Below are 144,179 nucleotides of genomic sequence, written 5' to 3'. Positions count from 1 at the left end.
AAGGCCAAAATTTAGTGTCACCTCAGCCTTCAAGCTGCTTTCCCAAAGTTGGGAAAGTGAGGGCTCTACAGTCCTGCCCCCTTCCCAAAGCCTAGTTAGTGCTCTCCCAGCTTTGGGAAGGAGATGGGAGGGCTCTAGGACCCTGCCAGAGCCAGGTGCCCCTTCCTGGCAACTTTCTACCTGAAGCAAGTGCTTACTAGGCTTTGGGGAAGAGGTGGGAAGCTGCTCCCTCAGCTTGGCACCCTATGTGGGGGAACCAGTCGTGCTGCTCTAAATCCATCTCTGCCACAAAGTACTGACATACTGCTGCTCCAAGACATCACAGATGTTCAAAATGGCGGCCACCCAGGGCTCTTCAGAGTTCCAGGAAAATGGGACTAGGGCAGTCACCCTTGGCAGCTGCCCAAGGAATGGATGTTGTTTGCGGATGCCAGGAACGGTTTGTACACTACACAGGTTCAGAGTCTGAGCCAAGAAACCCTTCGTCCGACTTCTGCCATTAAACCACTTAAGTAGCTTTGGGGAAATGTCCACCTCACCATCTCAGCCTTGCACCTGCGATATGGGGACAGCTGTTCTGGTCTACCTTACAAGGGTGTCGTGAGGAGAGGTGTATGTCGAGCATTTTGAACCCCCTGAAGTGCGACATCAGTATGCTATTTTTATTTATTTATTTGTCCCTGGCAATGCCGCCTGGTTCTTGGATAGATGGTACCTGTTTCCAGTGAGGTTTGGCGCACTTGCTGAAGGGTTTGTCTCCCTGGGCCTGCCTTATCAGGTGTTTTCATCTCGAGATAAGTCTTTTGTGCAGCTGTCTCTTCACACCCTCCAATTCCTCCCCTGCCTTGCCAAGAAATATAAACCCAGCCTGCTCGTGACTCTTGAGAGAGACAATTATGAAAGATTTTAATCAGATGCCCTCCTCTTTTCTTCTTCTCCATCCTCAGTTTCAGAAATTTCTCCTCCCTTTGGCTCGGTTTAACCCAGCCTTGCAGGCCTCCTTGTTAGACACTCTCAGCCACCCTTCAGTATTTGCTTATCCATCTTTCCATCTATATTTCCTGCTGGGTTCTGCTTATTTTTACATGTTCGCCTAAGTGTTTATTCTTTTGGAAAGCCTTCTGTTCTGTGCATGGCATCTTCCTGGCAACCCCCTTCTCCAGCTTTCTATATTCTCCCCCCCTCTTGAGGGGACGGGAGGGATTAACTCTGGATTTATTTCAATTTTAATCTCCCTGGCTGTTTATTAAACAATCTCCCCATTTATCTGCAGACCATTTTCTTTACATTATAAAATTTCAATCAAAATTCCTTCAGGCAATCTTGCGTCCCCCCCCTTCCTGTGATCTCTAAATCGTATTTATGCTCAACTTTGACCCCGCCTGGCTGGCTTCCCAGGAGCAGCTTCGAGGAAGCTTAAGAGTGCATTATAGGCTGCTTCCTGAGGACTCAAGAGTCCTAAAATGGGTGAGCGGTGGTATGTCTGAGGGGGGAATTTGAACTCATGGCTATACTGATCAACCAAAGGCTCTGTGGAAAGCTCATGTCTCTGAGCTGGCATCCCAGGCCATCAAAATATTCTCTTGGGCAGGAGAACATTGGATTACTTATTTATTATATTTATATCTTCTCATTCCTCCAAGAAGCTCATTGAGGCATAAAGGGCCCTTTCTCCCCCAAATTGCATCCTCACAACAACCCTGTGAGGTAGTCCAGGCTGAGATGCAGTGATTGTATAAAGTCAGTCAGTTGCTTCATGCTGGAATGAAGATTTGAACCAGGGGTTCTACAGCTTTAGTCCAATGCTCCTCATGCGGGTGGTGCTGTGGGTTAAACCACAGAGCCTAGGACTTGCCGATCAGAAGGTCTGCGGTTCGAATCCCCATGACGGGGTGAGCTCCCGTTGCTCGGTCCCTGCTCCTGCCAACCTAGCAGTTCGAAAGCACATCAAAGTGCAAGTAGATAAATAGGTACCGCTCTGGCGGGAAGGTAAACGGCATTTCCGTGTGCTGCTCTGGTTCACCAGAAGCAGCTTAGTCATGCTGGCCACATGACCCAGAAGCTGTTCGCCGGCTCACTCGGCCAATAAAGAGAGATGAGCGCCGCAACCCCAGAGTTGGCCACGACTGGACCTAATGGTCAGGGGTCCCTTTACCTTTTTACCTCTCACCCAGACGTAAGGAACATCAGTCCCAGGGGGTAAATGCAGTCCTCCAGCCCTCAGGACTCTTTCCTACAGGGCTGACCCAATAAAATTTGGCACTCGAGGAAGACATCAGAGTAGTCAATGGCTGGACCAGGGAGGTGGGACAACACGGAGCAAATGGAACGTTTTTGGAGGAAGGGAATTTGTCAGTTGGACTACAGTGCAGCTTGTAGGAAACAACTTTAGTAGGACTGAACTCCAATTAATTGGGCAACCCTTTTTTTAAAGAAATGAAAGTTAACTTTCTTTAATATAGGTCAATAGGAAAAATGTAAGAGAAAAATAGAAGGGATATATCCTTGACCGCCTTCTCCCAGGAAAGCGGGCACCTCTTCAAAGATGGCATCCGCTGCAAGATATGGATGCACATTGCAAAAAAATACAGTATCCCCTTTGTTTCAAAAGTGTTATGTACGTTGTAGGGAAATGCATGATGATTGACTTGATTAACTAGTTAAAATCATGTTGATTCTTCAGCGAAGAGGTCTTTAATCAACCCATCAAATATCTGAATAACTATAGGGTAGGAGACAGCCCTCCGTTGCTCCAGAAGGTTGATCTTGAATCAATGGGAGCAAATGTTAGGGGCTAAGAGCTTTGCTAAACACTTGGGGGGGGGAATGTCCTAACCATAAGAGGTGCTGGGCAGTGGAGCAGATCACCTTGGGGTGGGGTGAGCTGTCCTATCCTGAAGGCTTTTAAGCAGGGGCTGTATGGCTGTTTCTCAAGGATTCTATTGTTGCATCCTGCATTGCCAGATCCTGCACTGAGCATGAGATTGGACTTGATGACTTGTCTACTAACCTTTCAACTCTGTGGGAGCTATTCAAAGTTTTACACAGTGTGGGCCCACTGAAATGAATGAACATGACTAAATGAGGCCCACTCATATCAATAGCTCTAGTAAAACTTCGTTGAAACCGTGCCAGGATTCTACTTTTGTTTCATCAAGGCTTTGGGTTCTTTTGCTAAACGAGTAGAATTAATACTTGCTTTGGAATAGGAGGGCCTTCCCCAACCTGGTGCCTTCCAGATGTTTTGGACTGTAACTCATAGAATCATAGAGTTGGAAGGGACCCCAAAGGTCATCAAGTGAAACCCCCTGCAATGCAGGAACTCCCATCAACTCCAGCATATGCTGTTGTTGTCGTTTAGTCGTTTAGTCGTGTCCGACTCTTCGTGAGCCCATGGACCAGAGCACGCCAGGCACTCCTGTCTTCCACTGCCTCCCGCAGTTTGGTCAGACTCATGTTTGTAGCTTCAAGAACACGTCCAACCATCTTTGCCGTCCCCTTCTCCTTGTGCCCTCCATCTTTCCCAACATCAGGGTCTTTTCCAGGGAGTCTTCTCTTCTCATGAGGTGGCCAAAGTATTGGAGCCTCAGCTTCACGATCTGTCCTTCCAGTGAGCACTCAGGGCTGATTTCCTTAAGAATGGATACGTTTGATCTTCTTGCAGTCCATGGGACTCTCAAGAGTCTCCTCCAGCGCCATAATTCAAAAGCATCAATTCTTCGGTGATCAGCCTTCTTTATGGTCCAGCTCCAGCTCCAGCATATACTCACTGCCAAACAATGCTCAGAACGACCTCGAGAAGCAGAAGACAGAGACCATGTCAAACCCATTTTTTCTATGGGCATCATTGAAGAAAACGACCTTTTTCAGCTTCTGCCTTCTGGAAGAAGGTACAGGGTTATAAAGACTAGGACTAGCCGCCTGAGAAACAGTTTCTATCCAAATGTGATTTTGGTTTCAGATGCAGTGTAAGGTAGTCTTTGGGACGCAGGTGGCCTCAGAAGGTCGGCGGTTTGAATCCCCACGACGGGGTGAGCTCCCATTGCTCGGTCCCTGCTCCTGCCAACCTAGCAGTTCAAAAGCACGTCAAAGTGCAAGTAGATGAATAGGTACCACTCCAGCGGGAAGGTAAACGGCGTTTCCATGCGCTGCTCTGGTTCACCAGAAGCGGCTTAGTCATGCTGGCCACATGACCCAGAAGCTGTACGCTGGCTCCCTTGGCCAATAAAGCGAGATGAGCGCCGCAACCCCAGAGTCAGTTACGACTGGACCTAATGGTCAGGGGTCCCTTTACCTTTACCTTTAAGGTAGTCTTTATGTGATTATACTGTATTCAGTTATGAGGTATCAGAGTTTTTAGGGGCTAACCAGGCTGGGATAGCTGGGATAGCAGGCTTGTTGGTTTTTGAATGTCTGATGTAGATTTTTTCAATTTCGTTGTTCTGTATGGGACAATGACAATAAAGATTATCGTATCGTATCAGTGATCACTAGTGGAGAAAATGAGACCATGTGTCACCTGAAGGCTGATTATATGAGACCCTTTCCCTTTGCTACCTAAACACAAAACCTCTCACTCCCCTTCCCTGTTTTACACAAGGAGGAGGTGCAGCAACCCCAAAGCGTGGGATCTCTAACCACCTCCAGATTCCTTCCCACCTCTGGTGCGACGTGCCAGGAACTACCGCCCACCTCTCTCTCTCTTGTGGCGCCTACCGATTCCACTCTGAAAACCTCCCTGGTTTATCACAGCTGGGAGCGCTCCTGTGAAGGCCCCTGGTGCCTGCCGCTTGTCAACAAGCCCTCTTATCTTCTCAAAACATTGACTTAACCCTTTGTCTTGCAGCCACATGGAACAATGTGGGGAGAGGGGGAAGGTGGAGTGTGAGGGGTTCTGGGGCCATCCAGGCTGAAAAGATGCCTCTTGGGAACTTCTATACATTAGGCACAACATGTCCCGCCTGCCTGGGGAAAAACCAGTCTTAATTGGGGGGCTACTGGCCATCAAGTTTGCGTATGGACTCTGCCTTTAGAGCACATTCAAAGCAAGTTTCCCCCCTCAAAGAATTCTGGGCACTGTTGTTTGTTAACTACCATGCCCAGAACTCTTTTAGATGAAAAATGGGCTTTGGGTGTGCTCTAAAGGTGTTGTGCGCCCACAGTCCGAGTCATTAGGGATTCCCCTAAAGGAGTGATGACCATGGAGTCCTTACAGGAAGTGTCACTACCAGGGGGAACAGGTCTTTTCCAGGTGACCTGTTTATTGAGCCTTCAACCTTGATTTATTTGCAGGGAGGTGAGATGACGCTGGTTATTTATTGAGCATTCGTATTGATTTGCTTGTGAAGAGGTTAATAATAATAATAATAATAGTAATAATAATAATAATAATAATAATAATAATAATAATAATAATAATTTATACCCCGCCCATCTGGCTGGGTTTCCCCAGCCACTCTGGGCAGCTCCCAATATTAAAAACATGATCATGTTTTTAATATTGGGAGCTGCCCAGAGTGGCTGGGGAAACCCAGCCAGATGGGCGGGGTATAAATTATTATTAAAACATCAGCCATTAAAAACTTCCCTAAACAGGGCCGCCTTCAGATGTCTTCTAAAAGTCAGGTAGTTGTTTATTTACTTAACATCTGATGGGAGGGTGTTCCACAGGGTGGGTGCCACCACTGCTAAGGCCCTCTGCCTTGTTCTCTGCAAACTCACTTCTCACAGGGAGGGAAACACCAGAAGGCCCTTGGAGCTGGACCTCAGTGTCCAGGCTGAACAATGGGGGTGGAGAGGCTCCTTCAGGTATCCTGGGCTGAGGCCATTTAGGGCTTTAAAGGTCAGGACCAACACTTTGAATTGTGCTTGGAAACGTACTGGAGCTAATGTAGTTTAGGTGAAGTGGCGTCAAGCAATGGTTGTCCCACACAATGGCGGTTTGGGGGCTCTCCTATTTCAGTGGCACCCTAAGTGATGCTAAAATTTGGCACCTCCACCGCTCATGCTCCGTTCTATGTCTATCCTGCGGTACTGGCACTCCCTGCAGACAAACCCATCATGCTGCCCTAAAACCACTTCTGCCCCACATTTCCCATTGCACTTCCCCTCCTTACTGTGAAAGGTCTGCTCTTTGGGGGAAGTGGATTAGTTGCGCCAGTGTGGTTTAGTGGACAGAGTCTTGGACTAAGACCTGGGAGACCAGGGTTCAAATCCCCACTCGGCCATGAAGCTGACTGAGTGAGCTAGGACCAGCCATCATCTCTCAGCCTAATCTACCTTACCTATGGTGCTACCTATGGTGCTGGGGGAGACTCTTGAAAGTCCCATGGACTGCAAGAAGATCAAACCTCTCCATTCTGAAGGAAATCAGCCCTGAGTGCTCACTGGAAGGACAGATCCTGAAGCTGAGGCTCCAATACTTTGGCCACCTCATGAGAAGAGAAGACTCCCTGGAAAAGACCCTGATGTTGGGAAAGATGGAGGGCACAAGGAGAAGGGGACGACAGGACGAGATGGCTGGACAGTGTTCTCGAAGCTACCAGCATGCGTTTGACCAAACTGCGGGAGGCAGTGGAAGACAGGAGTGCCTGGCGTGCCCTGGTCCAGGGGGTCACGAAGAGTCGGACATGACTAAACAACAACAGTCTACCTTACAGGGTTTTCATTAGGATGAAATGGGGAGGGAAACCAAGCACTCTACCTTGAGCTCCTTGGAGGATAGTGGATTATAAATGTGGCACCTTTATAACAAAGACCTCCAAATCGACTATCATTGTGCAACCTGAATTTGCTTGCCATTAGCCACTTCACCCTTAAAAGGAGAACCGAGTCATTTTAACAATCTCCTTGATTCCACTTATCCAAAATGACAGGATCTCCTGTTTTCCTAAAGCTCTCCTTCTCCGTCTCTCTTTTTTAACAAGTATTGAGCCTGGTTTCTGATATGAACCAGAGGCCCAAGTGGTAGAACTAAAATGTAAGAGGGTATTTTGCGTGTAATAACCAAAAGGAGTTTGTGAGTCTTATCGCCAGAGATAAGGGACTGGCTCCCGGCCCCCTCTTTCGGACTTGGCTGGCACCATTAAATATACAACTCACCTAAAAGAGAAATGAGGCTGGATTTTCCCTAATCACTCCCTTGTTTCATGTCTCTCCTGCCCCCTCTCTCCCCTTTTAAATGTGGGAAAGACACATTAAGACATAGGGCTACGAACTGCAATGCTTCAAGGGAGGAGAAGGTGCAATCCAGATCCATTCAACCCAACTGTCATTTGGTCAGTGACATCTACGGGCTGTGTGACTCGCACTCAGGATTTCAAAACAATTGATTACGATTGATTGTGAAGCTTTCAGATCTATTTCGAGAGATGTTATTTAATTAGCTGTTGCAGCTCTTACATTGTCCATACGTTAAGAGTAGAAGCATGATTGATGTTGTGTTTGTACGATGTCAGGCAGGCCTAAGCTATTTGTAGAGAAGTCATAGACTTTCATCTTCGATGAATATTTGTGAAAGTGCTTTTCTCCTTGCCCCCATGATCAAGCTGCTGAAAGCCCACTGAGAGCCCACTATTGGCAATAAAGAAAAAGAGAGAGCTGTGTTACCCTTATGCTAAGCATTGCTAAAGTCTAGTATGGTGTAACCATTTCACCTCATATTATCTATGTATTTATTTATTATTATTTATTGAATATCTAATCCGAACTTTCCTAAACAATACACAGCCATCCTTCCAAATTTCCAGATTTGATTTATTGATTATATTTATTAAATTTGAATAGCACCCTTCATCTGAAGATTGCAGGGCGGTTCAAAATATAAAAAGAGACAAAATGAGAATATAAAATACAAAACAAAAACAAATCAATAACCTCCCCTCCCACAATCACATTTTAAAGGACATAGAATGTTAATCGGCCAAAGGCCTGGTTCTAAAGAAAGGTTTAAAGATGTATTATGAAGGTACCAGGCAAGCCTCCCTGAGGAGAGCATCCCTCAATGGGGAGCCACCACAGAAAAGACTCATTCTCGTGTTGCCACCCTCCTGGTCTCTTGTGGAGAAGGCACACAAAGAATGGCAACAGATGATGATCGCAGGGTTTGGGTTGGTTCATATGGGGAAAGACAGTCCTGGAGGTATTGTGGGAATACAGTTAATACAGATTTTACAAAACAGTTCTCCAGACAAGTTAAAAGATAAAGGGACCCCTGACCATGACCGACTCTGGGGTTGCAGCGCTCATCTCGCTTTATTGGCCGAGGGAGCCGGCGTACAGCTTCCGGATCATGTGGCCAGCATGATTAAGCTGCTTCTGGCAAACCAGAGTAGTGCACAGAAACACCATTTACCTTCCCGCTGGAGCGGTACCTATTTATCTACTTGCACTTTGAGGTGCTTTCGAACTGCTAGGTTGGCAGGAGCAGGGGCCGAGCAACGGGAGCTCACCCCATCGTGGGGATTCGAACCGCCAACCTTCTGATCGGCAAGTCCTAGGCTCTGTGGTTTAACCCACAGCTCCACCCGCGTCCTAAAAGAGGCGTGTGCACACAAATGAATATGCCAGGATAATGTGTACATATAAATGGATATATTAGTAAAATAAACAAACTACAAAAGTGCATTATATATGGGAATATTTGTTTGGAAGCATGTCCGTATTAAGCAAAAATGCATACAAAAACATGTATATGAGGAGAAATCGATTCTAAAATGTGGATGAAATTTCTTTTCATTGCAAACTGATGTGGTAATGTGCAGGACTGAATTTATGATTGGAGAAACGAGGAACTGAGAGAAACCAAAATGGACGGATTCTCATTTTTGGAGACATCCATTTTCCCCACTCGGCTGACCTGTTGAAACAACCAGACACCAAAGTGTTCAAAGGGAAAAATAGCTCTTCCGTTGCATAACATAATCATTGGGTTTTTACGACTGGCGTTGCTGAACTGGCTGGTGAAACTGGCTGTCAGGTGGCAACTGGGCATTGTCAATGCGGTCAGAGTGAGTGGCGTTCCCACACGTCCACTGCGGTGGAAGACATGACCGCATTGGGAATATATCCCAAGACAATCGCAGTAGGAAAAATTTCGCATGCTTGGGCAACGCCAGGAGGGCACCTGGTAAGAATCACTCATCGCCGCCAGCCCTCGATCTGATTCAGCGTTACCTTTTCAGGCTTTGGGAGATAATGGAAGTTGGCAAGCCTGTTGGTTTTAATCAGTTCAAGGCAAGGCTGAGCAATATAAATGACTCTCCCGGGAGAAGACAGGATTCCGCATTCCAAATGGGTATGATCAAATGCATTACTCTAATTTTAAAGCCAGGGAATTGGGGGGTGGGGAGTTTGTGTGCGGTGTATTGAGTTTTGAAGTGAAACTAGGAAAGCTCTCCCACCCTCCCACCCCAATTCAGCACCTGAAGTTTGGTTCCCTCATATCTCATGGCTTGTATGAATATTGCGAAAGCAGAAGAAAAAGTAGAAGGGATCCTTTCAAAAAGCCAAGCATACATTGTGATGGAATCATGTGCCCTGTTCAGAAGTTTGTTAATTGTACCTGTGAAAGGAAGGCCTGAACACAGAAGACTTGGTTTCCAATAATTCTGCAGAGGACCAGGACTGCAACTGAATAATGCGACATTTCTTTTCCTCCTGATATTTTCATACCAGCCAAAAGTGCAATGCATTTGTTTTTCAAAATTCTGACTTTTTGTTGTTTGTTTTAGTTATAATTCCAGTTCATTTATATGATTGGCTATTATTGCTCTTCTAGATAATGGAAGGAAACAACAGATGGAGAGAAGTTCCACAGCTCTCCTTATTGAACCAGGGTAGTCAACGTGATCCCTTCACCCCTGACCATTGACCATGCTGGATGAGGTTGATGGGAGTTGGAGTCCAACAGCACCTCAAGGGCACCACATTGGATACCCATGTTATAGAACTACAATTCCCAGGATTCCAGTGGAGGAGAAACCATGGCAGATATACCAATCTAGGTTTGAGCAGCTACCTTTCAGCAGTGTGATACTGGTAATACGTATGATTTGTAACATTATCCCTAAGATTCCTAGGTCTATATTTGTTCTTAGCACCTCATCATTTCTTTCAGGGCTTTGCATTGTCTTGAATCTTTTAAAATGTAAGGTTCAGCCAACAGTCTCAGTCAGAGATGTTCTTTTTTCTTTTTTAAAAGTCCCAAGAAAATTTTATGAAACATAGACAAAGCAGGATCCTGTGCCTGCTCCATCCAGATCTTGAGAAGGCACAGATGAACATGCCAGACATGATTTCCTAAATATCAGACAGAGCTGAATCTTGTTATTGATAAACCAGGCCCATTCAGCAAATCTCAATTCACTGCTGTGTTGTGTTGGAGCAACACACTTTCGATTTGGCTATAAACCAAAAGTGACAAAGGGTATAATCCTTTTCCTTAAAAACAGCTCAAAAACTTCTCCCCTTTTTTGCAAATTTGCCAAAAATAAATCAACAACTTTTCTGTCCCGATTTTCACTGTCTGAAATATGGCAACCTTAAGCTAAGAGGTCCCATCATTTCCTGCTTGCAAAAAATAAAAATAAAAGTCTACTGCTTAGGGCAAGGATAAAGAACCTCTGATCCACTGAATGTTGTTGGACTGCAACTTCCAAAATCCCTGAGTATTAGCCATGCTCGCTGGGACTCATGGGAGTTAGAGACCAGCAACATATTGAGAATTGCAGGTTTGCAGTCTCTGGTTTAGGGCCAATCTACATAGTGCTACATTAAACATGTGGTGTGAAATCACATGAATCTACTAAGCTTTTGAAGCCACATGCAACTTTTTTGAAAAAATCAACACAGGTTGTTTAAAGGTAAGGGTAAAGGGACCCCTGACCATTAGGTCCAGTCGTGACCGACTCTGGGGTTGTGGCGCTCATCTCGCTTTATTGGCCAAGGGAGCTGGCGTACAGCTTCCCGGTCATGTGGCCAGCATGACTAAGCCGCTTCTGGCGAACCAGAGCAGAGCACAGAAATGCCGTTTACCTTCCTGCCGGAGTGGTACCTATTTATCTACTTGCACTTTGAGGTGCTTTCGAACTGCTAGGTTGGCAGGAGCAGGGACCAAGCAATGGGAGCTCACCCCGTTGCGGGGATTTGAATCACCAACCTTCTGATCAGCAAGTCCTAGGCTCTGCGGTTTAACCCACAGCGCCACCCACGTCCCATAACAGGTTGTTTAGGTATACTGTATTTATGTATTGCGTCTCGCAACAAAACAAATACCAAAGCAAGTTTTTTCTCTTTTTCTTTTCAAGATCATTTATCTGAAAGAAAAACAATGCACTATGATGTAATTTTCTAGAGAAGAAAATACAAGAAATTTACAAGTCACATCATGACCTCCTCAAAGAATAAAGAGTTCCAGAATTCATGTACTGCCACTGTTGTGTCTTTTTGTATTTTTTTCCTGGATGCATATGTAATCAAGGTCCAACAGGTGATGTAAAATGATTGTGTTCTTTCTTTTCCTTGCCTTACCTGGGTTTTATGTGTAATTTTCTCTGCCATTGCTAATGTACAAGTTGTTCTATACCATGCTGGTGAGTTTAGGTTATTCAGGTTTTTTTCCACCACCGAATGATAGTTTGTTTAGCCACAAAATTAAGTATTTAGACTTCATATCCTTATTCTGTCCTGTAAACACAGAAAACACAAATAATTCTGGATTATGTTAATTTAGAACCCCAGATTTCTTAGCCACATCCTCATGGCTGATTCTGTAGTTGCCACTAGACTTGGTGAAGACAGGGAAAAGCAACTGCCATGAGGTCACAGGGGAAAAACAAGTGTATTTTTTCCAGGTTTTAAGTGCAAAGCAAAGTTCATTGCCAAAGTGTGGGTTCATAAAATTAACAACAATCACAATTAGGCACTCAGTTTATGTTTCCTTCTAACCCTTGCCCGTATTGCAGCTACTGATGGCTTCGCAGTGGATTGAGAAGGGCTTTATGGTCTGCTGTGCTACCATAAATAAACTTTAATTTCCCATTATTAACCCCCACAGAATGACTGCTACCTTGACGATAATTAACACTGCTGCTTGTTGGCACTGCACTTTGGTTTATGACAGTGTGTTTTTGGCGCATGAGGGAAAACCTTTGAACTCGTTTTACAGATCCTCTGAAGGACATTCCTGGGTTTCTTGAGAAGGAAGCTTAACCCTCCTGACTCTATGTGCAATAGATAACCTGGTTCTGAGGGCAGGTGAAGCCACTGTTGCTGATTCAAACGCACTGCTTCTTGCAGAGTGCACTCCTCTTGTGCTTCAGAAAACACCTGGAAAGTTGTTCTTGGTGCAGAGTTTCTCCCATGCCAGCTTTGTTGAAAGCTTACAGGCCAGCGAGTACAATTTGATATGCCAGCACTGGGAGACAGTGGATGAGTGTGCCTTTGGGGGTGAGGTCAAGCTGTTAGAAGGCTGCAGCACCTGCTGTGGCAGAAGAGCCTGATGCAGGAGAGACATGTTTTGTTGCAGGTTGAATCCTGACAAGACAGAAGTACTGTTTTTTGGGGGGGACAGGAGGCGGGCAGGTGTGGAGGACTCCCTGGTCCTGAATGGGGTAACTGTGCCCCTGAAGGACCAGGTGTGCAGCCTGGGAGTCATTCTGGACTCACAGCTGTCCATGGAGGCGCAGGTCAATTCTGTGTCCAGGGCAGCTGTTTACCAGCTCCATCTGGTACACAGGCTGAGACCCTACCTGTCTGCAGACTGTCTCAAGAGAGTGATGCATGCTCTAGTTATCTCTCGCTTGGACTACTGCAATGCGCTCTACGTGGGGCTACCTTTGAAGGAGACCCGGAAACTACACCTAATCCAGAATGCAGCAGCTAGACTGGTGACTGGGAGTGGCTGCCGAAACCACATAACACCAGTCTTGAAAGACCTACATTGGCTCCCAGTACGTTTCCGAGCACAATTCAAAGTGTTGGTGCTGACCTTTAAAGCCCTAAACGGCCTAGTTCCAGTATACCTCAAAGAGTGTATCCACCCCCATCGTTCTGCCTGGACACTGAGGTCCAGCATCGAGGACCTTCTGGCGGTTCCCTCACTGCGAGAAGCAAAGCTACAGGGAACCAGGCAGAGGGCCTTCTTGGTAGTGGCACCCGCCCTGTGGAACGCCCTCCCACCAGATGCCAAAGAGAAAAACAACTACCAGACTTTTAGAAGACATCTGAAGGCAGCCCTGTTTAGGGAAGCTTTTAATGTTTAACAGACCACTGTATTTTAATATTTTGTTGGAAGCCGCCCAGAGTGGCTGGGGAAACCCAGCCAGATGGGAGGGGAATAAATTATTGTTGTTGTTGTTGTTGTTGTTGTTATTATTACAGATGGGGCAGATGAAGGCATCCACTTGTGCACTGCAGATTACACCTTGGCATTTCTTCTCTCTGCGCTCTTCATCCCAGAGGTCATGTGATCTCTCTCACTCTCTAAGGCAACTCATGCCTTATGCCAATCAGGTTGAGTTTATAACTCGTAAGCTGTTTCCTCCTGTGTTGTTTTTGCAGTGCTGAAGGGACTCCTCCAATATTAAGATTCATCAGAATCATTTTTAAAGCAGCATGATCAACCAGGTTTCTAGCCCTCTGGGCTGTGAAGATATGTTTGAAAACACCTAGTCATATATCAGGCTTGGGTTGAGGTTCCTGAGCAGGAATACTAGTGAGCTGAAGAACATAGGAAGCTATGATACATTAAGTGTGACCATGGGCCCAACTAGCTGAGTATGCCCTACACTGACTGGCAGCAGCTCTCCAAAGCTTCACACAGGGAGTCTTTTTTCAGCCATACCTGAGACAGAGATTGAACTTGGAACATTTTGCATGAAAGGCATCTGCTCTTCTACTATGCTGTGGCCCTTCCTCTAGATTTCTATTCCATCCTTGGTTTTTCCCCATCCCAAGGCTAACAGAGGCAGAACAGCTTATGCAAAATAACCATAAAAGCAAATGTTCTTTATATTCACAATTTTCATAATTAATATTCATAATATTCATAATTAAACATGCCAGAACATTTTTTGTTGGCAGCGCTTTACATCAGCAAACAGTTAGGACAGGAATGGGGAACATGTGGCCTTCCAGATGTTTCTGGATTCAAGATTTGATTATCCTCCACCGTTGGTTATGCTGGCCAAGGCTGATGGGAGTTGGAAGTCTCCCATTATGGTCAATAGTCAGTACAATCCCTTTGTAAGAATTGCACCACATTTTTTTTTTAAAAAAAACCCAAAACACCACATCATTGCACCCATGTCCCCATATAATAAACAAGAGGATTTGTGTGTCCAGTTCTGTTGGAGTTTGAGGCTTGCAGGGGAAGCTGGCAGGATCCAGTGAAGACAAATCAAAGTCGGGTTAAAGCACAGAGCAGGCAAGAACAGGACCTTGGACAGCTCCAAAGAGGAGGAAAAGTGCTCTCATCGTAAGGCCACTGCAGGAAGATGTTGTCCCAGCAAGGAGTAAGAGCCAATGGAAGCCGTATGTTGGCTGATCAGACCTGCAGTGAGCTAAGTGCCACCTGCCTGGGAGAACTGGCTGGGTTCTGGTATTATTAATAATAATAATAATAATAATAATAATAATAATAATAATAATAATTTATTTATACCCCCTGCCCATCTGGCTGGGTTTCTCCAGCCACTCTGGGTGGCTTCCAACCGAATATTAAAAACAATACAGTGTCAGACATTAAAAACTTCCCTAAACAGAGCCGCCTTCAGTTGTCTTTTAAAAGTAAAATAGTTGTTTATTGCCTTGACATCTGCTGGGAGGGCATTCCACAGGGCAGGCGCCGCTACCGAGAAGGCCCTCTGCCTGGTTCCCTGTAACCTCACTTCTTGCAGCGAGGGAACTGCCAGAAGGCCCTCAGCGCTGGACCTCAGTATCCGGGCTGGATAATGGGGGTGGAGATGCTCCTTCAGGTATACAGGACCGAGGCCGTTTAGTTAAAGGGACCTTGTTTTGTTTAGTTTTCTTTGACTTATGTAAGGCTGGAAAGATATAGAGGAACTGCAGGGGAGTCTGAAGATGGCAGTGTTGTGCCCTCTGGTCAGTAGGGCTCAGAATAAAGCAAATATTCAGCATTCCTTTAAACTTGCGACCAAGAAACGAAATCCATCATGAGGTTTGGTGCTTCACAGCTTGGTTTTCTTGTTTTCTTGTTTTCTTTTCTTTTTTTTAATAAACATCTTTATTGATTTAAAATACTATCATACAAATACATTACATACGGTTACAACAGAGTTTCACACGAAAATGAAAAAAAGAATAACAAGAATAAAAATTAAAAAAAATTCCTTCCAGTAGCACCTTAAAGACCAACTAAGTTAGTTCTTGGTATGAGCTTTCGTGTGCATGCACACTTCTTCAGGCACACGAAAGCTCATACCAAGAACTAACTTAGTTGGTCTTTAAGGTGCTACTGGAAGGAATTTTTTTTGTTTTGACTATGGCAGACCAACACGGCTACCTATCTGTAACAAGAATAAAAATAAAAAGCAAAAAAGATTTAACATTAAAATAAAAGAATATCAATTGTATTATCATATCTTGACCAATAAAGTCTTCTGGAACAATCATTTTCATTGTATTTTTAAAAAATATCTTGATTTTATCGCACAGTTTATTTTATAGCTTTTTCTGCATATTCTTCTAAGATATTTTCCCCAATTATTTATTATACACAAGTATCATTCAATTCTGCCAGGATAGTTTCATTTTTACAGTGTCATCTTATATACTCCTTGAATAATATCCATTCTCTATATACTTTTTGATTTAGGGCTCCCCTAACTTTTCCAGTCAGCTTTGCTAAATGAAAATACTCTACTATGAGTGTTTGCCAGTCTATTATTGTTGGTATAGAACTGTATCACAGCTTGGTTTTCAATCACTGTGAACATTAGAGTCCAGGAGCCAATCTGAGTGTGCGCCTTTACTTCTTTAGTTCCTTAGTGGCAAAGAGCACATACTTTGCATGCAGAAGGTCCCAGGTTTAGTTCTTCGTATCTCCAACTGAAAAGGGTCAGGGAGCAGCTGAATGGATAGACCTCTGCAAAAGAACCCAGTTAGAATGGATGGTACTGGTCTAAGACAGGCAAGCTGTATAGTTTTAGACAGACAAGTGCCTCAATAAGAGAAAGCGTTGCATGTTCCCAGTTAAATAGATTTGTTATTAGATGGTGCATTTCATGCTGTGCAGGATTGCTTTTTCTTTATACAAGTAACTTTTTAAGGAGGCAAATGGACTGAGGTAGATAGATGTTGTATCCTTCGCTTGCATTATTGGACTGTTTGTCATCCTTAGTACATTTGGAAACAGTGGTGAAGCTGTGAAGTTGCACTGGTATTTTATTCATCCATATATATAATAGAATCAAAGAACTGTAGAGTTTGGAAGGGACCTCAAGGTTCACGTAGGCAAACTAAGGCCTGGGGGCCAGATCCGGCCCAATCGCCTTCTCAATCCGGCCCACAGACAGTCCGGAAATCAGCATGTTTTTACATGAATAGAATGTGTCCTTTTATTTAAAATGCATCTCTGGGTTATTTGTGGGGCCTGCCTGGTGCTTTTACATGAGTAGAATGTGTGCTTTTATTTACAGTGGATGTTCGGGTTGCGAACATGATCTGTGCGGGATGCGCGTTCTCAACCCGCAGAGTTTGCAACCTGCAGCGGCGCATCTGTGCACACGCGGGTTGCAATTCAGAGCTTCTGTGCATGCGCAAAGCGCGATTTAGCACTTCTGCACATGTGCGCTTCTGCACATGTGCGCTTCTGCACATGTTTAGCGCTTCTGCACATGTTTCAGCGGGTCCATAACCTGAAAAAAATGCAACCTGAAGCGTCTGTACCTCGAGGTATGATTGTAAAATGCATCTCTGGGTTCTTTGTGGGGCATAGAAATTAGTCATCCCCCCCAAAAAATTATAGTCCAGCCCCCCACAAGGTCTGAGGGACAGCAAACTGGCCCACTGCTGAAAAAGTTTGCTGACCCCTGATCTAGTCCAACCCCCTGCAATGCAGGAATCTCAGCTAAAGCATCCATGACAGATGACCATCAAACCTCTGCTTAAAAACCTCCAAGGAGGAAGAGCCTACAAGAGCCTACAACCTCCAGGAGGAGACCATTCCACTGTTGGACAGCTCAGAAGGTTTCTCCTGATGTTTAGTTGGAATCTCCTTTCTTGTAACTTGAAGTCATTGGTTCAAGTCCTCCCATCCATAGCAGGTGTGCGTCTGTTTGCTACCTTTTTTCCAGGACTAACTTCATGCGGGCCAAGTGGTCTCCCATCCAGGCAGTGACCAGGTTCAGATCTGCTTAGCTTTAGCAAGCTTGCTGTATATCATGTGCTTTCTAACTGGGGACCAATGTCTGAGAAGTGCAGTAGGGGATGAGTCATAGTTCAGTGGCAGAACATGTAGTTTGGATGCAGAAAGTCTCTGCATCTCAAGTTAAAAGTAATACTGCCAAGGGGTGGTGGAGGCAAGAGACCCAGAAAAGCTACTTTCTATAAGAGCAGGCAGTAACAGTGGTCTGACTCAGGAAAGACATAGAATCATAGAATAGAATCATAGAATCATAGAGTTGGAAGAGACCACAAGGGCCATCGAGTCCAACCCCCTGCCAAGCAGGAAATACCATCAGAGCAATCCTGACATATGGTTGTCAAGCCTCTGCTTAAAGACCTCCAAAAAGGAGACTCCACCACACTCCTTGGCAGCAAATTCCACTGTCGAACAGCTCTTACTGTCAGGAAGTTCTTCCTAATGTTTAGGTGGAATCTTTTTTCTTGTAGTTTGGAACCATTGCTCCGTGTCTGCTTCTCTGGAGCAGCAGAAAACAACCTTTCTCCCTCCTCTATGTGACATCCTTTTATATATTTGAACATGGCTATCATATCACCCCTTAACCTCCTCTTCTCCAGGCTAAACATGCCCAACTCCTTCATATGTTCTCCTTGTATGTTTACATCTCTCATATACATTAATGTTTGCTACATAAAGTGTTGCTCTGGAGAGCACTGTTGTAGTGAAGGCAAAAAAACTTCCCATAGGTGTGTGCAACATGTTCCTCTCCAAAGAACCCAATCACTGCCATGATGGGTATTTTGCTAGTCTTTACTCTATTTTTTCTTTTTTAAAGTCTTATTGCAGTGTGCACAGAAAATGCAGGGATGCCCTTAGCTCTCACTCTCACTGATTAGAATTCCCCTCCCGCAAATCAATCAACTAAAGTTTTCAGTTGATTGATCTATTAAGTGGCTGCATTTTTATTTTTATTTTTTTGCTATCTGCGCTCCCTCTAGCTCAGCTGAACCATGTATGTATGAAAATGCCTTCCACAGAGCTATTCTGGAATGGGAACAATGCAACTCTGGCTCGAGTCATTACTATGACAAACAGTTATGGCAAGTGAGCACTTGCTGCCAATGTTTTCGCTTTCTTTTAAGTGCAGCACATTTCACTCTAAGTGGCTTTGGGGAGGCCAGAGGAACCATTTATAATTAAAACGAGCGGCCCTCAAAAGAAAACAGATACAATTCCAGAAGGTGTTAGCTGCTTATAGCTATAATAAAGCATTCATAATTAATTGAGTGCCCATATAAATATTACAGAACCCTTTAATAATCTGCAGATAACTTTTGAGGCTTGCTGGAGACGGGACGCTGCGGAGGCAGTGTTGGTGCGCCTGTGGTGGTGAACAGAGAAAACTGCCTTGCACCAGATCAGATTGTTTTGTCTGTCTAGCCTAACATTGCCTGCATTCTGACGGGCAACAGAGGTCCAGGCTTTTTTTTGGCAGAGGGTTTTTCCCATCAGCTGCTGCCAGATTATCTTTCAACTGGAGGTTCCAAGGACTGAAACTGGGACCTTTGTTTTGAATGCAGAGCACATTCTCTGCCCCAGGCATCAGGGAACCTTAGGCCTGGGAAAGCTGTATGGCATTCTAGTTTCCCAGTGTGGCCCCTGACATAGCATTGGCCAAATCAATGTGGTTCTCCCATTTCCATTTTCTTTTTGTTATATCAACTTTATTGAATTTTTAACATATTAAAAAATGAGATTCAAAGCTGCCTACGAGAAAATGCAAAACACCAGTTGTATATACAAAATAATAATAATAATAATAATAATAATAATAATAATAATAATAATAATAATTTTTATTTATACCCCGCCCTCCCCAGCCAAGACCGGGCTCAGGGCAGCTAACACCAGATATAAAACAATCGATTGAAATACAACTTTAAAAACAAGATTAAAATACAACATTAAAATGCAGCCTCATTTCAGCAGAAACTCAAAAACGTTTTTGGGGATGAAAACGTCAAGTCTTCACCAAGGCTAACTATCCTGACTCGTCCTACGTGAGCCAGAAAAAAGCCAGGGAAGTCCCCAAGTAGGAGTTCCATCACAGAAGGAGAAAGGAAAAAAGAAAGAGGGGGAGGGGATCAAGTTGATTCCAAGCCAAAGGCAAGGTGGAACAACTCTGTCTTGCAGGCCCTGTGGAAAGAAATCTGCAGGGCCCTGGTCTCATGAGACAGAGCGTTCCACCAGGCCAGAGCCAGTGTTGAAAAGGCCCTGGCTCTGGTTGAGGCTAATCTGACTTCCTTAGGGCCTGGGACCTCGAGGGTGTTGCTATTTATGGACCTTAAGCTCCTCCGTGGGGCATACTGGGAGAGGCATACTGTGGGGCATACCGGAATAACTAAAAAGACCCTTTATCAAATTTATATTAGGCATATCTTATCATTTATCCCCAAATAGAAAGGCAGACTCCCCCAACTCCCATCTGGGTGCCCACCTCTTCTCCCAGTTGTCCATCCTGAGAGATCCTACCCTGCTTTTCTTGCAGGTACCTCTCACCTCCAGCTACCCCCCACCTGCGTGTGTCCTCCTTGATTCATCATTTCCATTTTCCGCTGCCCCCCTTCAACTGACAATACAGTAGCCAGAATTGCTGGGTCTCCAACAATTGCCCAAGGATGCTATATTCTAGTGCGGATCCTGCTCCTTCTCTTTGTCTCCAGTGCTTCCGAGTTTTCAATTAGCCACTTTCTCAGTGACATTCCATAGACTCTTCTGATGAGCACAATAATTCCCAGACTGGGGTGCTCTCATCTGCCAGGGGACATTATTTCATAAAGCAATTTGCAACTGCTGTGAGTGCTTAGTATCGCCCCACAGAGGAGGGTGCCTGCTACATCTCTGCATGATTTACTGCTCTGGGCCATTTTCCAATCACCCTTCACTGGTGTGCTTTTGTGTGCATAATCCAATCATTCCTAGCCCAGTGTTTCAGCAGAAGGCTTCCCTTCCCCTTCAGATAAAACTGTCCATTGCATCACTGCTTGAGCTGCGTTTCTGCTCTGAGCTTGCCTCTTCTTAATCAGGAGCCTTGCCCAGAACAATGACTCACATAAGAGCGCACTGAATAGGTTCCACTACGAGTGAGTCATTATTCTTCCTTGTGCCAAACAACACACATTAAATGCAGACTTGCGATGAATGTGCCTAGTTTTTAACAGCTGCTCTGAGGGAGCCGGATTAGGGTTGGAGCCACAGCACAGAGATAGGGGGTGTAAAGCTTCCCCCTTGTGCTAGGATCCTGACGACCACTAAGATTGTGAAATCCTCCAGCAAGGAGTTGCTCAGCCTCCTTGCTCCTGGTTTTTTGGAGGGACGATTAAAGGAGCTCCCCTTTTGGAGAGGTTTTGAGACTGTCCAGGCAATTGGGAAACTGCTTTCTCGAATATTGCACAGTGTTCTTTGTTACTGTTTTAATCTGCGGTTTTAAATTAGGCCCGTCAAAAGGTGGTATAAACAGATTGGGCTGCATCCAATGTTCTCTGTCCAGTAGTGTGAGAAATCATGTGCTTGTAGGTGGCTGGGTTTAAATGCTGTGCAGCAGAGGAATCTGATGGAACAGTTGTGCTATTCAAAGTCACTGCAGGACATACTGTACAATCTGTTGTGCAGCAAAGTTACCAGCAGCATCATATGCAACCATGTTCCTCTGGCACAAAACATTTTGCCAGTGGAACAAGCATTCCATCTAAGGGGCTTCAACTTAGAGCTACGTTGAAAATAACCTATTGCAATCCCATCCAATTCAGACTTCCTGGCACTGGAATGAATGAAGAAGCCTGTGGTGCTAAAAAGCACCGTGGATCAGGATGGAGGAGGAATTTGTTTGGTCTTCTTTTTGCCAGCTCAATGGCCCCAGGCTTGCTTGCAGTTAGGAACACAACCCCATCAGATTTTGAACTTTTCCATATTTTGCAATGCATTTTTTGGTGCACAAAAATACACGTTTTATCAGAGCTGGTTGGGTGGAGCTGAGCTGAATTATGCAAGGCACCACCACCAACATAGGATGCGGGTGGCACTGTGGGTAAACCACTGAGCCTCTTGGGCTTGCCAATCAGAAGGTCAGCAGTTTGAATCCCTGTGACGGGGTGAGCTTCCATTGCTCTGTCCCAGCTCCTACCAACCTAGTAGTTCGAAAGCATGCCAGTGCAAGTAGATAAATAGGTACCACTCTGGCGGGAAGGTAAAAGGCATTTCCATGCACTCTGGCTTCCATCACAGTGTTCCATTGTGCCAGAAGTGGTTTAGTCATGCTGGCCACATGACCCAGAAAGCTGTCTGTGGACAAACGCCAGCTCCCTCGGCCTGAAAGTGAAATGAGCGCAACAACCCCATAGTCGCCTTTCACTGGACTTCTCCGTCCAGGGGTCCTTTACCTTTACCTTTTTACTTAGGAACATTTGAAGCTGCTTTGTACTGAGTCAGACCATTAGGCCTTCTTGCTGAATACTACCTACACTGATTGGCAGTGACTCACCAAGGTTTCAGGTAATGGATATTTCCAAACCTACCTCAAGATGCTACGGACGGAACCTGGGGCCTTCTTCTTGCAAGTTGTTCTGCTGCTGAGCTAGAGTTCGCAGAGTTCCTCGGGAAGAAGGAGAAGCTGCGAACTGTGGCTTTGTGAAGGAAATAGGGGTCTCCTAAGGTCTCCTAGCAACTCCCAGGGACGCAGGTGGCGCTGTGGGTTAAACCACAGAGCCTAGGACTTGCCGATCAGAAGGTCGGTGGTTCAAATCCCTGCGACGGGGTAAGCTCCCATTGCTCGGTCCCTGCTCCTGCCAATCTAGCAGTTCGAAAGCACGTCAAAGTGCAAGTAGATAAATAGGTACCACTCCAGCAGTAAAGTAAACAGTGTTTCCGTGCGCTGCTCTGGTTCACCAGAAGTGGCTTAGTCATGCTGGCCACATGACCCGGAAGCTGTATGCTGGCTCCCTCGGCCAATAAAGCTGAGTCGGCCACGATTGGAACTAATGGTCAGGGGTCCCTTTACCTTTACCCAGCAACTCCCAGCACCCTTAACAAACTTTAGTTCCCAGGATACTTTGGGGGCAGGAGCCTTAATTGACTTCGGTGAGCCTGAGTGCAGCTAACAGTGGATATCACCCATAATGTAGATCCTTGGAAAGTAGATCCTGCCAAGTGAGCAAGGAAGATGACACCGCAAGATGTTTTCCAACAACATCCTATGCATGGAGCGAAGCCTTACTGAAGTTCCTTGTTCCTTCAAGATGGCCTGGCTATAACTACTGTGCTACCATTACTAACAGTATCAGAGGCAGCATGTGGACCAAAGTGCTGGTATGATCCAGAGAAGCCGCAGGCCAAGTCAGATATGCTGGTTGCAACCCACACATGGATTAATGAAGTTTGACTGGGCTGCCTTGTGTCTGGCTTTGTGTATATGTAAGCGATAACGAACACCCGAAGTATGTTTGCCTTTGAAAAAGCACATAGCTTGATTGATTGCATCAGGAGCCAACACCAATGTTACATGCTCCGCCACCATGGATTTCAGCATCCTTTGTCTCTCTTATCTTTCAGAAGCCGTGGCCACAGAGCATTGCCAGTGACGTGGTGAGGAGACTCCAGACAAGCATGGCTTCTTCCAAGGCCTGCATTTGACTGCCTACGCCCAAACCAGACATGACTTGGAGTTGCATGAAGGGTGAGATTTGATTGGCTCTGTCCTCTGCAGTTGTCCTCCCAGTCAATATTCCACCCTTCCTGCATGGTGAAAAACTGGGTGGGTGGGGAAGGGTTAAGCAATCAACTCCCTCTCCCACCCGCTGACCATTCTCTTGCTCAGAGCTGCAACCTCTCCAGCACTGCTTTGGGTTCAAAACAGACAATAAGCCTTAACTTAACTCTGTGCTGGCCTGGAGTACATCAATATAACCTTAAGAACAGGCATAGGCAAGCTCTGGCCCTCCAGATGTTTGGGACTACAATTCCCATCTTCCCTAGCTAATAGGACCAGTGGTCAGGGATGATGAGAACTGTAGTCCCAAACATCTGGAGGGCTGGAGTTTGGCTATGCCTGTTTAAGAAGGTAGAGCATAGCTATCAAGAAAACTGGGCGGCTATCTGTCATGGATTCTTTAGCTGAGATTCCTGCATTGCAGGGGGTTGGACTAGATGACCATTGGGGTACCTCCCAACTCTACAATCCTATGATTCTGCTAATATAAGAAGAGTCCTGCTGGATCAGGCCAGTAGCCCATCTAGTCCAGCATCCTGTTCCCCATTGCCTACGGAAAGCCTGAGATAAGGACCGGAGTGATACAGAACTTTCTCCACTGGCATTGCCAGTGACTGCTATTCAGCGACGTCGTTTCTGACGGCTGCAATTCAAATCACTTTTCTTCGCTGCTGTACCAGCGCTGAGCTGAGGAGGCACCATCTCAAAGCCTGGTAAGCAAGGCGCTGGGCTTTGGGAAGGAGGCAGGAGGTGCTAACAGGGGCCTAGAATCCTAGAGTCTTCCCTCCCACTTCCCAAATCCTAGTTAGCACTTTACCATAATAATAATAATAATAATAATAATAATAATAATAATAATAATAATTTATTATTTGTACCCCGCCCATCTGGCTGGGTTTCCCCAGCCACTCTGGGCGGCTTCCAACAAAGATGAAAGATACACTAAAATGTCACATATTAAAAACTTCCCTGAACAGGGCTGCCTTCAGATGTCTTCTGAATGTCAGGTAGATGTTTATCGCTTTGACATCTGATGGGAGGGCGTTCCACAGGGTGGGCGCCACTACCGAGAAGGCCCTCTGCCTGGTTCCCTGTAACTTGGCCTCTCGCAGTGAGGGAACCACCAGAAGGCCCTCGGAGCTGCACCTCAGTGTCCGGCAGAACGATGGGGGAGGAGACGCTCCTTCAGATATACTGGACCGAGGCCGTTTAGGGCTTTAAAGGTCAGCACCAACACTTTGAATTGTGCTCGGAAACGTACTCGGAGCCAGCTGGGGGGGGGGAGGAGGAGGGAGGGCTCTGGGACCCTGCCAGAGCCCTCACACCTCCTCCCTAAAGCTGGGTGCCTCCTTACCCACCTTTGGAAAGGCATGGCAAGGGCTGGTGTGTGTGTGTGGGACAAATTTTGGCCTTGCCAAAGTCCCCAAGTCTGCCACCGGTTGTACACACCAGAGGAGAGGCAGGGGTGTCTTAATTGGTGCACATTGAATTATTCGCTTACCTGCATAGCACTCCTATTCAATGGAGTTGTCGCCTGCTCATGTGCTGTCATTGGCACACCTGCAATGGCTGTCTCAAATGCCCACACCTCAGTTGAACTGCAGCTGGCATTTTCAAATCAAATGGAAGCCAATTTGAGGGGAAACACAGCAAAAACTAGTGTTTCTCAAGAAACGACGGCATGCCTGTGGATTGCAGCTAGAGCTATGTGTACCCGACTTCAAACACCAGCAACAGGAGCACACCGGAGCTGGAGTAAAAAGGGAACGCACACCCACAGCCAAAGATTTCTTCATTGGAACCGTCTTCGCTCTCTCATGTCCGGAGCATTTTCAAAACCAGTCAGCAGAGGGAGCCTCAAGCTGTTTTTCTTCTTTGGAAGAACGCAGGACATTTCCCACAAGTCTGCACAATTTGGGAGACCGAAATGCAAAGCTCCCAATGGGTGCATTTGCAAACCTTCCAGATGGGAGAAGATGATAAAGCAAACCCTCAAAGATAGTTCAACTCTTACGCTTGTCTTGGACAGTAGTGGCAGCCAGTGACCCCTCTGGCCTGGAGCTGTGGAGCACACCATGGTAAACATATTGAGGCTGAGGTCAGTGCACATGGCCAGCTTTGTGTGGGAGAAAGGTAGGTATAGCTTAGCAGCAGAGCAGTTGATTGCATGCAGAAGATCCCAGGTTATTCCATGCCATCTCCAGTTAAGAGGGTGAGATGGCAACTGATTGGAAAGACTTCAGCTCTAGGTTCTGCTCTCGGTCAAAATAGACAACAGTGAGCTAGCTGGGCAAATAACTAGACCCGGTATAAGCTTCCTCTAGAGCCATGGTTCCCAACGTGGGGCACATGCCACACAGGGGGGCAATTTGATTTTTAAGGGGGGCAATTTGTGAGTTTGTTTAGTCCAAGTTAAATGGGACACAGGTGGCACTGTGGGTTAAACCATAGAGCATAGAGATTGCCAATCAGAAGGTCGGCAGTTTGAATCCCCACGACGGGGTGAGCTCCCATTGCTCGGTCCCTGCTCCTGCCAACCCAGCAGTTCAAAAGCATGAAGTGCAAGTAGATAAATAGGTACCGCTCCGGCGGGAAGGTAAACAGCATTTCCGTGTGCTGCTCTGGTTTGCCAGAAGTGGCTTGGTCATGCTGGCCACATGACCCGGAAGCTGTACGCCGGCTCCCTCGGCCAATAAAGCGAGATGAGCGCCGCAACCCCAGAGTCATCCATGAGTGCACCTAATGGTCAGGGTCCTTTTACCTTAGTCCAAGTTAATGGCCTTTCAGGCTTCCTCCATGTGAACAGGAGTTCACTTTTTGAATAATAAGAATTATATGTCACAGATGGGGGTGGGCATCGGGATTTTAAGATGCTTAGGTGGGGCATAGCCACAAAAAGATTGCGAACCACTGCTCTAGAGACAAGTACTGAGTGTCAGGGTAGCAGTAATGATTCCTAAAGAGGAACTGTATCTTTAAGGGTGCTGAGCCTCTTGTTGTTATTTAGTAATTTTCCTCACAAAGTGACCCAAAGTGATCTACAAAAAGAGAGCAAACATTAAAACCAATTTTAACACACACAACCAATAAAAACCTAAAACCACATCTGTGCAGATAAAAGTCTGGCCTTACAGATCCTTCCCCACAAAAAGAGGCAACATACGGTATATCTGTAAAGGTAAAGGTACCTCTGCCCGTGTCTGACTCTAGGGTTGTGCACCCATCTCACTTAAGAGGCCGGGAGCCAGCACTGTCTGGAGACACTTCTGGGTCACGTGGCCAGCGTGGCGAAGCTGCTCTGGCGAGCCAGCACCAGCGCAGCACACGGAAATGCTGTTTACCTTCCCGCTATAAAGCAGTACCTATTTATCTACTTGCACTTAAGAGTGCTTTCAAACTGCTAGGTGGGCAGGAGCAGGGACCGAAAGACGGGAGCCCACCCCACCGCGGGGATTCAAACCGCCGACCATGCGATCAGCAAGTCCTAGGCACTGAGGTTTTACCCACTGCGCCACCCGCATCCCTATATCTGTAACCAGGTGCCTAAAAACAGGTGCCAGGTGCCTAAAAACAGATGAAGATGGCTCCAGGCTCACTTCTCTGGGAAGAGTAATCCGCAGGCATGGAGATGCCATTGAAAAGGAGGACCAGCAGAAGCAGGCAGTATAAAATAAATATATATAATAATATAATAATAATTTGTTGTTGTTGTTGTTTAGTCATTTAGTTGTGTCCGACTGTTTGTGACCCCATGGACCAGAGCACGCCAGGCACTCCTGTAATCCACTGCCTCCTGCAGTTTGGTCAAACTCATGCTGGTAGCTTCTGTCCAACCATCTCATTCTCTGTCATCCCCTTCTCCTTGTGCCCTCAATCTTTCCCAAAATTAGGGTCTTCTCCAGGGAGTTTTCTCTTCTCATGAGGTGGCCAAAGTATTGGCGCCTCAGCTTCAGGATCTGTCCTTCCAGTGAGCACTCAGGGCTCATTTCTTTACAACACAGCTTCAGACATTAAAAACTTCCCTAAACAGTGCCACCTTCAGTTGTCTTTTAAAAATAAAATAGTTGTTTATTGCCTTGACATCTGCTGGAAGGGCGTTCCACAGGGCAGGTGCCTCTACCAAGAAGGCCCTCTGCCTGGTTCCCTGTAACCTCACTTCTTGCAGGGAGGGAACCGCCAGAAGGCCCTCAGCGCTGGACCTCAGTGTCCGGGCTGGATGATGGGGGTGGAGACACTCCTTCAGGTATACAGGACCGAGGCCATTTAGGGCTTTAAAGGTCAGCACCAACACTTTGAATTGTGCTCGGAAACGTACGATCACAGACAGGGACATGGAAAAGCCACCCCATGTTTCTTGAATGGAGCCTATATTAAAAACCAAGCTAGACTCATATGCTGGCAGGAGGATAGATGGAGATTATTTGCTGGTGAGAGGAAGTCACTCTGACCAATGCATTCCATCTAAGTAAAACATTGTGGTAGCCTGTACAATTGTTGTATTGGTTGTAAGAGGGTTGTGGAAGCCCCACGCTTGCTGCTGTGCGACTTTGGAGGGTGCGTTACAGGAATAACTTAAAAATAAACACCCTGCACCCAGCTTCATCGGCCTAAAAATAAGATCTCTTCTACACAGATAAACCAGCAAACCCCATTTACCCTCCTGCCCCTTGACTATATATAAAACCTCTCCATCTACCAAGCCGAAAAACATTCCAGGCAAATTCCTGTCACAGGATATTTTTAGCTGCTATTGTCTGCTCTGACATTGTGCTGCGCAGTGCGGACTAGGACATTGCAGAGGGCCCGTCACGCTTCCACAATTAATTGCTTTCAGGAGGAAGTTCTGGTGGAGTATTCACAGAAGTGCTTTTTTGTCCTTCGGTTTGTGAGTCGGCTTTCCTTCTCAGAGGGAGAGGGAGTAAACAGGTTGCATTCTCGCTCTGGTTAGAAGTCCTTAAAGGTTGTGGCGCTCATCTCACTTTATTGGCCAAGGGAGCCAGCGTACAGCTTCTGGGTCATGTTATTTATCCACTTCCACATTGATGTGCTTTCAAACTGCTAGGTTGGCAGGAGCAGGGACCGAGCAATGGGAGCTCACCCCGTCGCGGGGATTCCAACTGCCGACCTTCTGATCTGCAAGTCTTAGGCTCTGTGGTTTAACCCACAGCATCCCTAGGCTTTGTGAATTACAAGTGCGCTCCTAAGCATATGTCCCTATGTGAATCTAGGACAGGGGTGCTTCTCTGCCTGGCCCTCAGAACTCTCCTCACGCAACACCCCTTCCCCCCAGCCCTTTCTGGTCCCGCTTTGCACCTTCCTTGAGTGCTTTTACCTGAGTTGGATGTGATCCTGAACTCAGATAAAGCTTCTTGCTTTACTGGAAGGAGGTCTGTGTGGGGTGGGCATTGAAGAAAACTGGATAAAGAAACAGGTGTGTGCAGTGGTGGAGGAAGAGGAGTGCGGGGGGAGCATACCGCCCCTGGCAGCGCGATCCCGGTGGGGTGCCATCGCGGCTGCCCCCACACCTGTGCTGGGAGCCACGCCCCCAGGTGGCATGCCACACTACTGCGGGCGGTGCACCACGCCACACCCCCAGGACACCTGCCATGCCCCTGGGACGTGTGCCAGCCCCAACCCCACCTGCTCTCCGCCCCCCGCCCCCGGTACTGGAGCATGAAGCTCCGCTACTGGGGCTGGGGATTCAGTGTGGAATTTGCAAAATAAACCACAGAACTCACTCCTGCAGGAGGCTGTGATGATCACAAATTTCAGTGGCTTTAATAATAATATTAATAATAATAATTAATAATAATAATAATAATAATAATAATAATACTTTATTATTTATACCCTGCCCATCTGGCTGGGCTTCCCCAGCCACTCTGGGCAGCTTCCAACAAAATATTAAGATACTGTAATACATCAAACATTAAAAGCTTCCCTAAACAGGGCTGCCTTCAGATGTCCTCTAAAAGTCTGGTAGTTGTTGTTCTTTCTGACATCTGGTGGGAGGGCGTTCCACAGGGTGGGCGCTCTGCCTGGTTCCCTGTAACGTGGCTTATCGCAGTGAGGGAACCGCCAGAAGGCCCTCGGTGCTGGACCTCAGTGTCCGGGCTGAACAATGGGGGTGGAGACGCTCCTTCAGGTATACTGGATTAAAAGAGGATTAGACAAATTCACAGAAGAGGAGGCCGTCAATGCCTGCAAGCCAGGATGGCTTATGTTCTACCTGCACAGTTGGAGGCAGCAAAGCTTCTGAATACCAGGGCTTGACGTCTGCTTGTGACAACAGGGTGCTGGACCAGATGGGCTTTTGGCCTGATCCTGCAAGCTCTTAGGTTCTTATGAATTCTGGCTGTTCTCACTTCATAAGAAAAGTACACAGCTGTTGCCCATTAAGATGCTCAGGAGGACTCTCCATCCTTGAATGTTTTTAAGGAGACGCTGGGGCAGCCATCTGTGCTGGATGCTTTAGTTGAGATTCCTGCACACTCACTGTCCTGCACACTCAGTGTCCCTTGAAACCCTACAATTCTACAATGAGGAAAGGTTCTCTAACCCTCCTCCCCAAACTGACAGTTTGATATAGTATAGTTCTGTAGCCAGTGGCATAGTGGGGGTTGCCTGGGGCCAGGCAGGTGACAGACAACCACCAATGTTCCTTCCAACTCTACAATTGTATGGTTCTACAACTTTCAAGCAATGATTACAAATGGATGCAAAAATGTGGCAAACACAGGAGTTGGAAAAGGGACAGTTGAGAGATAAGGGTATTTGTTTTAAAAAATGGGCACAAATTAGAGATAAATTTGTAATGTAAGCAGCGTGTAATAGGGGAAGAAATGGAAATACCCAAGGAAGAGAGTGGGAAGCCAGTCTTTGGGGAAATTGTATTAAATTAGTTTTAATTTGGCATTGATGTGTTATAAATTTGGGAAATGAATACAAATTAATTGGCACAAACAAACAAACAAACAAACAAATGTGGTGAACCAAGGTTAAGACTGGGAAAATGAGAAGTGGAGAGGGACCAAGATGGATAAATTCTGTAGCCAGTGGCATAGCGGGGGTTGCCTGGGGCCAGGCAGGTGACAGACAAGATGGACAAATTCACACAAATTCACACATCCCTGCTCTAGATGCAATCCCTACAGAAAGACTTGCTGATGTGAATATGGGCCAAATCTCCCCCTCCATAATTATCTTCTTCAAAATGGTTCTGCTCTACTTCCCTGTCGCAACTGAGGAAGAATTTTGAACCTACTGGGAGCAGCAGCCGTAGTGCCAGCGTCTGACCCGGGCGGAGAAGCCCGCCCCCTTTTGCAGCCCGAGTCACTGGCAGCCAATTGGGACAGGGAAAGACTCCGATAGCATCCCTTTACATAAATAAAGCTATATGTCAAATTGTTGTGTTTGGACATGGGGCTGAAATATCGTGTGCCAAGCGACGAGCTTATAAACATTAAAGCCATATGCTGCAGCGAGGAGCTCTGCGGCCCAAGTTGCTGCAGAAGCCTCATTTATCCGCCGAGCTCTGCTCGGGAAATTGGCAGGGAAAGCAAAGAGACGAACCCAGCCTGACCCCGCTGCATGGAGCATGCTGAGCCCCAGGGGCTGGAGGAGAAGGAAATCCAAACCATTTACATAGGCCTTCGGACATTTATCATCCAATAATCTGTTTGGCTCAAGTAGAGGCATTTAATGTGTCAATCACGTCCGCATTACTGTAGCCATTCATTATTACAGCAGGATGAGATACTGAAGAAAACTCCCAGCAAGGGCAAGTAGGGTGGGTGGATGGATGGGGGAATACTTTCTGAAGGCTTAGGAAGGTTGGATCACTCCCGGAAGATGTCTTGGCTTTCAGTGTTCAGAACAGAATGGAATAATACTTGGTTAGATGTACACGATGCAAAGATTGAAAGAGAAGTCAATGTACAATTGGGTACAACCAGAGTGAGGGACCCACCTCAGGCAGTAGGTGTTCTAAATAAGTGGCATACCCTCTAACATTTCTCAGATGAAAATAGGGACATCCCCAGAGACTAGGACTTGCCAATCAGAAGGCCGGCAGTTCGAATCCCCGCAACGGGGTGAGCTCCCGTTGTTCGGTCCCTGCTCCTGCCAACCTAGCAGTTCGAAAGCACGTCAAGTGCAAGTAGATAAATAGGTACCGCTCTGGTGGGAAGGTAAACGGCGTTTCCTTTTTTAAAAAAATAATTTTTATTAACCGGCCAATCAAATCAAATCAAATCAAATCACATCACATAAATTCCAAATTACAAAGCCAAATTTTTAAATTTTGCACTGCTCTGATTCGCCAGAAGCGGCTTAGTCATGCTGGCCACATGACCCAGAAGATGTCTGCGGACAAACGCCGGCTCCCTCAACCAATAAAGCGAGATGAGTGCCGCAACCCCAGAGTTGGTCACGACTGGACCTAATGGTCAGGGGTCCCTTTACTTTTATCTTTAAGGGAGGCAATTTAAGAAGCTGTTGCACAGTTAATACCACGTCGGAAAGCGACACACGGCCACTACTGAATCAATGTGTGTCGGAACACTGCGTAAAACAACAGCATTCCTTCAGCATGCAAAAAAAGCAAACCAGAAGATTACATGATGATCGAAAGCAGCGACGGTGGAGGAGTCTGGAATCCCAGGGAATGGGCCAGGGCACATGCAGATTTATGACCTTTTCAATTTGGAAACGAGCTTTTTAGGGAATAGGCAGGCTCGGTATTAAACAACTCAAAGTCCTGTTTCCAGGAAATGCAAATTCTGTAACAAGAAAAGGGGGGTTCTGAAACCTGAAACCAAGCAAATTTGCACAATTTTTCTGTGTGTCCTCTAAACACTCAAGAAGTTGGGTGACTACCTATCAGGGATATGGTAACAATGGATTTTCTGCATTGCTTGACGCCAGGTCGGTCTAGGTGAAATTGGAGATCCCTCCCAAATCTTGGGGTTCTGCGGGTCTATTCTCCAGAATCATCTCCAGTGTGTATTATTATTATTATTATTATTATTATTATTATTATTATTATTATTATTATTATTATTATTATTTCTATACTGCCCTTCATCCAAGGATCACAGGGCGGTTTACAATATAAAAACACAAAAATACATACCATAGTAACAAAAAGAATACTCCGTATGCACAAAGTTTAAAAGACCATGAGTTTTTAAAATTTGGGGTGCCAGGATAGTTCAGTTGGTAGGGCATAGGGTCTTAGAATCAAAGAACTGTAGAGTTGCAACCCCCTGCAATGCTGGAATATGTAGCTGTTCCATACAGTGATCGAACCTGTAACCTTGGCGTTAATCTCAGGGCCATGTGTCTGAGCCCCACGTTGGGCAAAAAGATTCCTGCATCACAGAGGGTTGGACTAGATGACCATCAGTGTCCCTTCCAACTCTACAATTCCATGGTTCCATGAATTAATGAACAGGGGGCAACTAGGGGTACCCTAGCTGGGATACATGGAAGTCATCCCTTTGTCTCCCTCTATAGGTAAAAGGTAAAGGTAAAAGACCCCAGGATGGTTAAGTCCAGTCAAAGGCAACTATGGGGTTGCGGTGCTCATCTCACTTTTAGGCCAAGGGAGCTGGCGTTTGTCCACAGACAGCTTTCCGGGTCATGTAGCCAGCACGACTAAACCACTTCTGGCGCAACGGGACACCGTGACGGAAACCAGAGCACATGGAATGCTGTTTACCTTCCCACTACAGTGGTACCTATTTATCTACTTGCACTGGTGCGCTTTCAAACTGCTAGGTTGCTCCATCATGGGGATTCGAACCGCTGACCTTCTGATTGGCAAGCCCAAGAGGCTCAGTGGTTTAGACCATGGGTAGGCAAACTAAGGCGCAGGGGCCAGATCCAGCCCAATCACACTCTAAATCCGGCCCGCAGATGGTGCAGGAATCAGTGTGTTTTTACCTGAGTAGAATGTGTCCTTTTATTTAAAATGCATCTCTGGGTTATTTGTGGGGCATAGGAATCCGTTCATATTTTTTTTCAAAATATAGTCTGGCCCCTCACAAGGTCTGAGGGACAGTGGACCGGTCCCCTGCTGAAAAAGTTTGCTGACCTCTGGTTTAGACACAGCGCCACTCGTGTGGCGTCCCTCTATAGAGAAGTTCAGGTGGTGGCGGGGAGATGCAACATTTGCAAACACACACACACCCTACATGATATTCTCCAATAAAAGTTGAAAATGTTGCAGAAGGCACTCCTTTTAACTCAGAGGCTCTCCTGGGATCTTAGTCAGCAGTATGTAAAGGTCCCTTGCTCCATAAATCACCTTTAAAGCCCCCTTCAGGAGAGCAAGGAAATTTAAAAGGGCAGTTAGCTCCTGGCGTGGAGATGTAGGACTTTATTTGGGTATTTAGTTTCCTCTTTCATTCATAAAATAAACATTTCTGATTTATTTGAACGAGGCTGCATGCTTGCTCGGTGTTTTCTTAAAGGACTCCAGAGCGGCCCGGCAACGTTAAACGCTTTCGAGAACTTGACCCAGGAAAAGGACAGCCTTTTAAATTATGCCCATTCAGGAAATGGTTGGATTCAACACTTTAGATGGAAAGGTTAAAATGTTTGTGCTGAATTGTATTAAATCTTTCTACAGTAAATCCAGGAGGAAGCTGGACGTTTGAAGGAACCCACTTATTCTTGGTGTCTCGAAACGCCTCCTGTACTTTCAAAGGGAAGTGGTCATTAATCAGGCAGGACAAGCCCCAGCTAATAAAAGCTGCTGTTAAATTAGAACAAGTTTTCCATTTTTAGTTTTTAGTGTGGTTTTTTTTCATTGTAAAGCCCTCTCTTTTCATATAAGTCCATGGTGACTCTTTCTTACCCTCTGTGCTGGAACAAAATCCAAAGAAACAGCAGCAACATTAAAACAAAAAACAAAAAACCCCCCAACCCTTCTTAAGTGCATTCATATTTATCCGGGATATAAAGTGTGATCCATGGCAAAACTTAGGGCTAAATAAATTAAGAATGGTTTTGATAGGTTAGAACAAGCTCCATTTAGAGCTGCATTCTATGGCCAGCAGTAGTCAGTCAGATTCCTATGGGAAGAAACGAAACAACTGTCCACCTCTGCTTGAGAGAGCCAGTGTGGTGTAGTGGTTAAGAGTGGTAGACTCGTAATCTGGGGAACCGGGTTCGCGTCTCCGCTCCTCTACATGCAGCTTCTGGGTGACCTTGGGCTAGTCACACTTCTGTGAAGTCTCTCAGCCCCACTCATCTAACAGAGTGTTTGTTGTGGGGGAGGAAGGGAAAGGAGAATGTTAGCCGCTTTGAGACTCCTTCGGGTAGTGATAAAGCGGGATATCAAATCCAAAAACTCTTTTTGTCTGCAGCAGCTGGTTCAGAGGTACACTGCCTCTGTACAAGGAAGCTTTATTCTTAGCTCTCATTAGGTGCTCACAAGCAACGCACATTGCATGTCTCCTCCACAAAGAGTAGACTTCTACTGAACATGTGGGTTCATTTAGCTATTGTTGATCGCCATCAATACATCAGTCTTCCTGAATCTGCTTAGTGATGAGGGACTTGTGGCCACTCATATGATGTTGGACTACAACTCCCATCAGCCTTGATTACTGGCCATGAGCCTGATGGGAGTTCGAGTCCAACAATTTAGGGAGGACACAGGTTCGGTATTGTAATAAACGAACAATCTGCCCTTATTCCCTTATGGGGACAGAAGAGCCCTTATAGAGTTCTTTGTAGGTTTTCCACTGGTCGGCCTGATCTTTATTGAACTGTTGCAACAGGCTGCCCCCTTCACACACAGGAGAAGGAGGAGGACCCAGAACCAAGGTGTGTCTGCCCTTATATAGACATTTTAAATTGCCCACCTTGGAGTCAAAGACCACCCCCAGAAACATCATACCTACATCACAGAAAGGGAGGGCTAAAGCAGAAATCTGAGTGGGTTGTTTATCTCATAATCTGAGTGGGTTGTTTACCTCCTGTGTGGCAAGTTACCTGTTAATGTTTACAGGGGAGCCTGGCCAGTCTTTTGTAATAAAAATACTTAGTTCCTGAGCCAAGTCACAGGCTCACCCTATTCATATACAGACATACCCTTAAGACAGGATTTGTGAAGAACACCTGGTCAGCCTGGGAGTCAAAATGGCTCCATGGCTGCTCTCCTGTGCAGCTTCAGACATGTGGCCTATATATCTATGTACATGTTTGCTGGGGACATTTGTGAACCTTTATTATATACATAAGACCTTAATTTATTTATTTCACTATCAATGGTCCAGTTTCCCCTTTCAATGCCTTCTATGCTAGTAGCCATCGGCTTAATAGTGGATTCCATAAGGCGAAGAGGGGCAGGGAACCTACCCATACAAGATATGTGGGGTCTAGTTCTGGCTATTCAGTGGGAAGTGAAATGATCTCTCTGCACATGGTCAGAGGCACTCTCTGTTGCATATATTAATAATGTGCTGCTTGAAGCAACTGGATGCATAAAGACTGAATCCTTTTGGAATAAAACATTGTAAGTTTGAGTCAAGCTTCCCTTGCAGAACCATCTTCAAAACAGAACAAAACCATCTAAAATACATCCAAATAATTCCACACAATGTCCAGCATCTTAGAAATCAAAGGTAATTCCAAACAGACCTAGAAGCAAAGATCTCTTTCTTCCTACAGTCTCCATTTTCTCTCCCTTCAGGAGACTCATTTACACCTCTTGTGGCATTCAGAGAAAGGCTGAAACACAAAATGGAGACCCACCAATTAACATATGCATAAAGTGTGAAAGGGACATGGGTGGCACTGTGGGTTAAACCACAGAGACTAGGACTTGCCAATCAGAAGGTCGGCGGTTCAAATCCCCACGACGGGGTGAGCTACCATTGCTCGGTCCCTGCTCCTGCCAACCTAGCAATTCGAAAGCACATCAAAGTGCAAGTAGATAAATAGGTACCACTCCTGTGGGAAGGTAAACGGCGTTTCTGTGCTCTGCTCTGGTTCGCCAGAAGTGGCTTAGTCATGCTGGCCACATGACCCGGAAGGTGTACGCCAGCTCCCTCAGCCAATAAAGCAAGATGAGCGCCGCAACCCCAGAGTCGGCCACAACTGGACCTAATGGTCAGCGGCCTCTTTACCTTTACCTTTACCTGACATTCACATCCTCCTCCAGGTGCTCAGAGGGGCACTTTAGCTTCACAACAACCTTGTGAAGGAATTAGGCAAAGTAGCCTACCCAGGATCACTAATGATCCACTAATGAACCTAGCATACCTTCAAGCCCAGAAGTCTCGCTCCTGTGCCATCAGTGGTACAGGAGGGTAATTTGAAACTGCCCCCAAAATCCTGTGCTGCTGGCACCACTGCATGACTCCTTCATTCCACAGCAACCCGCCCGACTCTCTGAGAAATTACGTGGCCTCAGACGGAAAGTTTGCTGTTCCTGCAACTTCTGAAAGGCAAAAGGGCACATTTTGAGTGATAAAAGTCAACCGCTTCAGGGCGAAGGCTTTGACCATCTTGAAACCTTGTGATTAAAACCAGACACACAGAAATAAATGAGTTGTTAATATTTCATGCCCCAAAGTGGCTAAATCCTTTCTAATCACATTTTAATCCCAGGCAAAGTAAGAATGTTTAAAGGGGGAGAGAAAGTCGTCGATGACACTCACAGTGTGTAAAGGATGGGGACAATACATTGAGGGGAGATGTGGTGAGCCAAACTGAGGGCATCTTCAAGAGAAAAGACCAGGGATGGCCAATGGTTCCAAGGTGGGAAGTGAGTTGATGTCGTCCAGCCAAGCTGATGGTTTGCCCATGAGGCCTTCTCCACCCTGCCCTGTTGAGCAAGGGCACATAAGGACATGAGAAGAGCCCCCTTCAACAGGTCAAAGGCCCATCTAGTCCAGAATCCTCTTCTCAAAGTGCCCAGCCAGAAGCTTCTGACACTTTTCAGGTCACTATCATGATCTCAACTGGGGATGCAGTTCTCCATGGCATGGCAAAGCACTGTGAAGAGTCATCTGGCTGAACCATCTTGATGTACTTGTAGCGTTCTTCCCCAGTCTGCAGGTACTTGGGTAAATGGCCTCTCCCCTGTACAGTGGTACCTCAGGTTACAAACGCTTCAGGTTACAGACTCCACTAACCCAGAAATAGTACCTCAGGTTAAGAACTTTGCTTCAGGATGAGAACAGAAATCGTGCTCCGGCAGCGCAGTGGCAGCAGGAGGCCCCATTAGCTAAAGTGATGCTTCAGATTAAGAACAGTTTCAGGTTAAGAACAGACCTCCGGAATGAATTAAGTACTTAACCTGAGGTACCACTGTATACCTGAAGGAGCGTCTCCACCCCTGTCACTCAGCCCTAACCAGGGTTAGGGAACCAGGCAGAGGCCCTTCCCAGTAGCAGTGCCCACCTTGTGGAACACCCTCCCATCAGATGTCAAGGGGATGCAACCTTTAGAAGACATCCAAAGGCAGCCCTGTAGAGGGAAGTTTTTAAATGTTTCATGTTTTATTGTGTTTTTGTATATGCTAGAAGCCACCCAGAGGTGGCTGAGGCAATCCTGACAGATGGCCGAGGTACAAATAATAAAATTCATTTGATTACTTATTTACTTACTGGCAGCTGTAATACTGGGAGTGACTGGTGCCCATTGGGGCTGGTAGGACAGAAGCCGGAGGGACCAACTGGTGGAGCCAGACCCAATGACAGCCAGAGCCATCCTGATTGGTTGTAAGAAGACAGGCAGGTTGTGGGTTGGCTGATGTCAGAGACCTTGCTGAGGAGGGCTGCTCTGAAGAGGAATGATGGCAGCCTCCCCCTGCTCCTGATCAGGATCCTGAATCTTCCCAGGAGCAGGAGAACAGTATAGATTTGGAACAGTGGTTTGCAGAGGGGCACAGTTCAGAAGGCAGAAGCTGGGAAATACTGGATGGAGAAGAAGTACTGGGAGGGAGGGAGTTAACAAATTCACTATCTCCGGAAAGTATTCATTTGCTCTGCCCAAGGTCAAGAAGAGCAGACAAGGTGGCAGCACAGAAAGCACAGTGGTTATGAGCTCAGGTTACAATACACGTGTCAGGGATGAGTATGGTTGCTCGCAAATAAACAGCCAGGACTCCGACCTGCCTTTTTACAGGTTTTATTTGGTGCAAACTATGTACAGTACAGAGATCCAAAGTTCATGTCTGCCTCAGTCTCTAGCAGATTCCGAGAGTGGGTTCTTCCTGTACCCCCCCCCCCAGCATAAGAACCTCTACACCCCCAGTCTCCACTTCTTTTCCTTACATTTGACTCCCTTGCAAAAACTAGGCATGTCGGTTTCCCTATTAGCCTGCCTGGGAGCAGTGCTGGGGCTCGCAGTAACATCTGTGAGCCTTTGCCTCCCCTCCCCCCCTTTCTTCTTCCATTTCGCCTGAGGCTTCGCTGTCACCAGTCTCTGACGAAGTGTTACTGCTCAGCAAAGTAGAAGGTTCCCTGTACGTTCCTGCCTCCCTCCCCCCTTTCGGTGGCAGTCCACTGACAACACGATAGTGACGTGGGTGACTAGGGAGGAAGTGAGTGGAACCCTTAATTAGGAGCATCTTCATTCTTTGGAAATTGATTCTTTGTTCTCTCGCTGTGATCATTAAAGTTTCTAACTGGTAAGAAGACTCCTTTTCCTTTGTCCTGTTTATCTAATGCCAAAGGGGGGAGGAAGTAAATTCCCTGAAGCCTGACAACTGATGGCTGGCTGAGGTTAGTGGAGCGGTGCCCTAATGGGCCAGCCTCCAGTGCAGGAGTGCTATTAGTGGTGGTCAAGGGAGCCCAAACTCCAGGCTTTTGCACCCTGCATCTCTTGTCCCTTTCCCTCCATTTAATTATTATTATTCTTTGCAAAGGAGGGTGTAAAGTAGACAGCAGCCTGATGATAAGCAGAACCTCCTGCTCTGCTAAGTTCCATGCAAAGCTTCTTCTTCTCCCTTGGCAGGCACCCCCTGCAAAATGGGAAGGCCCCCCTAAGCCCCCTGAGATAATGCTGCAGTGCTAGGATTGGGTGAAAGGAACCAATATCCATTTGAAGCTTTCAGGCTGGCACAGCTTTCCAGGAGATATGGAAGCTGTAGGGCTTTGCCTGATAAGGTCCCTTGAGGGACGATCCAAGTAGGTAGAAGTGGGAAGGGTAAATAGAGGAGAGAGGGAGGCAGGTGGAATAAAAATATACAAGGACAGGCTTCTTCACCTTACTGTCCCATTTTCCTAGGATTTAACCTAGGATGAAACAAGAAGCTTCAGATCCCCAGCTATTTCTGCTTAGCTCTGAAATAGCTAGAATTTACCACCACTTCTCTAGTCATCCTTGTTTCCTTTCTGCACTTCACAACAATGGGTGATTTCATATGGCAGAAAGCAAAGGAATCAGTAACTACACTTCTGATGCAGAGGGTAAACCTGCTCCTTGCAATGTCCTACATGTAGCTGCATGACAGAGCACATGGATGTGCATCCTTTGGCGTCTCTTAAGTGGGGCTGGGGAAAACCCCTGTCTGGAACTTGGGGCCTTCGCCACTAGTCTAGTTTAGGTCCAGATTGGAGGCAGGGAGTCGACCTGACTAGTGGGCTGGCACCTAATCTCCCCTAACCCTCATGGACCAAATTTGACAGGCAGGATCTCCCACATTCAATCACATGACTCGCAGTGGCGTCAGGCAATGGGGTGCTTTGAAGTCCCAACAGTGCAGGGGACTTGCAAGTTCTTTCAAGGCTTATTTGACTCTCCCACTCAGCTGCCTGTTGTCTTTGTCCATGGAGTTTTCTTGGCAGAGATGCTGGAGTGGCTTGCCGGTTCTTCCTCCAGGTGGATCACGTTTGGTCAAAACTCTCCACTATGACCTGTCCACCTTGGGTGGCCCTGCACGGCATAGCTCATAGCTTCTCTGAGTTATTCAAGCCCCTTCGCCATGGCAAGGCAGATCAAACCTATCCATTCTTAAGGAAATCATCCCTGAGTGCTCACTGGAAGGACAGATCATGAAGCTGAGGCTCCAGTACTTTGGCCACCTCATGAGAAGAGAAGACTCCCTGGAAAAGACCCTGATGTTGGGAAAGATGGAGGGCAGAAGGAGAAGGGGATGACAGAGGATGAGATGGTTGGACAGTGTTCTTGAAGTTACTAGCATGAGTTTGACCAAACTGCAGGAGACAGTGGAAGACAGGAGTGCCTGGTGTGCTCTGGTCCATAGGGTCACAAAAAGTCAGACATGACTAAACAACAACAACAACAACTCAGCTGCCCCCCTTGCCAGTGCATATTGGGAGCATAAAGGCATCAGCATCCATGTCTCCACCTGTCCCCTACCTCATATGAGATGTAGGGCAGATGGCCTTGGTTTGGAGGGAAACAGCCTCATGTGCCAAATTGGGACCCATGTTGGGCCTGATTAGGCCTATGGGCTGGAGGTTCCCACCCCCTGGTTTAGAGATTATTGATCTAGATGGAACAATGGTCTGACATAGTTTAAGGCAGCTTCTTCTTGCCTATGATCTCAGCCTTTGAGAATTAGAACTCTGCAGCCCTGCCAAGTGAGTGTGCCCAATAAATGAATTGTGTTTCTTGGTCTCGGTTGCTGGAGAGGAAATCCAGAGCGAGAGAGGTTTCTGAGCTTGTTGTCCCATTTGCAAAGAGGCTTCAAATGGTCTTGTGACCAAAATGGTATTGCTGTGTGTAGCTTACCACCCCCTTTAATCTGGAGTGATAGAATGCACTTTAAATGCTTCCTGACAGCGCCCAAACAAACCCACAGCCTTCTTAGTAAGTTCCCATGTAAGCTGTCAGGCTAAGAGAAACATTATCATTTATTTTTAAATGTCTAACAGCATTAGCAACTGTCGACTGTGGAAGTGCTCCCGCCCACGTCTGATTGTGGTTTGAGAGTTATTAATCAAAAGAGAGAAGAAAGATGGCAAGGTCAAACATGGACACCTCATTCGCACAGTAACCTGAACATATGAAGAGTCAGGATTGCTATGGATCAAGCGATAGTAAGAGAGAGAAAAAAAGAAAATGGTAAGCTATGTGCCAAGTTAGCTGTCACAAATGACCTTTGGGGACATCAGTTGGGGAGAAATCATGGAGGACATGGCACTAATTTCCCCTCCCCACATTGAGATTTGAACTACAAATCATAGGGATGTTATGTACTGATCTGAATCCTAGAACAATAGAATCCAGAATGCAGCAGTCTGATTGGTCTGCAGGAGCCACCCAATCCAGCTCCAGGTGGAAGTGAATCAGTGACCTGATTGGCCTGCGGGAGCAGCCAATCAGGCTCCTGGATGAAGTGAATCAGGCTTCTGGATGAAGTGAATCAGGAGCAGCCCAGAATTAGCCAATCAGGTGGGGCCCATTGTGTAAATAATGTATATATAGCTAGACGTTTTGGAGAAAGTTACATTCATTGCTACTATGAGCTGAATAAAGAGCATGAAATTCACACTCAACTCCAAGTATATTTCAATGGAGTTCCATGATTCTGTCTTGCAAAATCTAAAACGCCCTGGGAGGAGGCTGGTTCTCTGTCTATCTGTTACATTTATATCCCACCTTTTCTTCAGTGAGCTGAAGGTGGCATACATGGTTCTCCATTTCCCTTTTGTGCCCTCACAACAGCGCTGTGAGGTAGGTTAGGCTGAAAGACAGTGACCGGCCAAAGACCACCCAGTGACTTTTGTGGCTTGAGTAGCAACCTGAACCCTGGTCTTCTTGGCCTTCAACTCCCATCATTCCTCATGTTGGACCAACTCCCATCAGCATGGCCAATGACCAGGGATGATGGGAGCTGTAAGCCAACATCCTCTGGAGGGCAGCACGTTGGCTACCCTTCTGCCCTAAAGTTTCATTGCTGGCCCATATTATGTCCAGCCTCCAATGGAACTCTTACAAAACATGGTGGTTGAAGTTAAGGACCTACAAGCCTAGAAACTCCTGAGTGGCCAAATGGGGACAGTATCAAACAGACTTGGTGTCTGGCTGAGGAACAATGGAGATAGAAGTGCCTTCTGTCTATGGGAAGGGTAGTAGTAGTAATAATAATAATAATAATAAATAATAATAATAATATCCCACCCATCTGCCTGGGTTTCCCCAGCCACTCTGGGCAGCTTACAGCCTATCTAAAAACATAATAAAAACATCAAACATTAAAAACCTTCTGATACAGGGCTGCCTTCAAATGTCTTCTAAAAGTTGTGTAATTCTTTATCTCCTTGACATCTGAAGGGAGGGTGTTTCACAGGGAGGGTGCCACTACCAAGAAGGCCCTCTGCCTGGTTCCCCGAGGCAGACCTCAGTGTCTGGGCTGAGTGATGGGGGTGGAGACGCTCCTTCAGGTATACTGGGCCAAGGCCGTTTAGGGCTTTAAAGGTCAGCACCAACACTTTGAATTGTGCTCGGAAACATACTGGGAGCCAGTGAAGATCCTTTAGATCAGGCTTCTTCAACCTCGGCCCTCCAGATGTTTTGAGACTACAATTCCCATCATCCTTGAACCACTGGGCCTGCTAGCTCATGGGAGTTGTAGGTCAAAAGCATCTGGAGGGCTGAGCTTCAGGAAGCCTGGTTTAGAACCAGTGTTATATGATCCCGGTGGCCACTCCCAGTCATCAGTCTAGCTGCTGCGTTCTGGATTAATTGTAGTTTCCGGGTCACCTTCAAAGGTAGCCCCACATAGCGCGCATTGCAGTAGTCCAAGCGGGAGATAACTAGAGCATGCACCACTCTGGCGAGACAATCTGCAGGCATAGGGTCTCAGCCTGTGTACCAGGTGGAGCTGGTAGACAGCTGCCCTGGACACAGAATTAACCTGCACTTCCATGGACAGCTGTGAGTCCAAAATGACTCCAGGCTGTGACCTGGTCCTTTAGGGGCACAGTTACCCCATTCAGGACAAGGGAATCCCCCACACCCGCCCGCCCCCTGTCCCCCAAAACAGTCCTTCTGTCTTGTCAGGATTCAACCTCAATCTGTTAGCCGCCATCCATCCTATAGATGAACCTTCAGTCTATAATCCATTAGAACGTTAACCACACATCTTTGACTGTCTAATGGTCTAGCTTGAACCTCTCTGCCTGCAGCTATGATGCCTCTTCTGCCTATCACTTGCTGTCCTGCAGTGGCGTGGCATGGGTTGTCAGCACCCGGGGCAAGGCAAGTAATTTGCACCCCCTAACCCGTGGATTTGTGCCCCCTAACCCTAACCCCCAGATGTTGCGCCCGGTGCGGCCGGCCCCCCCTGCACCCCCACGCTACGCCACTGCTGTCCTGTTACGCATGCACAGGGCTTAAAGACTTAGAACTGTGTCCCTGCCACACCTCCTTAACCTAAAGCACATGTGCAATATGTGCTACCCCGTCACCCCACATGCGTTGGTGGACACGCTCTGCTGTTGTTGCACAGCCACCTTCAGGCAATGCATTGTCACTGTCCAAAGGCCACTGGCCCAGATGGTTTTACAACATAACTGCAGCGATCTGTTCGTCCTGCCCTTTACACTGATGCCTCTGAATTTTCACCGAGTCAGCAAGTAGCACAACGAAGCTCTCACATCTATATCAATGCAGGTTGTTCTTGTTTATGGTCATGTTAATGGTACAATAAATCTTGAACTAACCTGGGAGACTTAAAAAAAAATAAAAAATTCAAAGTTATCTCTAGGGAACATTACTGCTTCAATCCCACTAGGAACCTTTGCAACTTAGGTTCCACTTGGTAGCTTTGTACCTTCACAGTAATCTGTACTGCTTTGAAGAGTGAGGCCCAATCCACTAGGAATTTATTCTGGACCATTGGAATGAACAGGATCTGTGCCAGGGGCGTAGGAAAAGAGGGGCGGTCTGCCCCAGGTGCCATCATGGGGGGTGGGGAACAAATGATCAAGGAACAATTACTGACATACTAGGGCGGTTCATAAAAAACTTTTTTTTAAAAAAATTCCTGCTCCAAAGGTCTTATCTTACTACACTAGGGATTATAAGGCTACATATGAAATTTCATGCATATCAGTTAATATCTTGACCCTCCTCCACGAAAATAGCTGTTTATTTGGCCTTTTTTTCCTGTGTTGTGAAGGCTGAAATTTCAACAAAGTGTGTTCCTTTGCTAGACTTTTTTTGGGCACCTGCTAAAAGCATTCTTCTTTAGGCAAGCATACCTAGATGCTTAGGTCCTGAGAGATCTGCATTGGCTCCCAGTACATTTCCGAGCACAATTCAAATTGTTGGTGCTGACCTTTGAAGTCCTAAATGGCCTCGGTCCTGTATACCTGAAGGAGCGTCTCCACCCCCATCGTTCAGCCCAGACACTGAGATCCAGCACCAAGGGCCTTCTGGCAGTTCCCTCATTGTGAGAAGTGAGGTTACAGGGAACCAGACAGAGGGCCTCCTCAGTAGTGGCGCCCACCCTATGGAACACCCTCCCTTCAGACGTGAAGGAAATAAGCAGCTATCCTATCCTTAAAAGACATCTGAAGGCAGCCCTGTTTAGGGAAGTTTTTAATATTTAATGCTGTATTGTTTTTAACACTTGATTGGGAGCCGCCCAGAGTGGCTGGGGAAACTCAGCCAGATGGGCGGGGTATAAATAATAAATAATAAATAATAAATAATAAATAATAAATAATAAATAATAAATAATAAATAATAAATAATAAATAATAAATAATAAATAATAAATAATAATTATTATTATGCTTCCATCATATGCATTCCCTATGCCCAGAAACCTAGGTATCAGGAATGAAGTTCCTCCTCATTAGCTTGAGGACTAGTGCCTTAATTTAAGCAACAAAAGCTTTCAACTCTTGGGAAACTCTGCTCAGTTCAGCAATCAAATCATTCCATAATGCTTTAAGTGCATGCTTCTGTATGCATTCCTATGCACATGTGGGCTTCATTGACCCTCAATGATTTAACCGTATTATCTTATCACATTCACATGGTCCCTGATTGGCAGGATATTGTAGCAAAAGAAACAGCCACCTTGTTAAAGATAAACCAGTACTGAAGCAGCAGCAGAGCTGGAGAATGATGGCTGCAAATAGGCATGGAAAAGCAACATGTAAGGTTTCCCCCCCCCCCATACCTGCACCCCTGCAAAAAGGACTTTTTTTGCATATGCTGTTCTGAAGGCAAAAATGTGCTACAGTTCTAATCTTAATGGGTGTTTAAGCTGAAGTAGCTTTTGTCTAAGGGAGGAGTACAACAGGGACCAACAGAAATTATAGAGTGGCAGTGGAAGATCTGGAAATTGGCAGAGGAGACACTTGCTGTGATTAAAATTAAAGATTCCCAAATAAAGTTGGTAAAGTCCACTCAATACCAACTTGAATTGCAGTTGCTTAAGAAGATGTTCTGTGAACAGGCCTATGTTGCTGTTTGAATGGTGTGTTTTTTTAAAGTGATCTTTTCAATTATTGTTTCGTACCATTTAAATGACGTTTTATCATTGTACACCGCCCTGACGTTGCAGTATATAAATAAAGATCGCATTCAGGCTCTGTCAAGTCCAGGATGTGGACCACGAGTATTGATTTGTGTCTTTATTGTTGTTGTTTTCATGTTGTAATTGTATAAAACTGAAGACAGAAACTGCCTGCTTTCCCCTTCCCAGTCATTTAGGCCTGTTCTACACATGGATGAGAGGGACACAGGTGGCCCTGTGGGTTAAACCACAGCACCTAGGACTTGCTGATCAGAAAGTCGGCGGTTCGAATCCCCGTGACAGAGTCAGCTCCCGTTGCTCAGTCCCTGCTCCAGCCAACCTAGCAGTTCGAAAGCACATCAAGGTGCAAGTAGATAAATAGGTACCTCTTTGGCAGGAAGGTAAACGGCATTTCTGTGCGCTGCTCTGGTTTGCCAGAAGCGGCTTAGTCATGCTGGCCACATGACCCGGAAGCTGTACGCTGGCTCCCTCGGCCAATAAAGCAAGATGAGTGCCGCAACCCCAGAGTCGGCCATGACTGGACCTAATGGTCAGGGGTCTCTTTACCTTTTTACACATTGACAACATATGGGAACCAGGATAGAGATGGTGTGGGAGAGGGGTTAATTTTCCTGACCCCACCCATTGCAGAAAAGGAACTGTTCCGTTTGCTACACTGGAGACTATTGTGCAAAACCTACTCTGAAGGCTACAAGACTGACTGCACATGAGCATCGCCTTTGGGTGAGGAATGCTGCTCCATTATATTTCAGGTGTAAAAATGGATACCTTGCAACAAGAATCCTTTCAGCCCTCTGTAAAGCGGGTCGGGCTTGCAGTGCAACTGTTTCGTTTTTTCCTGATGCTGTCATTGTTTCTTTAAGCTGCAAGTGTACAGTCTCCATTTACCAGCAGCCCATAAATAACTCTACTGGAGCCATCGGGAGTCAGCTCTTGGCAGAGTTTTGGTTCTCCCTGTGCCCACTTTACAAAATGACTTATGCAGACAAGGTTGAGAGCATGGCTATTGCCTATGGACATGGCTGTGGCTCGCTAGGTGTTGCTGAAGTCCAAAGTCCACCATCCCTGACCATTAACCATGCTGGCTGGAGCTGAGCAGCAGTCATTGGGAACTGGAGTCCCAACATCTGCAGGGCCACCCATTCCTCACTGCTGGCTACAAGATTGATGGTCAATGGATTTAAAATAGCTCTCTCTCTGTGTCCCCCTTTTGTTCAAGCATTCTAAAGCATCCAGTATCTTCATTCCAACATCTCTCATCAAATCCAACACACCTTCAGGCATTTTCTTGCTCTTTGCTTCAGGAGGTTATTCACCCTGTAATCCTATTATGATGCTGTGGAGTTCCAGCAAGTACAGAGGTGGCAGACGTAAGGCACCATCTGCATTATAGCCATGGTTTACCCTAGAGAATCCTGGGAAGCGTAGTTTGTTAAAGGGGCTGAGAACTGCTAAGAGACTCCCTATTCCCCTCATAGAGCTATAATTGGCAGAGTGGTTTAATGATCAATCCCTCTTCCCGGGGAACTAACAATGTCCCCATAATTCACAGACAGTCTCCTCTCCATCTCCTCTCTCCTTCAGTACCGTGGGACATTATGTGTGTCTGACATCATAAAAAACAACACCACCACCACCAAACCACATATTTCTCTTTGACAAGGAAAACAACCAGTGCAGGAAGCCCTGGACCAGATTGTTTCCATAATAATGGGTAATTCCTTGACAACTTCCTGGCTATAAATAGCTCCTGCTAGATTGAAGCAAAGTTACTGGACACACAATTGGTCATGCTGAGCTGATGACACCTCACCACTCACTTCTCCCACTCCCATTGCTGTTTCCATAGAGCATTCCAACAGGAGAAAACAGTAAATTTGGGTCTCTCCAAATCTCCTTATATTGGTCCCTGAATAATCTTGGAAAATCCTCACTTGTTTACAGAAGCTGGTCTGGAAAGGAACCCAAGGTCACTGAACATAATATACTTTCACTGAATACTGGCAGATCCCAAACTTGAAGGGGTTCATCAAGAGTAAGAGGGATCTCCCAAGACCTGCTAGTCTAACCCCCTGCTCAACCCAGCAAATCCAGGAATACAGCATCTCCAAGATATGGCTGCCTAATATTTGCCTGAAGACCTCTAGAGTTGGAGAACCCACCAATCTCTAGGTTATGAGTTCCTTTGTTGAGCTGCTCTTACCACCCTAATGGACAACTAAAATTCCAACCTCCTCCTCTAAGCCCATTAGATCTCGTCCTGTCCTCAAGGATCACACAGAACAAGTCTTTGCCCTCTGCTGTATGATAAGACAGTCAGGTATTTGCAGTGCTGTGAAATCTCCTGGCCCCAAGCTTCTCAGTTTACGTTTGACTGGTCTTTGAGGGTGTCAGGGAACTGCCATCGGAGCCAGAGGCGGAGGGAAGGCTCCAGAGGGATGCCGGAGAGGGTCCCAGTAGCGAGAGAGGCAGCCCATCTGCTAGGGAAGGAAATCAGCGTAGCACCAGTGGAGAAGGGGGGCAGATGGGGGAATCGGCGAAGGGGCTCCAGGACTCCTTGCCGGAGACCAGCAGGGAGAGCACGGGTCCTCCGCTGCCCACACCCTCCCTGCGCAGAAGACTTCCGCGCAGGGAGAGTAGGAGGAGACTTGGCGTCAAATAACTTCCTTGCTGGAAGAAGTTCAAGAAACGCCCACTGACGGATTCTGCCAGCGATTGAGACAGCCACGAAATGAGAGGCTGTCCAGACAGAAAGGGTTCACCCAGGTAGCCCAGCCAGGTGTGGTGACGATTTACGCATGAGCAACCCCTAGAACCATTACAGAGGGCAAGAGCAAAGCTGAGCTACAAAGATTCAAATGCCTGTAATTTGGAAAGTCAAATTAAATTCCCAAAACCATTTTCCATAGTAGTTAGTTCATAATGAAGAGTCCTGCTGGATCAGATCAAAGGCTCATCTTGTCTAGCTTTCTGAACCTACAAGAGCCAACCAGATGACTATAGAAAGCCCCCATGTGGAACATCAGTGCAAACTCTGGCTCATGTTCCCCAGTGACTGGCATTCAGAGGCGTACGAACTCAGATAGATTCATTTACTTTCTTAGATTTGTACCCTACCTTTCTTCAGCCATGGAGCCCAGGGTGGTGGGCATGGGGTTCCAGGCCCTGATCAGACCCAGACCTGCTGAACCTCAGCAAGATGGTGACCTCATGTGCCTTCAGAGCATACCCTGGGTGTATAATATGACAAGTAGGCAATGAAAGTCTTAATCCACAATGTGGCAGCTAGACTGGTGACTAGGAGTGGTCCCACCTCTGCTACAGTGTGATGGGCTGGTGTGTTGAGAAACTTACTTCAACAGAATGCTTGGAAGAGCAGTTCAAGAGAATTTCTCTGTGCGATTTATTTTTTTAAATGGTGATAAATTAGACACTCCAGAAGGTAACACACTATCAGAAGTATTTTCTTTTTAATATAAAACAGCAAATGTTTTTAAACAGGTTTATTTTCCTTTCCTTCCTCCCCCCTTTGCCTTGCCCATGCCAATAAACATTAGGAAGGCAAGACTTGTTTACATTTTAATAAAATTAAGTTACTTGGTGCCACTTTCTATTATAGTCTTTATTGGGAAGTGGGGTAAAATTGCACACAGGGGAGTCATAAAAAGAGGGGAGTTGAAATCACTGTGAACAAAAGTATAGATTCTGAGATTTATTTCTTTAAAATGGATCATGGGGAAGATAGATACCTCCTCCTCCGAACAGAGGTCTGGGTTTCTTCCCACTTTCGATTGGTGCTGGTAAAATTTGAAAACTTTCTGAGAGCAAAAGAGACCCATAGAGTCAGATGTGTCAAGAGGGAGGCAATTGGCCATATTCAGTTCAAATGGTGCATCTTCCATGGAAAAAGAAGCCAGCATTTAGAAAACATAGACCCACATTGATCACCCAAAGTACTAAGGTAGGAAGGTCCATTTTTTTGGCCTGCTATCCACTGACGTCATGGGAACAACAGGTTCATCTGCTGCCTGCTTTGAATTTTAAAAATGGAAGACCAGTTTCCTAGGCCAGTGCCAGGGCGCACCATGAGTCTTGGCGAAGAGGAACGCTTAGTCCCGACTGCTGGGTCATGGTGGCCGCAGAGAAGGTGTAGTCCTCTGGCTCGTACTTGAACTGGGTGTGGCTGTCAGCCAGAGTGTCTTCAGATTGGCTTGGACCCTACGAGGATTTGCAACAAAGAAATGAATGGGCTTGCTGTCCCCATTACAGGTGAAATTTCTATTGCATTGGTTATTTTAACCCCTACCGTAAAGACTAAGATGTTTAACACGGATCAGACCTCCAGTCTTCCTGATCTCTGCAGCTCCTGGCTGTATACACAAAGAATGGGAAACCTGTAGCCCTCCAGATATTGTTGGACTACAGCTCCCATCATCCCTGAGCAGTGGCCACTGTTGGCTTGGGCTGATGGGAATTGGAGTCCAACAATATCCAGAGAGCCACAGGTTCTCCATCCCCAACACACACCCTTCTTTATGCCTCCCTGCTTCTAGTTTCCCTTTCAGTGTTTCTCAGACTTGGCTCCCCAGCTGTGGTTGGACTACAACTCCCATCATCCCTAGCTAGTAGTCAGGGATGATGGGAGTTTGGTCCAACAGCTGGGGAGAAACACTAATCTCTTGTATTCCTTCTTCAGGTCTCCCACTCATTCTTTTGCAGAACTCCTCTCATAGAATCATAGAGTTGGAAGAGACCACAAGGGCCATCGAGTCCAACCCCCTGCCAAGCAGGAAACACCATCAGAGCACTCCTGACATATGGTTGTCAAGCCTCTGCTTAAAGACCTCCAAAGAAGGAGACTCCACCACACTCCTTGGCAGCAAATTCCACTGTCGAACAGCTCTTACTGTCAGGAAGTTCTTCCTAATGTTTAGGTGGAATCTTCTTTCTTGTAGTTTGGATCCATTGCTCCGTGTCTGCTTCTCTGGAGCAGCAGAAAACAACCTTTCTCCCTCCTCTATGTGACATCCTTTTATATATTTGAACATGGCTATCATATCACCCCTTAACCTCCTCTTCTCCAGGCTAAACATGCCCAGCTCCCTTAGCCGTTCCTCACATGCCCAGTTCCTCCATTCCCATCATTCCTTTGGTCTACTGCCCCCTTTTATAGACCTCCATTTTTAATACAGGCCTTTATTTCCGCTCCGGCCTGCCGTACTCTAAGACTATGCCGATTTCTAACTGGCCCAGGAGACTCTGAAATTACGGCAGCTTGGCCAATGACTGCTAGAGGAGTCCATCATTATCATCTCCACCAGCAGCACAAAATCCATGAGCATGCTACATATCATATCATATCATATCATTTGTCAAGATGTACTGCAGTTCCTATCATCCATTTACCTGGGAAGCTGCCACGATCGACTGCCCTGGATATTGCGCTGTTACAGAGGGTTCTGTTTTTAAAGTGACGGTGCTTTCAGAATTTGTGATGGAGGAAGGGGAATTGGTGGTTGAATTGGTGGACCCTGCAAGATAAAATGGTTTAAAGAATACATACATTAATGGAAGTGTGAAGCAGAAGCAGATTGCATTATTATTGCTAGTTATAGGCCATATGATTTATTCATATTTCCATCTCCTTCAAACTTCTGACATCTGTGCAAGGCCTCTGAGACCAAACATTTGCTTCTTTCTCAGAGGTGAGGAACTGTCAGGTCCAGGGGCTGAATGTGGCCCTTGAGGGATATCTATTTGGCCCTTGGGACCCTCCCTAGACCCTACCCCACCCCATACTTCTCACTGGCTCTCCTCTGCGTGTAACTTGAGAACTTTTGCCTAGATGTCACATTTTCTGGAACTGTGATGATGGCTCTTGCTTTGGGGATGAAGAGGGAGTGAGGGGAATCTATAGCTTCTGTATTGCTAGAATCTAGCCTACTGTACAAAGGCAACAATCACATCCATTGCTTTCCCTGCTTTCGCCTCTGGCCCCTACCATCACTGCATGTGGGCCCCAGAAAGTTCCTGCAATGGAATACAGCCCTCAGATTGGAATAGGCTCCCTACCTGTTGTTTTATCCCATTACCAACAGCAAACTCAACCCACTGAGTGCCAATCCTTTTGCAGACAAAACAGTACCGTCCACACACAAGAGGAGCAGTCCCCAAGGTTTGAACAAACAGAAAATACTTTAGTAAATCTTAGAAGATCTTAATGGGGACGACAACCCCAAATAGCCAAACAAGGACTAAGCACTTTAATTTTATCACTTATAATTTAATCTTAATTTTTATAATTGTCCTCCTTCAAGCTCACCCTTGCCCTTGCTTTAACCCTTATCCTTCACAGAGGGTCTAACTTGTCGGCCAGCAGAATCATACGAAATAATTCTTTCTGGGTTGCATCTCTTCAGACTGTGGGTTTGGCTAGGGTTGGATGTGTGTGAGGGTGAAGGTTAAACACAGAGAGAGAAACCTTGGCTGAACTGTGGATCACACACACAGAGAAAGATGAACTCTCTGTGTGAACACATGGGGTGGATCTACACACAGGGGGGGACGCTATAAATAAGTCAGAAATTAAATCGTTATAGGAAAAAACGCTATGAAAAATCGCAAATATTTTTTTTTGCTCTCCAGCACCATCTGGTGTTGCATCTTTATAATGCATTCAAAACACTGGTTTTTTTTTACTAATGTAGCTGACTCCATAGTGTGTATGAACTGTGTGAACACTTCGTGAATTCTGCTTCACAATGGTAGAAAGAGTCGACGTCGAAGGATCAAATCATGCAGATACTGCCTTCCTTTCCTTAATTCAGCAGTGTAGAAGGTTGGATTGTAAGCAATTTGGAGCAGGACAGCCATGCATGCACCGAGACGCCATTTATTTTATAATTTACTATTATTATTGATACCTGTTGAGGATTTTCCTTTGGTGATATTTTTAGGTTTCCTCTTCCTCGTCTGGATGCTTTCTTTTTTCATTGCCAGAGGTCTGGGTACCTTGACATCAAAAAGAGGAAGAATCATCAGTACCGGCTTTGACTTGCTTTTCTGCAGAGCACTCCAGTATTCGCTTTATAGTCACTGTATCTGTGCAATGCAGACGGTGTCCTTGTTCTTCAAAGGGGTTCATTTTTCTCATTGGCAGTCCTTGGGCTAGTAGATGCATGAGGCAGAGTATTTGGAGAACCTTACGACAGACACACACACACCCATATTTCCTCCAGTTTCTTTCCTACACTACTGGGGTAGGAGAAATAGCTGTGGCTGATGACTACAGTATTTTTACTTCTTGAACAAGGACAGTCTTCTGTCTCTGGGACAGGTGAAACCTAGGTCCACATTTTTGAAAGACGCAAAGCACACTGGCACAGGTTCTGGCCTGACGGGCAGATTCCACTTCTGAACTCAAATCAAAATGCTGATCTTGGTGCATAAAGCTTAGGACCCTGATTCCTTATAGACTGCCTTATCTCATAAGTACTGACCCAGACCCCAAAATAGTTGTCTGAAGCCTATTCTCTCAGTGCCCTTTTCAAGAAAGGTTTGGAGGAGAGCAATGAGAGAACAGGCCTTTTCAGTGGTAGCCCCTCAGTTGCAAAACACTCTCCCCAGGAAGGCAAATACACGTTTCTTTCTCAAGTACAGTGGTACCTCGGATTACATACGCTTCAGGTTACATATGCTTCAGGTTACAAACTCCGCTAACCCAGAAATATTACCTCGGGTTAAGAACTTTGCTTCAGGATGAGAACAGAAATCGTGCTCCAGCGGCACCGTGGCAGCAGGAGGCCCCATTAGCTAAAGTGGTGCTTCAGGTTAAGAGCAGTTTCAGGTTAAGAACAGACCTCCAGAATGAATTAAGTTCTTAACCTGAGGTACCACTGTATTTGGGAACTGATGGAGACCACTATATTGTGCTGCCTTTATGGCAGTATTTGTCCATTGTTGGGTAGAAGGGTTTTTGTGTCTGATTCTTTTGTGAATTGACTTTTAGAGTCATTGTTTTTAACTACATACAGGCCACTCTCAATTTGTGTGCATTTGATGCACACATGCTGTCCATGGAGGCGCAGGTTCATTCTGTGTCCAGGGCAGCTGTCTACCAGCTCCACCTGAGACGCAGGATGACCCTACCTGCCTGCGGACTGTCTTGCCAGAGTGGTGCATGCTCTAGTTATCTCCCGCTTAGACTACTGCAATGCGCTCTACGTGGGGCTACCTTTGAAGGTGACTTGGAAACTGCAATTAATCCAGAATGCAGCAGCTAGACTGATGACTGGGAGTGGCCGCTGGGACCACATAACACCGGTCCTGAGAGCTCTGCAATGGCTCCCAGTACGTTTCTGAGCACAATTCAAAGTGTTGGTTCTGAACTTTAAAGCCCTAAATGGCCTCGGTCCAGTATACCTGAAAGAGCATCTCCACCCTCATCATTCAGCCCGGACACTGAGATCCAGAGGCGAGGGCCTTCTGGTGGTTCCCTCATTCCCTGAGGTTACAGGGAACCAGACAGAGGGCCTTCTCGGTAGTGGCGCCCACCCTGTGGAACGCCTTCCCTTCAGGTGTGAAGGAAATAAGCAGCTATCTTCTCTATAAAAGACATCTGAAGGCAGCGCTGTTTAGGGAAGTTTTTAATATTTAATGCTGTATTGTTTTTAACACTTGATTGGGAGCTGCCCAGAGTGGCTGGGGGAACTCAACCAGATGGGCGGGGTATAAATAATAAAGTTATTATTATTATTATTATCATCATCATCATTATCATTATTATGTTCGGAACCAGAAGGAGGAGGGCTGGGGCGGACGGCTTAATGTGCTCTGCCAATGTATGCAGTGACCTGGAACGTAACTCCGGCGTAAATTGAGGTGTGCATGCCTGTATTTATTTCTGTATATTGTACTTGTTTCTGCATTTATTATTTCTTTGGGGCTTTGTGTTTGAAGAGACACATGCTCAGAATGCCAGGCTAATGAATACATGCTCCTTACCCCATGCAGTTTCATGTATAATCCGCATGCGTTGCAGACTGGCTCCCCTTCTGCGTTCCGTCTCCAGAGCGTAGTGTTGGTCGTATGGCAGTTAGTGCAGCAGAGACCTGCACGTCTAGAGGAGGACTGAAAAGGAAGAAATATATATAAGTGGGGTGGTGCTGAAGCGCTGCTGCATTTGCATCAGGCAGGAAATGATCAAATCTGAGATAAAGCCCATTCCCTAGAAGATGAGGGGTTGATGTGACATCAAATATAAACATGTCTAATTGCCTTTTAAAGCCATCTGGGATGGCGGTCACCGCTACCATCTTGGGGGAATGAATTCCATAGCTTATAACTATGTACTGGGTGGAGAAGGTAACTGAATATTAATGGAAAACTATGTATTTTTTTTATTAAATTTGTTAACTGTTGAAATATACAGGGTGAGTCTTTTAAAAGAGGCCCCGTGGAACATGTGTACTCTATATCCACAGGGCCTCTTTTAAAGGACTCACCCTGTATATACCGTATTTTTCGCTCTATAAGATGCACTTTTCCCCTTCTGAAAAGTAAGGGGAAATGTGTGTGCATTATGGAGCGAATGCAGGCGGGAGGCTCTGCTCAGCGCTCCCTTTAAAGAGCTGCACACACACTCTGCGCACTCTTTAAAGGGAGTGCGGCTCTTGGGGGAGCCTTAGCCATGCGCAGCCTCTCCTGGGCAGCGGGATGAAAGCTCCCCTTGCCCGGGAGAGGCTGCGCATAGCTATCCCATAAGCCAGGATAGCCAGTGGGATCACTGCGCTGTGATCCCGCTGGCTGTCCTGGCTTCTGGGATTCAGAATATTTTTTTTCTTGTTTTCCTCTTCCAAAAACTAGGTGCGTCCTATGGTCTGGTGCGTCTTATGGCACAAAAAGTATATATACACACACAGTGAGTGAGGGAGGGAGGGAGGGAGAGAGAGAGAAATAACCCAGTGGCCTTCCTTGCACAATGGTTATGTAAACAAGCAGAATACAGTGGTATCTTGGGTTACATACGCTTCAGGTTACAGACTCCGCTAACCCAGAAATAGTGCTTCAGGTTAAGAACTTTGCTTCAGGATGAGAACAGAAATCGTGCTCTGGCGGTGCGGCAGCAGCAGGAGGCCCCATTAGCTAAAGTGGTGCTTCAGATTAAGAACAGTTTCAGGTTAAGTACGGACCTCCGGAAGGAATTAAGTACTTAACCCGAGGTACCACTGTAGTAAAAAAATACAATGCAAGAACTGACAATGCTAAGGGGACCTGAATGAGCTGAATTTCCTACCACTACCGCCCAAGGCAATTCTCACCAGCCCCTGGTGTCTTCTTCAAGGTATGTTCATACATGTGCCCATGTTCATGAAGTAAATTTAAGAGATTCTCTGGCTCTGTCGCAACCCCTTCACTTTTAAGGGCTTCAAAGGAGAAAGTTTTACGAGTTAGAATTATGGAGCCCAACTTGTCCCACTGCTAAGTCTCTGACCCAAACAGAGAAACATATTTTGACTGCTACATGCAATCAGCAGTTCCATGTGAAGTTTGCGATGATTTCCTGCACAGATGCCAGTGTGAGAATCACACCATTGGATTTGTACCTGGTGAAACAAGTACTCCTCTTTTCACATGAAAAGTTAACCCCCCCCCCTCTCTCTCTCTCTCTCTCTCTCTCTCTCTCTCTCTCTGTGTGTGTGTGTGTGTGTGTGTGAAGAAGTGTTTTAAAAATATTTAGGAAGCTTTGATGGCAACCAAGACAATCAAGGGTCTGGAAACTGAGCCTTATGAGGAATGGTTGAGGGAGTTGAGTATGTTTAGCCTGGAGAAGAGAAGACAGTGAGGAGATATGATAGCCATCTTTGAATATCCAAAGGGCTGTCACATGGAGCAAGCTTGTTTTCTCCTGCTCTGGAGGGTAGAACCCCAACCAATGGATTCAAGTTACAAGAAATGAGATCCCAGCTAAACATCAGGAAAAACTTTCTGATGGTAAGAGCTGTTTGACAGTGGAACGGTCTCCCTCGGGAGGTTATGGACTCTCCATCCTTGGAGGTTTTAAAGCAGAGGTTGGATGGCCGTCTGCCATGGATGCTTTAGCTGAGATTCCTGCATTGCAGGGGGTTGGACTAGAGGACTCTCAGGGTCCCTTCCAACTCTACAGTTCTATGTGATGAGGGAAGGCTCTCTAACCCCCACCCCAAACTGGCAGCTTGATATTGTGTAGTCCTGCAGCAGATACATCTTGCAAACTAACATACTCTCACTTTAGGTGCTTCAAGAATATTTCACAGCCTTAAAGTATCAGTTCTTCGTGAGCATCACCCATTGCCTTGGAAATTACCCACAATGCAAAAAAACTGTGCATCCGTTTGTTTCACTATTAAAAACTTGGTCCCCACAAATGATGAATTAAGTGAAGGGGGCAGGAATCAGAAGGAGAAGTATTGCAAAGACCACAGTGGTGACCGGCATTTCAGGAAGACATAGTGGAATGACACATTTTAGCATTCTGGTTGTGAAGTTCCTGAATGCGCACCCACACGTTTGTTCCCCATTTCTAGCCACAGGTTTGGGATTTCCAAGTCCAGGCCTGAATGTTTTGTGTTTGTTTTCTCCCACTGCTTTATATAGTAATATGTAATATGGGGTCATCCCTGCCAGGTCACATTCTACAGCGGCTACAGCAAAAATGGCCATTGCTACAGACCTCAACAAAATTATTGGTTAAACACTGTGATCACGATAATGAAAAAAAGTGTCAACAGATCACAATATTGTTAATTAAAGTAAAATCAACTAGGACTGTAAGGATTGCTGTGATACTGTTTGATCAAACAGTGGGATGGCTCCCCCTCCAAAAAATCAAAATCCTTAAGAAATGTCATTTCTTAGGGGTCTCCTATCAGCTATCAGCCCCCTTCAAACCACAGTTCCTAGGATTCTTTGGGGGGAAGCCATGACTGTTTAAAGACATATAAGAGTGATCGAAACATATGGTGTGACTGACCATAGCAGATGAGCCCTGTAGGAAAAGAACTACGGGTACTCTTCCAGAAGGGAAACAGATTACAAATTCTCTCCAGCATTTGGCTATAGTGGTAAAAGACTAAGGTCTATTTTGGTTGTCAGGGAAGGAGGGAGGGAGGCACATTTGTTTCAACAGCTCCAGCATTATTCTTATTGTGCTTTTTTAAAAAGAGAAAGTGAATTCCTCCCTCCTCTTCCTATTCCACTCTGCCTTTGCGGAGCTTTGACCTTGGCTAGGAAGTTGTTGACTTCAACATTGCGCCCCGATGTGTTTGTTTATACAAAACCAGACCGAGCCCTTAAAACAGAAAGTCCTGCCCAGACTGCGTTCGGCAGCCAAATGCAGCCGATAAGCTTTTGGTATCGTGGACTTTGTAATGTGTTTCATTCAAAGCACGCAGGAAAAGCTCATACGCAGCCTCAGCTACAAAGCCAGAGGACTGAACCAAGATGGAGAGTCACACCCAGAGTCATTGTGGCTCGAACAACACACGATACTCAGCTGAACAATTATTTTCTCCAATTCTTTATATGGCTGAATCTACACACACACACATAAGTGTTTGTGTGAAAGGAAGCTCAACTGTTTTGTACTCTGGTGTACACTTGTTGAATGTTACCTGTGAATAAACGTGCCAGTGTGCAGCTCAATGATTTGTGTGCACAAATTGTACATCTGTTGATCATACTGTGTGAGCACCCAAGGAACAGCCATGGGTCCATGCCCCATGTTGGGCAAAAGATACCTGCATTGCAGGGGTTGGACTAGATGATCCTCGTGGTCCCTTCCTATGATTCTGAGGGAAAGAGATGGACAACTCTCCCCCCTCTGGCTAACCTTCCCCAGAACTTTAGTTCTTAGTCAAACTCTGATTCCAGATGCATGCTTGGTTAGGAGAGGGGGCTAAGGGGAGGTTAACTAGCAATATTAGGTTAGATCTTATCTTCATGTCCAACTACTCTATTCCGAACTTAAAAATGGAAAGTGTAATGCCGGTGGTCAACAAAAGAGGTTCAAAGACTCTCTCTAGGCAAATCGTAAAAAATGTAGTGTAAACACCGACAACTGGGAAACACTGGCCTGTGAGAGCTCCAATTGGAGAACAGCCTTTACCAAAGGTGTCATGGGCTTTGAAGACACTCGAACTCAGGACACAAGGGAGAAACGAGCTAAGAGGAAGGTATACTTGGCAAACCCTCACCATGATCAACTCCTGCCTGGAAACCTATGTCCCCACTGTGGAAGGATCCAGAATTGGCCTCTGCAGTCACTTATGGACTCACTGTTAAAACTGTGTTTATGGAAGACAATCTTACTCATCTACAAGTGATAGAAGGAGGAGGAGGAGGAGGAGGAGGAGGAGGAGGAGGAGGAGGAGGAGGAGAAACAGAAACAGCAATACTAGGAAAGGGCTTATCTTCGTTCACCACTGCGATTAGAATTGGACAATTTGCCCACAATCTCCCCCTTTTTAACTTTGATTAAGGCAGATTCCAGGTGCATACTGACCAGCTGCCATCGTGTATTTTCCTCTCCCTTTCCAATACTACGTTTAGGGCTTGAATAGTTTTAATCCAGCAAAGAGAGATGAAGGTCATGGGAAATACCTTTGGAATCCCAAGGACAAGTCAACATTTCTGCTGCCAGGGATGTAAGATATATTCTCTAAACAACTGAAGGGGGAGGGAAGAATGTTATACTTTAAAGCTCGGTGAGTAACAGTGGAAAGGAAAGACGCATTGGGTTGTATCCAATGCTATTCCTGCTCAGAGTAGACCCACTGAAATTAATGAACGTGACTAACTTGGGGTCATTACTTTCAGTGGGTCTACTCTGAGTTAGCTGGAGTCCAGCCACAGGGTATAAAATTAGATGAAGTGTGAAGTTGCTAAATGTAAACATAGGCAGTCTTGACTCCAACCATGAGGCGCCAGAGTTTTGCAGACTGAATCTGGGGAATGGCTGTGCTTTTTGAAAGCTTGGGCTTTCTTTAGGAAACCTAAAATTGGAACCCCAAACCTGAAAAGCAGGCCAAAAGAAAAGAAAAGCAGGGAGTAACAGTCACGTGGTTTTAAAACCTGCATTTGGATGTATTCGAAATTAAATTGCAAGTGGATAAAGTCACATATAGGGGACGCGGGTGGCACTGTGGGTTAAACCACAGAGCCTAGGACTTGCCGGTCAGAAGGTTGGCGGTTCGAATCCCCATGACGGGGTGAGCTCCCGTTGCTCGGTCCCTGCTCCTGCCAACCTAGCAGTTTGAAAGCAGGTCAAAGTGCAAGTAGATAAATAGGTACCGCTCCAGCGGGAAGGTAAACAGTGTTTCCGTGCGCTGCTCTGGTTCGCCAGAAGCGGCTTAGTCATGGTGGCCACATGACCCGGAAGCTGTACGCCGGCTCCCTCGGCCAATAAAGATGAGCGCCGCAACCCCAGAGTCGGTCATGACTGGACCTAATGGTCAGGGGTCCTTTTACCTTTACCTAAAGTCACATATATATTAAGAACATTTTGCTAAAGGTTCCATAAAAGTTCCTACACTGAATGCACACTTTCTTGCTGAAGAGAGTCTGACCCTGTAGGCATCATCATATGTGCCTCAGTGAGCAGAATGCTAAGATCAGGCAGAGGAATGTGGGAATAAGGTGATCTCATATGCACACTGGCCCCAGGTTGCTTAGGACTTTGTATGCCAATAGCAAGTCCTTGAAAATAGGTTGGTGGAACCATAGGAAACTGCCTCATATTGAGTGAGATCCATTGTTCTGTATAGCTCAGTACTGTCTACACAGACTGGCAGCAGCAACTCTCCAGGGTTCTAGACCAAGGCTCCTCTCCCAGCCCCACCTGGAGATGCCAGGAATTGAACCTGGGCCCTTTTGCAGGGAAGGTAGATGATCTGCCACTAAGCCACAGCTCTTCTCCAAGTACATTCAAGAACATACTGGCAGTCAGTGGAGCAACCTAAACTCAAACAGCTCAGAACCACAATAACTCAAGGTCTGACCCAGACCCCGCAATCATCATGCGAGGTTCTTCTTTGTGTGCCTCCTCCAGAGGTCCAGAGGGTGGTAACACAAGCCGGGGCCTTTTCTGCAGTGGCTCCCTGTTGGTGGAATGCTCTCCCCAGGGATGTTTGCCTGGCACCTTCATTATGCATCTTTAGGTACCATGCAAAAACATACCTCTTCAATCAGGCCTTTGGTTGGTTAGCATTCTCTTTCCTTTTAAATGTGTTTGAGGAAGAGGGTGTTATGGGTTTGTTTTGTTCTTGTTTTTATTATGCCTTTTCTGTTTTCATCTTGTATTTTTATGCTATGTACCACCACGAGATCTATGGATGGTGGTTGGTATACTAATTTAATAAACAATAAATAATAATAGGTGTTATGTGTTGGCAGTAAAAAGTAAAGGTAAAGGGACCCCTGACCATTAGGTCCAGTCGTGACCGACTCTGGGGTTGCGGCGCTCATCTCGCTTTATTGGCCGAGGGAGCCGGCGTACAGCTTCCGGGTCATGTGGCCAGCATGACTAAGCCGCATCTGGCGAACCAGAGCAGCACACGGAAATGCCGTTTACCTTCCCGCTGGAGCGGTACCTATTTATCTACTTGCGCTTTGACCTGCTTTCAAACTGCTAGGTTGGCAGGAGCAGGGACTGAGCAACGGGAGCTCACCCCGTCGCAGGGATTCGAACCACTGACCTTCTGATCGGCAAGTCCTAGGCTCTGTGGTTTAACCCACAGCGCCACCCGTATCCCATGTTGGCAGTAGCCAACACCCAATAGCAAACATGCTGCAGAATTCTGCACCAGTCATGGCTTCTAAACCAGCCAGGAGAGCAGCCTTATCTTCAAGATTACCAGTGCTTGAATCACTGTAGACCAGCTAAGCTGATCCAGGAAAGATTGCAGATGACTAACAAACCAAAGCTGGTCAGAAACATACCTAGCCATCAAAGTAACCTGAGCCTTAAGCAAAAAGCTGCGTCCAAGAGAACCCACAGACTATATTTGCTGCTTCATAGAGAATGCAACGCTATCTAAAACTGACAACACACCCATCTCCAAGATACAGGAACTACACCCAGCTTCCAGAGTCTCTGGATGTAAACTCAAGCTTATTAAAATTATTAGACAGATTAGCTTATTAGACAGATTCCTGGTGGAAAAGCCAACTCACCAGGATGGCTTTGTGCCTTCAGTACTGGCAGCAGTAAGCCTCTGAATACCTGTTGTTGGAAATCACAAGTGGGGAGAGGGGTCTTGCACCCGGGGGGGGGGGCTTGCTTGTGGGCTTCCCATAGGCACCTCGTTGGTAGCTATGAGAACAGAATCCTGGACTAAATGGGCCTTGGGCCTGATCCAGGGGGGTTCTGGCAGGCAGCTTTCCTTGTGCAGGAGGAGAGAACAGTCCCAAGGTCTCTGCATTGACATCCACTCAGTTTGCAAAGAGTTCAGAATATAAGCAGCCACCTGCTGGATCAGACCCATGGGGTGTGGGGTGTGTGTATAGGTAGGACACACTTAAACACACACACACACAGAGAGAGAGAGAGAGAGAGAGAGAGAGAGAGAGAGGAGTCCAGCACCCTATTTTAAACAGTATAATGCCAGATACTTCCAGGAAGCCCACCAGAACAGGAAGGCACGGCAACTGGTGTGTAGATTTTACTGGCTCTGAAAATGGAGCTTCTAATCTGCCTATCAGGTTAGAAGCAAAACAGGGAGGCAAGTGCTGTGTGGAAATCAGTCTGCCCACTCAAAATATCAACACTATGCATGCCAGTTGGTAGAACATGAGACTTTTAATCTCAGGGTTGTGGGTTTGAGCCCCCCATTGAGCAAAAGATTCCTGCATTGGACTAGATGACCCCCGTGATCTCTCCCAAGTCTACAATTTCTATGATTCTATGATTCATTCATTTCTATATTGGAAATCTCTCCTTCCCTCTTTCCCCCCATGCAATGTGCAGAACCTCAACTAAACAATGTAAGGAATAAAATCCAGTGGAAATACAGGAATGGGTCATCTGACAAGAAGCTGACGAAAACTGTAAATTGTTTTCATAAGGCGGCTTGCTGAAATAATCAAGAATTAAGTTGGCTTGTGAAGCTCATTGCAGACGATGCCTACTTAATTTCACTGGGAAGAGAATTCCATACCCCTGGTACCATCCGCAAGCAGAGAGAATGGGGATTTCAGACCTAAATGTGGCCCCAAGGCATTTCAATCTGAAACCGTAGAAATCTGTCCAGACCTCACACCTCTTCCAGACCCTTAATCTGTGACAAGACCTCTGGCTCACCTGGATGGAGAGTGGCATGTAGGTATGTGGCCCCTGAAAGGTTGCTCATGACTGAGTGTGGCTCCTGGCTTGAAAAATACCCTGCCCCTAAGACCCCAGAAGCAGTAAACACAAGAGGCCATCCAATATTAAAGACCAGACAAGGTGGAGGTGGAGAATCCTTTAGTAAAACAGAAGCCAACTGAGGGTTAGCCAGACTTACCAGCCTTTTCTGGGGCTTGATGAGAGGCCGGTTAATGCCATTCATTTTGTGATATAGACCACAGGCGTTGCACAGGTAGTGCCCTGTCCCATCTTTCCTCCAAAGTGGAGTGGACATCGCTCCACAGTTAACACATTCTCTGCCATCTCCGGGGAATTCCTCCAAGAACTCTGAAAATGAAACAAAAGGTGAAACACATTTTGTTAGCCATTCAAGTAGGGACCCGGTCCCTTCACAGCATCGCGACAAGAGACACCGTAGCACATCTCAGAAATGGTAAATCTCCTACCGTGAAGTACAATAAGTCATGGAATGGGAACAGGCTAGGTTTTGAAGCTCCTTACAGAGGCTCCCACCAGACATAATTTCCATTGCATTTATGAAAATTTGTGCTCATTATGGGGCAAGACAGTCACAAGAGATCCCACTGAATACTGCTTATTCCTTCAATTTTGGGTGAGGTTACCTCATTGCTTCACATCCAATTGGGGCATATCCCCTTAAATTCCTGCTGAAATCCCACAGGATCCATACGACAAATATTCTGGGTTTATTTTTGTCCCCCTTTTGGTACGCCATAGCCTCTTGGGGCAGCAGCAAAATGGTGGCTTGGGGAACGAGGCATGGGCCTTCTCTGTAGTGGCACCCACCCTGTGGAACACCTTCCCATCAGATAGCAAGGAAAGAAACAACTACCTGGCATTTAGAAGACATCTGAAGGCAGCCCTGTTTCAGGAGGTTTTTAATGCTTGATGTTTTATTGTGCTTTTAATTCTGTTGGGAGCCGCCCAGAATGGCTAGGCAAACCCAGCCAGATGGGCGGGCTATAAATAATAAATTATTATTAATTATTATTATTCTTATAAGCACTGCAACTGATGAACAGGAATGAATTCGCCACTAACACCCTTTTGTTGTGTCAATAATGTTAAAGGATAAACCTGCCCCCCAACCTTCCCCCAGAGAAATCCATCGCATTCCATGGGAGTGAAAGAAGGGCAAAGAATTTCAAGGAAGGGTGAACCTCATAGAGGGCATTCCTTCCTGCTCTCGTCAAACACAGCCTCAGGGTTATTGTGTGCACAAACATTTGTAAGTCAGGTATAACATTGGACTAAGGGCAGGAAGCCCAATCAGTGTGACCGAGAGACAAGAAAATGACCACTGTGTGTATATATTTAAGACAAGGGACTGTGCTTGGGCCCTGAGAGAGAGAGAACCAGTCTGGATGGGTTGTGTCTTAGGTGAGAGCCAAGAGGTTGAGAGATCTTGAAAAGAGAGGTGAGTTGGAAGGAGAAAGAGGCATGAGGTACCATCAGTACTCAATTACAGTATTGCTATCAGTATATATAGAACTTTAGTTGTGATTCCTGCATTGCATTCCTGGACTGGATGACCCTTTGTGTCCCTGACAACTCTACAAGTCTATGATATGAGAAGTGAACACTTAAAACCAATAGTTTCCACTTCGTATTATTGGAAAAGGTAAAAAAGGTAAAGGACCCCTGGACGGTTAAGTCCAGTCAAAGGTGACTATGGGGTTGCAGTGCTCATCTTGCTTTTCAGATTGAGGGAGCCGGCGTTTGTCCACAGACAGCTTTCCGGGTCATGTGGCCAGCATGACTAAACCGCTTAGCTATAGCACATGGAAACACAGTTTACCTTCCCACTACAGAGGTACCTATTTATCTTACTTGCACTGGTATGCTTTCGAACTGCTAGGTTGGCAGAAGCTGGGACAGAGCAACAGGAGCTCCCCCCTTCATGCGGATTCGAACCGCTGACCTTCCGATCAGCAAGCCCAAGAGGCTCAGTGGTTTAGACCACAGCGCCACCCTACTGTATCATTGGTATCTTCTTCCAAATTGCATTTTGTCCCTGCAATCTGCAATGTGCTGTATGGATTGTTTTGGGGTTATGGGTGTGGCTGTGTGTACTGTTGTAGTTCTAACTGTATTTTTATATGCCTTCCAATGAGAGACAGGATAGAAATACAAACAAAATAGATTGTTAGGATTTCACTGATGTTCACGAAGCTGAGGTGTGTCTAGATTTTGCCCAAGGGGTTTAGCATCAGAGCATTAAAACTATCAAATTTCCAATCCTTGTCTCTTTCTTATGTTTTTAAGAGGCAGCCATGTGTCTCCTGAACTAGACAAGTGGAAAAATGATCTACATCCCCTCCACTCAGTCCACACACACCCCTTTTCAGTTAATTTCTTGTATTCTTTAATTAGTGATAAATGTATTGTCAATGCAGCAGCCATAACTAATAGCCACTGACATCGGCGGAGACTCGGAGGAGTGTATGGCTTCCATTTGCCCCCAGAAAAATCCTTGCTTTGTGCTGTTTGAATGGACGAGATGAAGTGCGACCCAGCTTGGTTGTAAAAATAAATGATCGGGATGATGTTATTCTAAGATGATAAAAGGGGAGGCGGAGGAGATCGGGAGACTTCCCTGATTTCAATCAAGCAGCGCTGCTCGCTGACTGGTGGCGACAGGCAGACTGGACAAGACCTGCTGGAATGTCTTTGGCTCATGGAGAAGGTTGGGGGATACTGAGACCTGGGTATCAATCACACCGACAGCTCAGAGCTGACAAATGACAGACTCCGGGTAGAGGTTCGGAGTCAGTTTTACAGCATGACGCCGGCCAAATACTGACCTCGTGGTAGGCAAGGACTCCAGAGCTCTGCTCTGATGGAGGGTCAGAGCTAAGCCTTCAGGCACACACATTTGCCCTATGCCTTGCTTTTAGGGCTGCGAGTTTTAAACTGGTAGGTCAAGCCAAGGCTTTTCATTGCTTAAAGGAGTCAGACCCGTGTTAAATACCAGCAAAGACTGGTTTCTCTTTCATTCCTTGCAGCAGATACACACCACAGCCAAACCAGGCACAAGAGTTTTAATAGTAAGGATCGATTTACCTTGTCAGATGGGGGGGCAGTAAGTGAAGTCTACCCCTTCCTGGCTTAACCTCACTCATTTATTTATTTTTTAAATGGAAGTCTGCATGCTTGGAGAAGGGCAACTCAATATTTAAGGGAAAGAGGACACTGCAGTTTTCAGGTACTGCACCAAGAATGCCTCACATGCACCTTAGCTACATAGGCTTGGATCATAAGAGGATATAATCTAGAAGGCACTCTTGACCAAATAAAAAGGGCAGATTCACAGCCGACCTCCACCAATGCACTTTCAGAACTGAATGCCACTGCAATGCATGAAGAGACCATTAAATAAAATAGAGATTGAATCTTATCATCTTAAAATGGAGGTATAGGTACGACAGACACACTTTATCCAGGAGAAAGATAAATATAGGGAATATATAGATATGGGCTGCATCCAGCTAGTGCTTAATCAAGGTGAGCTGTGCAATCCTATGCACAAGGAGAAGCAAGTCCTACTATGTTTAATGTACTCCCATCTAAAAGAATGAACTCCTGCCAACCTAGCAGTTCGAAAGCACGTCAAAGTGCAAGTAGATAAATAGGTACCACTCCTGCGGGAAGGTAAATGGTGTTTCCGTGCGCTGCTCTGGTTCGCCAGGAGCAGCTTAGTCATGCTGGCCACATGACCCAGAAGCTGTACGCCGGCTCCCTCGGCCAATAAAGCGAGATGAGTGCTGCAACCCCAGAGTCGGTCACAACTGGACCTAATGGTCAGGGGTCCCTTTACCTTTAAAAGAATGAACAGGGTTGTAGCTTTAAGTCATAATAACTAGAGTGGGGGCCACAAGAAGAAGACCAATGCATGTGGTGTTCTTATTGTCATTATTAGTTATTCAGTTTCTTACCTACCCTTCAATACAAGGTCCCTGCAGATTAAAAAATGCAAAGTTAAAATCAATTTAAAACAAATGTCAAGGTATGTATATGAAGAGTGTTAAATGTGCATGCATACTTGAAAGTGAACATATGCTAGTCTACATTTATAAATGGAATTGCATTACATGCAATCCAAAGTATAGGGTGTGTTAACTACACACCAAGATGACTGCCTCTCTGGTGCCATGTGAACGAAGTCACATGCATTTTAGAGAGATGCTCCCTCATCCAGTTGAGATCTAGACACAATGTGGCATGTTATTCCCCACCAGTTTCAGATTCTATATGTGGTTGGGCTTTTAAACGATTGATGGGCCAAGCAAAGTCAAATTATGTGGAGCATCGGGCAAAGATACATAAAGTGACAGATATGCCCAAAGACTATTTTGCTGATGACACCCACACACCAAGGAAGCCAACCCATGAAGACTACCCAGAGGAGACGTCTATCATGCCAGTGGAGGCTGGTCCATTAGAGTGAATATGGCACTGCCCCACACCAACCTGAGTCTGCCCTCAGGCAGCCTCCACCTGCCTATCCTATATCTTTCATCCAATCCATAGGATGGCAGTGCCTGTCACCTTTCTCCTCCTCAGTCTCAATGTTGCTCTGGTAGAACACAGCAGGGAGAAGGATGGGGTCCTGTCGTTGGTTCTGGCTCTCCATCTATTCTTGGACCTTCCTTCAATCTGCCTTACCACTCACCAATGGACTCCAGTCACCAATGCAGGTCACCCAACCCCAATACACAAGAAGCATGCAAAGGAGCTACAAACATACTCCAGTGGTTGCTGGTTCAAGTCCCAACATGGGGGCTTTTTGATCTCGCATGAAATGAAGGTGGACAGCTTGACAGTAGCCAGAAACAGGAACCCTGTGGTGCAGTTTGCAAAGCATGTACAGGCATGCTCAGGGGACTTCCAGTTCAAATCTGCACCAGGGAATTCCTCTTCCCTTTCCAGGTTCCAATCATCAAGTTGAAAAGGTGATGGCCAGCAATTGGGTGTCAAGATACACCGTATCCTATGCACTTCCATGGTAAAGTTGTATGGGAAGCTTTTGACACAGGAGTGGCTTTTGTTGTCTTGCCTTTCATTGAAGTCAATGGGAGGGAAATGTCCTGTGCCAGAACTGATGGTATTGCCCAATGATAGGCGCATAACCATGTCCTAGAGGCATGGTGAAGTATATCACCCAAATTGCTGCATTGCAGCCATGGCATCAGAGGAGTTTGACTGGTGTAGCTGTGATGCCTGCAGAATGTATCTGGTGTTGCAGAAACATAGCCCAAAAACTCCAATACAGTGGTACCTTGGGTTACATACACTTCAGGTTACAGACGCTTCAGGTTACACACAGAAATAGTATCTCGGATTAAGAATTTTGCTTCAGGATGAGAACACAAATTGTGTGGCGGCAGTGCAACAGCAGCGGGAGGCCCCATTAGCTAAAGTGGTGCTTCAGGTTAAGAACAGTTTCAGGTTAAGAACGGACCTCCGGAAATGAATTAAGTACGTAACCAGAGGTACCACTGTACAGGAATGCACCCTTACTCAATAGAGTAAGGTAAAGGTAAAGGTACCCCTGCCCGTACGGGCGAGTCTTGACAAACTCTAGGGTTGTGCGCTCATCTCACTCTAGAGGCCGGGGGCCAGCGCTGTCTGCAGACACTTCCGAGTCATGTGGCCAGTGTGACGAAGCTGCTCCGGTGAACCGGCACCAGAGCAGCACACGGAACGCCGTTTACCTTCCCGCTATAAAGCGGTGCCTATTTATCTACTTGCACTTAAGGGTGCTTTCGAACTGCTAGGTGGGCAGGAGCTGGGACCGAATGACGGGAGCTCACCCCGCCGTGGGGATACGAACCGCCGACCATGCGATCGGCAAGTCCTAGGTTCTGAGGTTTTACCCACAGCACCACCTGCGTCCCTAATCGATAGAGAGAGAGGTTAAAAATAATTAAAAGGGTTTCTTTGGCTATGTCTGAAGGAAGAGGAAGAACAAGCAAATGGTAGGTCCTCTGTATAGGGAACATGGAGAAATGCTATTGGGTGACAGAGCAACACTGAGGAGGAGAAAACTGACAATTTAAGAAGGGTGTTGACAAGCTGGAACGTGTGCAGAGGAGGGCAACCAAGATGATCAAGGGTCTGGAAACTGAGCCTTATGAGGAATGGTTGACGGAGTTGACTATGTTTAGCCTGGAGAAGAGGAGACAGAGAGGAGATATGATAGCCATCTTCCAATATCTTAAGGGCAGTCACATGCTTGTTTTCTCGTGCCCTGGAGGGTAGGACTCCAACCAATGGCTTCAAGTTGCAAGAAAGGAGATTCCAACTAAACATTCGGGGGGGGGGGGACTTTCTGACAGTAAGAACTGTTCAGCAGTGGAACAGACTCCAATGAGAGGTGATAGACTCTCCCTTCCTTGGAGGTTTTCAAGCAAAGGTTGGTTGGCCACCTGTCATGGACACTAGTTTAGATTCCTGCATTGCAGGGGGTTGGGCTAGATGACCCTCAAGGTCCCTTCAAATGCTTAAGATTCTGTGATCTATTCTTTATAAATGAAACATCAGGGACCGCCTTTCCCCCTCTATTCATTTTTGGTTACTGAAATAATGTTCAATTTATTTCAGTATTTATACACTTTATATAAAGCTTCAGTGATAAACCCTTCAGACAATGAGCTCCCATTTTTATACAACAAGTGGCCATTGTTGTAAAGAGGATCTATTTAAAAGTCAATCCACAGGCAACTTCAAAGAAGAGCTGTTCCTATTTCTCTCCCTAGAAGAAATGCCTCGTTTTAAAACAGGTCACTTACTACCTATATGGTTTTGTTTTAGCCCTTTCATTTTTGATAAGTAAAGGACCCCTGAACACTAGGTCCAGTCGTGACCGACTCTGGGGTTGCGGCGCTCATCTCGCTTTATTGGCCGAGGGAGCCGGCGTACAGCTTCCGGGTCATGTGGCCAGCATGACTAAGCCGCTTCTGGCAAACCAGAAATGCCGTTTACCTTCCCGCCAGAGTGGTACCTATTTATCTACTTGCACTTTGACGTGCTTTCGAACTGCTAGGTTGGCAGGAGCAGGGACCGAGCAACGGGAGCTCACCCCATTGTGGGGATTCGAACTGCCGACCTTCTGATCAGCAAGTCCTAGGCTCTGTGGTTTAACCCACAGTGCCACCCGCATCGTATCCCTTCATTTTTGATACAGCAACTTAAAAATACACAGATCTGCTGCTCTGTAAAAGGGTCACCTGCTCTGATACGTAGAGATATATTCTATGTTAAAATCCTCAAACCAGGGAAACAAACAGAAAGCATTTGGTTTTCAGGTAAATACTGTTGTGTGCACATGTGCCCATACCAGAAAATAGAATACAGTCACCCTCAACTCATTCATGGGAAAGCTTAGTTGAATACCACTGGTTTATTTCCAAGTGAAATATGGACTGGGCTTCATATCTCGACATTTAACTCTGGATTGCTATCAAGGGATATGTACTTAGCCAAGCCATTGTAAAAACAAACAAACAAACAAAAGTATCAAGTTCACAAACTGAGAAAACAGTACTGAAAAGAAACCAACCCTTGCAGCTCATGGAACATTAAGAGCAAACAATGAAGGAGGAATAAGCAAGGCTTAAACAGTTTATGAAAAAGGAATTGCCTCAGTGCTAATTTGTTTCAGTGATGCACAGCATCGCTCTCTCCCAAGGATATTTAGGTAAAGAATAAAGGGACCCCTAACCGTTAAGTCCAGTCGCAGACGACTTTGGGATTGTGGCGCTTATCTCGTTTTACTGGCCGAGGGATACAAATTCAACTGATCCCTCCCACTGTCAATCCCTGTGGATACATTTCACATAGCAACAGCCCAGTCTTATTATATGTTTACTTCTGAACTTTCACTGAGCTCAGTAGGGTTTATTTCCTGATTAAAGGTGCAATCCTAAATGCACTGGAATGTAAGAACAACTGGAACCAGGACTTGCATTTTGAGTAAATGAACAGAGGACTGCACTGTCGAGAATGCTGATTCTAGTCACTGAGCTATTAGAAGGTATAATGATACATACACGGGGGGAAATATATTGATTTGATATGAAAATTATAAATATGCTTAACATTTGGTATGACTTTTAATATGATTTAGCACCCCTATCCAAAGACAAGTTATTTCAAATATCTAAATAATTTAGTTGATCACTTGTTTGACGGAGTTAATCTGTTACAGCTCAACAATTTCCATAACACAATAAAATAAAACCACACACCCTAAACCTCAGTAGACGTATGGCTGTACAAAATGATCAGTAGACTGAATTCTGTAACTTAAGATTGCAAAACTGGTACTGACGGGGATGTAAATGTGCTGTGCAGTTTAATGCCATCCACAATATGTCATATTCCAGGTAGACACTCTGAAAATCAACAGTCTTCAGTTATTTATTTCAACGCCCTCCTCTAAGCATGACTTAGGAATACAATTCATACTTCCAATGACTCTGATCTCTGCAAGCTCAGAAAAGAGAATAATCAAGCGAAAAACTGGTGGTTAAGTTTGAAAGGAGTTGTTAATGACATGCTCCTTTGCAATTTAATATATTGATTTAAACAGCTGAGAAAATTCCAAATGTAAGTAGCAAGGAGGGAAAAGACATGTCATTTTGATACTGATGGAAGTGTAAAGGGACCCAACTTTTTGTTGTTGTTGTTGTTGTTGTTGTTGTTGTTGTTGTTACATTGTGGAAATTCCTTGCAGGTTGAAAATGTTGCATTTTTTCACTTTCATATTCAGAATTATTTCACACCCCGTCCTGGGCTCTTCTGCTGAAGATCAGTTTAGAATTTAAGGAAATAATGTACACAAATAGTACATAGAATTTCAGCCTACTAGCCCTACAGAATTAAGTTCAACTTACTCCTTATGTGCTTATTCGAAAGTAATTTCCACTTTTAGGGAATTTGTGTTCAGGGATCTAGTCCCAGATCACCTAGACACAGGATTAACAGTCTTATTGCCTACTAAACACCTATATTATTATTTTGTAAATCCTAAACTGCAAGCTTGAACCTCCATACTTTTTTTTGGGGGGGGGGTAGATTAATACTGCAATCAATTAAACTTATTTCAAAGTAAAAAAAATATCCAGTGGTTTAATTAGGGCTGCAGTCTTCTGATCACTTACTTGAGAGTACGGTAAATCCCATTGAAGGCAGTGGGATTTCTGAATAAAAATGCACAGGACCTGTCTAAACTACAGGTTGCAGCTCCTAAATACAGAAACAATGGAAATTTGGGAAATCCAAGAATATTTCCTGCTATGCTGGGGAGACCTGGTTCGGTGCGTTTTGCAAAATCCAGCTGAAAGGGCAGCGGCGAATTCACTTCGCAAAGGGCTCTTTGCTTGCTTCTTTTATCCGAATGCGAAAATATTTCCAGCGATGAAAAGTAGGAGAAAGGCAGTGTTTAGAATGGCGTTCCCCGGTGCGGGGGGTGGGATTTGGGTCACAACCCCCAAATTTTACTCCCGAAGCCTTTCCGTTCACTCTGGCGGTGGGACTCAAGGTTAAAGCACTTTTTCTCCTTTTAAGAGTCGAGCACTAATTCTGCTTTGTTCTTAGGATAAAGATAAAAGGCGGAGAAAAGCAGATCCAACCAAGATAACAAAAGATTAAGTCGTCTTTCAAAAGGGGCTTCGGAACAAACATAAAGCCGAAATGAAGGGACAGTTGCAGGAACCAGAACGAGGCGGGTTTTATTAACCAAGCGCCTGCTTAAGAAAGTGCGCTTGGTTGAGATTCTTTTCTGTTTCTGTTTCTTTGTGTTTTTTTTGTAAAAAAAAAAAAAAGCAGTGTGAACCCAAAGCGAAGCGAAGCGGCTTTGATGGTCCTATGGCTGGGCGATTTTGAGCGGGTGTTGATGGATGGTGCCACGGCGCACGTAGCCGGCGAGGGAGAGAGATTTGTTTGGGCGAAGGCGAATTAGGAGCCTTGGAGTCTGTTCAGATCTCAACTCATTTACCCCAATAAATTACTTTTAAAAGGCGAAACGGCTGTAAATCTGCTCACCTCATTTAAACACCAAACAGCGTCACCTCTGAAAGCTGCACAACATGGATATTGTAGAGGGAGGCAGATTACTCCGGGCGTCCGAAACCACCGCTGTTATTTCTGACTCCATGGGGAAAGTGTAACCCCGTGGCTCTTTCATAGCCTATATGTGACTATAGAAAGGCTATTCACCAAGGCAGCTTTTGGAAGGGCGCGACAACAAAAAAATCTTTTCCCTTCTGAAGTTTCGCAAGGAAGGGTTTGAGAAGAGAGAGAAGGGTTTGGGATTGGGAAACAACGAATCCCGGCAAAATCGAGGGCTGGTTGTGGAATGGAATGTCAGAATCTTCTGCCTGCTTACTTAAGAGGAAGCCTAATTGAATTCAGCGGATTTACAGTCAAGTAAACATGCATAGGACCAAGCTACATGGCATCAAGGTACAGATATAAAAGTTCTTGCATGTGTTTTGGAGACCAGCCCCATTTTCCGCTGAATTGTCAATCTTCCCTTGTCAGTCACTGTTCTTGCAACTTCCAGTATTAAACTTTGAGCCATAATCCAATTCAGTAGAAACACCCACCAATTTAAAACTGGAATTCAGACCCCTGTTTTGAAATGATTCTTTTAAAGCGACAGATAAAATCTCAGGGAACTGGATTTTTAAGTCAAATGTCCAAAGAACAGAAGATGGTCCTATTTTTAATATGAAAACTTCCCTTCATTTGAAGAGTACCACCTCTTTCTTTTTTATGTTAACAGGTGACAGCTAACAAGAAATGTTATCAGAAAGGCAAAATCCTCACCAGGCACCACCTTACTACAACTACAACCCTTCCAAAATATTCCCAGGAGAAAGCCCAATTGCCTCCCAGCCCAATGGGACAATATTGTATTATCCTAAAATATGCTGCAATGGCATATAAAATAGCTGATAGCATAGTGCTAGTCCCCATGCTGAATCAAGACTTCCCAGTTCCATTCTGAAATCCCCTACCGATGAAAATTGATGGAAAACTCACTGGAGTGCAGTTGTTCATTCAAAAGAAATAAGAGATGTGCTTACACCCACCCACACAGACCCAATCCATGTGCAAAGCAAAGCAAGGCCAAAGTTTGATATAGATGAGCATTTGACCCCAGAATTCCTTCCCATTCGCACTGCTCTTGATGGGAGTAAAGATCTAAGGGCAATATGCTGATGAGGCACAGGGAACACTCCATCCCTAGTTCAGATCTGGAAGTCATGAACTCAGAAGCAGACTTGGGGGCAAGTGCCCTGCATGCAAATCAGCGCCAACTCACTTCCAAATGAACATTGACTTCAGGCTAGACCAGTGGTGTGCAGTGAAATTTTCCGCAGGGGAACAGTAAGGCCAGAGGCGCCAGTTTCCAGGGGCGATGGGGTGGGAGAGTCACACGCTCCAGGCCTCTGACAAGATACTGCAGCCCTCCTGCCTCCTTCCCAAAACCAGGAAGGTGAAGGGAGAGCTCTTGGACCCTGTTGGAGCATCATGCCTCCCTCCCTGAGCCAGGCAGAAGCTTCCCAGGCTTTAGGAAGGAGGCGCCAGGCTTTGATAATTTAATTTACCAGGAACATTTAGAGGACTAGTCTAGTCCCCCTGGTCCACTTGACCGCACACCATTGGGCTAGATCCTGCACTCTCAGTCTCATGTCAGCCCCAATGCTATCTGCATTCGTAGAATTACTTCAGAAGTGCTGTGAACATTTTATACAATGTAGTGTGACAATACAGAGCGTTGCCATCAAAGCCTTTTCTCCCTCTTGGAGGCAGTTTTACACACACACACACACACCCCACATACTGAATAGAAGTCACTTTGCCTAGGAAACGGCATAACACCTGAACAGATATATAACGACACAGAGCAATTGCACACTGAGCAAAATGCACCTAGGTTTATGAATATATCGAAAGCTACTGCCAGCCAAAATATATCCAGCACTCAAGTGCTTACTGAGAGACAAGCAGATTAATTCATTGCCTGAAACAATCTACGTTGCTCCTTCCCATATAGGGCATGAAAAATATCCAAGTGTTTTTTTCAAGTTCCTTTGCATCTGAACACTAACTACAGCGATCAGGCACATATTCTAAACCGAAGAGTTCCCATATATTGCCTGTCTGTAGCCACACCAAGGACAGAATTTGGCTTCCAAAGCCATGTCCCAGGCACACAAAACCCCCAAAATAGTTTTTACCATTTCCAAGCCAAGACAGCATTTGCTGGAGATTCTTGAATGCTAGGGTGTGGGGAGGATTTGTCTTGGCCAAAGTTTCCATTCTTCTAATATTCCATGGTTGCTACATCTCATCCCTCTCTCCAGTGCCCCCATTTACAACACTACCTCTAGCAGATTATTCCATAAAGGGAGACTTAGCATTTTTAAAATGAATGATGTAGTTATGCATGCACCCACATAAAACAAAACAAAACTCCGGGACAAACTTTGAAGCCAATTTCAAACCAGCTTAAGAACACCAAGAGAGCCATCAATCTAGTTCAGCTTTCCATTTTCAACAGTGTTGACTCAAATGCCTTCTTGCCTTGGCTTGGCTTTCAGATGCACCAAGGGTAGCCATCATAGCCAATGTCACTCAGACACTTCTTGGAAGCTTCTTCTTCTTAAATAATCCCCTTTTCACAGACCTATAATTTCCAGAGGACCTTAGAGGAGAACCAATTACGAATCAACTAGATTCTGGTTTCAGTTTAGCCTTAAAAGCACTCTTAGGCAATGGATGGTGCAACTGGACTTCTCTGCGACCCATCCCCTCTGCAGGGAGGTGGGACCGATTCGGATGGTCCGCCCCCGCCACTTAATGGATCCAAATGGTTTCCAGAGAGTGGTAGGGGATGCTTTATCCCATGTTGATGGCCTTTCAGCCGATTCCCTGGTGGCCCGCTGGAATGTGGAGTTAACCAGGGCTATTGACTGTTTGGCTCCGAAGCGCCCTCTCCGATTGCATGGAGCCCGGAGAGCCCCGTGGTTTTCCACGGATCTGAGGGCAATGAAACAATCGTTGAGACGGCTAGAGCGCCGGTGGCGGATAACTCATTCTGAATCTGACCGGACACAGGTTAGAGCTCAACGTCGAGCCTACCAAGTGGCGATAGCGACAAGACTTTCTTCACCGCCTCTATTGCATCTGCAGAAAACAGCAGCAGGAGACTCTTTCAGGTGGTTCACAATTTAGCGGAACCACCTGTAACATCGGGGCCCAGTACGGGCCACATGTTCTCCTGCAATGATTTTGCAAATTTTTTTGCAGATAAAATCGCTCAGATTCGGGAAGAAGTAGACTCCACCGTGGGAGCAGGGCCGGGGCGGGAGAGTGCTAGAGTCCTGTCTGGTCAAGTTGTGTGGGATCAATACCAATCTGTTACCTCCGAGGATGTGGACAGGCTGCTTGGGCGAGTGAAGCCAACCACCTGTCTCCTGGATCCTTGCCCATCCTGGCTTATAAAAGCTAGCCGGGAAGGACTGGGCGATGGGCTTCGTGGGGTGGTGAATGCTTCCCTCCGTGAGGGAGCCTTCCCAGACCCACTGAAAGAGGCGGTTATTAAACCGCTTCTTAAAAAACCATCTTTAGATGCGGCCACGATGGCCAATTATCGCCCAGTCTCAAACCTTCCATTCTTGGGCAAGGTGATTGAGCGAGTGGTTGCTGAACAACTCCAGGCACGCCTGGATAAAGCGGACCATTTGGATCCCTTCCAGTCAGGATTCAGGCCTCATCATGGGATTGAAACTGCCTTGGTCGCACTGGTTGATGATCTCCAGCGGGCTAGGGACAAAGGTGAGAGCTGTTTCCTAGTTCTGCTGGATCTCTCAGCGGCGTTTGATACCATCGACCATGACATCCTTCTGGACCGTCTTGAGGGGCTGGGAGCTGGGGGCCGTGTTCAGAAAGTGATGGTGGGGAATGAGTGTTCAGACCCCTGGGCTCTCACTTGTGGGGTGCCTCAGGGTTCTGTCCTCTCCCCCATGCTTTTTAACATCTACATGCAGCCGCTGGGAGGGATCATCAGGAGGTTTGGGCTGGGTGTTCATCAGTATGCAGACGATACCCAGCTCTACCTCTCTTTTAAATCAGAACCAGTGAAGGCGGTGAAGGTCCTGTGTGAGTGTCTGGAAGCGGTTGGAGGATGGAGGCGGCTAACAGATTGAGGTTGAATCCTGACAAGACAGAAGTACTGTTTTTGGGGGACAGGAGGCGGGCAGGTGTGGAGGATTCCCTGGTCCTGAATGTGGTAACTGTGCCCCTGAAGGACCAGGTGCACAGCCTGGGAGTCATTTTGGACTCACAGCTGTCCATGGAGGCACAGGTCAAATCTGTATCCAGGGCAGCTGTTTACCAGCTCCATCTGGTACGTAGGCTGAGACCCTATCTGCCTGCAGACTGTCTCGCCAGAGTGGTACATGCTCTGGTTATCTCCCGCTTGGACTACTGCAATGTGCTCTACGTGGGGCTACCTTTGAAGGTGACCCGGAAACTACAACTAATCCAGAATGCAGCAGCTAGACTGGTGACTGGGAGCGGCCGCCGAGACCATATAACACCGGTCTTGAAAGACCTACATTGGCTCCCAGTATGTTTCCGAGCACAATTCAAAGTGTTGGTGCTGACCTTTAAAGCCCTAAATGGCCTCGGTCCAGTATATCTGAAGGAGCGTCTCCTCCCCCATCGTTCTGCCCGGACACTGAGGTCCAGCTCCGAGGGCCTTCTGGCGGTTCCCTCACTGCGAGAGGCCAAGTTACAGGGAACCAGGCAGAGGGCCTTCTCGGTAGTGGCGCCCGCCCTGTGGAATGCCCTCCCATCAGATGTCAAAGCGATAAACAACTACCTGACATTCAGAAGACATCTGAAGGCAGCCCTGTTCAGGGAAGTTTTTAATATGTGACATTTTAGTGTATTTTTCATCTCTGTTGGAAGCCGCCCAGAGTGGCTGGGGAAACCCAGCCAGATGGGCGGGGTACAAATAATAAATTATTATTATTATTAAATTATTATTTCTGCCCCTCTGAATGTTGATGGACTCCAGCTCCCATCATCCCTCCTCCTCTGGCCATGCTGACTGGGGCTGATGGGAGTTTGAGTCTGAAAAGCTCTAGAGGACCATAGCTTCCCCATCCCTGCCTTTGGCTACATGCACATTTTGACTCAAAGTGGATTTACAGAATTTTCCAGGTTCTGGAACTGGGGTAGGTTTGCTTATGACAAATTAAGACCAGAGACAGATTGTAGGTCAAACAGACATGTACTGAACACAGTGTGATACACTCAACATAGTCCTTGTTTGCATAGAATGCCAAGTCAAACCATGGCTTAGTATGAACATGCAGGCTTCTGGAAAGGAGATAGTGATTGTTTTGAGCTTCCAGTCATTCTGCTGCTGCATCGAGTGAAACCATGGTTTGGCTTAGCTGCATGTTGGCTGAACCCAAGCTTGTGGTTTAACACTCCCAGGCAAACCAGAAGGGCAGATTTTGGTTACAGCTCAAGGTTTATCAGAAGTGAGGTAAACCACAACCCTAGGATTGGATGATGCACTAAGCCAAACCATGGCTTCAGTCAGTGCAAGGCAGAAACAGAACAGCCCGAGGAGAAGCAAAACAACTCTGGTTGACACTCTGGGCATCTGTGTGTTTCCTCATTCATGTTATGATACCACCATTCAGCTTCATGTTATGCATGAACCGGGCCATAGACCACACACTTCTTTAACATTCATTGACAGGTTTTGCGGACTTTCATGGTGTTTTTTAAGCAACTGCTTTAATGATAAATTCTGGACAAAAGAAATGGGTGATAAGGCCTCCATCATAATGCCCTCAGGTCTGAATAAAGTGTCCTACCAGGGATCAAAAGGCCCTCAATAGCAGAGAACCATGTGCTCTTGGAATGGCTTCTGAGAGTTGGACTGGATGATCCTTTGGGTCCCTTCATGGGTGTAGCCAGGATTTATGTTGTGGGGTGGGGCAGGACACCCACCTGTTAACATCCTCTGTCTGGCTCTGTCCAGCAGATTCGGAATGAAATGTCTCAACGACCGTTGTTTTAAATTACTTTCTTTTGACCCCAAGTGCTCAGAAAAACCTGCCAAAAATCTTTCTACTTTTAGTGAAGGATCTTTACTTATTTACTTGATTTAGGGGCCCAGCTGCCCCCCTTGCCCCCTAGCTATTCTCATGGGTCTCTTCCGACTCTACAATTCTATTAGTGGGAGATACACTACATACCAAATGTGGGTCTCCGGCCAGGCAAGCCCCCCTGTCGCGTCTGAAGGCTGTGCAAGACGCTGCTCTCAAAGTGTCCCGCAGTCCAAGATGGCGGTATCTCTGCAGAGCTGACGTAAGCCCCGGGATAAGGGCTGGAGTAGGAGCCATTGACCGAGCGCACCAGAGCATTGCCATATTGGTCGCGCCCCCCAGTGCCCAGCAACAAGGGGCTCTGGTAGCCTGCCTCTCGTCCGGCACCACTACCGCCAGGGGGGCTGTGAGAGTAGGAGAAGCCCGGCGGTGCATGAGGGCTGCTGCCATTGAAGTGCGAGGCCTCAGCGCTGGCCGGCTGTGCCCATCCTGGGTGGCTGCTCAGGGGATGGCCCTGGTGGGCAGGTTCGCAGCTCTGCAGGTAAGGCAGGCTCTGGAGCATGGAAGGCATGCGGCTGGTGGGAACGTAGACGGCCGGGCTGGTTGGCGAGTGCAGGAAGTTGCTGGAGTCATGGGAGTATGCCGACTGGCCAGGGTTGGGGGCAAGAGTTAAGCTCTGGTACATTTTGTATCCTTCAAGGCAGGAGCAGCGCAGCTGGTGGGGCACAAACAAGGCAGCTGGACGGCAAGGGTCGGAGGTTTGACATGAAGAACTTCTCTAATCCTCCCTGGCCGATACAACTGAAGCAGCTTTCAGGCACCTGGAACACAGGAGAGAGGAGAAATAAAGAGATGCTTTTGAGTCCTGTATCTTGGCTCCTTCTAGCAAATGGCAAGTTGCTTCATACAGGCTTTTCCTTTCCCCCTCTTTTGCTCATCTGTCAGTTACATAAAAGAAATCATTCAAAACATTCACTCTAGGGTAACATCCAGCTGTTCTGCTATCTGCTAAGCAATATTGACCCAATCTTCAGACCCAAATGTCTCAAATTCATTCATTTTCCTTTGCACATAAAAAGTTCAAAAGGGGTTCTCTAATTATTATTAGTAGTAAATGTGAACAATGATTTCTCTCTAATCAAACGTATCCAATTTGCTTCCTGTAGCTTCCATCCCTGCCCTAAAAAACTTAGCAAGAGTGGTTTGAACATCACAGCAAAGATCAGAAGGAAGACTGGAACTCACATCATTTGAAATTTGGAGTGTTCAACATTTTTTTTAAAAAAAATTGCTCACATGTTTTAACAGCAGCTTTACTGTCAAAGATCATCAGTTAGTAAAATGTCTCCTAAAAAAACTTATTTAACTGGAGATTATTATTATTATTTTGCATCAATGACTTGAAAAGGGCTGGTAAATATAAAGAGGCAGCACATTTCCATAACCTAGCCTATTCTCATATTATTATTTTTTGCCCTTTCTCTAACTAGGTCGGGGTAGCAAACATGCAGGTACCCCATTGCTGTTGCCATTTTTAAATTATGAAATGTACAACTTTGGTGTTCAGCAAGGGCAGCATAAAGCTAAGGAAATATAAGCTATACAATTAAGGGAAAAGTAAGATCTTCACAATATCCCCGTGAGGTACAATAGGTTCAGAGGGTGAGTGCCTAGAGAGCTTTGTAGCTAAGGGCAAAGGGATGGACAACTCTGTCCTGGACACCAGCCCGCCAGTTCTGCTGTGGTAGAAGCACTTTTGACAATCAGAAGCCAGAGGAGAGACATTTGCAGCTCACTGAGGCCCTCCATCCATGTATATTTGGAAGTAAGGCCCACAGAGTTCAAAAAGGCTTGCTCCCAAGAAAGTCTGCAGAGGATTGCATTCTTAGATCTGGACCCTAGTGCAGCTCACAAGCCACTAAACATCAAGCTCATGTAGATTCCAGTTGTCCCTATACTACACACCCCCAGTGTATAAGCAACACTATGGTGACTTCAGTTTCTTTATGCCTACCCAGCGTTATCCCACTGAGCCCCATAGGGTTATGTTGCAATGAATGAGTTGGGGATTACAGCCTGCATCTGTAGTCTAACAGACGGAAAGAGAAGTGGAACAATTGGCTATTTTTAAAAGTATTTTACAAACAAGAATGCATTGTCTGTGCCCTAAAAGCATATTCTTTTGCGAGGCTACATGGAATTTAGACCCACCCATGTCAGTGGTGCTGATCCCCTAGCAAGTGTGCATTGCAGTCTCCAAGCACACTTCCCGACAGGGCCTTACACAGGGAGCCAGTGGCAGAGAGCTCAAGCCTACTCATTTTGTGGTAGTCCTATCACCCTCATAAGAACAGCCTCCAGGATCAGGCCAATGGCCCTTCTCATCCAGCACCCTGTTTTCACAGTGGCCAACCAGATGTCTATGGGAGGCCCAAAAGCAGAATCTGAGTACCACAGCAGTTGGTTTACTCTAGAAGTAGTAGCTGAATCCACTTTGAGATGCTCTAGCGATTAGTAATTGAAATTTTACTGAGTTGCAGCCAACTAAGTCCTACTCCAAGCAGATTCATTGAAGAGTCTTGTGGCATCTTCAAGGCTAACAAATTCACTGTGACATAAGCTTTCAAGGACAGGGGATCCACTTCACATGCCACCCAGCAGGAATTTGCTATATTCAGAAGTTGTGAATTGAAGCATAACAGCATTCTGACTTTAAGTGATTTATTTTTTATTTGCAGGGGCAGAAATATAATTTATGAACCGAAAGTCACATGGAACCCATTGGAGGCTCAAAAATGACACTGTTAACCAGATGAAATATCCTCTTCAGCTGTGAGTGAATTGATCCATCTATTACGAATTAACCAAGAGCGAGAGGCGTCATCCAGATAAGGTTCTTCCTTGCCACCAAGTTGAAAAGCTAATCTCTTACATATACTTCTGGTGAGCATGGAGAACACATTTGCATGAAATGTGTCCAACTAAAATAATTAAGCATAAGAAGTGGTGCTCTTGGGGGGGCCATATATATAATAAGCACCGCCATATTACAGTAACTTCCCCTAAACCCCCAGAATAGAACAGACTACCAAAATGAAACAAAAAACAGTACAATCCTCTGCATGTTTATTGTTAATGATAATTAATTAATTTTTATAACTCCTCCCAAAGGAGCTCAGCTTACCATCTGCTAGGAATACAAAGGATTAAAGCCCCTTACACAAACACACACACACACACACATGGCCGAAAGCTTCAGAATAAGAAAGAGAAACACTTAGCACACAAATAACATGTGGAATTTACACCCAGAAGATGTTGTGATGGCCACCAACTTTGGGAAAAGTATATATGTATGTATGTGTATATATATATATATACATATACATATACATATATATATATATATATATATATATATATATATATATATATATGGAGGACATATAAAACTAAAATACAATGAGTGATAAGTGCTTAAGGGACACCAGGAATCTATTCAGAAGAAATGGCTTTTGGAAGGCCAGGTTCCAGGAAGGAGCAACAAGGAGAGGCCAGACAGAGCATCAAGAACCATCCAGCTGGCCATGGTCAAACACAGAACGGACTTTTGGTCTCATTTGGCTGTCCTTATTAGGCCAGTGGATTGTGTGTTAACTGATGCCGCAGCCTCCAAGTTCATTTATGGTACACCCAAAAGCGCTGTCAGGGTTAAGTTGCATCGCCCCAGATGGATAATGAAGCCCGTTTAGAACCACATTGCCTGGTTGTGGTGAATACACTGCGCCGATATAAATGCAAGCCATAAATAGGATACTTTCTGTGCGCTGAACTACATCCAAAAGCTCAGCCTATAATATTTAGACAGAAAGTTAGCAGCTTAACAGGATACACTGCAACACAGTCGCTCTTAACTGAGTTTGGAATTGGGCTAAGTACTAACAATTAATCCTGCGTGCTCCCAGCATCCACAGTAGATTTTGTCCTAATCATCACATATATGTGTAAATAAGTCCCACTTCTTTGAAAAGAACCAGGTTCCAGGTAAGTGGATGTAGATTTTTTGTCCTCAAAGGGGTTATAAACTGGTGTCAGAGTTTGCCACCATAGATGTAGTAACAAATTGCATTTAAAAAATAAATATTAGTAATATTACTGCTGCTAAGACTATTTGCAGATGATTCCCCCCCCCCTTTTTAATTGTTTTTATTAAGGATTTTCTTGGGTTATGATTTCTATGCCAGTCTACTCAGAAGCAGGGCCTAAATTCAATTAGTTGGCTCCCACTGAACTGCAGTTCATGCTCCATGCCATTTACAAGGAAAAAAGTCGTGCCGAATTTGGTGAGCCATTATTGGACCCAGATCTTTGGAAGGAAAACCCAAGTGTTATAATCTAGCGGTTCATAGTTTTTCTTCTTTACTGGAACACTCTTGAATTATTTGTCCTCTCTCCCCTGCCCGTAATGGTTTGGATAATTCGGATCTGTGAAAGCTCTCCCCAAAATTACACTACTATCCTAATAGCCACTTGCCACCCTAATGACAATTTTGAGGGAGAAAACCAAAAGCACTAAATCCACTTCCACGAAGGTGGCATTAAAATACAGACTTTCAAACCAACCCCAAAACCTCATCCCAGATATAAAAGCAACATTCTGCTAGAACATTTCAGAGAGCTAGCAATGAGTTAAGAGTGCTGGACTAGGAATTGCCCGAGGTGAGGGTGGACTGTGTTCAAATTCCACTCAGCCAAAAAACTACTTTAGTGACCTTGGAAATGGGTGCTTAACCTATGGCTCTTTTTAAAGTTTCAAAAAGTAAATAAAGAAATAAAGTAGTTGAAGGATGAGGAGGTGAAGAAACATAGAATAAGTACAGTCCTCTGAATGTTTACATGGAAGCAAATAATTAAGCTGTTGTCCAAAAATAAATAAATTGGAAAAATGCTTAAAATGAAAATAGTAGAAACCCTTTGGAAGAGTTCAGTAGGAAATCCAGATCTCTGATCCATCACATATTCAAAATATATATATAGGAAGCCCCCATGCCCTGCAAATTAACACTGCAGTTGGAGGGCACCAGTATTTTAATTTCACTAAAACAATTTTATGCAATACAAAATAGCAGCAAACTTTCTTACGTAGTTAGCGGGTTTTGGCTGTTGAAACACAGGGACCAAAGCAGGACGAGTTACTACGGAAGGCCGACTTAAACCTACACCTATAACCTTTTACTCCAAAGTAAGCCTCTGGTCTTAAGCAGCTCGTGTGGCTGCGACCTCGGTTGCAGTCCCATTCACTCGGAAGTAAAGGCTGTCGCGGAAATTAAATGGGATTTCCAGTGCGCCAACCTCGCTTTGAGAGGATCTCTCGAACAGATTTAAGTTTATTTCCAACGAGCTGTAGGATCGGTAACCAACTTCGGTGCCCTACGCAGGTTTCCTTGCGGAAACAAGAATTCCCCCGATTAGTTTCGAGGATTAGAATCCCACTGACTTCAGAAGAACTTACTTCCGAGTAAAGCATAGCTTGGCTCCATGTTTACTAGGAAGTAAAATAAAAATTCGAGGAAGAAGCTGAACACACTGAATTCCGACTCAGAATTAAGCGGTTCACGATAGCATGATTTACTCCGAAGTCAGTCCAGCTGCGCTTAACTCCGAATTAAAACTCGAACAGGATTTGCAAGATCAGATTGCAATGTTTTGGGGTTGTTGCTGTTTTGTTTTGGTGTTGTTGTTTTTTGCACGGATACATGCAAAGGTTCTAAAGAAGAAAAAGCCATTAATGCGAAAATGGGACGTAAAAATCTCCAATGTATTTGGCTTTTAGGATTCGGGTGGACCCAAGGAGAGCAAGTTCAGTAAAGGGGATCGGTGGCGGCGGCGAGATAGATCCCCTGCAAGATCTATCTAATAGGGAAAAGGAATGTGCTTCCTAGGCCCATCCTATATAACCAATCCTCTCGTTAAACAGCGCGGAGGGGCGCGTCATTTCCCTATCTGTTCTGCTGTAGGAAAACATTATCTGAACAGGGTTCCCCCACCCTTACAAAAAAGAAAGAGATAAAAAAAGATGGGGAAATTAATCAGGAAACTCGTAAATCACAGACACGGTTATCAATAGTGGGTCTTTGCAAAGCTAATAGAGTCTCTCCCCCCCCCCCCACCGTTCCCTTTTCCACTTCTCCGAGTGTGGCATTATCTGGGAAGATAAGCCCAGCTTGCACGAGAGATAATTTAGAGAGTGGGATACTTACGATGGAGCAGGCAAACTTCTGAGTTGAGACGATCCGAAACAAAGTATAAGAATTAAAAAAAAAAAAAAAATCCAAAAGGGGGAAAAATCCCAGGAAAAAAGGGAAAGGGTTTGCGCGTGTAAAGGGAGTCTAATCCCAGTATCTCCCCACCCCACCCTCTAAAAAAAAAATAAAAATGCAAAAGGGGTTCTAGCTCAGCAGCCCATTCCTTTGAAGCGCGGCTCTGCTGCGTCGCCGCTGCTCCGGCTGCGCCTCTTATCTCTGATCCGCTGCGCTGATAGCTGCTGGGGACCCGGCTTGCCTATCGCGCCTGGGAGACGAGCTCCTCTCTCGCCTAATCTCGGCCTTAAAGTGATTCCCTTCATCTGCGGCTCGGCCCCTTTACGGCGGGGGGGGGGGGAGAGGGGGGCCGTGTCACGTGACCGCCCCCCCACCTCCTGGCAAGCTGGAGAAAGAGAGAGGCTTATAGGGCCAGGTTGGGTGGCGACCATTTAAAAAAGGAGGAGGAAGAAAAGTTAGGGAGATTTCCCTGCCCCGAAACCAGAAAGTAACTTAAGGGAATTTTTTAATTTCTATTTCTATTTTTTTAAAAGCAGGGTATGGATTTCTCTTGCGTTGCCAAGGCCTCTTGATTTCTCCCTCGATTATTTCCTTTCCAGAGCTGACTCGTCGGCTGGCAGAGAAAATCGTGCGTGCATGTGAATATACATGAAAGCACATCTCCACCCGCCTCGCCCAAAGTAGCGCGAGAACTGTAGTTTGTTCAGGGTGCCCGGATTGGTAGCGGGGGGGGGGACTATAGTTCCCAGATGTCTTCCTTTTAGGGGAGAAATTGGCTTTTAAATGTCTGGTGTGCGTGGAGGTTACTTGATAGACTGGATTGCCAATCGGCTACCTCCCCACCACAAATGGAGGGAGGAAAAGACCTAGTTACGGTTTTGATAGCATTTTTAAGACGGATTGCTTCGGAATTGTGGCCTCTGATGTCACCTCCAGCTTCGATGAGAATCAATTTCTATAATTAAAACTGCGGTTGGGCGGAATTTGAAGGCTATAACCCTTAAACACCTTTGCATGGGAATAAATCCCTTGGGCTTCTAGTTGAGTCAACAACGCAGGCAGAGTCGTGCTACGTTTATTACTTCTGGGAAATCTCATTTAACATCAGTGGGACTTTTAGAGTGGGTTTTTCTCTCTCTCCAATCTCTCAGAAGTCCCCTCCCCCCATTATTTTTCTCTGTTCTGACCGTTCACCCCTATTTTGCCGACATCTCCCCCCTCCCTTTATGCAATCCTTTCTTGTCGACCTTTTCCCTTAGGTTCTAAGTTTTTCGTATCGTTAAATCCCAGTTATTCCGTATTCACTTCCCGTCTAAATTCTCTGGAACTGACATGCATCTATATATCTATATCTCTGCAAATTCTCTGGGTCTAAGACAACTAAACCATTCCCCACGCTTAAAAAAGTGACTCGAATTAAACCGGCTTTAATTGTGAGAGAGCAGCCTTGCTATCATTCATTTGAAACCTTAAAAAAATGTATGTAGTAATATATGAAGGATTTTCTCACCCAGGAAATCAATTCAAAATTATCAGCGGCATGACGTTTCGGCTTAAGCAGAAAGGTTTGCTTCGGATACCGACCAGGTCTAGGCTCACATTGTTGCATATTCATATGTAACATCCACTAGGTTGATTAAAACTTATCTTCCCCCTTAAGGGGACCATCCTTGCCTTGGGGTTTTTTTTCGAAGACCCATAAAAAGGGGGGGGGGGGAGAGAGAAAGCGGTATCTAGCACCAGCTGACAAACTCTGAAAACCGAGCTTTCTCCCACCGCAGAAGAAAACCCTCACACTTACCCCTGAACTTGCAACTTTTAGGATGCATTAAAACCGACCGACCGCGTTGCAGTTGTGCCGCTGGGCTGTAAAGCGAGCTTATCAGTTTCACGAAACTGTCCCGAAACCTCATTGAGCGAGTTTGCTCGCTTGTTCCACGCCGAACTGGAACCGACCGCAGCCGAAATTTGAAGTAGAGAGGATGCAACGCTTCTTCCCCTTGGCCGTTAAAAGTCAGGGAAAGAAGACGATTCGCGAAAGAGCTCGTGAATTTTCAAGCTCCAGGACAGGGTGACTTTTTAAAAAAGTATATTTCTGCCTCGGGCACAACAGTGTTGAGCAGAAATACTGTGGTTTCAAAACGATCTCGCCCCCTCCCCCAATCCCTGATGGCGCTACTAGGTCAAAGTTTGAGGGGAAGACCTTTAAAAAGAAAATAAAAAAGCGAATCTGGTTTCTGGCTGATAGCGAGGAATTTGTCAGATTTGGCCGGGCTTCGAATCAACCCAGCCAACCACATCATCGTAAGCTAATATTACACTACATAGCTTGATATATTTCCATTAAGCAGTTAATCTTTTCCTTTCTGATTGAAAGAGGCTTTTCCACTGCTGATTCTAGTCCGATTCTACCTATTCTGTATGCAGTCTCGAGTCTTGTTAAGTTTAAATGGAGTCTGCTCCCCAAATAACCGTGCGTAAAGCCTATAGCCACAACAACACATTCCCAACTATCTTTACTTGGAAGTAGGTTCTTTCAATGGGATCGCCACACTTACTTAGGAGTAAGCCCCATTAAAAAACAAACTCTCGGAGGTAGGATTGGATTGTTTACTTCCAGAGAGTGGTGGCTGCTAGCTGGAAAACTTGGGTTGGATTTTGCGCTGTTTCCAAATACATCCGCATAGGTGAGATTTACTGGCTCTGGCGATTTTGAGATTAGCGTAAAAATGTAAGTAGATGCACCAAACCCGAAGCCTATTCATTTCTGATTTGCATTATAAAAACGGCAATCAAAGCCTCGTGGATTTCAATCCGAGCTGAAGCTTCAAATACTTTCGGGGTGGGCGACAGAAAAATGGTTGTGGGTTGCACCCTGAGCAGGCCCTAAATTCATAAGTGTTCCTGCTTTTATGTGGTCTAAACACAAGCACCTGTTGCTCTCTGGCAGCTCTTTGCAGGAAAGACGGAATGCTAGGAGTGATAATTAAGGGCGAAACCAGTTTCTTTGGACTTCCGAAGGGACCTTAATTTGCAAATCTCTTGCGCTAGAATTGGTTTCAGCAGAAGGTTCCAGGTTCGGGGTCCGGCATCTGCGGGTACAGCTGGGATAGTCTCTCTACCTGGAGAGTCGCTGCCAGCCAGTGTAGACAACACTGAACTAGAGGTGGCATCTTCTATTCTCCACGGCATGCCCTCGAATCATGTCCTAAATAACGACTCCCTGCTCAGTTGCTTAAAGGACAAAGTGAATTGGATGTGACTTAAAAGGGGATCAGGAAAACGCGCAATTCTTTCCAGAGCAGCCCTGACTCGAACCAGTATTGCTCAGTATTCCATCGGATGTGGAGGGTCATTTATCAAAGTAGGCTCCACCTTTAAAGAAAAGATTTGTGAACCAAGGAGGCCTCCGAAGTTCAAAGAAACTCGTCTTCATCTGGCTGCCACTTATTTTAAGCTAATGAGCGAGGAGCCTTAAAACTGAAAGCCACAGGTTGGTCTTATTGATCTAAAAATCGAAGTGACTTCGGTTTAACTAGCTTGTGACTTCGAAGTGACTTCGAATCAGAAAGATGCCCTGACTTTCTGAATGTTCGTTGAACCTCCTCTCTCGCTGCAGAACAAATTAGGAAACCGAGAACCTCTCAACCGCCGAGGAAAGCGAGGTCTCCAGCACCATAGATCCAGCTAAAAGAAGCGAATAAAGAGGAAACCAAGCGTGCGCCCACCTCCCCACTCCGGAACAAATGCTCTCTGCTATGAGCAGTTGCCTGTCAGACAGTAATTCAACAGGTGTGGCTTCTCATGGCTACCTTGTCCGCAGTTAAAAATAACAGCCCTGCTTTTAGGGCTGAAAAAAGAGATGGTCAAGTACCATTACTTTTGCAAATGGAAGCTGCCCCCACCCCCAAAACCAATTTGTCTTTGAACGCATTCAGCACCTTTGTGTTGACGAGCCTCAAGCAGTAACGTAGATGGAGACAGTTGTCCCTTGGACAACTTAGTTTTAGTCTTTATTTTCCCACTGGGTTTTAGTGTCGATTATTACTATTTTTTAAATTGGGACCCGCCTTGAAAGACGGTGGCGGCGGAGAGGCGAGATCTAAACTCCCAGGGTGTTCAGCGGGACAGACCTAACTGCAGCCTAACCTCTCTGGGTTTAGGTTGTTGTAGTCTTAGACATACTTTCCCGGGAGTAAATCGCATTGCAATTGGTGGACTTACTTCCGAGTAGACCTGCTTAGGCTTGCGCGGCGGAGCCGAAAGTGATTTCCTGAGACGGAGATTGCAGGAAAGGTTCTGAAGAGACCTTATTGTATTTTTCTAAAACCAGACTCTTTGCCCTGAACAGGTATTACGGTGGAGATGTAGAATCCCAAGATACTTCCCGTCCGTATCTTTCGTCTTCAATGTCCGGAAATTATTTATAATTTCCTCAGCTCTTAACTATTCCTAATTCCTCTCCCTTCTCTGATGAATTTGTATATATATTATTTCCTGCAACCACGTTCACTCACAGAAATAAAACATCCAGAGACAAATGATCAAACACAAGAAAGCGAGAGTCATAAAGGGCGTTTGAATTTCCCTTGGGCTACATTTTCCTGCTCACTTGCTTCCGAGTAAACCCCATCGGAGGCCGACGGGGGTCTTACTTCGGCGTAAATAAGCATGCATGAACACCCAGCTACATCTCCATTCTCCCTTTATTATGGTTTTATTAAACGGACTGCGATTGCATCGTCCTTGGCTACTTTTATTTGAAATAAGAATCTCTAAGAGTGGCCTTATTTTGCTGGTTGATAATCTGCTTTTTAGAAGACGGTGGGCAGAAGGTAGATCTCGGGATAATTTGCAGCAGAACCGCAAGGATTTAGCAAGACCCCCAGCAAAATGACCCCTTCTCCCTGCCCTAAACGCCCCTGCTGAAATGGACGTTTGGACGGAAAAGGACTTCGCAGAAGGACTTAGTTCTGGAACTCAGAACAAATTCCTGGGCTCAGAATCCTTCAATTCTCTAGCTTTTCGTTCGGGCTCTGACTGGTGCACCTTTCACTTCCAGCCAAAATAAAAGTCGATCCCACAAACCCAGAGTCTCCTGGTTCTTTAAAATAATTTTTAAAAGACTTCAAAGCACGAAAAAGCAACCAGCAGTCTCTCAAGATAACAAGAGCAACATAACAGATCCACGGGTGGATGTCTTGCAATGCATATGGAGAAATGATCGCGTAGAGAAATACGGGGGCAACGGTGTCCTTTGGGATGGGGAAAAGCCCTTATCGCTTCTTGGCTAATGTATCTGGTCAGTTTTCCCCTCTGCAAAATGGGGAGAAAATGGCCTGCGACGCCTAGTTTTGCAGCAGCCCGATCTTACGCACCTGCAGCCAAGTTCAGTTTCCCGCTACTCAATGGGATTTACTCCCAGGTAACTGCGCATGATAGATTTCTTGCAGTTCCTGCATGCAATGTCGGGGGCTTCAACCTTAGAGATGGGGTATGCCCCCTCCCCTCCCCTTTTTAGATTTACTAATATTGTGGCAGAACGTGGAATTATTCCCCCCCCCCCCCAGTCCTGGTGGCGTTCAGTGGGGAACAAAGATCCTCGCTCCAAAGGAAATCCTATTGAGTTCAGTGGATGATGATTTCGATTATATATTTATATCCCACCCTTTTTCATTGACAGGGACTCAAGGCAGCTTACAGATCAAATGAGAACAGTTAAAAACCCCAATCCTTTAAAAAAACCAATTAAACAAATTCCAGAATGAAACTATATTTATATATAGTTTTATAATTACATAAAAATAGTTTTAATTCTATTGCTATTTAAGTGTTTATTTATTTATCCATCCAGATTAAGGGTGCTTTGTAGGTCTACAGCTCAAAATGCATTTTGGTATGGTAGGCACCAATTAATTTAACCCATGGGTAGGCAAACTAAGGCCTGGGGGCCCGATGCAGCCCAATTGCCTTCTAAATCCGGCCCATGGACAGTCTGGGAATCCGTGTGTTTTTACATGAGTAGAATGTGTCCTTTTATTTAAAATGCATCTCTGGGTTATTTGTGGAACATAGAAATTCGTTCATTTTCCCCCCTTTTCAAAATATAGTCCAGCCCCCCACAAGGTCTGAGGGATAGTGGACCGGCCCCCTGCTGAAAAAGTTTGCTGACCCCTTTAACCAGTAAATCACTTCAATGGAGGTTCATGTTGTTGTATTTAGCCCTTTCTGAAACAAATACAAGCACTTCCAAATTAAAATAGAAAACAACGGTTTGACTCAAGAGAGGGGGAACAGGGGCCGAGGTGGATGCCCACAGGATGGTACTGCAGTGATACCGCAGGAGCTGTTCTCCCCAACCCTCGATAAGCTGAGCCACTTCTAAGACTACACCACCAAAAGGAGCTTCTGACTAAAGGAAGACATTATGACTTCTGGACCAAAAAGGCTTCCCCCTTCAGTAAAGCCCCCCTCTTGGTTTTATTTCATATACAGCCTGCTGAAAAGTCCTGCTGAACTCAAAAGCTTGCTTTCTCCCCTTGTGACATTTGGGGTTGTGCTATATTAATTATTGTGTCTTTTTAGTTGCATTTGTTTTAGTTTATGTTGTGATCCACCTTGAGTTCCTCACTGGGAGACAGGTGGACTAATGATTGACTGAATGGGCTTCAGAGTTTTCCAAATCATAAGCGGAAGTTGGACCATCCAATTGTTAATGGAACATATGTCCCCCCTCTCCTTAGTACACAATGGAATTAATTTCTCTCTCTATATAAGATCCAAAATAAAGAGACATAAAATTAACAGCAACCACCCTCCCCAACAAACTCCAATAAGCAATACCCCAACCCCAAAGGCTTCCGTTACAAGAGCCATTTCCCAGCATTCCATCTCACTCTGCCTACATTCTGTCACATTCTAGTGTGACCAGGAAACAGAACCTTGGGTGTTGCGATGCAAATGAAGAGGTAAAGTTATGCAGATAAGAGCAGGGTTGGTTCTTAATGGTTCACCAGGTTAGGTTCCCAGCCAACAGGGTCTCAGAATCCTTCACCTTCCTCTTCACAGAACCTTCTTTACAAAATATGAGCCATCTAATGGCATGCAATCCACCAGTCTGAAAGATGGACCTTTGGTGAATAAATCACCAGCATCATCCTTTTGCACCAGGGTTTATTTATTTATTTATTGTTTTGCCTTGTTCCCCTGAGGTGGAAACTGTGAGTCTGGACTGTACTACTTTAGAACACTTGAAAACTGTGTTCAGGGAAGACAATCTTACTCAGCTACGAGTGATCACCAAAGAAGAAGAAGACCACTTCAGTTCACATGACTGAACTCTCCTCCATACCAAAATATTCCCTGCACATGGAAAACAAGCGTGTCAGGAGGAAGGCAAGACTGGAACCATTCTCTTTGGCAGTTAGTTTTCAGTGTGGAGGGGATTTTTGAATGGTGTAATTATGTGAGCCTCTACCTGCAATCTTGAAATCGTTCAGCTCAGACATCTGAGGAAGAACTATGCCCAAGGTTATCCCAAACCCACTAGGTTTACTCAGGGCCGGCCCACCTATGAGGCAAGATGAGGCAACTGCCTGAGGCAGCAGGAAGGCTGTCATTGCCTAGTAACAGTAATGGCTGCAACACACACCTTGAAGGCCAGATCCGCCACCTGTTCCGTAGGCTCCTCATGCTGCGTCTTGGTGAATAGGAGGCATTGCAGGTCTCCTTCCACCCTTGTTGCCAATTTAGATCTTTATTCCCTGCTTGTTTCTGATGTAAATCTCCACTCCCCATTTTGTGGCTCTCCTTAGGTTCCAAAAAGTTTTGGGCCAGCCCTGGATTTGCTGTAGAAGCTGTGATTTATGCAGTGGAAGCTGCTTTCTCTAAGCAGCCCTATTAGGACAGTCCTTGTGTAGCTTAAAAGGAAGCGGGTGGCACTATGGGTTAAACCACAGAGCCTAGGGCTTGCTGATCAGAAGGTTGGCAGTTCGAATCCCCACAACGGGTGAGCTCCCGTTGCTCGGTCCCTGCTCCTGCCAACCTAGCAGTTCGAAAGCACAAAGTGCAAGTAGATAAATAGGTACTGCTCCAGCAGGAAGGTAAACGGCATTTCCATGTGCTGCTCTGGTTCTCCAGAAGCGGCTTAGTCATGCTGGCCACATGACCCAGAAGCTGCCTGTGGACAAACGCTGGCTCCCTCGGCCTGAAAGCAAGATGAGCATCGCAACTCCAGAGTCGTCCGCGACTGGACCTAATGGTCAGGGGTCCCTTTACCTTTGTATAGCTTAAGTTGACGTCCCAATGGCAAGGTTACAAGGCAGGGGTTGGGAATTTGGCCTGATTTCACGTCAGTGGGTAGAAAGCAAAGGGAGAGATGGATGGCAGTGTGTATGGGGGGGGGGACTGAGGGAGGGGGGCAAAATGGATGAAGCGATGGGAGGATGAGGAGGGGGAGGGGGACGAGGAGGGGGAAGTCCTCTGTAATGAATTAGTCCAGACCTCTGGCAAGAGTAATCTTTGCCCAAAAGGCCAGGAAAGGGACAGAAGAAAAGAGAGGAAAGGGTGTGGTAGAAAATGTGTGTGAGAGAAGGGTGTGGAAGAAAGAAAGAAAAACAGGTGGAGAAAGAGAGGGTGAGGGGAAGAAGGTTGCTGCTGTGAGAACAGGGTGCTGGACTAGGTGGGCCATTCTCTCTTTTTATGTTGTTACGCATAAAGAGAGGATTAAGTGACAGGAGGAGAGAGGAGAAGAGCACTTTTGACTCTAGCCCTGCCCACCATTTGCCTTGGTCTGCCAGCAAGTGGCCCCTGAAAGATTACTCTCAAGGGAATGTGGCCCTGGGCAGGAAAACAAAAGCTGCCCCACCCCTGCTCTAGGTGCATAATCTATCTGGAAATAAATGGGGCTTAAGGGAATGCCTGCCACTCTCATTATCCTCTTGCAAGATTTATTTACAGTTAAGCAGTATGCAAATGTTGTTCAATAAATAAATCTGGCAGGGGCTTGTTCACCCAAAACAGTTCAGATGGTTTCCTGTGCCTATGCTACCTCCTGCAAAAACCTGTGACTTAATAAAATGTGGCCCTAGTTCCAGCCAATATCTTATGTCTTGGCTCTTTATTCCTATCTCTGTCTGCAAAGCCACACTGGTTGCTCAGCTTCCCTTCATTTCAAGTGGATTGGATCAGACCTGCAAGAATTGTCAGTGACTATTATTTAGTCCTAAATACTCCCATGGAAAGAGGGGAGAATCAAGCTCCTTCCTTCTGTCATCTCCAGAAAAGTAGGAATGACCCAGGCACCTGATGCTTGTCAGAAAACAGAGCGATGGGGTGAGGGACTTTAGTTCACCTTTTCTGGCTTGACACGACTGCAGAGAAGCTAGTAAAGCAATTATCAGGATATCTGCCCTGTAGTCATTTCATCTCTCATTGCCTTGCTAGGTCATAAGTCACTGGCCCAGTACCAACCACCTTGGATCTGAGGATCAGATGATGAATCCTTCTTGGTGGTGCTGACATTGGGGGCTGCGACCAGCCACAGGGCCTTTTTGGTGGTGCTTCTCCTTTTGTGGGATGCCCTCCCTTGAGAGGTGCATCTGCCTCCCTCTTTAGTGACTTTCAGGAGATATTTAAAAACATTCTGGTTTACCCAGGCATTTGATGGTTGAAGAACATTGTTCCTGCCAATGCTGAGATCACCATTTGAGAATGGTTTTAGCTGTTTTCCAGAATGTTTTAAACTGTTTTTAGTTGCTGTGGTTTAATGCTTCATCATCACTCTGTCTGCTGCCCTTGGACCCTTCAGGAGGAAGGGTGGGAGAAAAATTGAATGAGTTAATAGAGCAATAAGAACATAGGAACCTACTGGATCAGGGGAATGGCCCACTAGCCCAGTGTTCTGTTTTCACAGTGGCCAACCAGAGGCCTATGAGAAGCAGCAATTGAATGCAGCAGTGCTCTGTCCATCTGCGATTCCTGGCAACTGGTATTCAGAAGCATACAGGAGTGGAACATAGTCATCATTGATAGAAGCTGCTTATCCACCATGAATTGATTGACCTATCTTCCTTCAGAGTCATCCAAGTTTGTGGCCATCACTACCACTTGTGGAAGTGAATTCCAATAGTGTCACTATGGGCTATGTGAATAAATGCTTTCTTCTATCTGCCCTGAATCTTCCAGCCGTCAGCTTCATTTCAGTACATTTCCGAGCACAATTCAAAGTGCTGGTGCTAACCTTTAAAGCCCTAAACGGCCTCGGTTCATTATATCTGAAGGCGTGTCTCCACCCCCATCGTTCTACTCGGACACTGAGGTCCAGCGCCGAGGGCCTTCTGGCAGTTCCCTCACTGCGAGAAGCCAAGTTACAGGGAACCAGGCAGAGGGCCTTCTCAGTAGTGGCGCCCTTCCTGTGGAACTCCCTTCCACCAGATGTCAAAGAGAACAACAACTACCAGACTTTTAGAAGACATCTGAAGGCAGACCTGTTTAGGGAAGCTTTTAATGTTTGATGGATTACTGCATTTTAATATTTTGTTGGAAGCCACCCAGAGTGGCTGGGGAAGCCCAGTCAGATGGGTGGGGTATAAAAATATATATATTATTATTGTTATTATTATTGGATGTCCACAAATTCCAGTGTTATGGGAGGTGTGGTGGCAGAAATCTCTATGCACTTTCTCGATACCATGCATAATTTCAAATACTTCTATCACATTGCCTCTGACTCACCTTTCCTCTAAACCAGAAAGTCTCCTGATCTCTGGATTATCTTATCTGTGGTTTGCTGGAAAGCACAGGAGGGGAGAACTCTGTTGTGCTTGAGTTCTACTTGAGGGTTTCCCCAGGCATCTAGTTGACCATTATGAGAAGATGATGCTGGAGTCTGGACTGGATGGGCCATTGGCTTGATTCAGCAGAGTCTTTTACGTTCTCCTTCAAAACAAGCCAAGCTTGCCAGCTTGCTCTCCTGAGAGAGGGCTACTATAGCACAACCAGGTGCCTTCATCTACCCCAGCTGCAACAAAACATGTCGCTCCCTACAGCCAAAGCAGGGGCTGCAACCTTCCAACAGCTTGACCTCACCCCCAAAGGCACACTCCTCCACTGTCTCTTGACCTCACCCCCAAAGGCACACTCCTCCACAGGTCCCAGCCAGGTCCCAGCTTCTCCCTTCACAGTGAAGGGGAAAGCTGCGCTTACAGTGTAATTCTATACCCACCTACTGTAACTATGAAGTACTGTAGCATCACTAAACTCAATGGGACTCATTTCTGAGCTAACAGCATTCCACAACCACAGAGCATTCCCAGTCCCAACTGGGTAGTTTTTCTGGGTCCCCCTCCTTCATTTTTCCCACCCTTTCAACCCCCCCCCACTTCTGAGTATGTTGGGATTCTTTCAGTCTGTGCAGGAGTGATGCCATTTTTCTGTACAATGAGTACATGCTTCCTTTGAACACTGGAAATATAATTATAATGCGTCAGACATTAAAGTTCTATTTTTAGCTATTGTGCTTTTAATGGACATTAATAGGCCGGCCCGCCATTCATTTCCCTAACGGGTTATAAGAACTGCCTTGCTGCACCTCAGACCAAAGGCGCTTCCAATCCAATATTATATATCAGGTGTGGGCAATGGTTGGTCCTCCAACTACAGCTCCCATCATCCTTTGTCATTGACTGTGTTATTGGAGCTGATGAAAGTTGTAGTTTGGCAACCTCGGCAGCGGTTCTCAACCTGTGGCTCCTCAGATGTTGTTGGACTACAACTCCCATCATCCCTGAGCTCTGGCCTTGCTAGGTAGGGATGATGGGTGTTGTAGTCCAACAACATCTGGGGACCCTGCTTGGAGGGACAAAGTTTTTTAAACTGATGTACACAGACGACAATAAATCTTGACAGCTATAGTGCACTGTCAACTCTAGTAGAAATTCACTGATCTTCAAAAGCACAGCCTCTCTTGTCTATATTGCAGAAGAATCTTGCGAGTCACTTTTGAATATAAGACTTCGTGGGTGTAGATAAAGGGAAGCATTTAAACAGAAACATTAAGAATACAGCAAGCTGGTGGCAGCGGAGCAGATCTCAGAAGGAATAGCCTCTGGGACGACCCAGAAAGCCAGATGATTCCAGGGACCGAGCCTCTGCAAACACTTGTTGGAAGTGAAACGAAATCAAATCCCCAAACCACATTTTATTTGCAAGGGGGAAATTCCTTTGGATTGCCAAAACACAACTGCATGCATTGCCAGGACACAATTACATGCGGTAACATGGATAAGCCAGATTTTTTTGAGTGCGTGTGTGCGGAGATAAGAAAAAATAAATAAACGAGTGCAGGATCCAAATGTAGGATAGTTCATTCTCCCCCCTCTTTATCTTGCTCCTCTTACAAAAAAGCATGGCCAGATAAAGGACCGTAATTACCCTAGCATTATTTTCCAGCGCACGGCCAGAAGTACTCCGAGCGCTGGGTATTAATAATTCGCAGCTGGGCTGAATGCAAAGGTTGAGGGGGGGAGGGGAGAGTAGATTTAGGAGGGTTGAGCTGTCCAGGTAAGTTTTCTTCCAGGACCCTGCGACAGACAGAGCGGCGCCCTTTAGACGCCCCACGCCTAATCCATCCCCTCCCCACACGTTTCGCTTTTGATTTGTGGACCTTTCGCCCTAACAAAGACACGTGGCGTCCTTAGCAGGGGTTGAGAATGGGAATCGGTGGCTTTCCACTAAATCCGGGGCTGTTTGTCGGCGGCGGGGAGGGGCCGAATCAAAGGGAAAACAGGCCTGGCATTAGGAAGAGACCTGGGTTCGAATCCTGTCTTTTTCGTGGACCCGGAGAACCTTGCGCACATCACTCCTTCCCAGATGCCTTTCTCTGCCCGCAAAATGGAAACATTTCAGAGATTGAGTCTCTCAATCCCGAATCTGTTTTTAACAGGGGTATTAGCAGGGGTGCCAACTTTAATAAAATATTGAGGGGGTGGGTGGGCAGGTAAGCCCCGCCCCGCAAATTGATCACACGACGAGGCGCACGCACACCATTTAAATGGCAATGCCTATTAACTTGGGGAGCGGCACCCTCAAATATTTTAGGGGGGGGTGGCAAAAACCCCTCGGCCCCTAGCAGTTGGTTCCTATGGGGCTGAGCGTTTAAAACTGTGGCTCCCAAACTCCACCCCCCCCCAACTTGGTTCCAATGCCTTTTACCCTGCCCTATAAAAAGCATTTTTCAAAGCAGTAAGAATTAATTTCACATTGATTCAGACTCCAGTTTAAAGTTATTTAGTTTGATTAGTTCAAGAAAACTGATGAACTTGATCCAATGATTCCAGCTTTTCAAAATCTGATGGTCATTTACAAGGACATAGTCAAGGGACTACAAGAAGATCAAACCTCTCCATTCTGAAGAAAATCAGCTCTGAGTGCTCACTGGAAGGACAGATCCTGAAGCTGAGGCTCCAATACTTTGGCCACCTCATGAGAAGAGAAGACTCCCTGGAAAAGACCCTGATGTTGGGAAAGATGGAGGGCACAAGGAGAAGGGGATAACAGAGGACGAGATGGTTGGACAGTGTTCTCGAAGCTACCAGCATGAGTTTGACCAAACTGCGGGAGGCAGTGGAAGACAGGAGTGCCTGGCGTGCTCTCGTCCATGGGGTCACGAAGAGTCGGACATGACTAAAGGACTAAACAACAACAAAAGTCAAGGGGGGCAGCTCCCCACCTAAATCAAGCAAAATCAATACAAATCTAAGGTTCTGTCCACCTATCAACAATCATTTACACCTCCAGTGACACCCTGCCACACTCTGCGCTTAAGAAGCATAGTCTGTGATAATTCTTACTATGTTTACATATTTATAACATTCGAATGACTTCTTCCTCCGAAGAGCTGAGTCTCCGTCTCTGCTTTATCCTCACGCCAACCCTGTAAGGCTAAGAGACATCAGCGCACCTAAGGTCACCTAAGCTTTGCGTCTGAGTGGGGATTTTGCAGCTAAGTCCTCTGCTGTTGGGACGCGGGTGGCGCTGTGGATGAAACCACAGAGCCTAGGATTTGTTGATCAGAAGGTCCTTGGTTCGAATTCCCATGACAGGGTGAGCTCCCGTCCCTGCTCCTGCCAACCTAGCAGTTCGAAAGCACATCAAAGTGCAAGTAGATAAATAGGTACCCTCTGGCGGGAAGGTAAACGGTGTTTCTGTGCGCTGCTCTGGTTCGTCAGAAGCAGCCTAGTCATGCTGTCCACATGACCCGGAAGCTTGTCTGTGGACAAACGCCGGCTCCCTCAGCCAATAAAGCGAGATGAGCACTGCAACCTCAGAGTCGGCCAGGACTGAACTAATGGTCAGGGGTCCCTTTACCTTTTTACCCCTGCTGTAATGGCAATGCACTAATCACTATACCAGACTGTACTTGTGGCATGCTTTAAGGGGCATCTTGACCCAGAAGTAATCCCCACTGCATTCAGGGGTTCTTACTTCTAAGTAAGTAGGTATAGCATTGTGGGTTTAGGGTGTTCAACACAGTGCGTGCTGAAAGTGTTGGAATACAACTCAGCTTGCACTGGAAGCTCATGCGTCTGCCTGGGAGAATGCAGAGAGAAAAAGACCAAAGTTCCCTACCCTGTCCTTTCTGAACTCACCTGTGCTGTTCATTTCCTCAGGTGCTAGCCTTATGTACTCTCAGGGTTGTTAACCTCATTTCCTAACTCCTTTTTCAGCCTCACCTTGGGAGAAGAGACATATTTGTGCGTGTCTCTGGCATGAGATGCCATAGCACGCATGACTCGAAGCATCTCCAACGAAGTTAGACAGAACTAGGAATCCCTCCCCCATTCCTCCCACCCCATTTCGCAATTAGTTTTTTTAAAAAATTAACTTGCAATTAGTTTCTTGATTCAGGAAGCCCCAGGAAGGGGCTTGATTGATTCAGGGGGCTCTCTCGCCCCGACTCTCTTATTTTTAATTTCAATACTGTGTCATTTAAATGGGATTGCTTTGGCGTATATTTTAATAAGGGGTGATTCTATTTTTATGTTGCAACGGGATGGATTTTATTTCGCGTTAATTTTAATTGTGTATTTTAATTAATGCACGTGTGATTTGTTTTTATACTTGTGAACTGCTGAGAAGCCTATTCTGCACTCGGTAGGATATGAAGAAAGAAAGAAAGAAAGAAAGAAAGAAAGAAAGAAAGAAAGAAAGAAAGAACATTAGTAAATCAAATCTCCATTCCTCCACGATCTTACTATGCCAAAGCGACTTATTCTCTCACCACCCCTTTCCTTCTGCGATATGGTAATGATCATGCTGACCTTTATTTGAGCATTTACCCTGTTTAAGTACCATAAAGTATTTATTTTAACCCTTACTCCGCATTTCCTGGACCGTGCACAGTCCCAAATAGAAGCCGACCCCTCTGATTCTTCTTTTATTTCATTGAGGAGGGTGGCCTCGAGAGAACTTCTCCCCTCAAAGCGCCAAGAGTTCTGCCTGTGAATTTCCCCTTAAAAGCTGCTCTAGAGCTTCTACTGGTGGAGAGCTGGGGGTCCCATCATCTCAGCCCCAGCCAGCATACCCAATGGTCAGGGAGGATGGGAGCTGGGAGTTCAGCAGCACCTGGAAAACTACAGGTCCCCTGTCCCTCCGCTCCGACCTTCTCCTCCACGTAGTATGAAAACCATGGGAGTCAGCCCAAGAGGATTCCTTCTACCTGCATTGCAGTGTATTGCATTTGCAGACGAGGTCGCGCTGCTGCATGGCTTTTCCCTCCCAAGAAGGGGACCTTTCACAACCACCTTTCTGTGTATCTCTCTGAAAGGGGTGCCAACTTGAATAAAATATTTTTGGGGGGATGTTTCCAGGTAAGCCCCGCCCCGCACAACTGATCGCATGACAACGGTGCGTGCACACCATTTGAGTGGCAATGCTCATCTGCTTGGAGGGGGCAGCTCCCTCAAATATTTTATTGGGGGTGGAGGCGAAGACCCCTCGGCCCCTAGGAGTTGGCTGATGCTTCGGCTGTCGGAGATTCACGGGGTGGCGACTTTCCACCTCTATTCCTTGAAGTCTCAGTCCATTGAAATGGAAGCGATGCCCAGCGGAGTCGCTTCTAATGAAATATAACATACATTCAGCATCAGGTATTTTCTTGTGATCCTCACCAGAAACACCTGACTGTCCGTCGTTGGAAACAGAAAACTGGGTTAGACGAAACTTCGCTATTTGAGCTAGCGGTACTTATCATAGGTTCCCAATGTTACATACACTGTGTATATATATTTGCAAATGATAATACTTTATAAAAAGGCTAGAAATTGTCCATTCTCCCTCAAATAACTGGAACTTCCAGGAAACCGTCGCGCTGTTCCTTTCCAGGTTTCGGGGCATTTGCTTTCTGAAAAACGGCCGTTCCGGTCCATCCGACTTATTTCACATGGAAGAGATTTAAGGGTGTTTTTCCCACGTCTCAGGACGTGCGTTGCCCGACTCGGAAGTAAGCTCCTTTTTCTTTAATGAGGCTTGCTCACAATTAAATGTGGAGCAGGATCGCAGTCTTAAAAGTACTTCATTTTGGCTGGGTCTTGTTCCGCCTTTATCCCGCTTAATTAAACCTGCCTAAAGTAAGTTTCAAATCTGGCTGCCAAAACCTGAGCACGGACAACCTTCCCTAAAGCTGGAAATCCAGTTTCATAGCTGAAAAATCACGCAGGACCTCAAAGGACCTCAAATTCAAAATGCAGATCCTTGATATCTCCTGATTTTTTTCCTGATTGCTATGCTCTTAGGTAGTTCGGGATTCTGGGAACTTAAGTGACAATTTTCTGCCTGTCTTAATTACTCCCTTGTCATGGTAGAATTATGTGTATTGGATATGTGCAGAATGTCTGTGAATTATGAGCCATCTTCGAACATCAGACGATTGTTCCGTATGCAACTCATGGACACATATCGTCTATTTTAAAGTATGCCGCTAGAATAGCTTAATGCAGTTTAAAGTGATTTTTAGATCTAAATTTTAAAGATGCACGCCATCTTTAAAATAAATACTATACACCCATTCATATCAAGACTTTTTGTGTCAGCTACATCTGTACCCTTACACGGCGATGTGTTTCCCATCTGGGTAGCATTATTAACTTGACAAGGTAAGCAAAATAGAAAATGCTTCTTAAAAACACACACGATCATTTTGTGTTTATATGATTCCGTACAGATTTTTATTTTTAGTTTTAATGGGCTGCGTGCGCGCTCGTGTGATTTACTAGCAATTTCCAGAGGGCAATACATCTGTTAGTATTTGCGGTGCCACAAAGCTCATTTTTATGTGTTCGCTGCAGCCTCTCTGGAAAACGTACAAAATAGTTTTCTATTGTTCGTAGATTCCCACTGACAAGTTAAGGTGATCGGGATCGCTCTGCGTTAAGCGTTCAGATCAAATCAATCATTATTTACAGCTTTCAGCAACGGTTAAATAATGTTTAATATCTGGTTAGTGTTAAAAGGGATCGAAGCGCAGCATTTAACCGAAGTCGAGTTAGCAACTCAATTCTTCATTAGGTTGTTAAATTATGCTTTAATGAACTGTATTCATTAAGGATGGGGTGTCAGTCGATTTTATATCTCGATGAGGCGATTTGTCTGCCATATATTTGTCTGTCCATCTATTTGCGCAAGAGATCTAAAACCCTTTTCCCCTGGAGTTGTCCAATCTATAGTCAGTGAAAACCGGCTCCGATGCAAGCTGAGATCTATCGAGTAAACCGATCACTCCCTCCTCCCCCGGCGCTAATAGAATACAATAATAAAAAATAAAAAATATTTCGATGAAACGCCTTGAGATTTGTTTTCTTCAAAGGCACTGATGATCTCTCAAATGATTAAAAACAACCAGGAAGCGCTTTGCGGGGGGCACAGCTGCCCAGCTCTTCAGGCGCAATCCCAGACTACTGGGATTTACTTTCGAGTAATAAGCTTGTTTGACACCAACTCACGCACTTTGTTTAGAAGATCGACTCCGGGGGATAAATTGCGAATGACACGGATTGGAACTGGGTTGGAATTATTGTAGGGAAAAGAAAATCTGCTCTCCATAAGGGACAGCGAAGGACTTAGGGCCCCGCGATCTCAGGCTGTATGGACGCTATTACATTGAAAACACATTATTTGCCTCAAACAGTTCTGGGACTTATAGTTTGGAAAGGGTGCTGGGAATTATAGCTCTGTGGGCGGGAAAACTACAGCTCCCAAGATTCCTTGATGGAAATAATGTGCTTTAAATGTATGCATAGGCACCAACCACATATTTCGGCTTAGCCTGTTTGGGGATCGGGCTGATAATCAGGTTAACCTAGGAATGTCTTTCCTTCCAAATAAGATGTACGAGCAGGCAAACCGTTTTCGAGGGCGGCTGCTGAATTATTTCTTGCCTCTTCCCTTGCCTTGCATAACCGACCCCGCCCCACCCCGAAATGCAACCTGGTTAAAGCGACTAACTTTGATTAAAACCCGCAGGCCGCTTAAAACTTGGCGATCCCCTTAAATCACGGAAGTTGCAGTTACTTATTTTATGTTTTTCAGCTGTTAGCTCAACGCGAAACAATTTCAGCGGGTCTCGTTTCGCGGTGTAATTGACTTAAGATCGTAGCCTTGCAAAAGCCCTGAAACGGCCAAGACGACTGCACTGCTGCGAAATTAACATTTAGGATCCCAGAGTGCGTGTTCTATATAGTGCACACCTGACGATCGAAACGTCAGTTTCATAACCTGATGGTCGTTCAGTTCAGGAAGCAAACCTTTCCTTCGAAAGCCCAGAGAAGATTCAAATCCACACCCACACCCACACACCCCGCCTCTCTACCTGTCCAGAGTAGTTTTTCTCTAGGCGTTTTGGGTCCGGATTCCAAGCGCCTCTTGCAAGGAACAAGCGAGGAGGCGCTTCCGCCAGGCGCGCAGCAACAGAAAAAAGAGAGAAGATTGCTGGGGGTTGGGGAGAGAGACATGCATCTTATTTGGAAAGTAGGAGAGATTATTTTGGAAGGTGGAAGGCAGTGAAAGATCGGAGAAGAGAGACCTAGACAGAGGGATCGAGAGAGGGAGCCCGAAGGGAGTGGGAAGGCAGAGATGTTATGCGAAGTGAAAAGGAACAGCCTCACCGGCTGGTTGGAAGGAAAGGAAGATAAGAAGGGTCGGCGGGGAGGAGGCCGAAGAGGCATCTCGGGAAGCCGGAGAAACCCGTCTCTGGAAAGGGTTAAGCAAACAGATCGCCCTGCAGGGGAATAATATTATTTGCCTTGCTTGACTCCGGCTGGCGGGGATTCCCTTTGGGTGAGCAAATTCCAAACCGGGCTCAGTCCTCCAAACGGGTTTCCTCAACCTCCACCCGCAGGACAAGAGGGAGTCTTAACGCAGGGATCACTTTCTCAGGATTTCCTGTCAATAATAAATTTATTCATTGTGATTCCTGCATTGCAAAAGGGTTGGACTAGATAACTCCTTGGGTTCTTTCCAGCTCTACGGTTCGATGATCTTTTAGTTTGTTGTTGTTGTTTAGTCGTTTAGTCGTGTCCGACTCTTTGTGACCCCATGGACCAGAGCACGCCAGGCACTCCTGTCTTCCACTGCCTCCCGCAGTTTGGTCAAACTCATGCTGGTAGCTTTGAGAATACTGTCCAACCATCTCGTCCTCTGTCGTCCCCTTCTCCTTGTCCCCTCAATCTTTCCCAACATCAAGGTCTTTTCCAGGAAGTCTTCTCTTCTCATGAGGTGGCCAAAGTATTGGAGCCTCAGCTTCAGGATCTGTCCTTCCAGTGAGCACTCAGGGCTGATTTCCTTCAGAATGGAGAGGTTTGATCTTCTTGCAGTCCACGGGACTCTCAAGAGTCTCCTCCAACACCATAATTCAAAAGCATCAATTCTTCGGTGATCAGCCTTCTTTATGGTCTAGCTCTCACTTCCATACATCACTACTGGGAAAACCATAGCTTTAACTATCCTTTAGTTAGCACACCTTAAACATTAAGGTCTGCAGGCCGGAGGAAGTTAAGCGTGTCTAAGGTCCTAAGATCCTAAGCGCACGTGCCGAATAGCCAGCCTCAATGGAGGCCTAGGTTAGGGCTCCTCTGAAATCCATGGCGCAATCCTACCCATGCTTACTCAGAATCCAGGGCCATTCATTTTAACGGGAATAACTCCTCAGTATGTAGCATCGCTTCCCCCAATGCCTGATACCCTAAAAGGCCTGTTTACGCAGAAGTAAGTCTCGCTGAGTTCGAGGGAGCTCTCATGTAAGTGGGCCTAGGATCACAGCCTAAGGAATTTACCCCACGTTTATTTCAATGGAATTGAAACGCAGTTAACCCTCGCTGGATGGAGTCGAGTTAGTGGCGTGCAGTTCCATAAAGTCAATAAATCTATCGCGAAAATGGCAAGGGGTGGTGCGGTTTTTTGGGGAGGGATGACCCACCTGACATTTCTAAATATGAGATGGGGAGGATGATTGAGGAAAAGAACTTGTGGTCTTGGGAGCGGGGCACAAAACAAACTCACCCACAATTTTGCTAATTAGAATATTGCACTTTGAAGGTGACGCGTAGCTTCATGCAGGACCGTGTGAACAGGACCCCGTTGGAATTCAGTAGAAAATGCTGGCCTGCATTGCTCACATTTCGGGTGATAGGCACGAAGAACACAATTCACTTGCTCTAGGGGAACCAATTTGCGGGGAGGAGTGCTGAAAGAACAATTTCTCCTGGTCTCAGCCCGCTTGCCAAAAGCTTTTCCAATCTGAATTCTGAGTCTGAATGTTCAGCTGTCCTGCTGGATTTAAAGCTTTTATGGGCTGTGATGGGGAACAAGAAGTACTATACTGTACAGTCAAAGCTTAACCCTATTAAATGTCATTGATTTTAAGCAGAGAGTTAAGAACATGCGTACACGCCTCCCACTGAATGCAATGGGACTTGAAAATGCATAATTTTATTTGGATTATATCCAAGATGTATTTTTTCCCTTGCAGGTTAGGCATCATGATTGCCAAAGAATTCATCAGCAAAATGTAAGATTTAAGGGGGTCTCTGTTTTTCCAAAACGAAGTGTACCTAAAAAATGTGTTACGAAAGGATGTTCCAAAACTTGTGGAAGTTGCAGAACCTGAATCATATTTCTGAAAGTTTGCCTAAAGTTGAATGTGTGTGAAATCATCAGCCTTAAGGCTCTTGGGCATTCCATCGAAGCCAGTGGGGTTCAACTTCATGTAAATGTGGCTGGCTGCCTTAAATCCAAGGGCTTCACTTCAACCTGAGTGTAAATGGAGGTCAGATGGAATACAGTAGAATAAGGAGTCCAGGGTTATATTACAGCAAACATGACAATGAGCAACAAGGTTCAGTTGCTTCACATTTTCTTCTGCTCCACTTGGGGATGGTGGAATAGATGCTGGGGAGAGATATTTGCGATTCTGATCTGATTCATTTAAGAATCTTCTATGTTAGATCTCATACAGCCTGACATGCTTTTATAGTCTTGCTCATAGAATTGTAGAGATGGAAGGGGCTCTGGGGGAATCATCTAGTCCAGGGTTTCCCAAACGTGGGTCTCCAGCTGTTTTTGGACTACAGTTCCCAGCATCCCTGACCACTGGTCCTGCTAGCTAGGGATGATGGGAGTTGTAGTCCAAAAGCAGCTGGAGACCCAAGTTTGGGAAACCCTGATAGTCCAACCCCCTGCAATGCAGGAACATGCAGTTGTCCCATATGGGGATCAAACCTGCAGTGATGACATTATCACCTGCAAATTTGGCATTATTAGCACCATGCTAATAAACCACTGAGCCTTGGGCTTGCTGATCAGAAGGTTGGCGGTTTGAATCCCTGCGACAGGGTGAGCTCCCGTTGCTCGGTCCCTGCTCCTGCCAACCTAGCAGTTTGAAAGCACGCCCCAAAGTGCAAGTAGAGAAATAGGTACCGCTCCGGAGGGAAGGTAAACAGTGTTTCTGTGCGCTGCTTTGGTGTCAGTGTTCCCTTGTGCCAGAAGCGGCTTAGTCATGCTGGCCACATGACCCGGAAAAATTCTCTGTGGACAAATGCCGGCTCCCTCGTCCTGTAAAGCGAGATGAGCACTGCAACCCCAGAGTCGTTGACGACTGGACTTAACTGTCAGGTGTCCATTTACCCTTACCTAACCAACTGCGCTATCCAGCTTTATTTTGCCTAGGTTACATTAGATCCAGCCGTAACCGACTCTGGGGTTGTGGCACTCATCTCACTTTATTGGCAGAGGGAGCCGGCGTACAGCTTCCGGGTCATGTGGCCAGCATGACTAAGCCACTTCTGGCGAACCAGAGCAGCGCACGGAAACGCCATTTACCTTCCCGCCAGAGCGGTACCTACTTATCTACTTGCACTTTGACGTGCTTTCAAACTGCTAGGTTGACAGGAGCAGGGACCGAGCAACGGGGGCTCACCCCCTCGTGGGGATTCGAACTTCCGACATTCTGATCGGCAAGTGCTAGGCTCTGTGGTTTAACCCACAGCACCACCCGTGTCCCTAAAGCAGCCATAGCTGTCTTCAAAGCATTCTGGAACCTGCAGTTTCCTGAGAATGCTGAGTGTGGTTAGGAGACCCATATTCTACTTACAGAGCTACAATTCTCAGAGTGATTTAACAATAAAACCCTCTTCACAAGGAACTGCTGAACCACACAACAACACCATGAATGCATGACCATCCAAAAGCCTGATTAAATGTGAATGTCTTTGCCTGGTACCTAAAAGCTGGCAATCTTGGCGTCAGGTTGAGTTTCTTTGGGGTGCTTGTTGTAAAGCAGTCCTTTTATTTCCCCAGACTGTCTCAGATGGTGCATCATTCAAGTGGTGGCTTCCAATGGGACTCATAGATTTTATTACCCTGGGATGCTGTGCAACACCCAAGGCATTCTGGGAAAACTGAAGTTTCCTATGCTGCCGCCGCCATCACAAGGGAGCAGCAGGGAGAAAAAAAATGAGTTAAAGAAATGGGGCGGGGGGAGTCACAGAAACAAAAATGTAAGAAGCAATGTGGAACCAATAACAAAACAAGTGTGATTTTTTTTTATGAATGAGCAATTGAACACACGAGATAATGAATCACGAAAATGAATGGAATAATAATATGAATGCACACAGCACTGATTCAGATGAACATTTAGGAAGTGGTCACATGTAGCCACTTGAAAACACTGCAGAGATTACTATATTGCTCCCGTGGGACAGCTTTGCTGTTTGTACCATCCTGGCCACAGCTGAAAGATGTAGCCACACCTCGGGTGCAGGTGTGTGCTAAAACATGTGGTGGAATGTGTGATTTGCTAGGGTTGCAAACTGGGAAATAGTACAGAGAGTTCTGCCTCACAGGAGGTGGGATTATAAAAAGGTGTGCCGGCATGGTCATCTGTGTGAATCCTTATGGTGGGTAAGCTCCTTATAGGTGAATCTGTCCAATTTGGTTTCTCTTTTTCCCCAATCTTAAATTCATTTTTTAATATATACTGTATTCCCACACCAGTTTGCATTTTTTTAAATCCTCAAGAGAAAATCATTTTAGGGCAAATGCCTTCTACTATACATGCACTTGTAGCTTACTTTTTTTTTGGGGGGGGGGCAAATAAATCTTACCTACTAGCATGCATTTTTGTATGTTATTTTCCTAATATATGAACATTTGTGCATATTTTACCTCAGTGTGTGTATTTTTGTATGCAGTACTTGGCCGTTTAAGTGCACTGCAGAAGTTGGAGGATATTGGTTCTCATACAGTTTTGGAAGTGCAAATTAAGTAGGTTCACATTCAAATGGGAATGGAAATCAAATTTTCCTCCATCCCTAGCTCTCTATCAGCTTCCATCCTGGGTGAGATGCAGAAAGAGCCACAGGCCTGGTGGAGTGTCTGGCCTAATGAGCAGAGCAACTCGTGCCCCTGTGGACCAGTTGCTGAGAACGAAAGTCCCCACCTCCCCACAGCTGCCTAAGTCGCCTTCTTTCCAAGGATTTCCCCAAGCAATCAGAGACTGTGCCTGTGTGAAGCCAACTTCTCATCCACCTTTTCATACCTCTTCTGGTTCTGGGAGACAATTAGGATTACACCTATGACTCTTCACCAACCTGACTAGTCTCTGCCTCTTGCCTCTTGCCTCTTCTTGCTTCAGCTTCTGCCTGATTCCGAACTTCTCTCTGTCACAGACTCCACCAGTTCACTAAGTCCTGTTGCCTTTTTGGCGTCCAACACCTCCTCCTCCCAGTCTTCTCCCTTTGACCACTCGTTGTCATCCCACCACCACTCCTGGACTCTGAGCCTTCATCCTTTGGGAGTTCCCCAGCTGGTTCCTCTCACCATTCCTCTGTGTCCAAGCAGTCCATGACAAGTAGGAATGCTGAGGTAACACTACGGGTGGATCTATACACAGGAAAAACCCGCTATAAATAAATATGTCATAAATTAAATCTTTATTACAAAAGAAAAAAATCCCTATGTAAAATCGCATAGAAAATTTTTGTGCTCTCCAGCGCCATCTGGTGCTGCATGTTTATAATGCATTTAAAACGTTGCTTTTTGGCTAATGTAGCTGGGTCCTATGTAAATTGCTATTGGACCCAATATAGGATTACTATATTGGGATTTTAGGATTAATAACATGCACTGTTGCAACCATTAAATCACGGGAGGGGTGTTTCCAGCTACCGCACCCCTTGCCCTCGGAAGCCTTATAAGAAACTGTTGCGGGAGAGGGACTGCAAGCAACATCATGGGAGGAGAGGAACTCTGAAGCAGGCTTCCTCAACCTCGGCCCTCCAGATGTTTTGAGACTACAATTCCCAGCATCCCTGACCACTGGTCCTGCTAGCTAGGGATCATGGGAGTTGTAGGCCAAAAACATCTGGAGGGCCAAGGTTGAGGAAGCCTGCTCTGAATCTCCCTTGTTGTTTTTTGATATTGGCTGCTACATGTTGATTAAGTAATCTTGGTATATTTATAGCATTGGAATGTGTGTTTTTTGGTAAGTTATTACATTTGCTATCGTTTTGCTAACTTATTATGACATTGTTATTGTTTTGCTATGTTATTATGACATTGTGTTTATAGTGTTTGCCTGAAATGCATCTCAGTTTCCTTGTTGTAAGCTGCTTTGAGCATGGTGTGTGTGTGTGTGTGTGTGTGTGTGTGTGTGTAAAAGTGTCATACAAATAAAATGAATGAATGAATGAAAAAGTGAAAATGTGAAAGTTGGTCCCATGTTGCAGCTTGGGAGTCAGAGGCCGGTCTTGGGTCTGGACCAGTTGAAGGCCACTGCTGCTGTGATGGGCTGGATAAACGTTAGGACACTTCTAAGCTGTTGCTATGTGCAGGTAGGATTCAGTTCCATGGCAGCAATTTCAGCTAAAGTGGCTCCAATGCTCTAGAACAACCAACCCACTCCCCCCCCAACCAGATTTAATTCAGTAAGGAAAGTGACAGGGAAAGTGTGGGATAACAATTGCTTGATGGGATTTTGTCTAACCTCCCCACAAACAAATCAGAACGAGTGCTCAGTAAAATGCCAACATCATCCAACCTCCACAGAAACTTTGTGTAAACTAGTCGGAATGAATGCTTAATAAGCAGATAAGCTGGATGCGACCTTAAATGACAGCTGGGATATCCTTATGTCGCCTGTATCTAGGTGCTTCCAGATGACCTCATTATTGAGCATCCATGGGTATAGCCAAGGGGGGGGGCAGCTGCCCCCCATCAAGTAAAACAGTAGAAATATTTAACTGGCCAATCACAATGGTTCTGCCCCCCCCCAGCCCTGCCCCCCTAACAAAAATCCTGGCAACGCCCCTGTGTGCATCCATCCTGATTTGTTTGCAGGGAGGTTAGACGATGTGGCGTCAAAGCAAGAACCACCTTTTGCCTTTCCCTCCATCACTTACCTTATTGCAAAACGCTTCAGTCTTTGGGGAAAGTGGATTTCTTGTGCAAGAACACCAAAACAGCTACAACTGAGCAACCTCGATTTACTGGCATGTGAATGAATCTCACCCAATTACTGTGCCAGTCTGAAAACACCCTCAGTTCTAAACCAAGCTGTAGCGACGTTGCTTTCCAGAATCACATGACCCTTGCATGCCCTCCAAAATTTCTGTAATAATAACTCTGGGCGGCTTCCAACAAAGATGAAAGATACACTAAAATGTCACATATTAAAAACTTCCCTGAAGATGTCTTCTGAATGTCAGGTAGATGTTTATCGCTTTGACATCTGATGGGAGGGCGTTCCACAGGGCGGGCGCCACTACCGAGAAGGCCCTCTGCCTGGTTCCCTGTAACTTGGCCTCTCACAGTGAGGGAACCGCCAGAAGGTTAATAATAATAATAATAATAATAATAATAATAATAATAATAATAATTTATTTATACCCCGCCCATCTGGCTGAGTTTCCCCAGCCACTCTGGGCAGCTCCCAATCAAGAGTTAAAAACAATACAGTGGTAATGAAAATAGGGACATCCTATTCCATAGCAACAACAACAACAACAACAATTTTACCATTTATACCCTGCCCATCTGACTGGGTTGCCCCAACCACTCAGAACGGCTTCCAACTTACATAAAAACATAATAAAACATTAAACACAAAAAACCTCCCTATACAGGGCTGCCTTCAGATGCCTCTGGGGGGGGTGTCGGATAATTCCATACCCTCCAACGTTTCTCTGATGAAAATAGGAACATCCTAAGGAAAAGCGGGACATTCCGGGATCAAACCAGAAACTGGGACGGCTTCTGTAAATGTGGGATTGTCCCTGGAAAATAGGGACACTTGGAGGGTCTGCCCTTGTTTCCATAAAAGAAGGATTCCTTTTCCAACAATACTTGGCTTTCCTTCCTGAATTTCCTGATTCTCTCCCCCCCCCCCCCAGAGCCCATAAAGTGGGAGCAGGGCAGGAGGAGGAGGCTATTTTGGTTTATTAACCTCCTTGCGGCCAGGTGAAAGGTTAAATTCACATGATTCATTGGAGGCCGGGAGACAGCACTTTGTTGCTAGGAGTGTGGGGAATGCGCAGGGCTCCAGCGAAGGAGTCTGACTAATCTTTAAGGGAGAGGGCCAGGCTCCTGTCTGACTGCTGCAGCCCCAGCAGTTCTGTGTTTCATTTCAGACTGTCATTCTCCTATCTCTCAGCTCACTCCCAGTTCTAGCCTCCTGCCAGATCCTGGGAACTGTTTGCTCAGGCAAATTTATAGATGAAGAGAATCGAGGAGGTGGAGGGAGGAGGAGGAGGCGCGATTGCAGAGAGGAAGGGAAGCCCAGCTCGCTATTGTTCATCTGGGCCAAAGGAAAAGCTGCAACCTTTGTGAACTGTGACATAATCTTGAACGGAGGACACACATGGGGAGACTGCGGCCCTCCAGACATGGTTGGACAACCGCTCCCATCGCCCCTGATGGGTCATGCTGTCTGGGACAGATGAGAGTTAAGAGTCCAACGATATCTGGAGAGCTGCAGCTTCCTGGTCCCTGCAGTAGAGTGAGGGGGGTTGTTGTTGTTTATTTGTTTGCTTGCATTTATAATGTTATGAGTTTGGGGGGAGGGTTAGGCCATACTCCCAAGTCCCTCCTAATGCCTGGACCCAGTCAAGATTCACTTGTTGGAATAGCTAACTTAATGGCCTAAGTAAAGGTCCTGAAAATAGCTAAGAAAATGGATTTGTGCCAGAGGGCAAGTGCATGGGCCCTCCTTCCCTCCCTCCTTCGATTGGCTGGTAGTTAGAAGGACAAAAGCCAGAGGCTGAGATGTTCGTGAGCTAGAAGTTAGAAGCAGGCAGCAGGCAGAAGGAAGCCTGGAGGGGGAGAGAAATGCTTGGTTTTTGCTGGAAACCAATTCTGTGGCTATGGGAGAAACAAGACCTTCTTGTGGTGCTAATGTTGTGAGCCGCTCAGGTTGTATATACAGCCGTACCTTGGTTTCCAAACAGCTTAGTTCTCGAACGTTTTGGTTCCCAAACGCCGCAAACCCAGAAGTGAGTGTTCCGGTTTGTGAACTATTTTGGGAAGCTGAACGTCCGATGGGGCTTCCGAACGTTTTGGAAGTCAAACAGACTTCCAGAATGGATTCCGTCCAACTTCCGAGGTACGACTGTATGTGCAAATAAACCATATATCATAAAGACACCACAGTCTCCTCATTCCAAGAAATCTGAACCCTGGCTAAACTCCTCAAACCACTGGAAACTCGCAATGCTGAGAGATTGGGGTGGCATGCATCACTATCTCACCTCCCCCCCCCCCCCGCAGCTCAAGGTGACATACATGGTTCTCCCCCTCCTCATTTAATCCCCACAACAACCCTGTGAGATAGGTTAGGCTGAGAGGTAGTGACTGGCCCAAGATCACCCAGTGAACTGTGTTGAGATTTGAACCCTGGTCTTCCAGCTCCTAATCGGAAACTCTACTCACTGTACTACATTGCCAAGGAACTGCCTGCCACCATTGGCACCATCAGCTATGAAGATTGCTTGTTTCTCCTTCTTGTCCCCCCCCGTGAAACATTCAGTGTGTCCCAGTTTGACCTTTCAAGTTAGGAGCATTTCCAAACATTCAAATAGGAGAGAGGGCAGAGAGACTGTCTCAACAGCCCTTAATTGTGTGATATTCTTTTTTTTTAAAAAAAGCTGTTTCTAGAGGGATGGTCCACTTCAAGGTCTCTGTCCCTAGAAAAGAGGCCACCAGTTTCCCCAAACCAGTCTATTCTCTTCCCCTCCATCTCAGCTTTCTAATAGTACTTTTAAAAAAACACCTCCTGAAAGCCTTGAAGAGCTGGTCATAAAGACTATTCACACATTGTGCCAAGTGCATTGAACATCTCCACTCATTCCAACCCCCTAACCCGCCCAGCACACAGGGAGTTTAAATTGCACCCCAAATTATGCTTTTATGGACTACTTACATTAATAGATATTGAGGGATAATAGCCTCAAGAAGAGAGGAAATCCAGCCAGCTCTGCTCTCTCAAAAGGGGCCTGATCAGCTTTCTCAATCCTAACCTTTATCAAACAGTAGCATTTTCACACTGGCTACGAGGGCTTAGTGGCTGGTAGAAGGGAGATGATCAGACAGGCACTGACCACAGAAACATAGTGAGTTGCAAATGACTCATTAGCATGGCTAGTACACTTAGGTTGGCATTCATCTGTCTTGGGAGACAATGGAGGAGTGAGCCTTTGGGGGTGAAGTCAAACTGTTGGAAGGTTACAGTGTCTGCTGTGGCTGTAGAGACCAACATTGGGAGAGACATGCTTTGTTGCAGCAGGGGCAGAGACGTCTGGTTGTGCTGCTGCAGATGCACAATAGTGTTTCTTTTCTCTGTGCTCCTCCCAGGGTTATTCCTCCTCTGGTCACTGCTACCTGTATGTGTGCACAACCTTGACTGTCTGTCTCCAGGCACTGCAGTCATCGGCAAGGGATTCCTACTCAGCAGGGTTGATGTTGCCAGCCTTCGCATCATGTTTGCAGACATCTTTGTAACACATAGTCGGGACTCAGTTACATTAGTTTTTGAAAAAGTCTTTTAAATGGGTTATAACACAGTGACACTAGATGGCGCTGTAGAGTTCAATCCTTTGGCAACGTGATTTCCCATTATGAGCTTTACAACACATTTTCCTGAAATGTTTTTTTTGATGTGTCTAGATCCAGCTTTGGTCTCCCAATGGGCCTGGTGCCTGAAGCCAGCTCCCCATAGAGCATTTCCTTGGGGATCTTCAGCTAACATTTCCTATAAGAGAAAGGATTGCTGCTTTTGCAATGGGACTCCTCCCTCCACAATTCTGTTCCAGCGGGGAACCCCTAAAACAGATTTAGGGGGTTTAGGGGGAGGAGAGAGGAGACAAGTCCTTTTGTGCAAGTAGATATCCTTGCACAGACTTTGCACTGTTTTGGATACAGCCCATAAATACTGATACAGTGGTACCTTGAGTTAAGTACTTAATTCGTTCCGGAGGTCCATTCTTAACCTGAAATTGTTCTTAACCTGAAGCACCACTTTAGCTAATGGGGCCTCCTGCTGCTGCCGTGCCACGGGAGCACGATTTCTGTTCTCATCCTGAAGCAAAGTTCTTAACCCAAGGTACTATTTCTGGGTTAGCGGAGTCTGTAACCTGAAGTGTATGTAACCTGAAGCATACTGTATATAACCCAAGGTTGTTGTTGTTTAGTCATTTAGTCGTGTCCGACTCTTCGTCACCCCATGGACCACAGCATGCCAGGCACTCCTGTTTTCCACTGCCTCCCACAGTTTAGTCTAACTCATGTTGGTAGCTTCGAGAACACTGTCCAACCATCTCGTCCTCCGTCGTCCCCTTCTCCTTGTGCCCTCCATCTTCCCCAACATCAGGGTCTTTTCCAGGGAGTCTTCTCTTTTCATGAGGTGGCCAAAGTATTGGAGTCTCAGCTTCACGATCTGTCCTTCCAGTGAGCACTCAGGGCTGATTTCCTTAAGAATGGATAGGTTTGATCTCCTTGCAGTCCATGGGACTCTCAAGAGTCTACTCCAATAATTTCAACTCACCATCATTTAAATGAGCCCCTGCTCTAGAATAATGCATCAAAACTTTTGCCAGCTCCTTGTTCTTCATTCAGAGCTGATAATGTATGAAACATTCCTAGCCATAGCCATTCTATCAGGTTTCAGAACAAAGAAGCAAAGCTATTCTTTGGTGGGGGAACCTAATGGGGCAACCCCCAGTAGCCCCATTAGGACAGAGCATGCTCATTGGCTACAGAATATTGAGTACCCTTTTTTTGGGGGGGGCAGACATTAAATGCCAGGGTGATGGTGAAATGGAATATCCTGAAAGAAGGCATGGCTGGCTGGCTGGCTGGAGCCCTGAACAGGAACACTGCACAATTTTATTTTAGATTCCCCTTGCTGTGTGTATTTAATGCAATGCAGGCACATAGCACCTCCATTTCTTGGTTTGTTCCACAATGGGATTTCATGTCTCTCTGCCTAAGACTCTCTCATTCCTCCACACTTTCACCGAATGCCTTTTAATCTCATTTTTTATTTTCATGTTCTTTCTCACCTCCTCCTGCAAGTTTCTGCTAAAAAATAAAAAACAAAAATCTCTGTGGAATAGCTTTTCACCCACCTTCGGTCGCATTTCTCATTTGACTGATTTCATTCTTCATTCACATTTATTCCTTGGTCCTTTACTTTATATCTCAGCCAATTTCTCTCATCCTACCTCCTTTGGCATATTGATGGAGCTCAGCAAAAGCAGAGGTGTTAAGTGCATGGATGCGCATGCTAGAAATGTGTTCATCCCTGTGTGTCTTAAATGTGCCATTGCTGTTGCTGTTTGATTTGTATGCCACTTTTCAAAGATCCTCCTAAGGCGACTTGCAAAGGCTCTAAACAAAGAAACACAACAGTGAAGTATCAGAACAAGCCCATCAATGAAATAACATGCAAATCAGACAAGTTTCCAAAAAAATTAACAAAGCAGATTTCACCTGTGTGCTTGTGTGTGATTCACCAGAACATACAATTGTATGTGTGTGTGTGTGTGTGTGTGTGTATGTGCGCGTGTGCATGCACACTTTGGGGGATGGCTCTGCTGACTTTGAGCATTGCATGATTGTCATGGCTAGTATCTATCAGTCATCAAATGCCTGGGTAAGCAGGAATGGTTTTCAATTTCTCCTGAAAATAATAATAATAATAATAATAATAATAATAATAACAACAACAACAACAACAATAATTTATACCCCGCCCTCCCCTGCCAGAGCCGGGCTCAGGGTGGCTAACACCATTAAAATTCAGATCAAAACTATAAGGGGAGGGAAACGTAAGAGTCAGACTGAGTCCAAACCAAAGGCCAAAGTAAAGGCAAAAAAGAAAGGAGTTCATGTTATTCAAAATCATCTTATTTGCGATAAATGTGCTTGAGGGTTTTTTAAAAATTGAAATGCAAATATAGGACATAGATTTTTACCTCCATACAGATAGACTGTGCGCACACCATACATTTAAATCACATTGCTTTCCCCAAATAACCTCAGAAACTGTAGTTTGTTGGGAGTTGTAGTTCTGTAAGGTGAAAGTTTCAGTTCCCATAACTCTTGGGGGGAAACCATATGCTTTAAATGTAGGGCATGTATGCAGTCCAAGTGGTGGGGTAGGAGGGTGTGATGTCTATGACAATCCAACAGCGTAATAATAATAGCAATAATAATAATAATAATAATAATAATAATAATAATAATAATAGAGACAGTTGCACTTCACCAGGAAGCAGAGTTGGCCCACTTATTAGGAGAGCGGAAGCTCATGAGGCAGTGCTCCCATGGGTGCCCCACCCACTTCACTGCCTCCAGTGGTGAAGCAGCACCAGCAGTGGCGCCAGTTTCTAGCTAGATCTCATGAGATGTCACCAAGATCTCCCAACATCTTGCTGGAACTCACTGCCACCACTTCAAAATGGAGCGGGCCATTCCTGCTATGGAGGGCACTCCCCAAAAGGGGAACCACCACTGAGAAGGCCCTATCATGGGTGAGTGACAACAAGGCAGCAGCCGGAAGTGACATCACCAACAGGACTTCTCCTGCTGATCATAGGTACTGAGATGGTTGATACTGGAGTCCCAAGCCATTTGGCTCCCAAGCCATTTAGCACTTTGTACACTAGCATGATGAACTGGGCTTGGTAGCTCACTGGCAGCTAGTGCAGAGGTTTCAGGACCAGTGACACTTGGGCTGGCCCACCTACCAACTTAGCAGCTGTATTCTGCTATAGCTGCAGCCTCTGGACCGTCTTCAAGGGCAGCCCTACATAGAGTGCTTTACAGCAGTCAAAGCAGGAGGTCACTAGAGTACTTCAGTCCAGAATCTTCCTGACACAGGTAACACTGTGCCAACATCAGTTGCACACCTTCATTCTAGGCAACATGTTGCTAAAGGGGGTTACTGGTTATTACTCTACGTTGCCAATTCTAACCACTTGGCATCTTGAACTCCTGTGGTTAAATATCCGATTGGGGTATGTTTTGAGTCCATTTCTCCCAGCTGTTTCCTAAATGGATTGACCACCATTGTTCATTCTGAAGACCAAGGCAGCTGAGGTCAGGTCATATGAGACCTCCATTGATTCGCATCCAATGTTTCTTTCAGAGTTGAAGTTGAGGTCACCCCTTGAATAGGCTGACTTTGAGAGCTCTTGTTGACCAAGCAGAATTTGTTAACCAAGACAGACATTGACAGGTCTGATGTTGCATTTGACAGGGTGCATGTTGCAATGATTTACAGTCCAGGTGCTGTTGTAAAAAGCAAGATATTTACCCGAGATTCCAAGGAAAGTTAAATTTTAATCCTTAAGGCATTTTGCTATTGGGATTTTTGGAAATGTCCATTTTGACCTCAATCTGCAATATTTTCCATCTCTTTTGGCTATCCACTAAAATGGCATTGTGCATTGCTGTTTCTTTTATATGGTAACCCCCCCCCCAAAAAAAAAACTAAACCAGGTGAGAATAGGAATACTGACAAGGTTGTTCTAATGGAGTTTGCATGAGTACTGGATGAATATTGATCCCAAGCAATCCTGAAATACCATTTCCACTGTTTCATTATGTTTCTTTATATTCTGTTGGAAGCCACCCACAATGGCTGTGGCAATGTAGTCAGATGGGTGGGATACATTTATTTCAATTGAATAACAATCATCTTTTCGTGTTTTTTTTCCCTTTCCTTTGGCCTTTTCTTTTTTCTTTTTATTAAAGATTTTCTTGATTTACAGATGTGTAATGTCTCTTGTATTTTTTCCACGTAACATTTTTACAAATCAGTTTCATTTGTTGGGACATTAGGAAGAAAAGGGGTGGAGGGGGGAAGGTGAGTGGGGGTGGGGGTGGGGTCGGGTGGCGATGTTTGCTTAATGTATGTAGGGCTTGGTGTCAGCGTTGCTCATGCCGGTTCTCTGCTGTTCACTTGTGTTCCTTTGGTGGTGAGAGAGATTGGGGTTGGCCTAGGGTGTGGTTGTTTGTTTGTGATTGGCTGTGGTGATCTTTGTTTTCGTGTGTGAGTGGGGTGGGTGGGTATTTTGGATCAGGTTAGCCATATTGGTTTGTATGCTGTTGTTGGATTATTGTCATTGTCTTGTTGGGCTGTGTATGTGATAAAGGGCAGCCATGTGGTAAAGGCGTCTTCTTCTGTTTGTTCCTGTGTCAGTTTCAGTTTGTTGGTTAATTTTTCTAGCAGGGCTGTTTCCCATACTATTTGGTACCATTGGTCCATGCTTACTCCTGACAGGTCTCTCCAGTGTCTGGTTATGGTGTTTCTGGCTGCTGAAACTAGGTGGGTTATGATTTCTTTGTCGTGTAAGTGGGCATTGTTGTCTTGGAAGATGTTTAGTAGGGACAATTCTGGGGTGATGTCTAATACTTGCTTAGTTATTTTACATATTTCTCATATTGGCCTTTTCTTTAGTGAAAGGAAACCCATAACGATTTCACCCTAAAACACAAATGTTTAGCAGTGTTGAATAGAAATGGAAAGGAGAGATCATTTCCACTCTCCCATCCTGTGTGGCACATGGAGTGAAGCTTGTGCAAAAGAACTTGATGGAGAATTCTTGAGCTTTTCACAAGGACACTCAATCCAAATAATCTTGTGTTTGGATCCTACTTGAGAGTTTCCCACAAGCATCTGGTTGCCACTGTGAGGACAGGATGTTGCCTTAGAGTGGCATGATCTAACAGGCTCTTCTTATGTTTCTATCTCCAGCTTGTATGACAAGAGACATACTGTCCAAATGCAGCTTACACAGAACCACAGGGTTATATCTAACACTATTTTTATGTGGCACAAACCTACTGAAAATAATGAACATGACATAGGTCCATTAATTTCAATGGGTCTTTGCTGAGTAAAACTCAGTTGAACGCAACCTATAGTGTTGGAAAGGATCTTGGTGGTCATTTGGTTGAAACCCCTGCAACTACAACATCCAGGACAGACAGTTGTCCAACTTCTCCTTAAATATACCCACAACTGAGAACCCACTATCTCCCACCAAGGCAGTTTGGTCCACTGCCAAGCAGCCTCTTGCTTGGCTGAATAGCAGATGGAGAGACATGTTTGTCTCTGTATAGAATCCTCTGGCTTTTGCATGGCTGGAAAATGTGCTGCTGTACAACAGCAACAATCAGATCCAGTTTGTTCACCCACTTTTGCTTCTGGACTTGCCCACCTTCTGTCTCTGGCTGCTCCAACTTTTGCCTCTGGCCTCCACCCACCAGAGTCATGCTGAAAAAGGTTCTCCACCCTTCCTTACCAGACCATAGCGTGGCCATCTATTAGGTGGGCCCCAAGCGCATTATACACTTACATCTCAAAGGAAGGGAGAAAGGACAGAACTTAGCTCTGTTCTTCTGCACAGATGATCAGTGCTGTCATTGTGACTGGAGTAATGATGAGTAATGATGAGCTTCTGGACCACATGGGCAACATCTTTCTCCAGTTAGGTGCTTGTGTATGGAATCTTCCTTCTACAAAAGATGCCTCTTGGCGATGAGGACTTGACTGCAGCCTCCCTGGGTGATTTCACTGTGCCAAATTTCTTAGAGTTGTCAGATAGTAAACTAGGGCTGGAGAGACCTTTCAGGAGTGAACATGGACCAGTGGTACCAAATTATATGGGAAACAGCCTTACTAGAAAAGCCAGTGGCAGAGGAAGGGGAGTGGAGGGTGGTCCATTCCGGGTGCCATCTCTGAGGAGGGGGGTGACAAGAAAGCACCCCGCATGGGGCTCACCCTGCCACCCCGGGCATGGTGGCATGAGCGGCTGCCATTGCGCCGCCGCAGCCGTGTGTGGAGGATCCCTGCCACTGCCACGGCAGCTGTGAGCAGCGCCATCAGCAAACTGCCTGGTGGTGCATGAGCGCTGCTGCTATGTATGGTGCATGTGTGTGTGCCTTTTGCAGTGGTGCTGTGCATGCACCATACGTAGCGGTACCACGCATGCGCTGTAGGTAGCAGCACCGCGCATGTGCCGCTGGGCAGTTTGCCCTGCCCCCAACACCTTGCACCTAGCCTTCCTTTGCCCCTGAGAAAAGCTAACCAAGAAACTGAAATTGACACGGAGGCAAATAGAAGAGGATGCCTTCAGCCCAGTATGACTCCCCTTTATCACATACATAGCCCAGCAAGACAAGAGGAACCCACCAACGGCATATGAATCAATATGGCCCTCCCCCCTCACAAATGCAAGCAAACCCCATTGCAGTCAACCACAGATAACCAACCACACCCTGGACCCCGAACATCTCTCAATACCAAGGGAATGTAACAAGTGAACAGAAAAAGAACCTATCTAAGTTGATGCTGACACAAAACCTCACACGTACACTGTAAAAAACATTTTAATACCACCCCTTCTCTTCTCCTGACCTTATACTGTATTCAGCACTAATGTAGAAAAGACTGTAGAAAAGACTGTACAACTTGAAAAAATAGACAAGGCATGTGCTTTTGTAAACCAAGACAATCTTTAATAAAAAATTAAGATAGTAAACGAGGACAATGGGTTGTTGTATTCAACTGAGTCCTATTCAGAGTAGACCCATTGAAATTAATGGAATTGAGTTAGTTATGTCAATTAATTTCAATGGATCTACTTTGAGTAGGTCTAGCATTGAATACAACCCGACATTTATAACCCATTACCACACAGGCATGTCATGAAGGCAAACAAGATAAGGGCTTTGAAAGCCATTTGTGTGCTGAAGGTGATAGATAAATTACTAATAATAACAAATACCCACTTCATGAAGCAGTAAATATCATCTTTGCCAATATATGCCTTATTGCTGTGTTTTGATTATTGCTGGGCAATTTGTGAAAGAATCACAATTCCCGGGCATGTACAACATCCAGGAGGCAAGCTGGTGATCCAAACTCCAAATCTATTAGCTGTAAATTATTTTAACGTGAGTGACATCACACTTGACTCTTGGCAAAACAGTGTTAAGTTAGTGGGTAATAAAACAGCTTGACACTAATGATGGGCTCTGCCTGATAAATTACTGTCAGGGATCAGATAAGGGTTCTTGAGAGTAACCTTGAACCAAATTTCTCTCTCTCTTGCTGTGTCTTATGTGCAGATCTTTTCCACTCAACTAGGAAAATTAAGTACCAAGGGACCCAGACCAGCAAAATGCTATGTGTGTGAGAAAATACCCCCCCCAAAATGTACATTCACAGCTGCAAGTATCATCTTCTGAATGAACAGCCTCCCATGTTTTATTTTGCTTAACATTTTCATACTGTGACCCAAATAATAGCAAAAAAAAAAAATTCCTTCCAGTAGCACCTTAAAGACCAACTAAGTCAGTTCTTGGTATGAGCTTTCGTGTGCATGCACACTTATTCAGATACGTCTTTAAGGTGCTACTGGAAGGAATTTTTTTTGTTTTGACTATGGCAGACCAACACGGCTACCTATCTGTAACCAAATAATAGCAGTGATTTTGGTGATGGAATAATGGTGCATTCTAGATTTGCTTAATGAATCTGAAGCAAGATTGACACCTGAACAAAACAAAACCATCTGGCAACGCCCCTGTTCTTAAAGAAGCCTGAAATATAATGGTACATTTGAAGGAGGGAAAAATAGGAAAAACGTCCACCATATTATGAAAATCACAAGCCCCCATGCTGGGATCTTGGCAGCCTTTTGGAGAAATCCAGACCTGATCAAAGAGGTGTTGATTTCCATTGTTAAGGGAGAAAAAAAGTGCAGGGTATTCTCCACAGTTATGCAGCTTTTCAGCAGATCACCTGAACAGAGTTTGCAGACCATAGTTTGACATGACAGCCTCTGGTCTAATCCTTTAGGAGTGCTTCTGAGTTTGTGGCCATCGTGAATGAGTGAATCCCAACAGAGATTAGACATTTGGTTCAGAGTTTCCCCCAGCATTGTACTGCCAACCAACTTCATCAGGTAAGCCTGAAAGTTCTTGCCTCTTGGAGAGAGGAATTAAGAGACGTCCGTTTCTCCAAACAAACTGCAGCCTTGCAATAAATATCCATCTTTTTGTGGGACAATAAAGGCAATGTTAGTATTCTTTGATGGAATGTATTTGTGAACTTTACCATCATTAGAGATGTAAACCGAAGGCAACAAGATAACCTCTCTTCCAAATGTTCTATTTATTTCTGTAAAGTAATTTGTATGATTTATCTTAGAGACGCAGGTTTATGGCTCACTTTGAACTCCAGGTTCTTAACTCTGTGGCTGCTTGCTTGGGCTGCAGTCGGTAAGTGATGCCATGACCCTGAGTGGGAGATGAAAGAGACGAGACAAAAACAAGACAGGCTTCTGGGATTCTTGGACCCCACATTTCTATACTCCGCTGACATCTCCGGGTTAAATATTTCCCTTTGGAGGAACTTACAATGTCTTTCCCCACGTTGCACAGTCATTAGGGGACTGGCCAAAGTTTAAAATCCTGGCATCCTTTAATGGAAGGCATACTGAAAGATTACAAAACAAACCTTGGAGGATGGATGAGATGTTCCGAAACGACTCTTGATTTTCTCATTCGTCTAAGAAGCTTCCCATTTATGCTGTGATTTATAGCAGCAGACAGGGTTCATACAGCCCAACAGAACTGTACAACCCAACTCTTCCTCCCTCCCTCCTCAATCCACAATCACATTGTTTTGTTTCATTGCTCTTCTTTTCCCTGAGTGGCAGAAAGTTTTGGTGATGGTGGTGGGGTCACTGCAGAAATAGGGGAGCCACTGTCTTTCCCGTGTCAAGGATCAGCTCGACGGGAGCAGAGCTGGGACCCAAGAACCCAATGTCGTAGGGAAGAGCCATAGCTCAGTCTAAAATGACAAATGTCTTGCATGTAGAAGATTCCAGGTTCAATCCTCAGCGTCTCCATGCAGGGATGGACAACAGTCCTGGCTCAAACCCTGGAGATACTTCATCATCATTTATTATTTATACCCCATCCATCTGGCTGGGTTTCCCCAGCCACTCTGGGCAGCTCCCAACAGAATATTAAAAACACGATAAAACATCAAACATTACAAACTTCTGCCTTCAGATGTCTTCTAAAAGTCAGATAGTTGTTTATTTCATTGACATCTGATGGGAGAGCATTCCACAGGGCGGGCGCCACTACCGAGAAGGCCCTCTGCCTGGTTCCTTGCAATCTCACTTCTCACAGTGAGGGAACCGCCAGAAGGCCCTCGGAGCTGGACCTCAGTGTCTGGGCAGAGTGATGGGGATGGAGACGCTCCTTCAGGTATACTGGGCTGAGGCCGTTTAGGGCTTTAAAGGTCAGCACCAACACTTTGAATTGTGCTTGGAAACGTACTGGGAGCCAACACAGGTCTTTCAGGACCGGTGTTATATGGTCTCGGTGGCTACTCCCAGTCACCAGTCTGGCTATCACATTCTGGATTAGTTGTAGTTTCTAGGTCTCCTTCCAATGTAGCCCCACATAGAGCGCATTGCAGTAGTCCAAGTGGGAGATAACTAAAGCATGCACCACTCTGGTGAGAGAGTCTGTGGGCAGGTAGGGTCTCAGCCTGCGTACCAGATGGAGTGAGTAGACAGCTGCCCTGGACACAGAATTGACCTGCGCCTCCATGGACAGCTGTGAGTTCAAAATGACTCCTAGGCTGCGCATCTGCTCCTTCAGGGGCACATTTGCCCCATTCAGGACCAGGGAGTCCCCCCACCCCCTGCCAGTCAATGTAGACAGCACTGAACTTGAGGGGACGATGGTCTGACTTGGTGTGAAGTATGTTCCTATGTTCCTATGTCCTACCATGTTATCAGGGGAAAAGTTCTGATCTCATGTGAGCCAGCCTTGGAAACTTTCACCCAGGAAGACCAACCTGCCCCAGTGGAGATGTTCTGGTTGTCCATGTTAAAAATGGCATCTTGTTCCAGCTGGGAAAAACCCGATCGGCCCTGCCAATGAGTATTTGTTGTGCGACCTGCCAAAGGAGAGATCAAGCAAAGGTCATCTCCAGAGCAGAGCTCAGTGATTGCCTTTGTGCTTATCTGTTGCGTCTCTTGGTGTGCGGGATTAGCATGGTGAAGGCAGCTGCCAAGGAATGGGCTTGATAAGGTCACCAGCGGGTTATGAGAAATTGTCACCTGAGATGATGAGAACACACTCAGTGGTCAAATTCAGAAGAAGGGATAGGAAAACTATGTCTATCATTTGGCATTGGCAAAGAATAGTTCAATCCTTTTAACATCTTGATCCAAAAGCATGGTGTAATGAAGCATAGACTTCCTGAAACTATATACATCTGCACAGTCCCAGAATAAGAGACCACTTTATGCAAAGAAGACAGGAAATAATAATAATAATAATAATAATAATAATAATAATAATAATAATAATTTTTATTTATACCCCGCTCTCCCCAGCCAAGGCCGGGCTCAGAGCGGCTTACAAGCAATAATAAAAACAAGTTGAATGATTACAACTTAAAAACAAAATTAAAATACAACATTAAAATATTGAAACATTAAAATATTAAAATGTAGCCTCATTGCAGGAGGAGAAGGAAAAGAAAAAAGAAAGAGAGGGACGGAATTAAATTGGCTCCAAGCCAAAGGCCAGGCGGAACAACTCTGTCTTACAGGCCCTGTGGAAAGAAATCAGATCCTGCAGGGCTCTGGTCTCATGAGGCAGAATGTTCCACCAGGCCGGAGCCAGAGTTGAAAAGGCCCTGGCTCTGGTTGAAGCTAATCTAACTTCCTTAGGGCCCGGGACCACTAGGGTGTTGCTATTTATGGACCTTGAGGCTCTCCGTGGGGCATACTGGGAGAGGCGGTCCTGTAGGTATGAGGGTCCAAGGCCATGAAGGGCTTTAAAGGTCAAAAGCAGACCTTAAATCTGACCCTGTACTCTACCAGGAGCCAGTGCAGATTAAAAAGCACTGGGTGAATATGCTCCCATGGCAGAGACCCCGTGAGGAGCCTCGCTGCAGCATTCTGCACCCGCTGGAGTTTCTGGGACAGCTTCAGGGGCAGCCCCGCGTAGAGCGAATTACAGTAGTCAAGCCTGGAGATGACCGTCACATGGATCACTGTGGCCAGGTTGGGGCTGGAAAGGTAAGGGACCAACTGCTTGATGCGGCGAAGGTGGAAAAATGTCGCCTTGGCTGTTGCTGTAACCTGTGCCTCCATGGAAAGGGAGGTGTCAAGGATTATACCCAAACTCTTAACGGAAGGCAATGGCACTAATTGGGCCCCCGCAAGAGAAGGGAGTTGGTCCCTCATCCCCATGCCATCCCGACCCAGCCATAGGACCTCTGTCTTCGAAGGATTTAGTTTCAATCGGCTCCCACGAAACCATCCAGCCACAGCTTGCAAGCATCTGGTCAGTGTGTTCGGGGCCGAGTCGGTGTGGCCATCCATCAGCAGATAGAGCTGAGTGTCATCAGCATATTGGTGACAGCCCAGCCCAAAGCTCCGGATAATCTGGGCAAGGGGGCGCATAAAGATGTTAAAAAGCATCGGGGAGAGAATTGCGCCCTGCGGCACTCCACACACCAAGGAGTGGCGCGACAACATTTCCCTCCCTTGTGCCACCCTCTGTCCCCAACCAGAGATAAAAGAGCACAGCCAGTTACGGGCTATGCCCTGTATCCCCACGTCTGCGAGGCGGTGGTCCAGAAGATCATGAAAGAAATGTAACACACAATCTCAGAATATTTAGCTATCCACCACTATCCTCATGAACAAAATGCAACTTAAGGCTGCAATCCTGAACCCTTTAACCTGGGAGCAAGCTCCACTGAACTCCATGGGATTTCTAAGTAGACCCATATAGGATTGCACTGTATGTTTGTTTGAAAGACAGAATAAAATGTACTCATTCATGCAACAGACCAACAGTAACTGGCAAGCTGTCACCCCACTATTGGTCTGCCTTTGTGAGTTTTATCCAACTCAGTGTTACTCAGAGTAGACCTATTGAAAACAATGAACCCAAGTTAGTCATGGTCATTCTTTGCAAAGGATTCGCACTCTGAAGAAGACTAGCATTGGATACAATCCAATATATCAATTCTGGTTTTCTGTTGTATTTGATGGCATGGAGCTGTGGAAGTGCTGGTTTATTTATTTTTCAACAAAAAATAAAAGAGCAGTTTGTCTTTCTACAACTTCATAATGAGAAAAGTTCTGGGAATGCAATTCCGCCCCCCCCCCCCCACTTGCATCTCCCCTTTTCCAAAAAACAAATAAATACAAGATTACTAATAAACAGCATTGCTGCTCTTTTGAATGGCCATCCCAGAAGTCAATTTCTCCCTTTCATACATCTGTGAAATGTCAGAGGCACGGCCAGCTTAAATCAGGTTTTATTAATTGTACAGATACCTGGAGCCGGCAGTTGGCTTGGACTTCAAGGTTTACAAAGACACTTACCTTTTAATTCACCATAGGCTTAACCTTTGGTACTGGGGAATTCCTGGGATCAGTGCCAGATTTTTATTTGGGGAGGGGGTGGAGAGAGAAGGAGTGCCAATTGTAAGACAAATCTCAGCATCTTATTAGTTTAGACAGGAAAGAGCTTGGGAGGAGATGGGAGCTCATAGCTCTGCGAAACATGTACCATCTTTGGCTTGGAAACAGGAATGGAAGAAAGCACTTTCATTGGCTCAAACCCAGTAAGGTATAGCTACACTATAGATTTCTTTTCATTTTATACATGGCTCTCTGCAAAGACTCTTGGGAATTGCAGTTTGGTCAGGCTCAGGGCATATCTCCTGCACTGCCGACTTAGGATGCTTTTTATACTGTCTTTGCAGGATTTCATCACATACCAGCAAATTCAGCTGTGTAGTTGTACTTGATTGGGAGGTGTAGTACTGCAACAAAAACAAAAGACTGGCCTTTTCTCAAGAAGGAAAGTGATTTCTGGAAATGTGCCAGAAAGTGTGGAATAGCACTGGCTTTGATGCAACACCATCTAGCCTCTCCGCAAACAAATCAGAATGAATTAAATAGCCGGTGTTTTCTGATCTCCTTTCAAGGAAATCAGGCAGTATCATACCAATTTTAAACAGCCATGACTCCCCTCAAAGAATTCTGGGAAGGATAGTTTGTTAAGGGTTCTTAGGTAAAGGTAAAGGGTAAAGGTAAAGGGACCCCTGACCCTGTCCAGTTGTGGCCGACTCTGGGGTTGTGGCGCTCATCTCGCTTTATTGGCCGAGGGAGCCGGCGTACAGCCTCCGGATCATGTGGCCAGCATGACTAAGCCGCTTCTGGCAAACCAGAGCAGCGCACGGAAACGCTGTTTACCTTCCCGCTGGAGTGGTACCTATTGATCTATTTGCACTTTGACGTGCTTTCGAACTGCTGGGTGGGCAGGAGCAGGGACCGAGCAACGGGAGCTCACCCTGTCGCGGGGATTTGAACCGCCGACCTTCTGATCGGCAAGTCCTAGGCTCTGTGGTTTAACCCACAGCCCCACCTGCGTCCCTTAGGAGACCCCTATTCATCTCACAGAGCTACAATTCCCATAATTCTTTGGGAAAAGGAACTGGATATTAAATCACTCTGAAAATTCTAGCTCTGTGAGAGGAACTCTCAGCACCCTTAACAATTACGTTTCCCAGGATTCTTTGGGGTAAGGCATTGCTCCAGTATAGATATGACCTTAGCAGTGGTATATTTCTAGAAAAAGAGGTGCCAGAACTCACCATAAATGCCTCCCTCGTTCTCTTAGAATGGCAATGGTACACACCTGAGTGGTGCCAGAAGTGAGAGGTGAGTACTAGCTGAAAAACAACAACCCCTGGACCTTAGTTGAAACTCCCTGGTGTAATGTTCTTTCACCTCTTTCTATCTTTCTTAGCCTCATTCTCAGTGGCATAGCATGGGGGGTGCAGGGGGGGGCCGGCCGCACCGGGCGCAACATCTGGGGGTTAGGGTTAGGGGGTGCAAATTACTTGCCTTGCCCCGGGTGCTGACAACCCACGCTATGCCACTGCTCATTCTACCTAAGCCCCGCCCTCCAACTAAGGCCTGTTAATGCCCAAGGATATATGGAGATGGACTTGACCCCTTATTGAGATCGCGAGTCCAGCCATTTCCCCAACACAGAAAATATTTCAACAGCAGCCTTCATCAACATTATCGCTCCTGGCCTTTCATGATCCCTCTTGGATGTTCCTTTTGTTTACACTAAAGTTTGAGAAGGAATGAACGGAAGGTACTGGAGAGAAGGGGTCAGCAGGCATAGTTCAAGCAGAATGAGGAAGCCTCCCTCCTGCCTTGCTTTGATCTGCGGAGGATATATTCCATCCATCCGACGGACCAGAGATGGACATTGGGGAGTAGCTGCATCCTCATCCAGAGGCCCAATCCCGTTGGAGCCACACTGGAGGGGCCCGCCAGTGCCCCTCCCTCCCTGGCCCTACGTTCCTGCAATTTGCAACAGCCTCTGCAGGTTTATGGCTGGAAAGGGTATGAGTCAACTGCCTCGTAACTGGCAGTACCAGGCTCCAGGGCCTTTTCGTCACATTGCCGGTGCTGAGCTATTTGCTGAGCCAGGCTGTTTGCTTCTGCCACGTTTCACAGCAATATGGGAGAGGCTGACAAAGGGCTGGAGTTTAATCAGACATTTCTCAAAACACCCTTTCCAGGCTCTTCTGCCGTGTAGTCCAAAGTCTGGGACATGCTTTTTCCAGACTGCAGTTACAGATAGGTAGCCGTGTTGGTCTGCCATAGTCAAAACAAAAAAAATTCCTTCCAGTAGCACCTTAAAGACGTATCTGAATAAGTGTGCATGCACACGAAAGCTCATACCAAGAACTAACTTAGTTGGTCTTTAAGGTGCTACTGGAAGGAATTTTTTTTTTCCAGACTGGTTTGTTTTCTAGATATGATTTGGTTTTGATCATTTTCTCCTTTTTTTTTATTTTAAAAAACCCCTCAAACATATATTTTGATATAGATTGTTTATGTGGTTCATAGTTCTTTTACTTATGTTTAGAGGTGGATTTCCTGGGGTTGGACAAGATGATCCCCGTAGTCCCTTCCAGCTCTACAATTCTATGATTCTAGATATATTTAATTATGTTACTTAAAATGTAGAATGATGCTATTGGTGCTGCTGATTAGTAATGCACTACATCCACACCATAAATATCTAGCACTATGATACCACTTTAAATGGCCATGGCTTCCCTCAAAGAATTCTGGGAGCTGTAGTTTGTTAAGGGTGCTGAGAGAGGTTAAAGGTAAAGGGACCCCTGACCATTAGGTCCAGTTGTGACTGACTCTGGGGTTGCGATGCTCATCTCGCTTTATTGGCCGAGGGAGCCGGCGTACAGCTTCCGGATCATGTGGCCAGCATGACTAAGCCGCTTCTGGAGAACCAGAGCAGCACACGGAAACACCGTTTACCTTCCCGCCAGAGTGGTACCTATTTATCTACTTGCACTGTTGTGCTTTTGAACTGCTAGTTTGGCAGGAGCAGGGACTGAGCAACGGGAGCTCACCCTGTTGTTGGGATTCGAACCGCCAACATTCTGATCAGCAAGTCCTAGGCTCTGTGGTTTAACCCACAGCACCACCCGCATCCCTGCTGAGAGAGGTTAGGAGACCCTAGGAGACCCTTATTCTGCTCCCTGAGCTGTAGTTCCAGAGTGGCTTAACAATCAATCAATCAATCAATCAATCAATCAATCAATCAATCAATCCCTCTTCACAGGGAACTCTGCCTTTGTCAGAAAGCTACTGCAGTTACCTTGAAATTCATCAGGATTCAGAAGGATTGGCTTGGCTTGTAAATGTCATCCAGTGGTGCCCCCAAATTTAAAAGATTATCAGCATTATCTTTAAAATTATTAAATATAATTTTTAGGTGTCCAGCACAAAGTTTTCTGGACCTATTTGCTCATAATTTAGCAAGCTTTATCCACTATATAGGGCAGGGGTCAGCAACCTAAGGCCCATGGGCTGGTAGCAGCCCATGAGGCTTGTCTAACTGGCCCATAGCAACCCCTGCTGCCCCCACCCCGCTGCCCGCTCTTACCAGTGTAGTGCAGTGCAGGGACCGATTTCCGGGTCGATGGCGCCTGTGCACATGCGCACGGGCGCTCCTCCGACCCAGATGTGGGCCGGAAATAGTTTGCGCGGACATGTGCAGGATGGAGAAGTGCCCGTGCGCATACACACACTATTTCTGGCGCACGTCCGGGTTGGAAGAGCACCGGAAATAGCGTGTGTGCATGTGCACATGCGCTCCTCCAACCCGGAAGAGCGCACCTGCACACACATTCCGGTGCATCCTCTGACAGACGGAACATCGACCGGCTGACCTCTGATATAGGTTGTTGACCTCTGATATAGCTGCTAGTACACCAACAAATTTCATCCACTTCTGCAAAGGGGGGGGAGTTACAGCTTTATATTGTTTTCACTGTACCATTGAAGGGTGGTGGCAATGGAGGAGAAGTGTTGTGGACCCAGATGAATCAGACAGTCTATACAGTGCCTCAGACCAAGGTGTGCTGTTTCCTGGGGTCCTAACCAAATCTTGTAGTCGGTACACACTCCTAAAAATACACAATGGAAGGAGAGCAAATACTTCACACGGGGTTGCCATTCCCTGTCAATTCCCCTTCCACACTTCCTCATGGTTTTTCTTTCCTCTTGAAACCATTTTTACTTCCCAAGACTTTTATTTTCTCCTTATCTGCTTTTGAAATGTTAAACTCACTGAGTCAACTAAGGCCTAATGTTTCGGGTTGTTGTTTCAAGCGAATTATCAGCTCCACCAGAGCTGTTAAGGAGACGTTATTTGCAAAAGTTTGTTTCAAATATTTGAAAGACAGGGCAGTGAATGGAACTATTTCTTTGTCCTTTTTTAAAAAATAAAATAAAAAAGAACACTGTGTCATAAAAATGCAAGAGAGAAACTGGCCCCAAATCCACCTGGATTTTCTTGAAAGCCACCCTCTTTGAAATGAATGTCAGATCCACCAGGCAGATGTACGGCTTCTGCTTATTTGCCAAACCATTTGCCCATCTGTCTGCTCCACTTTTCAATGGTTCTCCCGCTTCTCAGGAATAGGCTCTTCCCCATTACTCTTCATGACCCCATGGACCAGAGCACTCCAAACACTGCCTCCCGCAGTTTGGTCAAACTCATGCTAGTAGCTTCGAGAACACTGTCCAACCATCTCGTCCTCTGTCATCCCCTTCTCCTTGAGAGCCAGTGTGGTGTAGTGGTTTAGAGCAGTAGACTCGTAATCTGGGGAACCGGGTTCACGTCTCTGCTCCTCCACATGCAGCTGCTGGGTGACCTTGGGCCAGTCACACTTCTCTGAAGTCTCTCAGCCCCACTCACCTCACAGAGTGTTTGTTGTGGGGGAGGAAGGGAAAGGAGAATGTTAGCTGCTTTGAGACTCCTTAAAGGGAGTGAAAGGCGGGATATCAAATCCAAACTCTCCTTCTTGTGCCCTCCATCTTTCCCAGCAGCAGGGTCTTTTCCAGTTTGGTCAAACTCATGCTGGTAGCTTCGAGAAGACTGTCCAACCATCTCGTCCTCTGTCATTCCCTTCTCCTTGTGCCCTCCATCTTTCCCAACATCAGGGTCTTTTCCAGGGAGTCTTCTCTTCTCCTGAGGTGGCCAAAGTGTTGGAGCCTCAGCTTCAGGATCTGTCCTTCCAGTGAGCACTCAGGGCTAATTTTCTTCAGAATGGAGAGGTTTGATCTTCTTGCAGTCCATGGGACTCTCAAGAGTCTCCTCCAGCACCATAATTCAAAAGCATCTATTCTTTGGCGATCAGCCTTCTTTATGGTCCAGCTCTCACTTCCATATATCACTATACATCCTTTTTTATGGGGATGCTAATGACAGAAACTGGGACCTTCTTATACAGAGCTTGTGATGATCTTCCATTGAGTTATGGGCACTTGGAGAAGCTTAGCTTCAATATTTCAGCTATGTGACTGTGACAATGCATAGATACCCCTGGATTACCCGTGGACACCCACTGGCATGTTGCATGCCAGATATAATTATAATTATAATGACTTATTAAATTTGTATATTGCCCTTCACCCGAAGATTGCATGGTGTTTCAGAACATACAAATAGAAAATGAGAATACAAAATACATTTTTTTAAAAATACGCCCCCTCCTTACAAACACATTTAAAAGGCCATAGACTGTTGATCAGCCAAAGTTCGGCAGGTTATAGAGAAATATTTTCACCTGGCGCCTAAAAATATTTAAGGAAGGCACCAGACGGGCCTCCATGGGGAGAGAATCGCACTAATAGGGAGCTACAGCAGAAAAGGCCCATTTTCATGTTGCCACCCTCTGGACCTCTTGTGGAAGAGATGAAGACCTCAGAAGATGATGACAGGGTCTGGGTTGGTTCATATGGGGAGAGGTTGTCCTGAGTTGCAGTCCTGGCATCATTTGCAGATTATTTACACCATTATGCAAAAGCATAGGTGGCAACCATCCTACAGTCATTTCCCAGAATCCTTAATGTGCAAATCTCCCAACCAGTTTCTTAACAAAGAACGGACATAGAAATTATGAGACGTTTTTCAGTCCCCCAAAACCCCACAGGATGTGCATGCAGCTCTATGCTAGAGGAAAGGGATGATTGATATGAGTGTTCCCTTGCAGATGTGCGTAGTACACTCAAGGTGATCCCAGAACACCTTTGTGATTATTTGGAGCTTCTTTTCCCTTATTGTCCACTATCTCAGATGTCTGGTGTGTGTGCCCTCAGCAAGCCAGTCAGCCCAACCTCCAAAGTGCCTTTACTGGGAGCAGTGGCTAGGCTGTTTATGGGGAGAAATTACCCCCAGCATATAATGCCTTCTCTGTGGGATTTGCCCTGGCTGCCAATCTGCTACTTGGTCAAGTTCAAGGAGGGGGGGGGATGTTTTTCACCCATGCTTGTGGCATGATTTCTGTTCATGGGGGAGAAATCAAATAGTTATTATCTCAGGTGCTACTGTTGCTTGTTCGTATGTTTCTATATAGTCCTGCAGAGAAATTAAGATCTTCCACAAAGGCTGGCTCTGAATGCCATCTTGTAATATCTTGGGGAAAATTCAGAACATCTGCTCTGCATGTAGAATGTCCCAGGTTCAATCTTTGCCATCTCCAGGTAGAGCTGAGGAGAACCCTGTCTGAAATTATGGGCAGCTGCTGCCAGTTGGTGTAGAACAGTGTTTCCCAAGCTTGGGTCTTCAGCTGTTTTTGGACTACAACTCCCATCATCCCTGGCTAGCAAGACCAGTGGTCAGAGATGATGGAAATTGTAGCCTGAAAAAACAGCTGGTGACCTAAGTTTAGGAAACACTGGTGTAGAATGAGATGGACTAATGGTCTGACTCAGTAGAAGGCAGCTTCCTATGTTATGAGCTCAAAGGACAGGGCCTTTTCAGTGGTGATGTCACTTTGAAATGATCTCCCTATTTAAATCTGCCAGGTTCCCTTTTTGTATCAAAACAGACCATCCTGTTTCAATGAGGTTTTAATGTGAAGCCTTCTACCATCACTGCTGCCACATGTGTCTTTGCCAGTATGCTTTTTGCTATGTTTTTATTATGTTTTTATCCTTGATGTTTTGTAATGTGTTTCTAATGTTGTACACTGCCCTGAGGAATATAAATTGTAATAATAATAATAATAATAATAATAATATCCTTTTTGCTTCATTGCAGACAGATTTTAGTGTTGTAGATCACTGCTTTTAGTAATTTGTTTAATGTATTTCTATGATTATATTGTATTATAGCTATGCTGTAAGTCATTCAGCAATAGATAAGTGGGAGAATAATAACAGTAATTATTATTTCAACATATATTGTGTTCCGGGGGGAAAGTAAAATGAGCATTGAGGTGAAAGCTATGAAACGTAGGCTAAAATTGGTATTTAGCACATCCATTTGCATACATACTGACATCTTAAAAGCTGAAGTGTAAAATGAAGCAATAATTTTTAGCTGATTAATCACCTGCCTTTTAACTGACTGGCAGGTGACATTTAATTAATTTGCATATTAATTACCAAAACCTCAGTAGAGGTGACTTTTTGAGACAGCTTGCAATTAAAGAAAAGGTGCTGCTGATGGTTACACCTTATAGTATCACACCAGAAACATACCGTATTTTTCGCTCCATAAGATGGACCTGACCATAAGACTCACCTAGTTTTTAGAGGAAAACGAGAAAAAAAAAAAAATTCTGAATGAAACAGTGGATGTATGATTTTTGTGGTTCATGCTGTGGCCACAGACATGATATGTGATTTAACAGTGAGTTTAGGGTAGCCCAATGCAAAAATCCTGAGAATCTATGTGGATCCGTGCTTTGTAACCATGTTTTTGTGCCATTGTGGCCCCACAAAACAGTGGATGTGTGTGTTTTTTGTTGCAGGCTATAGTCTTGGACACACTATGCGATCTGATGATGAATTTGGGGTGACCCAATGCAAAAATCCTGAGGATCCATGTTCTTTTACCTTCCCCTCCCAGGTAGCGTCCCTTATCTCCCTCCTGATCGCTTGCCAATCAGCGGCTTCCTTTCAACACCCCCTTCCTTCTTGTTTGCCTTAGCGTCTTTTCCTTAGCTGGAGCAGTTTTTTGCTCCTCCTTTTCTTCTAATTCCTCTCCTCATTGCTTGTTTTAGTATTCCTGTCTCCTCTCCTTGCAAGTTTGCTGTCTTTACATCCCCGCCTCCCCGGCAGCCTCCTTTACCTGCAGCCTTATCTCCCACCCAATCACTTGCCGATCAGCTGCTCAGCGGCTTCCTTTCAACACCCCCTTCTCTCTTTCATTCATATATATATATATATATATCACAATCTGCTTTTCACCCCTGGGCAATTCAGCTCCAGGGACCACGCATTTGCTCCATAAGACGCAGACATTTCCCCCTTACTTTTTAGGAGGAAAAAAGTGTGTCTTATGGAGCGAAAAATACGGTAATAGCACTGAAACAAAAGCAAGCAAGTGTGCCTTTAACTCTTAGTAAAAGGTTAAGGGACCCCTGACCATTAGGTCCAGTCATGACCGACTCTGGGGTTATGGCGCTCATCTCGCTTTATTGGCCGAGGGAGCCAGCGTACAGCTTCCGGGTCATGGGGCCAGCATGACTAAGCTGCTTCTGGCAAACCAGAGCAGTGCACAGAAACGCTGTTTACCTTCCCGGTGAAGTGGTACCTATTTATCTACTTGCACTTTGGTGTGCTTTCGAACTGCTGGGTTGGCAGGAGCAGGGACCGAGCAATGGGAGCTCACCCCATCACAGGGATTCGAACCGCTGACCTTCTGATTGGCAAGTCATAGGCTCTGTGGTTTAACCCACAGTGCCACCTGTGTCCTGTAGACTTGCCACTTAATAGCACTGAGTGATTCATCATCAATGCGTGTCCCCTTCTTTGAGTGGGACCTGGAGTTAAGTAGCATCTGCTCATGCCATTTGTTCTATTCTTCCATAGCTCTATGTTCTGTTCCATCCTTGGATGGCATATTTATTCACTGGTCACTTCCTGCTCTTTTCCCAGGGTGCTCAGAGCAGTACTTTAAAGCTCCACAACAACCCTGTGAGGCAGGCCAGAACAAGAGAGATAGGAGAGCAGGTCTTCTGGAAGTACCCTGACTTGTCTGCACATACCGTATTTTTCGCTCTATAAGACGGCACCTAGTTTTTGGAGGAGGAAAACAAGAAAAAAAATATTCTGAATCTCAGAAGCCAGAACAGCAAGAGGGATCGCTGCGCAGTGAAAGCAGCAATCCCTCTTGCTGTTCTGGCTTCTGGGATAGCTGCGCAGCCTGCATTCGCTCCATAAGACGCACACACATTTCCCCTTACTTTTTAGGAGGGAAAAAGTGAGTTATAGAGCAAAAAATACGGTAGTTTGTGGACATCCATTGTTTATCAAGCATTCGTTCTGATTCTTGCTGGTGGGGAGGTTATACAAGATCATGCCAAGCAATTGCTACCCAACACTTTCCAGTGTATTTTCCTGTGACTTTCCTTAAGCTGAAAAGTCTGATTTTGGGGGCAGGGGTTGGGAAGTTGCATAAGAGCACCAAATCCTCTTTAATGGTGCAATCTGAATTTGCAGATGGAAACCCACCTGTGAAAATAGCAGCAGGCTGGATGCGGCCATAGGGAATGGCCCAAGCTTCCCAGGGGAGCAGAGCTTTCAGTCTCAGTCTGTACTCGACACTAGCTGCTGCACACACTGGCTCCTGTGTTTCCTTTCTGTTTGTTTCCAGGTTTGTAACTAGGCGCTGCCTACTCAAACTAATCAGCTACTTTCATTAATAAGTAACCTTTGCCCTGTATGGAAGAGAACTGGGTCCTTGTCCCCAGATGAGGTGGTCAACTTGTGGCCTTCTCAATGTGTGTGGAGGCGGGGGCTGTTGCATGATTTAATGCTCTTTCATAATAATAATAATTTAAAAATCCCTGCACACAGAAAGCTAGAACATCAGGGCTATAAGGGTAGGCCAGAATCTTTCTGTGCTAGTATTCTGTGTTCAGGATGGTAGTTGTTTTGGTGTGCACAAGGTGGGGCTTTAATTAATTGAGGGGGGCAGGAGACAGTGTGTGAGAGAGATAGAAAAGGGTGAAGGGAAGAGAATCATGATGCATTAGAGTCAGGGGCCTTATGCCTCCAAACACCAGTTGTTGGGAATCACAGGGGGGGAGAGGGCAATTGCAGACTTCACACACATCTGGTCAGCCATTGTGAGAACAGGAAGCTGGACTGGGTGGGCCTGATTCAGTCAAGCCATTGATCCATCTAGAATGGCACTGTCCGCACTGATTGGCAGAAGTTCTCTGCAATTTCGGACAGGGAGTCTCTACCTGGAAATACTGGGAATTGAACCCGGGACTGTCTCCATGAAAAGATACACTACCACTCAGCATGAACATGAGTCTGACCAAACTGCGGGAGGCAGTGGAAGACAGGAGTGCCTGGCATGCTCTGGTCCATGGGGTCACGAAGAGTCGGACACGACTAAATGACTAAACAACAACAATACCACTCAGCTATGGCCTTCCCTAAAATCCAGCATACCATATTTTTCGCTCTACAAGACGCACCAGACCATAAGACGCACCTAGTTTTTGGAGGAGGAAAACAAGAAAAAAATAATAATCTGAATCCTAGAAGCCAGAACAGCAAGGGGAGCCTTCATCCCGCTGCCCTGCAGAGGCTTTGCACGGCTATCCCAGAAGCTAGAACAGTGAGAGGGAATGCTGCACAGTGATCCCTCTTGCTGCTCTGGCTTCTGGGATAGCTGCGCAGCCTGCATTTGCTCCATAAGACGCACACACATTTCCCCTTACTTTTAGGAGGGAAAAAGTGTGTCTTATAGAGCGAAAAATACGGTAAGTGTTTCACTCACCTTGGCCTATGATCCACTCCCTGAAAGCAGTTTTCCAAAAAAATACTCTTGGAGGAACTTGGAGAGCAGAAGTAATCATCATCAGAGGAAACAAGTAACCTTTTAAAATAATAATAATAATAATAATAATACTATTTTTTAAAAAAACAACAACAGAAAATGAGACAATGTTGGGTAGAGAAGCCCTGCCAGGCCACGCAGCGCTTTCACCCCCCCCCCCCCGGTTTAGGCCTCCATCAGGACCCAGACAGGATCCTTCCCACACCACACTTCCTTTCTCCCTTCGTTTCACTGTCTGCAAGACCCACAGTGACCTCTGCTGCTTTCTCTCCAGCAAGCCCTAATCGGGTAGTGTAATGTAACGGCAACATGCATTTTTTATGAGCAATGTGAACTTTTGGTTTATGGCTATCCGGAAGGCTCGATGCTGGTGTGTGTGTGTGTGTGGGCGAACACACAAATGTGAGCGTCCTTGCCTCTCACTCACAGACATTCTTGAGTGCCATCTTCAGGCTAATAGAAGACACTGCGGGCACCGAAGGCTGGAAGCTCTTGGAAATGGAAGGAGCTGGCTGCTTCAAAGGCCCAAAGGCACATGCATGCAGTTAGAATTAGAATTAGCATGTGTGCAATTGGAAAAGAAGTACGGTAGTTGGTTGGGAAGGGGTTCTGGCTTAGTGGCATCATGCATGGGTTGAACCTCCCCCCACTCAGGTTCCCTAAAAAAGGGATCTCAAGCTTCTGAATCCTTGGAAATCTAGTGCTAGTCAGAGTACTATACTCCTCCTTCTCCTCCTATCTAGGGGGTAGGGTTGGAGCTCACTGGTTGAGTATCTAATTTGCATGCAGATGGTCCCTGATTTACTCCTTGGCAGTCCTATATAGGGCTGGGAGAGATCCTGCCTCAAATCCTAGACAGTTGCTGCCAGCCTGGGTAGGTGTTACTGAACTAGTATAAAGTATCTTCCTCTGTCCCTCCCCTCTGCTGCTCACAGAGCCCACAAGAGCAGCTCAGATCAATGAAAAGGCAAGAATTACAAAACTGATGGCAAACAAAACAGAGGAAGAAATTACAATGAAAAAGAGCGATTGCGTGTAGAAGCAGTTGAAAAACAGCACCATCAGTTAGGGTGGTTAGGAACAGAAGAAGACACCTCTGTTCCCAAGTCCATCTAGCTCAATATTGTCTGCATTCTGGCAGTGACAGTCCAGGGTTTCAGGCAGGGGACGTTCCCATCTTCTACCTGGAGATGCCAGGGACCATTTTCTGTATAGAAGGGAATCCATGAATGGGTGCCCCTACCTGCTGTCTGAAGTGGTACAGTCCAGGCAGACTGCACTAACGACTTATGCCAGAACTAGGCTTAATTTTGCTCAGTACCTTAGTAAGGATGGCTGGCCAGGAAGAGCCAGTATCTAGCATTTCACCTACTGTTTTGCAAAAACATCTAATGGCTCCGAATGCAAAAGAATATGGCGTGTGCCTTGTGTTAAAAGTATTTTGCACCAATGGGAAGTGTGTCTATTGTTCTATCCTAGTTACACCACTGGGAGGAAGTCCTGTTCTTCCCTTTCATAGAGTTGTGTTTCAGCCATGGAGAATTCGGTTCATAGGTAAGGGAGCTAAGAACTCTGGGATATTCCCACAAAGACTCATGTTCAGTGGTCTTCCTGTGTGTTTGTGGAGACTGTTACGTATTCCGGAACTTAAATGCAAATGTAAGTGGTATAGAAATCAGGCAAATGACCATAGCTGGCACTATAGGCTGGCAGGATTAGATCGTTGTTGGGCACAATCTAGCAGGGGTCCACTGACTGACAGGTGATGGAGAGCATGTGACACAAAGGGGCTTGACTGGATCCCAAATGTTTCTTGGAAAAATGTATAGTTTAAGGAAAAGAGGAAGCTGTTGGAATACATTGGAAGTTTCAGTGTGTGAAGTAGTGCATGAGTTCGGGGAGGAGAGACAAAATATGCTCATATTAATTTGTATGTACAAATGTATGGCTTTAAAAAGATCAGTAAAAGATTTGAATGAATGAATGCAGATTTTTCCTCCAGCTTTTTATCATTGACTTAAAAACATGTTTCTGTTTTACTCTATTGTTGAGATCTATTTATTTTTACATCCAAGTTTGGTGCATCAAATTTATGACATCCCCTCCACAAGTTGGAGAAGATTATTACTGCTGATTATGTTCACACGGAACCTGATAGAAAAATAGTATATTTCCTTTCTTTCTCTTGAAGAGAGAGAGAGAGAGAGAACAACCTCTTTCTAACATCAAAGTTAACAACAGAAGTGAAGCAGGATACTGACCTTCCACAGCCTCCCTGATAGGGTGGATCATTGCATGTCAGTAGACACCTGCAATATAAACTATACCTGCTTTTGATGAGGCCCATATAGACCATTCAATGCTAGAAGCAATACTGGGCCACTTTCCTCCAATAGGAAACCATCAGCTACCATGCGTGCCAAAAGGAGAGTCACAAGAAACCAAATTTTGCTTGTGCTCCAAGCATCAGACACTATTATCCAGTTAATGGCTGCAGTTCTGAACCTGCTTATCATGAGCTTAAGACTCATTGTACAGTGGCTTTGTGATAAACCAAGGTATATTGTAAGAAAGAAACTGAGATGGAAGGTTATTATCAAATCGGCAACACTACATAGAAAATGTGTAAAGATATGAAAAATGGATGATTGAAGGAGGTACTGGTGGAAGTTCAAAAACTGTAAATTGGTAAACATGGTTGTCAAAATTATTTGTTAAAGAAAAACTTAATAAATTTATATATAAAACAAGACTCATTGTACAGTGGTATCTCGCAAGACGAAATTAATTCGTTCTGTGAGTTTTTTCGTCTTGCAAATTTTTCATCTTGCGAAGCATGGATTCCCATAGGAATGCATTGAAAATGTACTGTACATACATTTTCTAAGCAAAGCAAGCCCATAGGGAAATTCGTCTTGCGAAGCAACTCAAAAAACGAAAAACTCTTTCGTCTTGCGAGTTTTTCGTCTTACGAGGCATTCGTCTTGCGAGGTACCACTGTAGTGAGATTTACTTCTGAATAAGTATTGCTGAGATGATCATATGAAGAGCTTTGCTGGATGAGACCAAAAGTCCAGCAAGACCAGCATTCCGTTCTTACAGTAGCCAACCAGGTGTCCCTGAAATTTCACGAAGCCACGCCCTCAATGCAACAATGCAGACCTGGATTTGACTAGTGACTGGATGGGTGAGCATCTGAGAACCACATGCCGGCTGCCACGGGGCTCACAGTGGAAGGGCGCTGAGATATAAATGGAAAAATTTGGTGCAATTCAATGTAAAGAAGTTTAAACTGATGCACGTAGGGGCAAAAAAACCTTAAATTCCCATATATGCTCATGGGGTTTGAAATGGTGATGACTGACCAGGAATGCATATATGTATAAACCATGGGTCGGCAAACTAAGGCCTATGGGCCGGATCAGGCCCAATTGCCTTCTAGATCCAGCCCACGGACGGTCTGGGAATCACCGCGTGGATCGCCAGCGCGTGGATCACCAGCACACACATTCTTTCCCTCTCCCTCACACAGCAGCACTTTTCTCCTCAGAGACAGAGCGCCATCGATGGTGGGAGTCAGCTCACCCACTTGCCTGCCTCAGCAGGGTGGCACTATGAAGGGGGGGTGACACCGGCTGCCGGCTGCCGCTGTGTTTTCCTCCTGCTCCTCCTCCCTCTCCCTCAGTCCACCCTTCCTTCCTTCTCCTCGGTCCTTTTCCGCACCGCTTCCTTGTGCACTTTCTTCGTCATCACCTGCCTGCCTGCCTCCATTCCTCCCATGGTGTTCAGAGAGCCAGTGTGGTGTAGTGGTTAAGAGCAGTGGACTCGTAATCTGGTGAACCGGGTTCGTGTCTCCGCTCCTCCACATGCAGCTGCTGGGTGACCTTGGGCTAGTCACACTTCTCTGAAGTCTCTCAGCCTCACTCACCTCACAGAGTGTTTGTTGTGGGGGAGGAAGGGAAAGGAGAATGTTAGCCACTTTGAGACTCCTTCGGGTAGTGATAAAGCAGGATATCAAATCCAAACTACTCCTCCTCCTCCTCCTCCTCCTCCTCCTCCTCTTCTTCTTCTTCTGGTGAGTTGTTGTGGTGGCCATGGCTGCCACTTGTGGGTTGGCGGGTGGCTCTGTCTTCTCTGCGGTGCCTCTGTCTTCGCCGGCCAACGCAGCCTCCTACCTCACCACAATGGCTGGCTGGCTGGAGAAGTCCAACTGCGGCTATTGGGATGACAGCTGGGACAGGTAAAGTGAAGCATCTTCAGGCCTCTGCTGGTGGGCGAAAATCGTTGATTCCTCCCCTTCAAAATATAGTCTGGCCCCCCACAAGGTCTGAGGGGCAATGGACCAGCCCCCTGCTGAAAAAGTTTGCTGACCCCTGGTATAAACCACTGCAGGACTTTGTGATTCTAAGAATGCAAGAAGAGCCCGCTGGATCAGGCCAATGTCCCATCTAGTCCAGTATCTTGTTCTCTCATGAGGGTCAGGAATCTCAACTAAAGCATCGATGACAGGTGGCCAACTACATTCAGTATTCAGAAGCATTAATGCCTCCGATCACAGATGCAGAGCATGGCCTTCATAGCTAGTAACCACTGATAGCTTTATTCTCCATGAATCTGTGTAACTCTCTTTGAAAGCCATGCAAATTGGTGGCCCCCACTGCATCTTGTGGGAGTGAGTTCCATAAGTTCCATAGTATAACTGTGTACTAGATTGTATCTGAGTTTCTAAGGTGCATACCCTGCGCAGCCTTAGGATAGGGAAGTCACAATGCCTTCTTCTAACTCTCAAATATGATCTCTGTCCTGTAAGCACAGTCCCTTCCCTGCAGATCTTCTTTGTTTGAAGAACAGCCTCTTCCTCCCACCACTCATTCAGGGAAACAGTAGGGTCTCCTGGGCTCCGGATCTCTTGTCTGTTTTACATTTTGGTCCATAAAACATCTTTAGGCAGATTTATTACAAGCCTGTGAGGAAGTTTTGTTTCAGAAAGGGAAATATTTATGCATGGGGAAGAAAATCTGGGAACACGGAACCAGAGGGAACCAATTCTGAGGCCGGGTAGTCCTGGCAGGTGAAGTGGACCTCCCGTTAAGAATTTATGAAGCACCAAGGTTTTGTTCAGTCTTAAAGCCTTGCACACACTTTTCTGCATTTCCCTGCTTAAAATTGAGG

At 45.8% G+C, this 144,179-nt stretch overlaps 1 protein-coding gene across 3 annotated transcripts; it reads right to left on the bottom strand.

Moving 5' to 3' along the window:
- Positions 1–48,991: 48,991 nt before the first annotated feature.
- Positions 48,992–104,630, bottom strand: GATA5 (GATA binding protein 5). Of its 3 annotated transcripts, none has more exons than XM_083744581.1 (7): positions 104,344–104,630; positions 79,309–79,979; positions 63,150–63,319; positions 54,616–54,741; positions 52,536–52,623; positions 51,019–51,143; positions 48,992–49,830 (listed from the first exon to the last, which is right to left on the bottom strand). In XM_083744581.1, exons 2-7 carry the CDS (start codon positions 79,841–79,843, stop codon positions 49,675–49,677), a joined length of 1,200 nt encoding a protein of 399 aa, XP_083600707.1. In that variant the 5' UTR covers positions 79,844–79,979; positions 104,344–104,630; the 3' UTR covers positions 48,992–49,674. The 3 variants fall into 3 exon arrangements, with proteins under 3 accessions (XP_083600707.1, XP_083600708.1, XP_083600706.1); XM_083744582.1 differs by lacking the exon at positions 104,344–104,630 and adding an exon at positions 86,989–87,872; XM_083744580.1 differs by lacking the exon at positions 104,344–104,630 and adding an exon at positions 85,419–86,203.
- Between the last annotated feature and the right edge of the window lie 39,549 nt (positions 104,631–144,179).

Source organism: Podarcis gaigeae, assembly GCF_964106915.1.
Source record: "Podarcis gaigeae genome assembly, chromosome: 6".
In the NCBI taxonomy this organism is placed as follows: Eukaryota; Metazoa; Chordata; class Lepidosauria; order Squamata; family Lacertidae; genus Podarcis; species Podarcis gaigeae.
Note: the sequence above shows the minus strand (reverse complement) of the source record. Positions and strands in the feature narration are given on the sequence as shown.

Coding starts and splice junctions, on each gene's coding strand:
- GATA5 (XM_083744581.1), bottom strand. CDS start 79,843: ATGTACCAGAGCTTAACTCTTGCCCCCAACCCTGGCCAGTCGGCATAC. Junction 52,624..54,615: donor TATACATGAAACTGCATGGG/GTAAGGAGCATG, acceptor TTTGATGTCAAG/GTACCCAGACCTCTGGCAAT. Junction 51,144..52,535: donor CAAAGGAAAATCCTCAACAG/GTATCAATAATA, acceptor TTTATCTTGCAG/GGTCCACCAATTCAACCACC.